The 144,179-nt window shown below is 43.0% G+C and overlaps 2 protein-coding genes across 2 annotated transcripts; one reads left to right on the top strand and one right to left on the bottom strand.

Annotated features, from left to right (window-relative positions):
• Positions 1-23,767: 23,767 nt before the first annotated feature.
• On the top strand, positions 23,768-88,875 carry TMC1 (transmembrane channel like 1). Its single transcript, XM_066605007.1, has 21 exons — positions 23,768-23,948; positions 24,894-24,977; positions 28,690-28,716; positions 29,221-29,467; positions 29,707-29,835; positions 32,389-32,479; positions 43,828-43,909; positions 47,749-47,855; positions 49,941-50,039; positions 50,179-50,321; positions 51,755-51,899; positions 53,668-53,862; positions 57,638-57,817; positions 57,906-58,058; positions 69,533-69,661; positions 71,892-71,959; positions 74,334-74,573; positions 79,275-79,400; positions 84,887-84,965; positions 85,032-85,104; positions 88,503-88,875. The coding sequence occupies exons 1-21, from the start codon at positions 23,768-23,770 to the stop codon at positions 88,622-88,624; spliced, it is 2,700 nt and encodes an 899-aa protein (XP_066461104.1). The 3' UTR covers positions 88,625-88,875.
• A 2,236-nt stretch (positions 88,876-91,111) lies between these two features.
• On the bottom strand, positions 91,112-141,727 carry ALDH1A1 (aldehyde dehydrogenase 1 family member A1). The gene is made up of 13 exons (XM_066604170.1): positions 141,572-141,727; positions 123,130-123,234; positions 121,500-121,640; positions 121,201-121,330; positions 121,058-121,119; positions 118,191-118,319; positions 116,561-116,674; positions 115,815-115,917; positions 115,114-115,298; positions 107,670-107,834; positions 105,920-106,077; positions 95,864-95,938; positions 91,112-91,573 (listed from the first exon to the last, which is right to left on the bottom strand). The coding sequence occupies exons 1-13, from the start codon at positions 141,638-141,640 to the stop codon at positions 91,501-91,503; spliced, it is 1,509 nt and encodes a 502-aa protein (XP_066460267.1). The 5' UTR covers positions 141,641-141,727; the 3' UTR covers positions 91,112-91,500.
• Positions 141,728-144,179: the final 2,452 nt, after the last annotated feature.

The raw sequence follows: 144,179 nt of genomic DNA, 5'->3' as shown, positions 1-144,179 counted from the left end.
CAGCGGAGGACCACTGCCACGCAGACTACAATAGTCGGGTGATGAGTATGAGCTGTTTTTTTTATTTTATCCAACTACTTTAACTTTTTTTTTACAATTAAACTCATTGGGGGGGGGGGGGGAGCAGCTACATGATGGTATTGTGCACAGAACGCGTACTCGAAATGTCCTCCATCTGCTACGAGAGGGGCAAATCATCCAGGAAGTCATCCACCATCATCTGCGGGAGATTCAAGTACCGATCCATGCTGAGACTCCTTGGAATGAAGACAGGTCCAACAAGGTGATTACGTCAAATTCCAACCCCCACACTAACACTGAAATTCTCATTGTTTTCTGATTGGACCATGCTCTTACCAGTAATTCGCATTGCATCTGCACTGAATCGGTGCTTCACTAACATGGTCCCGCAATAATAGCGTTAGACCTGGTCACCATGCATGTACCATAGCAGAAGGAGGCCACTTTAAGTACGCTTTCCTTACATCAGTCATAGCAGTGATCCCACGAAAAGAAGATTTCTGCTTCTCACATGTTACGCTTCAACTTTCCAATTGGGTTTTATTCTTTTACAGGGGCCCAACACAAAATTGAGACCCATGTTCCATGGCCTCCAGGGGCCCGTACTCTATATGATCATGCAACGCATCCACGTCTTTCTATTTAATTACACTATCGTTATTTCAACATTATTACGGTATAGAAATATAGCGCTGGATCAGTCTTTTTGACTGCACCCTGCATAGTTCAGCATCTCTTTTGTTATGTCTAGAGATGAGCGAACGCGTTCGTCCGAGCTTGATATTCGTGCGAATATTAGGGTGTTCGGGATGTTCGTTATTCGTGACGAACACCATGCGGTGTTCTGGTTACTTTCACTTCCTTCCCTGAGACGTTAGCGCGCTTTTCTGGCCAATTGAAAGACAGGGAAGGCATTACAACTTCCCCCTGTGACGTTCAAGCCCTATACCACCCCCCTGCTGTGAGTGGCTGGCGAGATCAGGTGTTCGCCTAATATAAAAGTCGGCCCCTCCCGCGGCTCGCCTCAGATGCCGTGTGAGTTAGATGAGGGACAGTGCTGTTTATACCGGAGCTGCTGTAGGGAAAGAATTGGTAGTTAGTGTAGGCTTCAAGACCCCCCAAAGGTCCTTATTAGGGCCACTGATAGCTGTGTGTTGGCTGCTGTTAGCAGTGGGATTTTTTTTTTCTCAAAATCGCCTCTGCAGACCGTTGCACCTGGCATTAGGGACAGAAGTGCTGCATAGGCAGGGAGAGTGTTAGGAGTGAGTGTAGCCTTCAAGAACCTCAACGGTCCTTTCTAGGGCCATATTTATCCGTGTGCAGTACTGTCCAGGCTGCTGTTGGCTGTGCTGCATTTTTTTTGGGCTTCTCAAAATCGCCTCTGCAGAGCATTCCACCCTCCATTGATACTGCAGGGAAAGAATTGTATAGGCAGGGCCACAACACAGTTATTATTCATAGAATATACGCAGTGCTGCCTGTTGGTGGGAAAAAACTGAAAACAAATCTATTTGTCCAGCCTGTGTCCGTCCTTACGGGCGGTGGACACGTGTGAGCTGCGTGAAAAACATTGCTAAATCATACGCAGCCAGCTACGCTTTACTGCTGGCTTCGCCATTTGCTTTCCTTAATTGGGAAAAAAAATACCTGCTCTCCAAGAGTTATAATAACTCTGCTACCCTCACGTTCTGTGACACATAAGCAGGGACACAGCACAGTTATTAAACTTCTCAGGTTCATTGAATATACGCAGTGCTGCCTGTTGGTGGGAAAAAACTGAAAACAAATCTATTTGTCCAGCCTGTGTCCGTCCTTACGCCTGTGGAGACGTGTGAGCTGCGTGAAAAACATTGCTAAATCATACGCAGCCAGCTACGCTTTACTGCTGGGTTCGCCATTTGCTTTCCTTAATTGGGAAAAAAAATACCTGCTCTCCAAGAGTTATAATAACTCTGCTACCCTCACGTTCTGTGACACATAAGCAGGGACACAGCACAGTTATTAAACTTCTCAGGTTCATTGAATATACGCAGTGCTGCCTGTTGGTGGGAAAAAACTGAAAACAAATCTATTTGTCCAGCCTGTGTCCGTCCTTACGCCTGTGGAGACGTGTGAGCTGCGTGAAAAACATTGCTAAATCATACGCAGCCAGCTACGCTTTACTGCTGGGTTCGCCATTTGCTTTCCTTAATTGGGAAAAAAAATACCTGCTCTCCAAGAGTTATAATAACTCTGCTACCCTCACGTTCTGTGACACATAAGCAGGGACACAGCACAGTTATTAAACTTCTCAGGTTCATTGAATATACGCAGTGCTGCCTGTTGGTGGGAAAAAACTGAAAACAAATCTATTTGTCCAGCCTCTGTCCGTCCTTACGCCTGTGGAGACGTGTGAGCTGCGTGAAAAACATTGCTAAATCATACGCAGCCAGCTACGCTTTACTGCTGGGTTCGCCATTTGCTTTCCTTAATTGGGAAAAAAAATACCTGCTCTCCAAGAGTTATAATAACTCTGCTACCCTCACGTTCTGTGACACATAAGCAGGGACACAGCACAGTTATTAAACTTCTCAGGTTCATTGAATATACGCAGTGCTGCCTGTTGGTGGGAAAAAACTGAAAACAAATCTATTTGTCCAGCCTCTGTCCGTCCTTACGCCTGTGGAGACGTGTGAGCTGCGTGAAAAACATTGCTAAATCATACGCACCCAGCTACGCTTTACTGCTGGGTTCGCCATTTGCTTTCCTTAATTGGGAAAAAAAATACCTGCTCTGCCACAGTTAATAACTCTGCTACCCTCACGTTCTGTGACACATAAGCAGGGACACAGCACAGTTATTAAACTTAGATAATTCATTCACTAGAGGCAGTGGGGCCTTTCGTTTTCCAAAAAGGGCAAAAATTATATTTGGCCTGCAGTCTTGCGCCAATTTATTTCCTGCCTGTGAAATCAAATCACTGGTAATACAGCATGCTGAGGGGTAGGGGTAGGCCTAGAGGACGTGGACGCGGCCGAGGACGCGGAGGGCCAAGTCAGGGTGTGGGCACAGGCCAAGCTCCTGATCCAGGTGTGTCGCAGCCGACTGCTGCGCGATTAGGAGAGAGGCACGTTTCTGGCGTCCCCACATTCATCGCCCAATTAATGGGTCCACGCGGGAGACGGTTATTAGAAAATGAGCAGTGTGAGCAGGTCCTGTCCTGGATGGCAGAAAGTGCTTCGAGCAACCTATCGTCTACCCGCAGTTCTGCGCCGTCCACTGCTGCCAATCCGAATCCTCTGTCTGCTGCTCCTCCTTCCTCCCAGCCTCCTCACTCCACTACAATGACACCTGCTCAGGAGCGGGAACACTCCCAGGAACTGTTCTCGGGCCCCTGCTTAGATTGGGCAGCAGCGGTTCCTCTCCCACCAGAGGAGTTTATCGTCACTGATGCCCAACCATTCGAAAGTTCCCGGGGTCCGGGGGAAGAGGCTGGGGACTTCCGCCAACTGTCTCAACAACTTTCTGTGGGTGAGGAGGACGATGACGATCAGACACAGTTGTCTTGCAGTGAGGTAGTAGTAAGGGCAGTAAGTCCCAGGGAGCAGCGCACAGAGGATTCGGAGGAAGAGCAGCAGGACGATGAGGTGACTGACCCCACCTGGTGTGCAACGCTTACTCAGGAGGACAGGTCTTCAGAGGGGGAGTCAAGGGCATCAGCAGGGCAGGTTGCAAGAGGCAGTGCAGTGGCCAGGGGTAGAGGCAGGGCCAGACCGAATAATCCACCAAGTGTTTCCCAAAGCGCCCCCTCGCGCCATGCCACCCTGCGGAGGCCGAGGTGCTCTAAGGTCTGGCAGTTTTTCACAGAGACGCCTGAGGACCGACGAACAGTGGTGTGCAACCTTTGTCGCGCAAAGCTCAGCCGGGGAGCCAACACCAACAGCCTCACCACCACCAGCATGCGCAGACATATGATGGCCAAGCACCCCGCAAGGTGGGACAAAGGCCGTTCACCGCCTCTGGTTTGCACCCCTGCCTCTCCCCCTGTGCCCCAACCTGCCACTGAGATGCAACCCCCCTCTCAGGACACAGGCACTACCGCCTCATGGCCTGCACCCACACCCTCATCTCCGCTGTCCTCGGCCCCATCCAGCAGTGTAGTTCAGCGCACCGTTCAGCCGTCGCTTGCGCAAGTGTTCGAGCGCAAGCGCAAGTACGCCGCCACGCACCCGCACGCTCAAACGTTAACCGTCCGCATCGCAAAATTCATCAGCCTTGAGATGCTGCCGTATAGGGTTGTGGAAACGGAGTCCTTCAAAAGTATAATGGAGGCGGCGGCCCCGCGCTACTCAGTTCCCAGTCGCCACTACTTTTCCCGATGTGCCGTCCCAGCCCTGCACGACCACGTCTCCCGCAACATTGTGCGCGCCCTCACCAACGCGGTTACTGCCACGGTCCACTTAACTACGGACACGTGGACAAGCACAGGCGGGCAGGGCCACTACATCTCCCTGACGGCACATTGGGTGAATTTAGTGGAGGCTGGGACAGAGTCAGAGCCTGGGACCGCTCACGTCCTACCCACCCCCAGAATTGCGGGCCCCAGCTCGGTGCTGGTATCTGCGGAGGTGTATGCTTCCTCCACTAAAGCACCCTCCTCCTCCTCCTCCTCCTCTGTCTCACAATCAAGATGTGTTAGCAGCAGCATGTCGCCAGCAGTCGGTGTCGCGCGGTGTGGCAGCACAGCGGTGGGCAAGCGTCAGCAGGCCGTGCTGAAACTACTCAGCTTAGGCGATAAGAGGCACACGGCCCACGAACTGCTGCAGGGTCTGACACAGCAGACCGACCGCTGGCTTGCGCCGCTGAGCCTCCAACCGGGCATGGTCGTGTGTGACAACGGCCGTAACCTGGTGGCGGCTCTGCAGCTCGGCAGCCTCACGCACGTGCCATGCCTGGCCCACGTCTTTAATTTGGTGGTTCAGCGGTTTCTGAAAAGCTACCCACGCTTGTCAGACCTGCTCGTAAAGGCGCGCCGGCTCTGCGCACATTTCCGCAAGTCCCACACGGACGCTGCCACCCTGCGCACCCTGCAACATCACTTTAAGCTGCCAGTGCACCGACTGCTGTGCGACGTGCCCACACGGTGGAACTCTACGCTCCACATGTTGGCCAGGCTCTATGAACAGCGTAGAGCTATAGTCGAATACCAACTCCAACATGGGCGGCGCAGTGGGAGTCAGCCTCCTCAATTCCTTTCAGAAGAGTGGGCCTGGTTGGCAGACATCTGCCATGTCCTTGGTAATTTTGAGGAGTCTACCCAGGTGGTGAGCGGCGATGCTACAATCATTAGCGTCACCATTCCTCTGCTATGCATCTTGAGAAATTCCCTGCAAACCATAAAGGCAGCTGCTTTGCGCTCGGAAACGGGGGCGGGGGAAGACAGTATGCCGCTGGATAGTCAGGGCACCCTCCTGTCTATTTCTCAGCGCGTACAGGAGGAGGAGGAGGAGCATGAGGAGGATGAGGAGGAGGGGGAAGAGACAGCTTGGCCCGCTGCTGACGGTACACCGGCTGATTGCCTGTCATCCTTTCAGCGTGTATGGCCTGAGGAGGAGGAGGAGGAGGAGGAGGAGGATCCTGATAGTGATCTTCCTAGTGAAGACAGCCATGTGTTGCGTACAGGTACCCTGGCACACATGGCTGACTTCATGTTAGGATGCCTTTCTCGTGACCCTCGCGTTGCACGCATTCTGGCCACGACGGATTACTGGGTGTACACACTGCTCGATCCACGGTATAAGGAGAACCTGCCCACTCTGATTCCCGAAGAGGAAAGGGGTTCGAGAGTGTTGCTATACCACAGGACCCTTGCGGACAAGCTGATGGTAAAATTCCCAGCCGACAGCGCTAGTGGCAGAAGGCGCAGTACCGAGGGCAAGGTAGCAGGGGATGTGCGTAGATCGAGCAGCATGTACATCCCAGGCAGTGCAACAGTCTTTAAGGGCCTGGCCAGCTTTATGGCTCCCCACCAAGACTGTGTCACCGCTCCCCAGTCACGGCTGAGTCGGCGGGAGCACTGTAAAAGGATGGTGAGGGAGTACGTAGCGGATCGCACGACCATCCTTGGTGACGCCTCTGCCCCCTACAACTACTGGGTGTCGAAGCTGGACACGTGGCCTGAACTAGCCCTGTATGCCCTTGAGGTGCTTGCTTGTCCTGCGGCTAGCGTCTTGTCGGAGAGGGTGTTTAGTGCGGCTGGGGGAATCATCACCGATAAGCGTAGCCGCTTGTCAACCGACAGTGCCGACAGGCTAACACTCATCAAGATGAACAAAGGCTGGATTTCGCCAGACTTCTGTTCTCCACCAGCGGACAGCAGCGATACGTAAGCAATACGTAGGCTGCACCCGCGGATGGAAGCTACGTTCTCTCTCACCATCCAAAACGGGGACATTTGTGCTTCATCAATCTGTGTCTAATATTCCTCCTCCTCCTCCTCCTGCTCCTCCTCCTGAAACCTCACGTAATCACGCTGAACGGGCAATTTTTCTTAGGGCCACAAGGCTCACTCAAATAATTTTTCAGAACAATTTTTATAAGTTTCAATTAGCTTAAAAGCGTTGGAACTTTAACTTGAACCAATTTTTCGTTACACTGGGCTGCCTCCAGGCCTAGTTACCACTTAAGCCACATTAACCAAAGCGATTCACCTGCCATCTTGGTTGGGCATGGCCAATTTTTACTGAGGTACATTAGTACTGTTGGTACACCAATTTTTTGGGGCCCTCACCTACAGTGTAATCATAGTAATTTCTATGTTCTTCGCCTGCACTCATGGTACAGAAAGGTGTGTGGGGTTGGCCTACACTTTAGCTACATAAATGTCACTTGTGCCTTGGCTATACTAAGGCTACTGAAATGGAACGAAGACTGCGCTCCCGCTATACTGCTGCTTCAGAATTGTTACTGGGGCCTGTCTTGAGTGCTACTATTGCTTACATGGAACGAAGACTGCGCTCCCGCTATACTGCTGCTTCAGAATTGTTACTGGGGCCTGTCTTGAGTGCTACTATTGCTTACATGGAACGAAGACTGCGCTCCCGCTATACTGCTGCTTCAGAATTGTTACTGGGGCCTGTCTTGAGTGCTACTATTGCTTACATGGAACGGACACGTGGAGAGGACACGTAGTGCCTCAAAAACATCCCCCTCCTCCTCCAACAGGGAAAACATTGTTGGCAAATGCCTTTGCATTGGTTCGTCTGGCGGCAGTCCAAGAATTTCACCTTTACCGACACTACAAGAGAGCCCCCCCACCATCCCCCCGCCACGGCCCACTTAATCCTGGCCACATTCCGAAAACCAACAAAATACAACCGTGGTACTAGGTCCGCAGTCACCACCACATTACCACCAACGCGGTTACTGTTAAGGTGCATATAACCACGGACACGTGGAGAGGACACGTAGTGCCTCAAAAACATCCCCCTCCTCCTCCAACAGGGAAAACATTGTTGGCAAATGCCTTTGCATTGGTTCGTCTGGCGGCAGTCCAAGAATTTCACCTTTACCGACACTACAAGAGAGCCCCCCCACCATCCCCCCGCCACGGCCCACTTAATCCTGGCCACATTCCGAAAACCAACAAAATACAACCGTGGTACTAGGTCCGCAGTCACCACCACATTACCACCAACGCGGTTACTGTTAAGGTGCATATAACCAGTCTGACTGGGGCATGCAGACACCTTGACAGAATGAATAGTGTGTGGCACATAGGTTCCCCATTGCTATGCCCACGTGTGCAGCTCCTGATGGCGGTGGCACAGGATTGTATTTCTCATTGCTTCTGTACAGCATTGTGGGCTATCGCCCCGCCCCTATTAAAGAGGGTCGCTACCTAGCCGTGCCAACCCTGTGCAGTGTGTGCCTGCGGTCCCTCGTCGTGGCAGACGCACTTCTAAATAGACATGAGGGTGGTGTGGCATGAGGGCAGCTGAAGGCTGCGCAGGGACAGTTTGGTGTGCGCTGTGGGGGGGAGGGGGTGTGCGGTTGGGCAGCATGTAACTCAGGAGAAGTGGCAGTGGAGTGTCATGCAGGCAGTGATTGTGCTTTGTTGGAGGTAGTGTGGTGCTTAGCAAAGGTATGCCATGCTAATGAGCGCTTTTCAGAAGTAAAAGTTGTTGGGAGGGGGGGGGGGCCCACTCTTGCCGCTATTGTGGCTTAATAGTGGGACCTGTGAACTTAGGATGCAGCCCAACATGTAGCCCCTCGCCTGCCCTATCCGTCACTGTGTCATTCCCATCACTTTCCTGAATTGCCCAGATTTTCACACATGAAAACCTTAGCGAGCATCGGCGAAATACAAAAATGTTCTGGTCGCCCATTGACTTCAATGGGGTTCGTTGTTCGAAACGAACCCTCGAGCATCACGGGAAGTTCGTTACGAATAACGAACACCCGAACATTTTGGTGTTCGCTCATCTCTAGTTATGTCACATCCATATGGCCTATGTTTAGTTCAGTCCTTGTTCCTGGTATTCAACAAAAAAGCCACAGCGCTCAACTCAATGCTGCATCCTCTTAAAACAGCTCATTGGTTGGGGCATTGGGAGTTGGGCTCTTACTAGAGATGAGCGAGCATACTCGCTAAGAGCAATTACTCGATCGAGCATTGCCCTTAGCGCTCGGAAGAAAAGGTTCGGCTGCCGGCGGCGGGGAGCGGCGGGGGAGAGCGGGGAGGAACGGAGGGGAGATTTCTCTCTCCCTCCCCCCCCCCCCTCCCCCCTGCTCACTGCCGCAACTCACCTGTCACCTGCGCCAGCACCTGAACCTTTTCTTCCGAGCGGGCAGGTACTCGCTAAGGGCAATGCTCGATCGAGCAATTGTCCTTAGCGAGTATGCTCGCTCATCTCTAGCTCTTACCAATCTGATATGGATGGCCCATTCTAAGGATAGATCATCAACATTTTAGTCCCGGAAAAAACCTTCTGCCCATTCTTTTTTTCAATGTGCTGATCGATGACTTGACCCAAAAGTTTTCAGTTTTGTTTTTTTTAGTTAGTAGTTCTATTATGGTTACATTGCACAATATAACCTCTGTATAAGAAGTCTTGAGATGATTAATTTAATGAGGTTTTGCTATTTGTTTATTATTCTTGTAATTTCAATGAAAAACCTTTTCAATAAAAAGTGAATGTTCAAAAAAAAAAAATCTAAATAACAAAAAATCTATCTAGGTGACTCCTGGTGATGATGCTGCCACAACAAAAATACAAAATGCAACCCCACCACAAAAAAAACAGCAATCCTAGAAAGAAATCTAAGGACTTATTTTCCAAAGCATTGCTTTCAGTTGAGGTCTACAGCTGCTGTGTCGTATCAGGTCATTTAAAAAAGAAATATATAATCTGCCTGACCTGGATCTTGGTAATTGCACTTTGGGTAACTTGAATCGTATTACTTTTAAAGCCAACAGGTGGGGTGGGGGTGTTGAAGTTGAAGATGCTTATCAGAGGATGGGCTTTGTGGGCTGGACTCTGAGTCAGTTTTAACAGTTGTCTTACAGTCGAGTCATAATTGCCTCTTAACACTTGGCTATTGCACAAATATTGTGTTTATGCAGAAGATTTAATCATCAGTTTAAGGAATGTGTCAGACGCTCGAACCACATGATGGCATGAGTCCTCGTGTATAAAATCTGAAACCAATGCAAATTAGATGCTCATCCATCGTATAGAACTACTACAAATGGCATTATCTCTTGTCATATGCCACATCTGCCTGTATGTCCACGTATTTAATATCTCTCTCTTATATTATCTATGTATGTGGCCTTTTACACTGAACGATAATCGTTCAGTGTAAATACCGACAACGACTGAACAACGAACAATAATTCAATAATTGTTCAGTTTCTGCAGTTATAAAAAATCAAAAACCGACCGGCTTATGTGAACAGGCAGTCATTCATCTATGAACAACTGCCTGTTTACTGGGAATGGAGGTAGTCGTCTGGAGCAATCTCCAGCCCGCTCCGCCTCTACTCACTGAGTGATCCTCACTCCTGTGGGACAGCACAGGAGCGATTATTGTTGGGGCGACTGTCAGTCTCTAAAGCGCCCAACAGTTGTCCCATGTAAAAGGACCTTAAGGCACGTTTGGTGCATACCTTACATTCAAGTGTATGTGTCAGAAAATCCTGGTGCTTAAGCTGAATGTAAACATAGTGTAGTGGCCCAGAGTTGGGAACTACAAAAGCAAATGTGGTAATTACTGTTTAATTGCGGGTATGTGACTTTAAGGCCCCCTGTCCACAGGCATTGTGGTATCCCGCAGCAGCTGCCGCCTGGGAGCAGGAGCCGCAGATGAATCTCCAGCGGTCAGCCTAATCTGATAGATAGCACGCTGTGAATTGCCGTCCGTGAGCGTAGAATCGCAATGATTCTCTGCTCATGGACAGGGGGACGGCGCTTTCCATAGCAATGCTATGGAAAGCTTCAGATGTCGTGACAGGGTGCCTAAAGCTGTTAATTTTATGATGGTAACCATTATCATCTGCCTGATAACTTGCAGCGGTCCTGATTGGCTGCCCATTCCCATTGGCATTTCACCACCCAGTAACAGGCCTGTGATTGGTGGATTTGATTCCTGTCAGGAAAAGAGCAGTCAGTTAGGAGGAGTTCGGGTTTGGACATTGAAAAGAGAGGAAGCAAAGACCAGAGCAGAAGAGTAAGGATAAAACCAATGCGGTGAGAAGGCAGAGGTGTGAGTACTGACAAAAGAGGAGAGTGTTTGAAACAGCAAGGAAATAGGAAAGATAATTTGTCAAGAGGAATTGACAGTAAGAAAGAGAAATAGCTAAAAGAGGAAATTCAAGGAGAAAAACTGGTAGAGAAAGCATAGTGTAAAGAACTAAAGATGTGATTTCTGTACTCATACAGATGCGGTTCCTGTACTCATATGAAATTTATCTACCTCGAGAAATGATGTGAAATACTAATTTATTGAAGATCCAGCTCCACAAATAAATTGTTATTCTGTTTTACCATTTATCCTGGAGTCCGTTCTCACCACCAGACCTTCTGCAGTGAGGTACCACACCTTCAGGGAAAAGGACTCTTTCCCAGTTTATTTCTTTCTTTCTTTTATTTTTAGTTATTTTTTTGTTACCGGAACCGGTTTAGACCGGTATACGGGCTGGTGTCACGAACAACATAATCAACCACCATATCCTGCCCGACTTACGGGTAGCATCACACCAAGCACACTAAACTAGAGACTTGTAGATTTTTATTATTCTGTTGGTTGCTGCCATTTGTGAGGTGGGAGAACAGCGGAGCTACCGTTGCCATTGCCTACGACATACATGACCACACAGTACTCTACAAACCTAACAGATGCTATCTATCAGGCAGATATATGTTGTTCAGCCCATCCACACATCAGAACATAAACACAAAATGTGAACATAACTTAACTATGTAAACAGCAATCATAGTAAACATTTTTGTGTCATTGGCACATTTTGCAGATAAGCACAAGCAGATCTCACAGGCCTTTCCATCATATCCCAAAGATGTTCAATGGGGTTACAGTCTGGTGAATTTAGGGGCCAAGGCAGTGTGGAGAATTCATTGATATGTTCCTACAACCACTCCCTATTGAGCTGAACTCGATGATATGGAACGTTGTCCTGTTAAAAGACAGCACAGTGGTTGGAGAAGACTTCCTGAAGATGATCAGCTAAAAGTTCTCTGTAGTTTCCACCATTTAAGGATAGTGGTATTATGACCAACAGTCCTAGGCCATGCAAAATGCTCTCCAGAACATGACACCACTACCACTGGCCTGTTGAACCCCCAAAGGTACACTCATGGGATATGGCCGACTGTATGGTTTAGCAGGAAACAGGATTCAGCACTCCGGTTGACCTTTTGTCATGTGTACAAAGTTCATTGACATCTTTCCTGGACCTATGCAAGGTTTTCTTGGTGATGATGTGGGGTCATCTGGATCACTCTTGTTGGTCTTTGGCTATTGAACCTCAGTCGACACAAGGTATGCAGCATGGTCATTGTGGAAATCTGTCTAACTTCCCTGCTGTTGTACTGCTGTTAAAGTTGGTCCACTGTGACATTTTGTTGCTGAAATATCAGATGTGCCACCTAACGCTTTCCTCTGGGATCAACCACGTGGCCTGCCAGTACATTATCTGAGAGCAGATTGTGACTCGCCCATCACATGATACAGTGTTACTAATCACAAGATGTTGTGCGTCAACTGTTCCTAAGGCAGTAATAGTTCAGTGTATATAGTGGCAACATATTCTGTAGTGTTTTACATTTAAGGAGATAACACATAAGTCAAGTAAGCAATAATAAAAACAAATGAACAAAAAAACAAAAGGATAGCGATCCTTGTTCATCAGAGCTTACAATCTAAATGGGGGAAACAGATACAAAATAGGAATTTAAAAGTTCGGCCTTCTAAACATCATTTTTAGCCAATTGACTATTTTCATCCTGTAAACATCCCAAAAATGCTATAGGATGTTTAAGGCTGAAAAAAGGGAATTTGTTAAAAATAATGTTGAGAAAGCCGAACTTTAAAGGGGTTGTCTCGCGGCAGCAAGTGGGGTTATACACTTCTGTATGGCCATATTAATGCACTTTGTAATATACATCGTGCATTAAATATGAGCCATACAGAAGTTATACACTTACCTGCTCCGTTGCTAGCGTCCCCGTCTCCATGGCTCCGTCTAACGCTGTCTTCTCCTTCCATTTAGACGCGCTTGCGCTGTGCGGTCTTCTGCTGTGTTCAATGGAGCTGCTCTGGCGTACTCGCGCCGGAGAGCTGGTCTGCGCATGCGCAGAAGACCTCGGCGGCGCGAGCACGCCGGAGCGGCCCCATTGAACACAGCAGAAGACCGCACAGCGCAAGCGTGTCTAAATGGAAGGAGAAGACAGCGTTAGACGGCACCATGGAGACGAGGACACCAGCAACGGAGCAGGTAAGTGTATAACTTCTGTATGGCTCATATTTAATGCACGATGTATATTACAAAGTGCATTAATATGGCCATACAGAAGTGCTTAACCCCACTTGCTGCCGCGAGACAACCCCTTTAAAGTACCTATGTTGTATCTGTTTTCTATCACAAAGTAGATGTAACATCAACTGATCTTCCCAGAACTATTGTAGGAATAAAAGAATGCAGTCTATCTATAAGCAGAGAGATGTTGAGGGAACACTTCACTAACTTACTTGAATTCAAGTCTCCAGGTCCAGATGAATTACATCCTAGGATACTGAAGGAAGCAGCAGTGGTAATTGCTGAACCACTCACTGTGATCTTTAAAAACCCCTGGAGAACAGAAGTCCCAAAGAATTGGAGAAGGGCAAATGTTGTCCCTATCTTCAAAAAAGGGAAGGTGGATCCAGGAAACTACAGGCCTGTGAGCCTCACTTCTATACCAGGAAGTACTTGGATGAGAATGCAAATAAGGAAGATGGAACTATTGGATGGCAGTATTCCTTCAAATCAATGTGACTTTTTAATAAGTCTTAACAATGATTGGGAATAGGAAACTAAGCCAGAAAACCATACACAGACAGCTGTTTGGGGGTGTTTGCCCCTCATCAGTGTGCAGTAGGTTTCTTGCTTAGCTGGTGAGAGGCCTGCGATGTGGGTCAGGAGGGGTGTTTTGTCTCCTTAAGGAGAGTACCCCTGAAAAACCCAATGACACAAAGCTAGGAGGGATATGTAACACTAGAGAAGAGAGAGGATTAAAAAAGATGTTCACAAGCGTGAACAGTGGGCAGCGACTAACAGAATGGTATTTAACAGGGAGAAATGCAAAGTCCTACATCTGGGCAACAAAAATTAAATGACGGAATAGAAGCAAACAGTTCCATTTGAAACCCCATTGAACTAAATGTGGAAAAAAACTCATCGATTTTTTTCAGTTTTATTTCAGTTTCTCTCCTCCGTAAATGGAGCAGAGAGATAGAAACCCTGAAGTGAGCCCTAACGCAGGTGTGAAAGCCGCCTTGCACAGTGCATTTAGCCTTGGGTATTTATTGTATTTTATGCTTCGCTATGGCATCAGAAAGTGACTAATATTTGTCTGAATCATTCCTCTTTTGCTTTGTTTGCCTCTGTTATATAATACTGATGTAGGAAAGTTAACTTTGACATTTAACTTTTAAAAAATTGTGATGCAATGTTTTCTAGCCTTTTCAACAACTTTTCAATGACTTGTTGTCCTAAGATAACTTGTTGCAGCAACTTATCAGCGTTGGGTTAAACCTTGCTACATCTGTATCAGTTCAATTGTGATTATATCAGATGTTGTAACAAAGCTGCTAAACACCTTGCTGGTCAGTTATATTTAGGTGTTTGGTAATTATAAACCAGAGAATAAGGCCTCCTGCCCATGGACAGAGCGGGATACGCCCATGGTTTTATGCTGCGGGAATCCCGCGGGGTAAACAAAAAAGTCCCCGTACGTTTTTCCGCGGTCTCCATTAATACTATATTAATGGAGACCTCCCGCCGTGGAAAAACGCATAAAATAGAACATGCCGCGATTTTTTTCCCCTTGGATTTACATCAAAATCCGCGGCAGAATCCCGCATGTGAGGACTGAGCCATTACGTTCAATAGAACCTAATAGCTGCGTTATTCCATCATGGAATTACACCGCGGGTGACACAGCAGAAATCCGTCCGTGGGAATTAGCCCTTAGGGTAAAGAGGATTGTCTTCACTGTGTGATATCTCTCTTTCGGTATTACAGAGCTGTGCACATGTAGGATAGCCAAGTCAGGGGTTGGGGTTGCAGAGGTGCAATGAAAGACACCCCTCAGAGGAGTGGTGCAGTAATCAGAAGCATGCAGGTCTGCTAAACAGAAGTTTTCTCCAATTGAGGCTTAGGCTGGGGGTTTCTCAATATAGGTACAACTTATGATGGTTTAAGTTCAAGGCACAAAAATGGAGCCGCTTCAAAAACTAAGTTATATCTGAAGCACCAAGCATTTGTACCTTGAAGTTGCAGGAAACCATGATGACCCTGTTAGTTTAAGGGATTTAATTTGCTTCCTTAACCCTTTGCAATCCATTTTTGGATTCAGGGTTTCCTAGGGGGTTCTCTCTTTCTGCCATTATACAATGGTTTCATCTGCTGGATAGAGCCAGTACTGCAGTATATGACATGCTGGAGATGCCCCCGACAACAGAGCGGACAGTAATATACAGTAAGAATACCCTGCCGGACGTCTTCCAACAATGTAGCTGTACAGCCTTCAATCTGAATGTCTTTAGACATCAGACAGTGGATTGGAAAGGGTTAAGCCTGCGGTCCGTGGGACTGTTTAATAACACCGCGGATGATCAGCTGCAATGATGATTGCTACATAGCCTATGAATATTCTGTCCCTGGTGGTGTTTAAGACTTTCAGTCTCTTTCACAGCTTGTGTCCTGCCAGGCATCTTACAGAGGACAGTTTATGTCCTGCAAGGCTTGCGTTCAGCTTGGTTACCACCAGTCTAACTTAACTACTTTCCCAGTGGGATAGACAGCTTTCTCCTCAATATCCTCTCCTCAGGGCAGTTTGTTACACCCCCTCAGCCTTTGGATGTTGGCTGCTATCAATCTTCATTGGAAGTGCCGGGAGTGGAACCCCAGGTTATCAGCTTATCACGCACATACTAAATTTTGAAAGGGGTTGCTTCTCATGAGGCAACCAGGGTTCCCTCTAAGCTGTACACTCTTGAATTTGCGTTATTAAGAACTAGTCAACATGTAAAGTCAACAGAACTGGTTGCACAGCGCTGCAGCCATGGTTCCACTGACTCTATCCCTGTATTTTTTTTTAGATCTACCTCTATTCTTCCGGTTGACTCCTCTAAGGTCTAGCTCAGGGTATGGTCAAGTAAGAGGTCCCCACCGCTCACTGCCAATGGGTGTTTGTTGGACTCTCAATCAAGCTCAATATTACCCATTGACAGTGAGTGATGGGGACTGCACACTTGACAAATTAACAGCATTTGGAGCCAGACCTGAAAAGAGCCTATTCGGATTATTGCAGCTAGGTAAGACAAAAAATAGGGTAGAGTTAAAAGGGCTGCGGCTGCAGAGTTAAACATCCAGACCCACTTTACAACAGGACAGGTCCTCTTAAAGATTGTAAGCCATAGGGACGGCTAGAGCAATTATTGGTCTTGTTGAGCCTCATTTGTAGCTTATTTTTGGCTTTTCCAAAGCAACACAGGTTAAAGCGACCCTCAAGTTGCAGTTCGAATTTCTGTCTGGGAACAGGAAGGAGAGGAGAGTAAAGGACCAGCAGTTATAAGTCTCTGCTGCTCCTCCTATCCAACAATTCTGGGCCCTGCTTTTGGCTGTACAAAATGACTGCAGCAAATTTCTAATTTCCTAATGCATACTATGCATTGCTCTCTGATTGGCCATTGGTGATCATGTGAGCAGCTTTAGCCATTCAGAGAGCAGGTATAATACACTGATATTCTAGCACTACCAATGCTCTGTGGGGAATAGGTAGTCTGAAGATTGCGTTGGCCATCTTGAATGACCAAATCTAGGACCTGGAATCGATGAATTGGAGGGACAGCAGACAACAAATGCAGGTGATATATCCCTGCCCCCCCATTGGCCCTGAGACATAATTTTGTCCTGAAACTGAGGGGTCAGTTTAAAGCAAACAGTGGAGACAACCTATTTCACTTCAGAAGAAGTTGTCGAAATCAAATAAAACTTTCTCTGTGTGATTGTAACACTGATATAAGTGATTAAAATATCAGAGCAAAAGGAGAATTTATTGCAAAAAACTGAACTCTTAAAGGGAAGCTCTAGTACCCTGTTATACCACCTCTAGCTTGGATACAAGATGTGATATGGGGGGCATGGAGGCTTTAGTACCCTGTTGTACCACCTCTAGCTTGGATACAAGATGTGATACGGGAGGCATGGAGGCTTTAGTACCCTGTTGTACTGCCTGTAGCTTGGATACAAGATGTGATACGGGAGGGCATGGAGGCTCTAGTATCCTGTTGTACCACCTCTAGCTTGGATACAAGATGTCATACGAGGGAAATGGAGGGTCTAGTACCCTGTTTTACCACCTCTAGCTTGGATACATGATGTGATATGGGCAGGTATGGAGGCTCTTGTACCCTTTTGTACCACCTCTAGCTTGGATACAAGATGTGATATGGGCAGGCATGGAGGCTTTAGTACTCTGTTGTACCACCTCTAGCTTGGATACAAGATGTGGGCATTGAGGCTCCAGTACCCTGTTGTACCACCTCTAGCTTGGATACAAGATGTGATATGGGTGGGCATGGAGGCTCTAGGAATCTGTTGTACTGCCTCTAGTTTGGATACAAGATGTGATACGGGGGGCATGGACGCTCTAGTACCCTGTTGTACCACCTCTAGGTTAGATACAAGTTGTGATACAAGGGGCATGGAGGCTTCAGTACCCTGTTATACCATCTCTAGCTTGGATTCAAGATATGATAGAGGTGGGCATGGAAGCTCTAGTACCCTGTTATACCACTTCTAGCTTGGATACGCGATGTGATACGGGTGGGCATTGAGGCTCTAGTACCCTGTTGTACCACCTCTAGCTTGAATACAAGATGTGATATGAGTGGGCATGGAGGCTCTAGTACCCTGTTGTACTTCCTCTAGGTTGGATACAAGATGTGATATGAGTGCGCCTGGAGGCTCTAGTACCCTGTTGTACTTCCTCTAGGTTGGATACAAGACGTGATACAGGCGTGCAATGCGGGCATGGAGGCTCTAGTACCCTGTTGTACCGCCTCTAGCTTGGATACAAGATGTGATACGGTCAGGCATGGAGGCTCTAGTACCCTGTTGTACCGCCTCTAGCTTGGATACAAGATGTGATATGGGTGGGCCTGGAGGCTCTAGTACCCTGTTGTACTTCCTCTAGGTTGGATACAAGACGTGATACAGGCGTGCAATGCGGGCATGGAGGCTCTAGTACCCTGTTGTACCGCCTCTAGCTTGGATACAAGATGTGATACGGTCAGGCATGGAGGCTCTAGTACCCTGTTGTACCGCCTCTAGCTTGGATACAAGATGTGATATCGGTGGGCATGGAGGCTCTAGTACCCTGTTGTACCGCCTCTAGCTTGGATACAAGATGTGATATGGGTGGGCGTGGAGGCTCTAGTACCCTGTTGTACCGCCTCTAGCTTGGATACAAGATGTGATATGGGTGGGCGTGGGGGCATACTGGTTCCATTTGGTGTCTTGAGGCATATCACTTTACATTTACTGTAACTGAACCTCTGGATAGTGCAAACTCGTAGGCTGTTGAAGTTGGCGTCCCACATGCTCCCATACATATTCTAAATCTAGCGCTAGGGCAGCCACGGACATGTGACGATATTGTGGAGGCATTACTGTGACTCCCTTGTGTGTGCGGCCGAGCATTATCCTGCTGCCTCTTGGAAGCCGCCATGAGAGGAACACATGTGGCTGCAGGATGTCCTGAACATATCATCATTGTCCCTCATACCACTACTATGGGTGGACAACTGTCATATATGATGGCCCCCAGACCATCACACCAGCAGTGGGGGTAGTGTGCCACTCCACAGCAAAGGCTGAGTTGAGAAGCTCATCCCTAATTCCCCAGACACGAACACAGCCCTCCTCAGTGCCCAAACTAAACCTGGATTAGTTGCTGGAGACACTTTGTAGTAGTCCAGTTTTGTCACTTACAACACTACTACAAATGGAAGTGATGGTGGGTCGGTGTCAAAGGCAGTAAACTTAATGAGCACCATGAAACCAAATGTCCTTCAGCCAAGCGCCTGGAAATGGTTCCAACAGACTCAGAGGTCAGTAATAATGACGCCCCCTGTCTCTGGATGGCGGACAACGAAACAGTTGGAGCTGCTCCTGCTTGTCAGATGATTGGACAATCCTCTCTACTGGTCGTCTGTTGAGTGCACTCTGAGCTTGGTTGTCTTTTGTGCTCTCAGGCGTCCACTGGTCCCAACACCTCCTAACAGTCTGGTCAGAACGGCCCAGTGGCGACAATTCATTGCTACGACCATCCAGCTTCTCACATTCCAATAATGCGCCCCTCTCAGACTCTGCTAACTGGGCGAAATCTCTTCTCTACGTCGTAGAGTCTAGTGGTCAACAAGCTCTACACAAGCAGAAGAAGAGGTCACTACACGCAAGGAGCCTTCAAGAGCCTTTTATAGGCCAAGGGGGGAACCAGTTTTAGGGCCTCAGGTGACAAGACTGTCCATCTAATCACCACAACTCTCATCATTTGTATATCCGCCTGAGATGCAACTGCATGCTGAGTTCTGCAGCAAAACACAGCTTCCAGGTACCTGATTCTTTTTTACAAAAAGTGTACAATAAATACTACTGCTCCTTTTAGCATTTCCAGTCAACTACTAAACTTTCCATTATGTTCTGTAACTACTCTGTAAATGTGTATTAATATAAAGTAGTAATTTAGTAAAACTAATATTATGTAAATTGCAACTTTTCTATGATTATAAGAAAATGGTAAGAAATTAATTGAAAAGATTGAGAATAAAGTTTGACTTGCTCTGCTAAAACGGAGGTGATATGCCTCTACATATAAATATCAAGTTATCTGCTAATTAAAGTTAGAACTGTGCTGGGAAAAGAAGGATTAAGGAATAATATTTTACATTTTCAAATAGTTCGAGGGGAAGGATTATGTTACGTGATGACTTTGTCACGCACATTGATTTCGTTTACTCACTGTATGTTTTAAAATAGACACAGGTTTCAAAGAATCTTATACCTCCCTCTAGTGGTCACTTACAATATAGCGTATGCTTTACTATTTCTACAGTAAATTATATAGCTATCAAGATCAACTTCGAAGAAGGGCTACAGTATAGCAAAACTTGTCTTTTTCACAAGTTCTCATGATTGTTAGAAGGTGAATGCAGCAGAGAAATATAATAATAAGAGCTGTAAATTTGAGTTTGGTATATATGCTAAAGAAATTAATATATTCAAATTCTGGGGTAGTTGGGGGTGCCTGAATCTGTTATTGGGATTGGGAGAGAAAAGTGGAAAGTGCTGTATTAGGCCAGTCTGTTAGGGCAATAATAACATGGTTCTAGTTTTCTCTCGTCTCCCTCTGCTATGGGAGTATATTACTATTTTATGTATAGTTTTTTGTAATAAGTGTAATTGTCATGAGAAGATAAAAAATGATCAATACAATATGCAAAGGAGGAAAACATAAATATTTATATACAATGTTCCCTCTAAGCCTTTCTTGCCTTCTTAATTAGGTGATATAAAGGCCCATTTACATGCAAAGATAATTTTTCAAACAATCATTTTAGCGATCATTTTGCATAAAGTGTTAATGGACATTAATGTCCGTTAACACTTTATCATCTTCATTTGCCTGTAAAAAGGCCTCTGGAGCGGTCTGCAGAGCCCAGCCTGTAGACTGGGCACTGCACACCGCTCCATTGTTTTCGTCGGGGCTGCCTGCAGATTACAATGTCATCTTCTATCTCCCACTGAGAACACAGCATGTGGTCTGTTGAGAGATACTTTATCTCTCCGCTACTGAATGATCGATTTTAAGTTCACCTTAAAATCATCGTTCAGACAAAAGTACACAATGCCCGCGTTTACATGCAACGATTATCGCTCATTTGTGGTTGTTCAAACTAATTTTGATCGATATTCGTTGTGTGTAAATGGGCCTTAAGACAGTAGCAAATATTACTGTATAGCAATAACTAATTTGCCATAAATAGCTATTGTAGTTAATGGGTTTATGGTGATGTCCCTTGGGTCTAGGGCAGAAAACAAATGAATGTCTTCAAACCTGGTGATCTAGGGTTAATGTCTGCATCTCTGGTGGTCTAGGGCAGATAAGGGGTAAAAGGGGTTATTCCATAGCAGACAGGATTGTTGAGATGGCAATACCAGACCCTTTGGCACAGACAGAGGTTGTTGAGATTACAGAAACAGCTGCACTGACTCTTCTAAACTGTCTTCATAACTCCCATATAAGTGAAGGAAAATTACTGAAACAGAACAGCACAATGAACTATGCTGCTTTTCTAACTCCCATTAACTTCTATAGAAGTTAAGGAAACAGTGTATAAGAACTATATTGGTTGTTTCCGTAATCCTAGCCACCAGTGGCTACTTAAATGAGCTGGGACAGGGTCTAGGAACCTCCATTCTGGCAAAAGGTGCAGGTCGCAGAGGTGGAACTTCCACCTACCAGATATTTAGTGCCATAAATGTCTAGGATGGGAATACATCTTTGACCCCTTTATCACTGATGGTGTACATTGTACTTCACAAGTATGATATGGGCTTAGGAGCTGAATTATTAGTCATAGCGTTATCCATGGCGATAAATCGCCTGCGGATCATGCTATGAAAAGCTTTCAATAGGCTAACTATGGAAAGCGCAGCCCGACATCCACGAGCAGAGAATCATAGCGATTCTCCACTCGCGGGATTAAAGTTGCGGCTTGCTGCGATTCTCCACGGTGAGCCTTTCTATAGATAGGCTCATCGTGGAGACCTGTCAGTTCTCCCTCCTCCTCCCCCGTGGTGGAATATCCCTAGCGATATTCCGTCGTGGCCGTGGGCAGGGGGTCTAAAACAGATGACACCTGCCTGCAAGGGTTGGAATGAGGGATAACTCTGATTCCAGCTTCTGAAACACTTAGATGTCAGGGTCAATGCTGATCACAGAATCCAAGCTGTTAAACGGGGGCATCCTCCATCATGTCGTTGCTTCAGGCCTCCTGCACACGGGCGGATTTGCATTGGGGGATTTTGCCCCATAATTCTGCAGCACATCCAGCCCGTAGCATGCTATGAGAAAACGCAATTTCCTGCTCACAAGGGGAAATCGATTGAAGTCAATGGGAGCCGTCCATCCCGCAGCCATTCTGCAATCATCATTGCAGAATGGTTGCAGGAGCCGCATCATTGCCATAGCGCGGCATCCTTTGTACTGCGCATGTGCCAGCTGGCGCTCCAGCCAGCACATTTGCAGCAGAGGAGAAGACGGCGGAGAGGTAAGCTTTGGTCTTTGGCTGGGCACCCCGGTTGAACTCCGCTGCGGGAATCCCGCATACGGGGTCCAACCCGCCCGTGTGCTTGCGGCCTTATGATCAGTGGGGTTCTAACAGCTGGGAACTCTACTAATCTCAAGAACGAGGGTACTGACAGTCCCAGATAAATGGAACAGAGGACAAGCATGCATGCTCTTGCTCCATTTATTACAATGAAAGTCCTGCAAATTGCCAAGTACAAGCACTTGGCAATCCTAGGCCCTGTCATTGAAATGAATTCAGTGAAAGACGAGGATAGGGGATAACTTTTTATCTTGGAACAATCCCTTTTAGGCTGACACTACAGGAATAATACACTACACTTCAGAGGTATAGCAATGTATTAAACCAGCTATCAGGATATTCTATGTTCAAGTTGCTTTGAGGGACTAAAAGCAAATGTAAGGAAAAGTTCAGGTCCATAAAAGTCCAAATTATAAAAAAAATATAGTGTTATTTTGTGGTGTTGAACGTCATGGGAAAAAAGGGCATATAATGCCAGCATTGTGTGTGTGTGTGTGTGTAGGGGGGGGGGGGGGGGGGCTTGGTTACCCCACTTCCCAAAAAATTTTGCTAAAAATTGATCAAAAAGTCATATGTTCCCCAAAAGAGTAGCTGGTCCCACAAAAAAAACAAGACCTCACACAGTTCCTTTGCAAGAAAAATTTTAAACAAGTAATATGACTCATAGTCAGAAAGTAATTCATTATCTTTTTTTAACATTTTTTTAACTTTTAAAAGTAGTAACAGGTAAAAACTATATAAATGTGGTATCATTGTCATTGTTCTGACCTACAAAAGGAAGTGCATGTCATTTTTTTCACAGGGTGAAACCATAAAAACAAAACAAAAAACTATGGAATAATTTAATTTGTCTTCCACTGTACCCCATCATTTCTTTAAAGTTTTCTAATACATTATCTGGTACCATTAAAATGACAATCTGATTTTCAGACAAAATTCTGTCCTGGGACCTGAGGGGCTCAGGGTTATTATGTCTGCACTTGTTCTTATGCTGTCTGTCTAGGGGTCATGGTTCCCATTTTTACTGATGCAAGATGGTCAACAGTCTTCTGATTACTTAATCCCCATAATGTATTGCTAGTGTTAGATTTCCAATGCACTATTCTCCGATTGGCCACTGCTGCTCATATGATCAGCACTAGCTATTCAGAGAGCAGTGCACACTTGGCATTCGCTAGATAGAAAATTGCAGTGGCCATTTTGGATGGCCGAAAAACAAGACTGAAACCTGTGGATCTGATGTATGGCAGAAAGAAGAACAAGTACAAGTAATATACTCTCTCTCTCTGCTCCCGGGATTGAAACTTGTGCCAGATACGAGAGGGTCACTTTAAAGAACACAACAGATCCCACAAAAAACAAACATATGGCTATGTTGATGAAAAACTAAAGTTATGGCAAGGATGAAAAACTGATAATGAAAAAGCCAAAAAAAAAGGCTGGCCATGAAAGTGTTAACTCTGTAGTGCCTTCTTTCTCTCTGTAGGGTGTAGAGAAGGGGGCTCAGAGTCTATGCATTGCATCATGAGATGATGAGTGGAGGTAGAGCATTCCAGAGTATGTGAGAAGCACAGGAGAAATCTTAGAGATGATGGTTGGAAGAACAGACAAAAGGAAAGTAGTGACGATGATTTTGCAAGGATCTATCAAATGTACTGGAAGCCAGTATCTAGGGGGAATTCAAATGGTTAATAACCTTGTTTTCCATGGAATGCACAGGAACTCACATTACTTACCATTGCATATCTCACCACTAGACTATCAGAAAGGTACTGGCCGACCAAGAAGAGCCAACAAAATAGCAGGACACACTAACAGACTGCGGTAATTTGTGTTGCCTTGTGTGCTATTCACACATATACACAGGCAGTAATATACTAGATGCAAGCTTGTAACATTGGATACACCAGATCCCCATACACTATTTCTTAACATACCACGCATGCTCAGTTTGATTGTTTGAAAAGTCCATTTATGTACTCTGGGTACGTATAACATAAATATTTCCTTACCTACAATGGCTATATCACTTTCTTATCTGATGTCCACCTAGAGAACTGTCTCAGGCTGCATGAGGTTGTCTGCTCTTTGCAACTGTTGGCAGCTCCAAAGCAATTGATCACTGTGTATCAGTCTCCTATCTGTCCTCACTGGGATCCTGTAACGTTCAGTTAGAGGTTCATGTGAACAGAATAGATGGGATAACTCTTGTGGCTAGACTGCGTCCTGACTGCAATGAGAACACCGTAGACTTGTAAGAGCCCATGTATCCATATAACAATTGGATATTTGAGGTAACTCACTCACCATCCACTGATCAAGTAACGTATGTGCCTGCATTGGTGACATACCATAATATTCCAACATTTCACTATTCATCTGCCAGACAACTGTATGCAGATATGAGCCATATTTCATATTGAGATGTTATATAAACACATTACTACTTATCTTCTCTAACACAAATACTCTTAAATTCTCTGCTGGTCCTTAAAGTTAACAGGAAACTTTTTACCCTTTTGACCTTAGCACTGCAATTCTAAGTGATAAACTAAACATTCATGAAATCTTAATGAGATGGGAAATTAGTCTATTCTCATATTTCAACAAGTGACATTACACCGCAGTCTTCTCATTGGCAGATACACCACAACTGGTGCAAGACGTTTATCCTAAAATCGTTTTTATTTGTCACTATTTTTTTTTTCAAAAAGTACCTACGGTAGCAGAGAACATTTGCCTGGAGCAAAAAGAAGGAATGCCCAGACACAAAAAGCTTGTAGCCTCTGAAAATGAAGGTAATGCTACACTGATTATGTAACTTTATTTCAGTTTACTTATTTTAGATGTTTCTTTTTAACTTTGTCATTCCAAGTTTTAGTACTATTTATACTACTATTTATGCTAGTACTATGTATACTATTATTTATACTACTATTTATACTATTATTTATACTACTATTTATGCTAGCACTATGTATACTATTATTTATACTACTATTTATACTATTATTTATACTACTATTTATGCTAGCACTATGTATACTATTATTTATACTACTATTTATGCTAGCACTATATATACTGTTATTTATACTAATACTATTTATACTACTATTTATGGTAGTACTGTATACTCTATTATTTATACTACTATTTATGCTAGCACTATGTATACTATTATTTATACTACTATTTATGCTAGCACTATATATACTGTTATTTATACTAATACTATTTATACTACTATTTATGGTTGTACTGTATACTCTATTATTTATACTACTATTTCTATTACTTTAGTATATAGTTGGAAGCAAATATATTACATTGAGTATAATTAAGCTTTGCTATTTGTAGGAACATGTTTGAGTGTACAAATGACAGACAGATAGATAGATGTTCATGAGATAGATGGTTAGAGAGATAGATAGATATGAGATAGATAGAGATAGATAGAGAGAAAGATGGTTAGAGAGATAGATAGATAGATGGTTAGAGAGATAGATGGTTAGAGAGATAGATAGATATAGATAGATAGATGGTTAGAGAGATAGATGGTTAGAGAGATAGATAGATAGATAGATGGTTAGAGAGATAGATGGTTAGATAGATAGATACCGTGTTTCCCCCAAAATAAATTAATTGTTAGCAGGGCTTAATTTTGGAGTAGGGCTTATATTTCAAGCATCCTCAAAAAGCCTGAAAAATCATTTTGCATCCTCAAAAATTCTGGAAATTCATGCTATGTCTTATTTTCAGGGTATGTCTTATTTTCAGGGAAACAGGGTAGATAGATAGATAGATAGATATGAGAGATATATATATATATAGAGAGAAAGATGGTTAGAGAGATAGATATAGATAGACAGATGGTTAGATAGATAGATAGGAGCTAGATGGATAGATGGATGGATAGATGTTAAGATCGATAGATAGGTATAAGATAGATAGATATGAGATAAATACATAGATAGATAGATAGATAGATATGAGACAGACAGACAGATAGATAGATAGATAGATAGAAAGATGGTTAGAGAGATAGATAGATATAGATAGATGGTTAGATAGATAGATAGATAGATAGATAGATAGATAGATAGATAGATAGATATAGATAGATGGTTAGAGAACTAGATGGTTAGATAGATATGAGATAGATAGATAGATAGATATGAGATAGATAGATAGATAGATAGATAGATAGATAGATAGATAGATAGATATGAGATAGATAGATATGAGATAGATAGATAGATAGATAGATAGATAGATAGATAGATAGATATGAGTTAGATAGATAGATAGATAGATAGATAGATAGATATGAGATAGATAGATAGATATGAGATAGATAGATATGAGATAGATAGATATGAGATAGATAGATAGATAGATAGATAGATATGAGATAGATAGATAGATAGATAGATAGATAGATAGATAGGAGCTAGATGGATGGATGGATAGATTTTAAGATCGATAAATGTATAGATGGATAGATGGTTAGATAGACAGATACCATGTTTTATTGCGTGTTGTTCTCTTTAATGGTCATTAAATTAGATTTCTTTTTCTTTTGGATGATTTCACATACAGGTGTAAGTTACAGTGTTTGTTCTAGTTTTTCATTCAGTTTTTTGAAGCAAGGCCAAGTGGATCCAGCAGGAAAAATATTAGAAGTTCTTCCTTTACATTTCCCATTCCTTCTGAATTCACTCCTGATTCCTCAAAAAACTGCATCACAAACTGCCACAAAAATGGTGTTGTCACCTTTTTTAAACTCTGTGTGTAAAACCCTCCTGTAGTTCAAATTCTGAAGCTGTGTTCACATGCGATCTCAGAAAACTGCGGCAAAAGATGCTGTGTGGTTGCAATGTGTGAACCGAACCCGAGGGAACCACATTTACTCATATATCTTGGGTACCTTTTTTTCAATACATTTTCTAATCTATCTATTGTATATAGTGCTTTGACCACTAGGTTTGTTATTTAAAGGGGCTGCCCCACTCTTTACTATTACCTATCTTCAATGTAGGCTATCAGTAGCAGATTGGCAGGGATCTGCAGCTCAGGATTCCAGCTGATCCCTGGGTCGGTTACTGTTGGTACAGAGCTGTCTGTGCCAGAAACAGACAGCTCCACACATTGCGCAGTGGCCCCAGCTAGTATTCCATGCTGAGTCCCATTGAAGGGAATCTCTCCTATAATATTTTTATACTAAGCACTGTGACTGTAAAAAAGAGGTATGTTTAGAAGGTTTCTTCACCTACATAGAAGGGGGTTCTTTATTGTAAGAGCAGTGAGACTATGGAACTCTCTGCCTGAGGATGTGGTGTTGGCAAACTCACTGAAAGAGTACAAGAGGGGCCTGGACACCTTACTTAAGTGCAACAATATTTGTATATTTACATTTATATCCATTTAATTCCATTCTGCCATTTTTCAAGTGTAACAAATAGCACAGCCAGTCGCCCTATTTCTATGTGAAAGCGGGAAATGTAGCAGAATGGAACAAAATTAAATGGAAATATTTAAGTTTTTATTGAAAACCCACTGAAATCAATGGGGAACAAAACTGAACCATTTAATAGCGTTTTTATTTCAGTTTCTCCTCAAACAGAATCGAGAAATGGAAATGCATAACTAAGGCTAACATCAGTGTAAAAGAGCCCTTACGTCAGTGGTATAGCCACTGATTCATTCAGAAGGGCTGTTGATTCGGGAAGTGACATATTTGTCTGGCTGACAGATTTGGAGTCAGAAAAGGAGTTTTTTGCCCAACATAAGGAAAATTGGCTTCCCATGTTTTTTTGGCCTTTATCTGGATCAACATTTCGGTATAAAATGCTGAACTGGATGGACACAAGTCATTTTTAAAGGGGTTGTCCCGCGGCATCAAGTGGGTCTATACACTTCTGTATGGCCATATTAATGCACTTTGTAATATACATTGTGCATTAATTATGAGCCATACAGAAGTTATCAAACGTTTTATACTTACCTGCTCCGTTGCTGGCGTCCTCGTCTCCATGGTGCCGACTAATTTTCGGCCTCCGATGGCCCAATTAGCCGCGCTTGCGCAGTCCGGGTCTTCTGCTTTCTTCAATGGGGCTCCGTGTAGCTCCGCCCCGTCACGTGCCGATTCCAGCCAATCAGGAGGCTGGAATCGGCAATGGACCGCACAGAAGAGCTGCGGTCCACGGAGGAAGAAGATCCCGGCGGCCATCTTCACCGGTAAGTATAGAAGTCACCGGAGCGCGGGGATTAAGGTAAGCGCTGAGCGGTTTTTTTTTTTACGTCCCTGCATCGGGGTTGTCTCGCGCCGAACGGGGGGGGGGGGGGGGGGTTGAAAAAAAAAAAAACCTGTTTCGGCGCGGGACAACCCCTTTAAGCCTTAAAAATGATGTTACTGTGCTTTTTAGTGTGTGTCTACAGTTTATACACAATGGCTATGGAAATAATTCAGTGCAAAATAGTAATCTATGCTTTTCTTTTTGCTCACAGTACAAATTGAGGTGGAAGAAAATGAAGGTAAAACTTCCTGCACTCTATACTCTATTACAAAAGCAACACTTTCTTCCAGCAGCAGCGCCGCACTTGTTCACAGGTTGTGTGTGGTATTGCAACTTAGGTTTGCTTTGCCTCCAAACCAATGGCAGAAGCTTAATTGACATAATTTTCTCTCTATACTTGCTTGCTTGATAATACTCTAGTTTATTGTATTAACCCTTTCCAATCCACTGTCTGACGTCTAAAGACATTATGATTCAAGGCTGTACAGCTCTGATGTTGGAAGACATCCGCCGGGGTTCTCTTACTCTATATTGCCAGCCTCTCTGCTGTCGGAGCCTATCCAATGTGTCACCTCATGCAGTACTGGCTTTAGCCAGCATATAGCGCCGTTGTATAATGGCAGAAAAAGAGTAAGCTCCCTAGGAAAACCAGTATACTAATTGGATTAGAAAAGGTTTTTAATTTAATGTCATTAATTTAATTTTCTTTTATAGAGCGTCTAATTATTGCTTTTTGTTGAAGGAGAAAATGAAGACTCTGAAGAGGAAATTCAACCTCCGAAACGGAGAGAGAAAAATTGGAGAGTACCTGATATGAAGCCTTGGTTGGCAGAATCTGATGACGAGAATCAACAACCCACAAATGAAGAGACAAATGAAGAGGATGGAGAAAACAATCCCGAAGGAAGAAGAGGAAGAAAAGGGAAGAAAGGAGGAGCAGCTAACCGGAAAGCAAGGGAGAATGCCAAGAAGAAGAAAACGGATGAGGAGTAATGATACCTTACTTTACCTTGTTTTATATTATGCATACAACATACTGAAATTATCACCATGGTTGCGCCTTTCAATTAGTAATAGTAAAACTTTACTAGGTCACTTTTTCAGTTCATCTCTATGGAGATTGCTTGCCAGCATGGCCAGCTGATAGCCAACCATCATAATGCAATTTCCATAACTGACATTTAAGATGGTGTTAGTTTAAAAAAAATATATCTTTATTATTATTTAGTGAAGACGAAGATGACATAACTGAAGAAGAAATGGATAAATTAAAAGAAGCTGTGGAAGAGAAAAAGAAACTGATTGCCACTATAAGGAACAAACCTTGGAAGATGAAACAAAAGCTGGAAGTTCTAAAGTAAGAATTGCCTTAACATTTCAAAGATTTCTCAATGATCCCTCTATACCTAGGAAATTCAATTGAAAGTCCTGAAGTTTGGAAGCAGCAGTCTATGGCAGTAATACAGTATTTGAAAGAGGTTTTTCTGTCTGCTTTATACAAAGCTTAACCCTTTCCAATCCAATTTGTATTCTGGTTTTCCTAGGGGCCTTACTCTTTTTCTGCTGTTATGCAATGGCGCTATATGCTGGCTAAAGCCAGTACTGCATGAGGGGACACATTGGATAAGCTCTGACAGCAGAGAGGCTGGCAATATACAGTAAGAGAACCCCGATGGACATCTTCCAACATCGGAGCTGTACAGCCTTAAATCATAATGTCTTTAGACATCAGACAGTGGATTGGAAAGGGTTAATTCTCCTCTAAAACTTACCTTTGCTGATCTTGCAAGATCACTAGCTTTATTACCACTTGTTTTTTGATTTCTAGTTATTCCTTTAAGTACACCTCCACTGAACTTATTCCAGGATTGGAACCATCTTCTATAACGTTTCTTGGCTTCATAGGTGTAACCTCTCTGCCCTTGCTCTTCCAGGCCTCTATTAGAATTATTGTCTGTGACCACAATCATTAGGCCTGTTAGGAGAATATGTCCTGAAGTCTTGATTGACAGATGCTTACAGGAGGTCAGCACGTATGGGGTCTATGAATATCACACAACACATGTCCATGTACTCAGTCAGAGAATCAGAGAGTTGGAAGCGACCTCCATGGACATCGAGTCCAACCACGTGCTTAGCCCTTTGTATCCTGGTTTTCCTAGGGGGCTTACTCTTTTTTTGCCGTTATACAGTGGTGCTTTATGCTGGCTTAAGCCAATACTGCATTAGGTTCAATGTTGGATAGCCTCCGACAGCAGAGAGGCTGGGAATATACAGTAAGAGAACCCCGACAGATGTCTTTCAACATCCGAGCTGTACAGCTTTAAATCATAATGTCTTCAGACGTCAGACAGTGGATTGGAAAGGGTTAATACAGGATTCAATAAGTCATCCCAGGCAAATGCCTGTCCAGCCTTTGTTTGGAGACCTTCATTGAAGGAGAACTCATTGATCACCTTCATTGTCAAAAAGCTTTTCTAATATCTAGTCTGTGTCTCCTCCCTTTCAGTTTCATCCCATTGCTTCTAGCCTTTCCTCTTCCAAATGAGAATAGGGCTGATCCCTCTGCACTGTGACAGCCCTTCAGATATTTGTAGACAGCTATTAAGTCTCCTCTCAACTTAATCACCTTACTGTATATTGTTTTTTGCAAGCTAAACATTCCCAGATCCTTTAACTGTTCCACATAGGTCATTGTTTGCAGACCGCTCACCATCCTGATAGCTTTTCACTGAACTTTGTCAATGTCTATTATGAATTGGGATGCCCAGAACTGAACATAGTACTCCAAATGAGATCTGACCATGGAAGAGTAGAGGGGATAATTACCTCCCGTGATCTAGACTCTATGCTTTTCTTAATACATCTCAGCATGTGTCTTTATTGCTGCTGCATCACACTGCTGACTCATGTTCAGTCTGTGATCTATTGTGTATCCAAGTTTTTTTTTACATGTGCTGTTGTTTAGCCCAATTCCTCCCATTCTGCATATGCTTTTTTTCCTTTTTCTTGCCCAGATGTAGGACTTTGCATTTCTCCCCGTTAAATGCCATCCGGTTAGTCACAACCACTGTTCCAACTTGTCTAGATCTTTTTGAATCCTCATTCTCTTCTCTAGCTTTAGCTATCCCTCCTCGCTTTGTGTCGTTGGTTAATTTGATCAGTTTTCCCTCAATTCCCTCATCTAGATCATTTATAAAAATGTTGAACAACACTGGAACCAGGACAGAGCCTTGTGGTACCCCACTTGAGACATTCTTTCAATTGAAAGTGTGGCCATTTTTGACCGCACTCAGCCAGTTGTGAATGCAATTAACAGCTGCCCTGACAATCTTATATTTGGTCATTTTTTCAACAAGGAGATTATAGGATACTTTGTCAAATGCTTTTCTAAAGCCACGATATGCTATATCTCCTGCATTATCTTGATCAACCCATGGGTGATTTTGTCATAGTAGGAAATTAGATTGTTTGTTACAAACTCATGCTTATTCTTATAAATATGTAATAGCATTACTATGGGCCCACAGTGCACAGGGATCCAAGAGTTGAAGGGCCCAGCCTGCTGAGTCAGCACAGCAGTCAGATCCCTGATTTTAATTTAATTTAGTCTGATTAATTACAAAATTGGGGCCCAACTTCAGTGCTGACCCAGCAGCCCGGGTCCCCTTCCCCTCCTTTACCCCTGTGCAGTGGGCCTTGGCACCTGCCCAGGTTTGCTGGTTACTGGCGCTGTCCAATGCAAGTTGCACTTGAGTTTCTAGGACGCAAGTCGCATGCAGACCTCTGAATAGGGCTTTAAACACATTACCAACGCTGATGCATTCTAGCTAAATATGAGAATAATAGGGAGATTTCTGCTACTGATGTGTTTAGCCCTACATTTTAATCTTACTTTTTCTACTTGTAGGGAAGCTCAAGAATTTGTGGAAAAATTTGAAGGAGCACTTGGAAAGGGAAAGGGGAAAAAGTTTTATGCCTATAAAGTCATGATGCTTAAAGTAAGTATGCACAAATTTGTCAGTAAAAAACAGATAACCAGACGAACTATAGGTCAGCACAATGAGAATCTCCATATATGCATATACAAGTTGGATACTCAGGAAGGCAGGCAGAACTATGGTGCTGGAGAAGAAAGCTGCGTATAGCATGGTCAGCAATGGTTACCAACAAGTTGATCCTAGAGCGTATCAAACCAAAAGTATTGCTAGAGGGCAAAATCACCAAACAGCGGCTCTCATACTTTGGTCATATCATGCGAGCCAATTCTTTGGAAATGACATTGATGTTAAGCACAGTTAGTAGGTTGCGAAGAAGGGGACGCCTAAGAACACGCTGGTTGGATGCAGACAAGGCAGATACAAACATGCATAATGAAGAACTGAAAGAAACAGTCAAGGATAGGAAAGCATGGAGAACGGTAATCCATAAAGTGATCGAAAATCGACCATGACTGAGCAGATTATCATCATCATGATTTGTTTAACCCCTTAAGGACCAAACACAGTAAAATTACAGCACTTGGTCCTGTAGTTAAATCCCAGCCAAGAGTAAAAATATGGTGCAGGATTAAAGCTCTTGTTCCTACAATGTAGCATAAGCAAGTCAGGTCCTTACAGCCAAGGACCCTGAGGAGAAGGTAGAAGGGGTTTTTACCTGCTTTTGCCTCCTCTCTTGCAGACTACATATCGCTCAATGAGCACTATGTAGTGAAGAGAAAAAGTGGAAGTGTCACTTCCGTTATTCGACCCAGCGATCATGTGACCGCCCGGGTGTCCTAGCAGACCCAGATCAACTCTATCAGCTCTGTTAGTAACTGCTATCACTATAGGGGGATGTTTTCCCCTGTAACTCTGGCTCCTATAGATGCTGCTTCTATGGATGTCCCAGTTACGGTGGAAAAGTGTGACATTAAAATAAAGGACAGTGTGAATGACCTCTTGAGGTCCTATATAACATCATGGAGGACATAGATGTTAAAAAATAGATACGAAAATAAGTAAAAACAAATTACAGAGTAAAATAAAAGTATATATAAAAAAGGAAAATGATCCACTGCCTATGTGAAACAATTTGTCGCCATATGCGCCCTATAATCCGAGACTATATAAATTATATATCAAAATGAGGAACCCATTACTGTACTTTATTCTAGCATAATGTACTCATGTTAAAAATAAACTATAAATTGAAAAAAAAACATTTTAGCCCTTAAAAAAAACAAACAACAACAAAAAAAAAAAGACAGTAAAATCACCAAATGGGTAATACTCCTTAACAGTCTTTGGTCCTTTAGAACCAAAACACCCTGGATCTTAAGGAATTAAAAATCCATTTGCAAGTACCAAATTAAGGTATTCTCAGTTGGTGAAGAAATTTTCTTTAACTAGTAAGCTAATTTACAAGGCAAAGTGAGAGCACTTGCTCTGGAGGACGGAGCATGTTCATGCATTACTGCAGACAGCACATCAATTTCAATGAAAAGCATCTAATGCTTAATTACCTTTGAGGGCTCAGTCTGACGAACATCAAAAATTTGCGTGATCGAAGCGGGCGTCACGGTTTAAAAATCGCACTTGGGTGCATTCAAAATTCGCACATAAAGTGCGGTGCCATCGCTATCCCTTGCTGCAGCTATGACAGATACAGCATGGGATTCCTTGGATGTAAAACCCCTAGATGCTATCACACACAAGGGGTTTCACCTTGTGGTCAATGGGAGCCGACGGTAGCCCTATTGCAAACATACAGAAAAGATCGTGATCCTCTGCCACAGCTGTGGCTGAGGATTTCTTCATCTCCACAGGGAGCCCCCTCATCACTAAAGACTGTGACAGTGCTGTCACAGTGTTCAGTGATAAGGGGACTCCCAGCGGGGATGAAAAATTTCCCTGTCACAGCTGTGGAACAGGAGCGTGATGTACTCCCATTGCTTTCAATGGGGCCGGCGCTTCTGCAGCCCCATTGAAAGCAATGGGATGACGGCAAGCCCTGCTGGGATTTTCAAAGAAGGACTTTAAATTTAAGCCCTTCCCTGAAAATCATCCTTAGCTAAAAAAAAAGGTAACTCACCTAGAAGCGCTGATCGGCTCTTCGCTCCATCCACGACAGTGTTCTTCTCTCTTGAAAATGCCCGACTCCAAAAAGCGCTGCCTTTGATTGGCTGAGCAGTGCTGTCTGGAGGCGGGTATTTTCAATCCACGACCACCAGAAGAGAGAAGAACACTGCTGGGGATGAAGTGAAAAGCCAGTCAGCGCTTCTAGGTGAGTTGCCATTTTCTTTTTTACAGCTAGGAATGATTTTCAGGGAAAAGCTTATATTTTAAGTCCTTCTCTGAATATCCTTGCAGGGCTTACTGTCATCCCATGCTTTCAATGGGGCTGCAGAAGCGCTGGCAATGGGAGAACAACGTTCTCCTGTGCCACAGCTGTGACAGCTGTGGCAGGGGAATTCTTTATCTCCAGGGGAGTCCCCTTGTCACTGAACACTGTGACAGTGCTGTCACAGTGTTCCGTGATGAGTGGACTCCCTGCGGAGATGAAGAAATCCTCGGCCACAGCTGTCACAGAGGATCACGATCTTCTCTGTATGTCGTCAGTGGGGCCGCCGCTGCTGCCGCCAGCCCATTGAAACCCCTCGATGTGACAGCATCCAGGGGTTTCACATCCAAAGAATCCTGATGCCGCAGTGAGTTGCGTTTTGCAATTTGCTGTTCTATTTTTTACCAGTGCAAATTTTTTGTGCAGGTAAAAATCGGACATGTGACCGCTGCCAAAGAAAAGCATTGGTTCTAATAGATGCGAATCGCAAATGCAAAAACATGTGCAACACAAAACGTTCATCTTACTGAGCCCTGAGATGGGGCTTTTGGGGAACTGAACACCTGCTGATGCATTCCCTCACAGATAATATTTGATCGCTGGGGCATCTAAGCAGCAAGATACCCTGTGATCAGCTTGTCCAAAGTGGAGACCCCTTTTGAGGTTCCAGATTTCTTGAGGTGTAAGTGCCAGAGTTTAGCACTCTATTAGAACTCTTAATTAGAGATGAGCGAGTATACTCGCTAAGGCTAGAGATGAGCGAGCACCAAAATGCTCGGGTGCTCGTTACTCGAGACGAACTTTTCGCGATGCTCGAGGGTTCGTTTTGAATAACGAACCCCATTGAAGTCAATGGGCGACCCGAGCATTTTTGTATATCGCCGATGCTCGCTAAGGTTTCCATGTGTGAAAATCTGGGCAATTCAAGAAAGTGATGGGAACGACACAGCAACGGATAGGGCAGGCGAGGGGCTACATGTTGGGCTGCATCTCAAGTTCCCAGGTCCCACTATTAAGCCACAATTTCTACTTCTAAAAAGCCCTCATTAGCAATGCATACCTTAGCTAAGCACCACACTACCTCCAACAAAGCACAATCACTGCCTGCATGACACTCCGCTGCCACTTCTCCTGGGTTACATGCTGCCCAAAACCCCCTGCACGACCCAGTGTCCACAGCGCACACCAAACTGTCCCTGCCCAGCCTTCAGCTGCCCTCATGCCACGCCACACTCATGTCTATTTTTAAGTGCGTCTGCCACAGGAAAAGCAGGCACACACTGCAGAGGGTTGGCACGGCTAGGCAGCGACCCTCTTTAAAAGGGGCGGGGCGATAGCCCACAATGCTGTACAGAAGCAATGAGAAATATAATCCTGTGCCACCGCCATCAGGAGCTGCACACGTGGGCATAGCAATGGGGAATCTATGTGCCACACACTATTCATTCTGTCAAGGTGTCTGCATGCCCCAGTCAGACCGCGGCTTTTTAATTCATAGACACAGGCAGGTACAACTCCCTATTGTGAAGTCCCTGTGGACCGACAGCATGGGTGGCTCCCTGGAACCCACCGGCGGTACATAAAAATATCCCATTGCATTGCCCATCACAGCTGAGGTAGTAATGTCATGTTTAATGCAGGTGGGCTTCGGCCCACACTGCATGCCCCAGTCTGACTGGGGTTCTTTAGAAGTGGAAACAGATGCATTTATAATTCCCTGTGGACCCACAGCATGGGTGGCTCCCTGGAACCCACCGGCGGTACATAAATATATCCCATTGCATTGCCCAACACAGCTGAGGTAGTAATGTCATGTTTAATGCAGGTGCGCTTCGGCCCACACTGCATGCCCCAGTCAGACTGGGGTTCTTTAGAAGTGGAAACAGATGCATTTATAATTCCCTGTGGACCCACAGCATGGGTGGGTGCCAGGAAGCCACCGGCGGTACATAAAAATATCCCATTGCATTGCCCAACACAGCTGAGGCAGTAATGTCGTGCTTAATGCAGGAGGGCTTCGGCCCACACTGCATGCCCCAGTCAGACTGGGGTTCTTTAGAAGTGGAAACAGATGCATTTACAACTCCCTGTGGACCGACAGCATGGGTGGGTGCCAGGAAGCCACCGGCAGTACATAAAAATATCCCATTGCATTGCCCAACACAGCGGATGTAACGTCAGCTGTAATGCAGGTGGGCTAAAAATTCATTTGATTACACTGTAGGCGAGGGCCCACAAAAATTGCTGTATCAACAGTACTAATGTACATCAGAAAAATTGGCCATGGCCAACCAAAAGGGCAGGTGAAACCCATTAATTGCTTTGGTTAATGTGGCTTAATTGGTAACTAGGCCAGGAGGCAGCCCAGTTAAAATAAAAATTGTTGGAGGTGAAAGTTTCAACGCTTTAATGAGCATTGAAACGTATAAAAATTGTTTAGAAAAATTATATGACTGAGCCTTGTGGGCCTAAGGAAAATTGCCCGTTCGGCGTGATTATGTGAGGTTTCAGGAGGAGGAGCAGGAGGAGGAGGAGGAATATTATACACAGATAGATGAAGCGAAAAGGTCCTCGTTTTGGATGGTGATAGAGAACGATGCTTCCATCCGCGGGTGCAGCCTACGTATTGCTTAGGTATCGCTGCTGTCCGCTGGTGGAGAAGAGAAGTCTGGGGAAATCCAGGCTTTGTTCATCTTGATGAGTGTAAGCCTGTCGGCACTGTCGGTTGACAGGTGGGTACGCTTATCCGTGATGATTCCCCCAGCCACACTAAACACACTCTCTGACAAGACGCTAGCCGCAGGATGAGCAAGCACCTCCAGGGCATACAGCGCGAGTTCAGGCCACGTGTCCAGCTTCAACACCCAGTAGTTGTAGGGGGCAGAGGCGTCAACGAGGACGGTCGTGCAATCGGCTACGTACTCCCTCACCATCCTTTTACAGTGCTCCCGCCAACTCAGCCTTGACTGGGGACCGGTGACACAGTCTTGCTGGGGAGCCATAAAGCTGTCAAAGGCCTTAGAGAGTGTTCCCCTGCCTGCGCTGTACATGCTGCCTGATCTCTGCGCCTCCCCTGCTACCTGGGCCGCGGAAATGCGCCTTCGGCCACTAGCGCTGTCGGATGGGAAGTTTACCATCAGTTTGTCCACCAGCGCCCTGTGGTATAGCATCATTCTGGAACCCCTTTCCTCTTCGGGAATGAGAGTGCAAAGGCTCTCCTTATACCGTGGATCGAGCAGTGTGTACACCCAGTAATCCGTAGTGGCCAGAATGCGTGTAACGCGAGGGTCACGAGAAAGGCATCCTAACATGAAGTCAGCCATGTGTGCCAGGGTACCTGTACGCAACACATGGCTGTCCTCACTCGGAAGATCACGTTCAGGATCCTCCTCCTCCTCCTCTGGCCATACACACTGAAAGGATGACAGGCAAGCTGCATCTGTACCCTCAGCAGTGGGCCAAGCTGTCTCTTCCCCCTCCTCCTCATGCTCCTCCCCCTCCTCCTCCTCCTCCTCCTCTGGCCATACACGCTGAAAGGATGACAGGCAAGCAGCATCTGTCCCCTCAGCAGTGGGCCAAGCTGTCTCTTCCCCCTCCTCCTCATGCTCCTCCCCCTCCTCCTCAACGCGCTGAGATATAGACATGAGGTTGCTCTGACTATCCAGCGACATACTGTCTTCCCCCGCCTCCGTTTCTGATTCCAAAGCGTCTGCCTTTATGCTTTGCAGGGAACTTCTCAAGAGGCATAGCAGAGGAATGGTGACGCTAATGATTGCAGCATCCCCGCTCACCATCTGGGTAGACTCCTCAAATTTTCCAAGGACCTGGCAGATGGCTGCCAACCAGGCCCACTCTTCTGTAAATAATTGAGGAGGCTGACTCCCACTGCGCCGCGCAAGTTGGAGTTGGTATTCCACTATAGCTCTACGCTGCTCATAGAGTCTGGCCAACATGTGGAGCGTAGAGTTCCACTGTGTGGGCACATCGCACAGCAGTCGGTGCACTGGCAGATTAAACCGATGTTGCAGGGTCCGCAGGGTGGCAGCGTGCGTGTGGGATTTGCGGAAATGTGCGCAGAGCTGGCGCACCTTTCCGAGCAGGTATGACAAGTGGGGGTAGCTTTTCAGAAAGCGCTGAACCACCAAATTAAAGACATGGGCCAGGCATGGCACGTGCGTGAGGTTGCCGAGCTGCAGAGCCGCCACCAGGTTACGGCCGTTGTCACACACGACCATGCCCGGTTGGAGGCTCAGGGGCGCAAGCCAGCGGTCGGTCTGCTCTGTCAGACCCTGCAGCAGTTCGTAGGCCGTGTGGCTCTTCTCTCCTAAGCTGAGTAGTTTCAGCATGGCCTGCTGACGCTTGGCCACCGCTGTGCTGCCACGCCGCGTGACACCGACTGCTGGCGACGTGCTGCTGCTGCTGACACATCTTGATTGCGAGACAGAGGTTGCGTAGGAGGAGGAGGAGGAGGGTTTAGTGGAGGAAGCATACACCCCCGCAGATACCACCACCGAGCTGGGGCACGCAATTCGGGGGGTGGGTAGGACGTGAGCGGTCCCAGGCTCTGACTCTGTCCCAGCCTCCACTAAATTCACCCAATGTGCCGTCAGGGAGATATAGTGGCCCTGCCCGCCTGTGCTTGTCCACGTGTCTGTTGTTAAGTGGACCTTGGCAGTAACCTCGTTGGTGAGGGCGCGTACAATGTTGCGGGAGACGTGGTCGTGCAGGGCTGGGACGGCACATCGGGAAAAGTAGTGGCGACTGGGAACCGAGTAGCGCGGGGCCGCCGCCGCCATCATGCTTTTGAAAGCCTCCGTTTCCACAAGCCTATACGGCAGCATCTCTAGGCTGATCAATTTTGCAATGTGCACAGTTAACGCTTGAGCGTGCGGGTGCGTGATGTCGTACTTGCGCTTGCGCTCAAACTGCGGCACTAGCGACGTCTGGACGCTACGCTGAGAGACATTGCTGGATGGGGCCGAGGACAGCGGAGGTGAGGGTGTGGGTGCAGGCCAGGAGACGGTACTGCCTGTGTCCTCAGAGGGGGGTTGGATATCAGTGGCAGGTTGGGGCACAGGGGGAGAGGCAGTGGTGCAAACCGGAGGCGGTGAACGGGCATCGTCCCACCTTGTGGGGTGGTTGGCCATCATATGCCTGCGCATGCTGGTGGTGGTGCCTCCCCAGCTGATCTTGGCGCGACAAAGGTTGCACACCACTGTTCGTCGGTCGTCAGGCGTCTCTGTGAAAAACTGCCACACCGTAGAGCACCTTGACCTCTGCAGGGTGGCATGGCGCGAGGGGGCGCTTTGGGAACCAGTTGGTGGATTATTCGGTCTGGCCCTGCCTCTACCCCTGGCCACCGCGGTGGCTCGGCCTGTGCCCACACCCTGACTTGGGCCTCCGCGTCCTCGCCCGCGTCCACGTCCTATAGGCCTACCCCTACCCCTCAGCATGGTGTATTAGCAGTAGTGCAGAAACAGAACGCTGTAATTAAATGTGCCGCTTATTGGCCTGTGGTTGGAGGCTGACTTCGTTTACGGAACCCCAGGAAATAATTTGGCGCAAGCCTGCTGTAACACTTAGCTGGCTGCGTATTTATTTGGAGAAATTTTACCCCCAGCACACACGGACCCAGAACACTGAGCAGAGTGACAGGCAGGCCAAATAGATTTTTTTCAAATCTTTTTTTGCAAAAGGACCACTGCGTATATTCAATCTATATACACTACCGTTCAAAAGTTTGGGGTCACCCAAACAATTTTGTGTTTTCCATGAAAAGTCACACTTATTCACCACCATGCGTTGTGAAATGAATAGAAAATAGAGTCAAGACATTGACAAGGTTAGAAATAATGATTTGTATTTGAAATAACATTGTTTTTACATCAAACTTTGCTTTCGTCAAAGAATCCTCCTTTTGCAGCAATTACAGCATTGCACACCTTTGACATTCTAGCTGTTAATTTGTTGAGGTAAGCTTGTGAAATTGCACCCCACGCTTCTAGAAGCATCTCCCACAAGTTGGATTGGTTGGATGGGCACTTCTGGCGTACCATACGGTCAAGCTGCTCCCACAACAGCTCAATGGGGTTCAGATCTGGTGACTGCGCTGGCCACTCCATTACCGATAGAATACCAGCTGCCTGCTTCTGCTGTAAATAGTTCTTGCACAATTTGGAGGTGTGTTTAGGGTCATTGTCCTGTTGTAGGATGAAATTGGTTCCAATCAAGCGCTGTCCACTGGGTATGGCATGGCGTTGCAAAATGGAGTGATAGCCTTCCTTATTCAGAATCCCTTTTACCCTGTACAAATCTCCCACCTTACCAGCACCAAAGCAACCCCAGACCATCACATTACCTCCACCATGCTTAACAGATGGCGTCAGGCATTCTTCCAGCATCTTTTCATTTGTTCTGCGTCTCACAAACGTTCTTCTTTGTGATCCAAACACCTCAAACTTGGATTCATCCGTCCACAACACTTTTTTCCAGTCTTCCTCTGTCCAATGTCTGTGTTCTTTTGCCCATCGTAATCTTTTTCTTTTATTGGCCAGTCTCAGATATGGCTTTTTCTTTGCCACTCTGCCCTGAAGCCCAAAATCCCGCAGCCGCCTCTTCACTGTAGATGTTGACACTGGTGTTTTGCGGGTACTATTTAATGAAGATGCCAGTTGGGTACCTGTGAGGCGTCTGTTTCTCAAACTAGAGACTCTAATGTGCTTATCTTCTTGCTTAGTTGTGCAACGCGGCCTCCCACTTCTTTTTCTACTCTGGTTAGAGCCTGTTTGTGCTGTCCTCTGAAGGGAGTAGTACACACCGTTGTAGGAAATCTTCAATTTCTTAGCAATTTCTCGCATGGAATAGCCTTCATTTCTAAGAACAAGAATAGACTGTCGAGTTTCAGATGAAAGTTCTCTTTTTCTGGCCATTTTGAGCGTTTAATTGACCCCACAAATGTGATGCTCCAGAAACTCAATCTGCTCACAGGAAGGTCAGTTTTGTAGCTTCTGTAACGAGCTAGACTGTTTTCAGATGTGTGAACATGATTGCACAAGGGTTTTCTAATCATCAATTAGCCTTCTGAGCCAATGAGCAAACACATTGTACCATTAGAACACTGGAGTGATAGTTGCTGGAAATGGGCCTCTATTCACCTTTGTAGATATTGCACAAAAAACCAGGCATTTGCAGCTAGAATAGTCATTTACCACATTAGCAATGTATAGAGTGCATTTGTTTAAAGTTAGGACTAGTTTAAAGTTATCTTCATTGAAAAGTACAGTGCTTTTCCTTCAAAAATAAGGACATTTCAATGTGACCCCAAACTTTTGAACGGTAGTGTATGTCTTCTGTCCCTGCCTACACAATTCTGTCCCTGATGTGTGTGACGGAACTGCAGTGTTGCACTGTTATTAAGTGCAACAGAGCGGTGATTTCAGAGCCAGGAAATAATTTGGCGCAAGCCTGCTGTAACACTTAGCTGGCTGCGTATTTATTTGGAGAAATTTTACCCCCAGCACACACGGACCCAGAACACTGAGCAGAGTGACAGGCAGGCCAAATAGATTTTTTTCAAATCTTTTTTTGCAAAAGGACCACTGCGTATATTCAATCAATAAGATGTCTTCTGGCCCTGCCTACACAATTCTGTCCCTGTAGTATTACTGCAGGGCGCAATGTTCTGCACGGCCGATATACCAAAAAAAAAAAAAGTGCAACACTGCTAACAGCAGCCTCCACAGTACTGCACACGGTTAGATGTGGCCCTAAGAAGGACCGTTGGGGTTCTTGAAGCCTACACTAACTCCTAACACTCTCCCTGCCTAACCACCACTTCTGTCCCTGTAGTATTACTGCAGGGCGCAATGCTCTGCACGGCCGATATACCAAAAAAAAAAAAATTGCAACACTGCTAACAGCAGCCTCCACAGTACTGCACACGGTTAGATGTGGCCCTAAGAAGGACCGTTGGGGTTCTTGAAGCCTACACTAACTCCTAACACTCTCCCTATAGCAGCTCTGGCACCAATATCACTGTCCCTCAGCTATCTCACAACGCATCTGAGGCGAGCCGCGGGAGGGGCCGATTTTTATACTCGGGTGACACCTGATCTCGCCAGCCACTCACTGCAGGGGGGTGGTATAGGGCTTGAACGTCGCAGGGGGAAGTTGTAATGCCTTCCCTGTCTTTCAATTGGCCAGAAAAGCGCGCTGTCTCAGAGAGGAAAGTGAAAGTAACCCGAACATCGCGTGGTACTCGTTACGAGTAACGAGCATCTCGAACACGCTAATACTCGAACGAGTATCAAGCTCGGACGAGTACGTTCACTCATCTCTAGCTAAGGCACATTACTCGAGCGAGTAGTGCCTTGGCCGAGTATCTCCCCGCTCGTCTCTAAAGATTTGGGGGGGGGGGGGGGAGAGGGAGAGAGAGATCTCCCCTCCGTTGCTCCCCGCTCTCCCCCGCCGCTCCCTGCCCCCCGCCGACCCCCGAATCTTTAAAGACGAGCGGGGAGATACTCGGCTAAGGCACTACTCGCTCGAGTAATGTGCCTTAGTGAGTATACTCGCTTATGTCTACTCTTAATATTTAGCAACCGAAAGATCTGAAAAGAAATGCAATTACCTCTAGCAATTATAGTTTAACTATTACTAGAGATGAGCGAACGTACTCGGATAAGCACTACTCGTCCGAGTAATGTGCCTTATCCGAGTACCGCTGTACTCGTGCTGAAAGATTCGGGACGCGCTGCGGAGCGGGGAGCTGCAGGGGAGAGCCGGGAGGAACGGAGGGGAGATCTTTCTCTCCTTCTCTCCCGCCCGCTCTGCCCCGCTCCCCGCTCCGACTCACCTGTCAGCAGCGGAGCGCCCCGAATCTTTCAGCATGAGTACAGCGGTACTCGGATAAGGCACATTACTCGGACGAGTAGTGCTTATCCGAGTAGGTTCGCTCATCTCTAACTATTACTAAAAAAACATGTAAAAGTTTTTTTTATCATACTTTTTTTCATGCATTTTTTCCCCCTAGAAATGGATGAAGTTTCAAAGAGATTTTGAAAATTTCAAAACTGCCTGCATACCGTGGGAAATGAAAATTAAAGAAATTGAAAGTAAGTTAATGACATGCTAATAAAATCAAATGAAAACCTTAATTTGGATTAGATCTTTAGGAACCCAGAACAGCACATGTAATAAGTAAAATGCTGCTAATAAATTAACTAGAGTGTTAATCTACTTACTACAGTAATAGAAAATGCCACAAACCCAGATTTTCATTATGTTGATTTGCTTTCATGTAATGAACACTTTTAGGTATTAAACATTAACCTTCGAAATAGCAAATACTTGTACGGTTTTAGGCTCATTTCACACAACTTGCAAAAAAAGTTGTTTTTTCCTCACAGAACATTCACAAGGAATTCTTCATACATTTTTACGGTGTATTTTCATGTGAATTGAATTTCTCGCATTGCATTGAAATGAATGAAATCTGCAGTTAATTTTCCGCTCCTGGTGAATAAGGTTTGTTCAAACCCAATTCACTAACATTGTACTGTAATGGTTGCAGAAGTTTGGTGCAGAAAAATTTTGCAACTAGTATACAACGTGTGAAACTGGACTTATGATCTGTGACAGTTGCCATAATAGCCCATATTGGCCCTTCCCTAATCTGTTTGACTAAAGCTGCCCATAACAACCACTGGACAAACAATTTATCTGGAAGATGTTTTTTTCCCCTGCTGCCTCATTCACGTGAACGTTTGGTTTGACCGAAAACTGCATACGCCCGTGTCAATGAGCCTATACTGGCATCTTACAGCCTGCGTAGTGGTAAGGAGGGCTTTTGGTGCCAGAGGATGTGCCAATAAACTACGTTATCTTGGTCATGATTTTAAGGAATAAAATAAGGACAGTGCCTTGGAACCAAAGAAAACAAGCAAAGTTCCCGGATGGTTCTTCCAGATCTTCACATAATCCACTCTGGTGGAGAGACGCATGGAAAGTAAAAAATACACTCCCCCATCAAACAGGTGTGGGGGGGGGGGGGGGGGGAGACAATTAGTAAAGACTTGCTAATGCGCTCGGACACTAGGTTAGGAGGATCAGAATAAACTTACCCAGCAGGTGGGAGGGAGATCAGCTGGTGGCCAAAAACTCTTTCCCCTCTGTAGTTCCAGCAGCGTCCTCCATCTAAGTGCCTCTTATACAGTATATAGTTGTCTTTTATCCCTATCTCTTATTGCTTGATAAGGGTTACTTCTATTAGCCAAAACGCAATAAAATGGAACCTTTGGATTTACCCTCTGGACGTGGACCCAGCGTGTTCTGTATACAAAGTGTTCCTGGAACTTCAGAGGGGAGAGAGTTTTTGGCCACCAGCTGATCTCCCTCCCATCTGCCGGGTGAGTTTATTCTGATCCTCCTGACCTAGTGCCCGAGCGCATTAGCAAGTCTTTACTAATTGGTCATGATTTTACTAGGGCAGTAAACTGAATATTTACGAAGGAAAGCATAGTTACAACTCTTAGGCTGGGTTCACACAGGGCGGATTTTCCGCGGAAATTCCGCGTGGAATTTCAATGCGGAATTTAGCCGTGGCAAATCCGCCCACGGCCGCTAATTTCGGGATTAGCCAGCCATGTGGACGAGAGTTCTCAGAAATCTCGTCCACACGGGGTGGCCAATCCGCAGCCGCGGTTTCAGAATATGCAGCATGTCCATTCTTTTTTTCATTCCGCTGCGGCCACGCTCTGCTCTATGGGAGCGCCGGCCGCAACGGAAGAGCGAGCGGCCGGGCCGCTTCAAAGCCACTGTGGCTTTTTCCGTGGCGGTTCTCCCAGCGGAAATCTCGCTTTTTTTGTTGCGGCCAAACCGCAAGATTTCTGACGGGAATCCGCCCCGTGTGAACCAAGGCTTACATAATGGCTTTCTCAGTATTGCATGAGGTCATATATCTAACCTGCACTCATATAGTCATGCATGTGGCATTTTGACGGACAATCAGTCATCAGTTCACATTTCAGTAGAGATGAGCGAACGTACTCGTCCGAGCTTAACATTCGTGCGAATATTAGGGTGTTCGGGATGCTCGTTACTCTTAACGAGCACCACGCGGTGTTCGGGTTACTTTCACTTTCCTCTGTGAGACGTTAGCGCGCTTTTCTGGCCAATTGAAAGACAGGGAAGGCATTACAACTTCCCCCTGCAACGTTTAAGCCCTATACCACCCCCCTGCTGTGAGTGGCTGGGGAGGTAAGGTGTCACCCGAGTATTGAAATCTGCCCTTCCCGCGGCTCGCTACGGATGTATTCTGACATTAGTTCAGGGAAAGTGGTATCGTGTTGGAGCTACTATAGGGAGAGTGTTAGGTGTATTGTAGGCTTCAAGAACCCCAACGGTCCTTCTAAAGGCCATAAATCGTCTCTATATGCGCTCAGTGGGGCCGGCGGCAGCAGCGCCGACCCCATTGAGAACATATAGAAGACAAATCCTTCTTTTCTGCCACAGCTGTAACAGCTGTAGCAGAGAAGAACGATGTTTGCCCATTGAATTCAATGGAACCAGCAATACAGCAGGTTCCACTGAATGCAATGGGCTGCCGGCGATCGGAGGATGAATGGTCGGGAAGGGGTTAAATATATAACCCCTTCCCTGCAATTCATCCAGAAATGTGATACACTAAAAATATATACCGGCGTATAAGGCGACGGGGCGTATAAGACGACCCCCCAACTGTCACCTTATACGCCAGCAATACAGTGGAGCAAAGAATAAAAAGCATTACTCACTTTTTCAGACGATCTGCGCCGCTCCTGTAGACTGTCACTCCTTCCTGGTGTTCTGCGGTGCTCCTGCAGGCTGTCGCTCCCTCCTGGTTCCCGGCAGAGCATTGCTTTCTCTACGAAAGGCTTTAAATCCACGCCTCCAGAAACACACGTGCCTTCAGCCAATCACAGCCAATGACAGTGATGTCATTGAATTGCTGTGATTGGCTGTGTTTCTGGAGGCGGGGATTTCAAGCCTTTCATAGAGAAAGCTTTAGTCCGTGGACCAGGAAGGAGTGACAGTCTGCAGGAGCGGCGCAGATCGTCTGAAGAAGTAAGTAATGCTTTTTATTCTTTGCTCCACTGTATTGCCGGCGTATAAGGTGACAGTTGGGGGGTCGTCTTATACGCCCCGTCGCCTTATATGCCGGTATATATTTTTAGTGTATCACATTTCTGGATGAATTGCAGGGAAGGGGTTATATATTTAACCCCTTCCCGACCATTCATCCTGCGATCGCCGGCAGCCCATTGCATTCAGTGGAACCTGCTGTATTGCTGGTTCCATTGAATTCAATGGTTAACATCGTTCTTCTCTGCCACAGCTGTTACAGCTGTGCCAGAGGAGAACGATCTTTACGCTGACAGTGCGGGGGGGGGGGCCCACTCTTGCCGCTATTGTGGCTTAATAGTGGGACCTGTGAACTTGAGATGCAGCCCAACATGTAGCCCCTCGCCTGCCCTATCCGTTGCTGTGTCGTTCCCATCACTTTCTTGAATTGCCCAGATTTTCACACATGAAAACCTTAGCGAGCATCGGCGAAATACAAAAATGCTCCGGTCGCCCATTGACTTCAATGGGGTTCGTTACTCGAAACGAACCCTCGAGCATTGCGAAAATTTCGTGCCGAGTAACGAGTACCCGAGCATTTTGGTGTTCGCTCATCTCTACATTTCAGTCATTAAAAATTCCCTGTTGCCAACATTTTGTAGGAAACCTCTTTAAATATGGATAAAGATCGGATATTGGTCTTAAAAATTGGAGAGACATGCCCATGAAATTCCAATATGGCTGCACAACTTTGAAACTTTTGAAGTAGTTATGAGTTATGTCTACAAGACACAACATTGCTTCTTATGATTGCTATTACAACCCTAACTATACAATATATTTCTATAATCAGGTCATTTCGGATCTTCAGTTGCGTCTTATTTCATTTTTCTTCGTTGGATGTATGGAATCAATATGATACTCTTTGGACTAACATTTGGTCTAGTCATGGTGCCTGAGGTATTGTATTCAACTTCTCTATCCACAGTTTAGATATCCTAGTTTGTAATGAGTAATATGTAAGTACAATCTTCATTATTTATTGGGAGATGAATAGAAATCATGGCCATTATGCCTATTCATATGTTATTCTTCCTTTAACGCAAATCTGTCACCCCCCTACAGCACCATAAACTAAGCTATGGTGCTGTTAGGGGAAGTGGCAAGGAGCCGGGTGATGTCTTTTCTTATCCTTACCTGCTGTCCTATTCCTATGCGAGTAAAAGAAATGAAAAAGGAGGGTGGAGCAAGACCCAGTGAGGGTGGTGGAATATTTCTGGAGTACAAAGTGTTTCCAATGATGGAGTTTTTCGAATAGTGGAGTTGCTGCCAACCAGATGACGCTCCACCAGTGTGGGTGTGAGTGTAGCGAAAAAGATGTGAAAAAAACTGGTATGGAGGCGCAACCCTCTAAGCTACTAGAAGATGAAGATCAAGATCCAATGTGTGATGGTGAAAGCACTTCTTTTTTATTTAGTTTTTCACAAAGCACTTCTTTTTCTCCCCTGTCCTCCTGCACACAGGACCTCCGACACATCCAATACACCTTTGGAATTGTGTCACCCCCAGGCATCCTGTTGTCCTATCCAGCCGAACTGACGAAGGGGTTCATCCCCGAAATGTGTATTCTATTGCTGTTTTTTAATTTGTGAAAAAATAAAAAAGAGGTCCTTTCACCATCACACATTGGACCTTGATCTTCATCTTCTAGTAACTTAGAGGGTTGCGCCTCCATACCAGATCTTTTCACATCCTTTTCGCTATTCCTATGCTGACTTTTTTCCGGTTGATGTACAACCGCTCTCCCATACAGGTCTAACGGAAAGCGTGCACACAGCAGTCTAAAAAGAGTCGATGTGAGCATGTAAGTATAAAAGATCCATCACCCGACTTCTTGTCACCTCTCCTAACAGCATCATAACTTGGTTTATGGTGCTGTAGGGAGGTGACAGGTTTCCTTTAACTGAGTTAGCGAATGTATTGAATTTCGAAACTGTGGCCTCCAAAGATCTGCACTCACAACATCATAGATCCCTATGATGCTGTGAGGTTGGGTCAGTAGACCTTCAGTTGGGCCAACACTCATCTGTAATATGGGCCCAAAAATGTGCCAATGTTTTGCTCGTCTGAAAGTGACCTAATGGTTGGTTTCCACAATGCAGTAAATGTATTGAGTCGTGCTTTTATGGGGATTGTGTACAAGCCTTCAATACGTTTGCCCTGCCTCGTGAGTTAAGCTGGGTTTCCATGGTGTGGTAACCACATTTGGCTTAGACCCAGCCACCCACTGGGGCCAATGGCTGCACAATTATGCCGATAATACTGCCCTTTACCAACAAAATCTTCCACCATTGGCCACCATGGGTTGGTTTTTGGTTGCACGTAGTTACTGCAGCTTGGAACCCATCCTAACTCACACAGGCAAAGGTTAAGTATTGTGCACTTGTACAAATCACCATGCAAGCACGACTCAATACATTTCTTGATAATTTGGGGTGGGAATAAAAGTGCTGAAAGTAATGTAATCATTACATTTCTTGCTTGTTTTTTTATTTTCCACACTAGGTTTTATAACCGATGTCATGATTACAATCATTCCTCAGATTTATTTTATTCCCACAGCAACTCATCATGGAAGCATCGGCTCACATTACATTTTATTGTGGTATTTGGCATGTTTAGGGAGGTATTTTATGTTGCACTGTGCTATATGTTTTGTACTTCGGGTGAGCTACTTTGTGCTGCACTGTGGCATTTGTTTGGGAAAGTATTTTGTGCTACATTTTAATAGGGTTTTAGTGTTTTAGCCCCATGTGCTCTGCTTAACAAGTTTTACTTACATCTGCCGGCCCTTCACTAGACAGTAGACCCAAGTAAGTAGCGAAAAGTAGTTGAGTGTCCCATATCTATAGGGACAGTTGTTTAAGGTACACTTTAATAGCCACTTCTCATATCTGTCTGAACTATTTAGCTATCTATCGATAAAGGATATGTTCTTGATACTTTTATTTAATGTCATATCCTCTCATGTTTATCCACTTACAGGCATTAATGGGGAAACCATATGGTTCAATTCCAAGAAAGACTGTTCCGAGAGCTGAACAACCCTCTGCTATGAATTTTGCCACGCTGTATGATTTTAGTGTAAGAGATTTTTCTATAGAGTTTCATGAATGGATGTTTTCTCAGATAATACAAATGTTACATAATTCTAGTATGGATATATGGATCCTTCCTTGCATTGTGTATGCATTTGATTTGACTCTGTTTTTACTTCTTATAGGGACTTGCTCAATATTCTGTCCTCTTCTATGGTTATTACAACAGCCAAAGAACTATTGGATGGCTGCAGTTCAGGTTACCTCTTTCTTACCTATTAGTTGGAATTGGCACCATTGCCTACAGTTTCATGGTTGTTATCAGAACGTAAGTACGTTTGGCATGTGTGGTTCTAAGTTCTTATCCAATAAAAAAAAGAACAAAATCACAAATACTTAAAATCAAAACATGTTACATTTCCCACTATGAAATATTCAATTTTTCTGATAGAACGTGCAAAAAATACTTTTTCAGTTGGAATAATTATTAAGAAATGCTTGTGTGCAGATATCGATGTCACATACTTGTTATGGCGCATTTCTACTGTTCTTTTGATTATTTCTCATATAGTTGTTGTTAGCCATTTAGTCGTTCACGACCCTCGGTGACCCTAAAGAGGAGCTCCCTCCATGCTTTTCAGTTTTGTACTGCTTCTTTCAGTTGTGTGATATCCATGCCAGTATCAGCTTTGACAGTATCAGCCATCATGTTCTTTGGCGGCCGGGTCTTCTGTTTTCACTGGTCTGTCCAAGCATTACAGATTTTTCTTGCAACTCTGCTCGCATTACATGGCCAAAATCCGTGAGCTTGAGCCCGATCATCTTGCCCTCCAGTGATATATCGGGTCTTATACGATTCAGGACTTCTGTTTGTTACTCTCGCCGTCCACACAGCAGCTTTCGCCAGCACCACAGCTCAAATGCATCAGTATCCTTCTATCAACTTTTTTTTGCAGTCCAGTTTTCACATCCATACATGGCTGTGGGGAAAACAGCGGTTTGCGCTATCCTGCACTTAGTTGTGATGCCAATATCTCTACTTTTCCTGATTTTGTCCATGTTTAGCATCTCGCTTTCCCCAAATGCTATCCTATGTTTTATCTCTGGCATAGATTCTACATCCTGGTCAATTATCGAACCAAGGAAGGTGAAGTCTTGCCTCTTTGTTGATTTTGACTTGAAATTGGCCATTTTTTGTAGTTGTCATAATTTTTGTCTTCTTTTGTTTACTTCTCATAATGTCTACTTAATGTGTCCAGTGCTGATGGTTACATACGCTTAGTAGCTCAGTCTGGATCTTCTTGTACATAGATGGCGGTACAATACTTGTTATTATACGGGCCAAACAATAAGAATCAGCACTCAAAGAGGCTTCTTATCACCAGCACTGGACACATTCGATGGATGCTTTGAGAAGAAAACAAAAGAGCAGGTGGAGGTACCATACGAAGTATGTAAGAGGAAAATCTGGCACACAATTTTTTTTTAAGATTACTCTAATTGATTTTACAAGATCTAACATAGAAATTTAACATTTTAGTCATAAAATTCAAATTCAGTTGCAGTTGCATAACCAACCCTAACATGTCTAGGAGTGGAAGACCTTCACCCATGGCTTATGGGTCTGTCATTTGATCCCTCACTCAAAGGGGTAGACCCTTTTTATCTGATTATTGATGATGTATTGTGATACTGTTAGAAAGTGGAAAAAAAATCAGATTTTTTTCTAATTCTAAATATGTTTTGTTAATTTTCTTTAAGAATGGCCAAGAATGCTAATGACGATGGTGGAGGAGATGATAACAGCTTTAATTTTAGCTGGAAAATGTATACAAGCTGGGATTTTCTCATTGGAAACCCTGAAACAGCTGACAATAAATTTGCATCTATTACAACAAGTTTTAAGGTAAAACAATAATTCCATTTGTTGTTCTCAGTCCTCAGTCTAATTAATGTGATCTAGACAATCTGCATTTTACTGAATGTATGACCGCATCTCTACATCTCTAAGGTCATCAGAGGTATGGAATAGGCATAAGAATTAACCTCTCAAGAGCTTTAAATGGTATAATAATGAGTTAAAAATCTTAATATATTAGAATCTTCCAGTTTCTATATACCCAAGTTTTTATAAGTTATGCTTATATTATAGAGTTACAGCAGTTGTCCCACAAAGTCAAAAGAAGACCTGCAGTAGAGATGAGCGAGCATACTCGCTAAAGACAATTACTCGAGCGAGCATTGCCCTTAGCGAGTACCTGCCCACTCGGAAGAAACGATTGGGTGTCAGCGGGATCGGGGAGCGGCGGGGGAGAGCGGGGGGTAACGGAGGGGAAATCTCTCTCTCCCTCTCTCCCCCCCCCCGCTCCCTCCTGCTCACTCCCGCAACTCACTGCTCCCCCGCGCCGGCAGACGAATCTTTTCTTCCGAGCAGGCAGTGCTCGCTCGAGTAATTGCCTTCAGTGAGTACGCTCGCTCATCTCTACCTGTCAGCTCTCTTGACATGTTTGTTTTAGTAAATATCTGTATTCCCCATAAATATAACAATTCTAGAGACTCTATATTTTCTTAGAGATCTGTTTTGCTATTTTTCTGTTATTCCTCTTCAACATTTATGAATACATTGACAACTGGGTGTTAATATTTGGGGTTCTATCCCTACATAGGCTGATACAGACACAGGATAAATAATTGTTCATGCATACTGGTCATTCCTCCTCACTGCTCATAAGAGCAGAAAATTCACCTGGAGTGAAAAACAGCGCTCTGTTATAGTAGCTTTCTCTGCTCTCTGTCCTACTGATCCCATCACTGTCATAAAGCTCTAATAGCTCAATGGAAAAGCAATGAATGCTCATTCACAACAGGGAAGCAGGCTAGTGGAGGAGTCAGTTGGCTTACTCTGACTGACAGAATTTGCTGATATGCCAGTCCTCCAGTCTGCTGTGCCTTGAAAAACAAGCATATAAAACAAACAAGCAGAATTTTTTAATGAAAATCAATTACAAAAAGTCTTCAATTCCAATAGATTTAAAAAAAAAAACTGTGCAAAGGTATACATAGCCTTTAAGCGGCTAAAGTGAATGGGATATTGAGCATCTGCACTCTGGCATGAAACCTGTATGGCAGGGCAGGGAGCCTGTATGCTAATTTAGTACAGAACCCTACAGCCTTTGTGCATTACCACACAGGCTCCACTGAACTCCGCATGTACATACAGAGTTTAATAGACTATGCACCACTTTTTTCTGCCCAGTTCCATAGGAAATCTGAGGCATTTGAAGGTATAGTAGAGGACTCATGCGCCACTATGGATGTCCTATTATGGCTATAGAAAATGGAGCTGTAATAGATCCATGTGCATAATCCCTTAATGACCAAAGAATCACCAATAGGATATTATAGCCTATAGCTCCCTCATCCAAAACTAGGTAGGAGAGGAGATGCATTGAGAACTAGTGGTGCAAAGAAAGCTAAGATGCACCTTACTTCTCTAAAAGTAATGTGGTTGAATACCGAAAGCTACCTTCTACTTCGGGTACAATTCTATTTTGTTGTTACGCTTTTGTTTTGTAATGTATAGTGCAAAAGTAATATTTTTCTTCTTACCTAATTGTATACAAGAATAGAATGTCTTCTACAATTTTAGAACAAGAATTTTACTTCTTCTACAGGAATCAATCCTAGAAGAACAAGAAAACAGGAAAGAGGAAAACATTCATTTAGTCCGATTTCTCCGAGTCCTTGCAAACTTCCTAGTTCTGTGCACACTGGCTGGCAGCGGTTATCTCATTTATTTCGTTGTGCGTAGATCCCAGCAATTTGCCTTGGAGGGTCTGGAAAACTATGGTTGGTGGGAACGAAATGAAGTTAGTATCATTTTTTAAATTCTGTACCAAAATCTTTATAATGTAATGAAGGATGCAGGTAATGTGTGCTACAATAAAGAGATATAATGATAACAATACAATATACAAAATGTACATCTCTACACCAAGAACTAGCTAACCACATGACACACAATCCATAAGATATGCCAGAATTTCCCACACAGGGCATCACATATATGAAACCAAAAACCAACACCAAAGACCCACCACAATACAGACCAATCACACGTCTACCAACACTCTACAAAATGTTGATTTCTTGCCTCACTAACAAAATGTTGAGGAACACAACGTTCCTACTAAGCAACAAAAAAGTTGTAGAAATCACACGGGATGCAAAGAACTCAGTTATTGTACGGCAATCACACAAGCGTTAACATGACACACCTGGACTACAAAAAAGCTTTCAACCTCATCTCTTACACTTGGCAGATACACATACGACATATTTGCAAAACACTTCCAACTTTCATCTCATTCCTTCAAACTACAATGTGGCCCTGGAGAACAACACTACATCTCACACTTCCTCACATATCCGTAAAGCCAAACCAAATATACATTAGGCAAGGAATCTTCCAGTGCTCACTTATGCCTTTGGAGTTATTCACTGAACGCACACAGAACAAGAACAACTCATGGGCCAAGAAGGAGCTCCATGGTAGGCACGCCTTTGACCTCAGTTGGGATCATGTTGAAAAAACTGCATCAAACTGCTGTCTGGCTCGGGGAAACTTCTTTGGAGAAATAGAGGGGTTCATGATTGCCATACAGGATCTAGTCAGAAACACAAAAAACACATCCTAAAAGACATCACACTTATTGATGACATGTGCAGAAAATGCCACATGGTGCAAGAAACCATGCAACACCTCTAGTTGCAAGCTCTTGGCACAAACAAATTATTTAGACTGGGTTCACACAGGGCGGATTTGCCACGGAAATTCCGTGCGGAATTTCGCTGCGGCCGCTAATCCCAAGTTTTGCCAGCCATGTGGACGAGATTTGTCAAAAATCTCGTCCACACGGAACGGCCAATCCGTCGTGGCAAAGCTGCCAGAATCCAGTGCTGTGGAGTGGATTTCCCAGCCGCAGCATGTCTGTTTTTATTTTTTTGTCCGTTGTAGCCTCTCCCCTCTATGGGAGCGCCGGCTGCAACGGAAAAGCATGCAGCCGAGCCACTCCCAAACCCACAGCTAGGTGCTGTGGGTTTTGAAGCAGCGCTTTCCCGGTGGAAATCTTGCGGTTTTTCGCTGCGGCAAAACCGCAAGATTTCCGCCGGGAATATGACAAGTGTGACCCCTCCCTTACACAGACATAATGAAATAGCAATTATAATCCATCACCACAGTGCCTGTTTTAACCTCCTTCAAGTACTACTTCTCTGTGAGAACCAATATGTTTGTGTGCCTCACTGCTGCTGTAACTATTATGCTTGTGTCTCACCATAGTTGTAAACATTATGCAACTGCGGCTCTTAAAGTTCATGTTTAGCACTGCCTCTGTGACATTCTTACACGGTCATATACATCTAAAAGACAACTGTTTTGAGCGCCCTACTAGGCTGCCTTGTACCCTTGGTGCATCTGTGAATTATTTTGCTAAAGTTTGGGAAAGTGGTGGGAAAATTTGGGAAAGTGGTGCTGGCCACTGGGTAACCACAGGAGATGTGGTTGCTTCTGGACCCAGGAGCCTTAGTAGGGCCATAAGGCCTAGCTTCTCCACAAAGTAAGCCTATTAGTATAAATAAAGCATTATAGTTGGGGGCCCTGTTATAAGTTTTGCATTGGGCCTTGGAGCTTAAGTTACACCTCTGGGTGCAGGACTGTATTATGATGAATTTAGCCAGAGGAGAATTAATAAAGAACACATCTGTGGCACCTTTAAGAAAATCAGGTGAGCAGCACCCCACTGCTAGACTAAACTCACAGCTAGCTCCTGGTAATGGAGACCACTGCCAGCACCACAGCCTTGTGAACACATCAAAAAGGTCATATTTTTGTTTCTAGACTACAGGTTTCACAGGGACGTATTTGCACATGTATTTGCACGCACAAAGTTTGTGCACACAATATGCAGGTAATATAACCAATTGATATCAATGGGTTTGTACACATTTCCGTATTTTGCGTGCACATTTTGGCTGCGCTAAAAACATGTTCTATATTTCTGTGTATTTGCGCACCACCAAAGCTCCCCATAATAGTCAATGGGTGTGTGTGCAAATGAGTACCTAGAACCCATGAGACAAATTAGTCATTTAAATCGGTGCAACTTTGTGTCCCACACGTAAATGAACATGTCCTGCGGGCAGAAGAAGTACAATAAAATACACCGATATGCACGCAGAAAAAGCCTCATTCAGGGCTTTTACCCATTATTGCTTTCTTTAACGCTGTGATATTGCTGCGTTTTTTAAAATGGGACTTTCTAATGTTAAAATTGCATCGCACAAAAAATTGCAAAAGCACAAACTTGCGATTTTTGTGCAATCCGATTTTAACATTAGAAAGTCCCATTGAAAAAAACGCAGCGCTATCACAGCTTTAAAAAAATGCTAGTGGGTAGAATCTCCTATAGCGCAAAAAAGTTGTTTTTAAATATGCGCAATTGTGCATACTCTTGTGTGAAGCTGGCCTTAAAAACAGGTCCATAGTGTGTAAACATAATAAAGAGCTCATACTCACCGCTCCCTGATCATTCTTTACCTGCGGCTCCGTATCTCCTCAATGACATCATGCTGGCAGGCTGCAGTCAGCCTGTGCTGACTTATAAAGGGTTGCTGCAGCCAATAACAGAGCTCAGCAATAAACTCTGAGCTCCATCATTGGCTGCAGCAGCAGGCTTACGGGACGTCACAGGCTGACTGCAGCTTGTAAACAAAACAGCACAACAGAGGCCCGGAGTCGCTGGTGAAGGGCAAGCAAGGAGAGGTGAGCATGACCTCTATGAGTTCTTTATTATGTCTACACACTTGGGAACCAATTTGTAAAAAGATTTTTATCTTAGACAACCCCTTCGAAAGAATCCCTAACGCATCACACACAGCGGAATTATTTCCATTTCCTGAAGGTTTTCAATGTCTCTGCTTGCTATAAAAACTTTCATTGTTTGCTACCAAGGGATAAAACTGTATGCTGGTGATATAATAGACACACGGGTGCTTGGCTTATTACAAGACCCAGTTGTGATTACTGTACAAGTCTTGTACATGTGAGTCATCACTCTACCAGTACAAATGGCAGAAAACAATATACAGTAAGTTGATTGACAGCAAGCAGAGATCTTGGAAAGCACGAGGTATTGATACACATGGTAAATTGTATTGTATAACTTTTCATCCTACATTTGCTTCTACAAACCAGAGCAGTATACTTATGTATGATATGTATAGTTTAGAGATGAGCGAGTATACTCGCTAAGGCACATTACTCGAGCGAGTAGTGCCTTAGCCGAGTATCTCCCCGCTCGTCTCTAAAGATTCGGGGGCGGGCGGGGGGCGGGGAGCGGCGGGAGAGAGCGGGGAGGAACGGAGGGGAGATCTCTCTCTCCCTCTCTCCCCCCCCCGCTCCCCGCCACAACTCACCTGTCACCCGCGCCGGCCCCCGAATCTTTAGAGATGAGCGGGGAGATACTCGGCTAAGGCACTACTTGCTCGAGTAATGTGCCTTAGCGAGTATACTCGCTCATCTCTAGTATAGTTATATACTCTGATCCTGACGATAAGGAGTATTTGCGCTTCTTGTTTTGGTAGGTGAACACTGTTATGTCTCTGTTAGGAATGTTTTGTCCAACAATGTTTGATGTTGTCAGCGGATTGGAGAACTACCACCCCCGTATAGCTCTGAGATGGCAACTTGGACGCATATTTGCCCTGTTTCTGGGAAACCTCTACACTTTCCTCATCGCTCTCATGGATGAAATTAATCTTAAGGTACAGTGAAAGAAACTCTGGAGAAGTTTACAAAACAACAAGTTACAAAACATATCAAAACTTTTTTTTTGTTTTGTCATTTTTCTAGCGTCAAGAAGAAAAGATTGTGCAACATAACATGACCCAGTGGTTCGCCAATATTTACAATGCGTCTTATTCTGAAAACTCAACTGGTCCTCCTTTTCAAGTTGACCCATCAGATGTTCCTAGAGGACCCTGCTGGGAGACAATGGTGGGCCAGGTTAGTGACGCTCGGAAAAGTGAAATAAATGTGCTGAACTTATGAATTTACGGGTGGCTTTAGACAAGTGTATTGCAAGATATGCTCGCTCCTGTGGAACTTTATTGCGCAGTGAACAGGGCTACTATGCGTGCAAGTCTGTGTACAATATTGTGTGTATTTGCTACTTCACATGGGTGGGGGAATTACCCTCCCCCTGATTTAAATGGTTATTAAGCTAAAGGAGGTGGTGGTGGGAGGGGGTTTGCGCAGCATATTCTGTATACCCGCATGTATATACGTGCTCATTTGTGCATTTCCCATAGACTTCACAATAAATCGCCAGCAAATCACGCTGTGTGAAGCTTTCCACAGCGGGATTTAAATCGCAGCATGCCGCAATTTGCCGGTGAGCGTATCTATCAGATAGGCTCACCTGGGAGACCTGACAGCTCTCCCCCTCATCCCCCGCGGCGAAATATAGCTAGCAATATTCCGCCTCGGCCGTGGACAGGGGGCCTACATATATATGTGTACAACTTCTGTAGTATTTATTATTGTGTACAATTGATGGAGTATTTATTCTCTTGTCGATAATTCAAAATAAAAAAAACAAATGTTGCAACTTTCAGTATTGTAGTAAGAAAACAATGATGATTCATAGAAATATAGAACATTAATGACTGATTGTGTTCCTATGTAGAAGCATTAGGTGAAATGTATTTTATCAACAATCCATATAACAACGTCGTATGTAGCATAGGAAACTTTAGGTGAGTCTTTGCTTCCAGCAGCTGGGTGATACTATGGGCAGCAGGATGTTAAAGTGGATTAGGTCACCCATGCTGCTGTAAGCACAGTACAGAATGGGGGGGAGGTCCGATGGGTTGGTAAAATATAATTTTTTTTTTTTTTTTTTTCCAAATACTTTTTATTAAACATTTTCACATAGTACACAGTATTTTAATCTCACATGCGATGCTTGTACATAGGTTATACATTAAGTTCTTTGTCTTGTTGTAATACAATTATTGAACACTTGAACAGCATTATGTCAATTCCTCACATGACATGTTTATATATTTCAATAATAAAACATTTCTTGTGTTCCATCAGTTAGTTGTGTTTTACCGGTTATATCCTATCTTTTGGAAAAGAAAAGGGATTTTTGAGTGCATAACATGCTTAAATCAGTGCGTTTTGAAAGCGAGAGATCTTGAGATTTCAGTATTCTAACCTGTTAAAATGTTGTAATTTTTTACTATAACAAACTTAAAACAAACCTAAAACAATTCACAACTTACTTTCCTGCCAGTACTGCCATGTATCATTGAATTTATTCAAGCAATTATTATTTTTAGCATGCATTTTCTCATAACAATAGTGATCTGTCATCATATCCAGCAAATCTTTTATTTTTGGAGGGTGTTCCAGCCTCCAGTTTCTTGCAATAATATTTTTTGCCGCCAGTAGAAAATGGCAAATCCACTTCCTCTTCTTTCTAGGGATCGATTCACAGCCCAAGAGCAAAATGGCTAACTGCGGGGAAAATGTTAAACTCTCTTTCGTGATACTCTGTATATTATCAAATATCTCTTTCCAATATATTTGGATCTTGGGACAGGCCCAAAACAAATGTAAAAGTGATCCTTCGTTTCCGCATCTCCTCCAACATTCATTTTTTACATTGTCAAAACATTTTGCTAGTTTTAATGGTGTGTAATACCATCTTGAGATCACTTTTTGGTGGGTTTGGATTAAGTTAGCTGAAAGGGTGGCTTTGTTTGCCCATGTGAATGAACTCAGCCACTGTGTCGGAGAGAAGCTCTCTCCCACATCCCGTTCCCAATTTATCAAATGCATTTTTTTGATATTGCTCATGTTTCCGGAGACGCTATCATATACTAGCCTAGTCAGTGAACTTTGAGAAGATTCACACCTTTGGAGTAGGGTCTCCACTTGTATAGGAAGAGAGCATCTCTCCAATCGGGAAACATTCAAAAAGGAAGCCACCCTCGCATAGGAAAACAATTCTGAGTCTGGTAGGTTGAATTTTTCTTGGATTGACTTAAATGTAAGGGGTTTATTATTTTCTAATAATTCTGTTACGGATTCAATCCCTTTCTTTTTCCACTTCTTTATGTTTACGTCATGAACAAAATACTGGAGAATTTCTATAGGTATGTATAGAGGCGTGATGCGTGGTGCATTCTTGAATTTGTATGCTAAGTCTTTCCAGCATTGTAAAGTCAATTCCATCATAGGAGATATATCTTGCGTTTCCAATGCTGGGATAGTTTTGGGGTACAAGTTTTTGATAATAGAAGCTTTAATAAGTAGCCCTAAGGGTCTGTTATGGTTCTTGTATTTTTCTATTTGTCCCCAAGGAGGGGTTTGTGAGTTTCTCAGCCAGGCGCTAGATTGATTTATGATAATAGCCTGATAGTATGTTGATAGGTTTGGGACTCCCAAACCTCCTTGTCCTTTTCGTAGGTATAGAATTGATGCCGCTATCCTGGGTTTTTTCTTGTTCCAAATGAACATTTGTAGTTGTTTTTGGAAATTTGCAATTATACTTCTAGGTATAGGGTAGGATAATGTGCGAAAAATGTAGAGGATTTTAGGCAGGATCAGCATCTTATATAATATAATTCTGCCTATCCATGAGAATTCTTTTTTCTTTAAGTCTTCCAGTTCTGTATTGAGTGTATTTAGTAGTGGGTCCAGGTTGGAAGATATGTTTTTTGCTCTAGATTGACATATTTTGATACCCAAGTATGGTACTTCTGTGTGCCATTTAAAGGGAAATTCTTTCTGGATGGCTTTTTTCAGTCCTTTTTCTATATTGAAATCAAGGATCGATGACTTGTCTGAATTTAGTTTGTAGTAAGATGCCTCGCTAAATTGGGTTATGCATTGTTGGACATTTCTTAAGGAGCTTAGAGGATCGGTAAGAAATAAGAGAATGTCATCCGCGAAAAGTCCTATTTTATGTTGTCTTAGGTTGGTTGGTATTCCTCTGATATTTACAGCTGATCGAATTGATTCCGCCAATGGTTCAATGAACATCACAAATAGTAAGGGAGATAGGGGACATCCTTGTCGGGTTCCATTAGTTATGCTAAAGGAGGAGGACAGTGTTCCCTCTACCAACACCTTTGCTGAGGGATTTGTATACAATGCTTGAACTGCATTCAGATAGGTACCACTCACTCCAAACTTTTTGAGGACCGCAAATGCAAATCCCCAGTGTACCCTATCGAACGCCTTCTCCGCATCCAGGGAAAGGAGGAGAGAAGGCGTCCGACTCGGGCCCACCATTTCTATCAGATTTTGAGTTCTACGTGCACCATCTGACGCATTTCTACCTTTTGTGAACCCCACCTGATCGCTATGTATGATATCTGGTAGTACATCTAGCAATCTCAAAGCTAATATTTTTGAATAGATTTTTGTGTCTGAATTTAAAAGCGATATAGGCCTAAAGTTTGCCGGGGAGGTGGGTTCTTTTCCCGGTTTGGGAAGTGCTATTATCGTGGCCTGAAGCATTTCCTCTGGCAACGCTCCCTTTTGCATAGATTCATTGAATATGGTGACCATACGTGGGGATAAAATAGATGTGAAGATTTTGTAATATTCGTTGGACAAGCCGTCCGGCCCTGGTGATTTATGGTTTTTTGCAACATTTATAGCTTTATTTATTTCGTTTATAGATATTGGTTTATTTAGTTCCTCTTTTTTCTCTCCTATTGAGGGTAATGAGATATCTTTTAGAAAATTTTCTATGATTGTGGATGTTGGCTGGGGTGTTGTATCACAATTTTTTAGGTTATATAAATTGGCGTAAAATTCCTTGAATTGTTCCGCAATATGTTGCGGGTGGGATATCTTCGTTGCTGGATCCTTACTGCATTTTATATAGGGGATCTTTACCTTTGTTGGTCTCGTTTTGGCTAAGTTGGCCATTAACTTTGAAGGTTTGTCAATGTTGGAGTAGTAATTAGCCCTTAAGTAGGTCATATTTTTATTGTAATTGTCCAATAGTTCTTTTCTTAATTCCTCTCTCAAATGCATCAGGACCGATAAGGGTTTGTTTTGGGGTTTTCTTGTTCAATTTTTTCTTGTTCTTGTATCTTTTCCAACAAGGTTTTTATTTTTGTTTGTTTGCTCTTTCTCTCTTGTATTTTTAGTTTTATCATAACCCCCCTAATTACTGCTTTATGTGCATTCCATATAACAGAATTATCTGTTCCTTGGTTTTCATTTAATTTAAAATATTCTAGCAGGGCTTGTTTGATTTGTTCTTGAGCTTTAGGTGTTTTGAGTAAATTTATGTCATTTCGCCATATTTTGAATTGGCTGGATGGACTTCCTATTTTGATATTCATATATATAGGCGCATGATCCGACCATGTGGTCGTTCCTATCATAGATTCTAATATGGACGTGAGTGTCCACCTATTTGTTATAATTAGGTCGATCCGTGAAAACGTCCTGTGCCTTGGTGAGAAGAATGTATATTCTCTTGAGGTGGAATTCAGGCATCTAAAAGTGTCGTATAGACCTTCTTTGTTTAGCCATGGTTGCAGGACTGGTGCAGTTCTTTTTTGTGCTGTGGAATCAATTTCCTTATTGGGTATAATATTGAAATCGCCACATATAATTAATTTTCCCTTTTGGATTTTCCTAATTTTCTTAATAAGTTTATTCAAAAAGGATATTTGAGAACTATTGGGCGCATATACATTTGCTAGCGTGATTGGTGTTTTATTAAGACTGCCCTGAAGGACAATATACCTCCCCTTCAAGTCAATTATTTGTTTTTCTATTGAAAATTGTACACTATCCCTAAAGGCAATTGTCACTCCTGCGTGTTTTTTGTTACCAGCATTGGCCGAGAAAATTTGGGGGTAATGTTTATTTTTGAATTTTGCTGCGGCCAATTCTGTGAAGTGTGTTTCTTGTAAACACAAAATGTCTACCTTGTTTGACATTGCGTCCCTCCAGATCATAGACCTTTTAAAGGGAGTGTTCAATCCCTTCGTGTTCTGTGAATATAGTTTAATGGACATGGTATATTTTAATTAGCAATCTTCTATAAAGAATTATCTTAGCAGTGCAAGTTGTGAACAAAACATTGTAAATCTCGTATACAATATCAACTATAGGTCTTCTTTTAGGTGACCGCTTATTTGTGTAAGTGTTACGAAATAATAGTAAGACCTGTAACATGAAACAATAAACTTTGTATACAGCCTCAGGGTGAACCTGGTGTATTTTTGGGGGGTGAAAGTTCGCCTTGCAGGGTAAAACCCCTTTTACTCACTCATTTGTAGTCCCGGATAGTCCAACTTGCTTGAATTATTCTGAGTTTGGGTGTGTTTCCCTTGGTGGGGTAGAAGGCAAAGCGCGTCTGCTGGTCCCATTCTTCGGTTTTGTGGTTTCGGTTGTTTGCATCGGGATGTTCCATTTCTCCAGGATTTTCTCTCCTGCTTCTGGTGAAGAAATAACATGCATGACGTTGTTTTTGTGTATTATGATTTTTGTCGGAAACCCCCATTTATATGGGATTTTGGCAAAGCGTAGAGTTGCAGTTACTTGCGCAAAAGTTTTCCTCGCCTTTATTGTAGTTTGTGACAGGTCTGCATAAAGACTGATGTTCTCATATGGGGATGGCAAAGATTGGATGTGCCTCACTGTTGCCATCAATTCTTCTTTTTTATGGTAGAAATGTAATCTTGCAATTACGTCTCGAGGTATTGCGTCTGGCAGGAAGCTGGGTTTTACAAGTCTGTGTATCCTGTCAATTGTACACTCTTGGCTAGTAGAGTTTGGTAGGACCTTTTTTATCAGGTTGGTAAGATATTGTTTTAACTCTGGTTGGGATACTTTTTCTGGAACGCCTCTGATCTTTATGTTATTCCTCCTGCTCCTGTCTTCTAGGTCGGTTAATTTGTTTTTAATACTTTCTACCTCTTCCTCCAGCGCATAATGTGCGTCTATCAGTTTGTTATGTGAAGTCGTTATTTCACCCATTTTTGCTTCCGCATGGTCCGCACGGACTTCTATCTCATGTATGGAGTTGTTTACTGTAGCTGTCAATACTTGTATATCCTTCTGCAAGGATCCATGCAGTGCTAGCATCATATTTTTTATAAAGTCCTCTGATGCTGGGTGTTTAGAGGATGGGACATTTTTGATTAGTTCTTCTCCAAAAAATAATTTCTGGTTGAGTGGGTTGGGAGAAGTTGAGAGCCGAGGTCTCATTTTCTCTGGGCTTGTGGATGGGGAGGAAGATGCAGACAGAGAGGGAGACTGTGTGCCTGCCGGCGCCATTTTGGGAAGCTGAGCCGACACATTTTGGAGCTCTTCAGCTCCTTCACTCACCCCACTGCAGCGCAGATCTCCCGCTGTCCCTCCGTTCCTTCTGCCTGGGCTGACAGCTTCTTTCGGAGATGATGTTCTGGGACGTAGTTCCCCTCCGCTGGTATCGGAGCTCGTGCGCGGGACGGCGCCATTTTGATCAGCAGGAGATGTTCTTGCCGGGCCGCGGGATGAGAAGAAGTCCGACACCTTGTGGATTGGCGTCTTTCCTCCTCTTCTCTTCGGCATGGTGTTTGGTGAGTCTTTAGACGCTTTGCTGTTCAGTTTGGACGTGATGGGAACGCTTTGTGTTGCTATGCAGGGGTTTTAGCAACGGAGCCCGGCTCTATGCGACTATCTTCTGCTGCATCAGGCCACGCCCCCGGTAAAATATAATTTGATGATGTATATTAGTTAAAATAAAACAAACTCATGGGTTCAAATTATGCCAAAAAAGTCACAAATGATGATGTTCAGCAAAGCCGTACAGTATTCTGGCACTTTTCTTGTCACAAAGTGAATTTGAAAAGTAAAAAGACAAGTGGTCGCGGTCTTCAAGGAAATATAATGCTAGTCAAACTTAATAGTAAACATCCTGAAAATGGTGCGCATTTTGGTGAAATCTACGCTTGCTTCTTCACATCGGCGTGCATTTGTCCCGTTATGGGGCTGTGATAATCACAGCTGCATAATGGGCTGAAAAGGAAACATTGATTTCAATGGTTTCATTTTCACCATTTAATAGTGCGGGCGAAAAAGATGGGACTTACCCTATCTTTCCTGCACATAGTATTAACTACATGTGGGAAAGATAGCGCAGGACCTATCTTCCCGCTGTTTTAGTCAATTCAAGGGGCGTTCTGAGATCTTCAATGGCTTTTCTGCTGCTTTCCAGCTATCCCACAAAATGGAATGTGATGTATTGATACATTTCCCGGTATTCTAAATGATACCAATATGTTTACTGTTTACCCTGCAGCTTATTTTCATTTATAAATAGTGGGGCACATTTATTAAGAGTTACATTTTACACCCCAGTTTGAATTACAGTACAATAGAGTAAGGCCTAATGCCCACGGGCGGAATTCTGCCGCGTTTCACTTGGCGTAAATCCGTGGCATTACCCCGCAGCTATTAGTTTCTATTGAACCTAATAGCTCAATGTTCACGCTGTGAAATTCCACGACGGAATTCTGCAGCGTGAAAGAAACCGCAGCATGTTCTAATTTCCACAGAAAAACGCACGTCCGGTTTCCACTGTAGACAATGGAAGCCGTCCATCACGCGATACTTCTGCTGTGAGCACAGCGGAAGTATTGCGTGATTACGCATCACCACCCTCCGCCAGCTGCGTCATCGCTCACTGCCGGCGCGTCATGCTCTGTATTGTGCATGCGCTCCGACGCGTCAGATGGGACTCACGTGGCGGATCTGAGAGGTGAGTATGGGGTCTTTGGGGAGTGCCGTGTCGGACTCCGCTGAGATATTCTGCTGGCGGAGTCCGCCCGGGCCGTGGGCATGAGGCCTAAGATGTGCCACCAGAATTCTTGCCGTTGGGTTGATAAATAACCATCATTTTGCTATGCAGGCAACCCTTATTTGTATAGAATATATAGAAAACTTTACAAGATATACAACTTGCAGACACTTTTGGAAATGGCTGTGGTGTGACTCGGCCGGCCTACATAATGTCTACCTGTGTCATCTTATTCAAGCAAAGATGCACCAAATGAAATGGCTAATTAGGGCTGCTTCACACGAACATATGGTTACAGCATATTAAGCATGCGTAATACACTATACCAGTCTGCCATAGGCTCCCATGTTGCTGCTCACACATATTGCGCAAAATATGTGTGCAATAAAGATCGCAGCATGTTCTATCTTGGAGCGTAACATAGCAAAATAGTGCATGGCAGGACATCTAGAACCCTCAGTCTAATGAGTTCTAGATATGTTCTTTTATCTGCACAATTACAGTGTTTCACGCATCTCCTAGCATATTGCCCTTCACAGATATAGATTAAAATTTAATGACTTTTATTAGGATATTCTAAAAAATGTGGGCTCACATTTAACACTTATAAACAGTACAAAAAAGAGAGACAGGTAACATATAGACAAAGAATAGGCCCTAATAGAAATATGTAGGGTAACGTATCTCTCAGATAGATTTTTTGAAGATCGATACCACTCATAAATGTGGAAGAGGATAAAGGTCCAGATGGAAAGAGAGTAGTATCCAAATCCAGAGAATATTTGTACCTAGATACAAATGTGATACGAGGAATGGTACCTCTTTAGGGCACGATGTTATAATGTATATTCATGTTGCTAAAACAATTTTTTGACTTCCCATTAGTAGCACAGTTGCCGCATATACGGGTGCTAGGTGCATGGGCTCATTACAGGTCAGAGGTGCTGACCAGGACGTTAAACGGCTCGCTCGACGCGTTTCCCTGCCCTTGTAGGGGGCAGTTCCTCAGGAGCACGGGTAATGATTGCCCATAAATACGTGTTTCTAGGATTGTCGTATGGAAGCAATAGAGCAACAGGATTGATGTGTCAGGACATAGTCCTGCTATAGTTTAGTCCTGCTAAGGTGATGCCACCTGTTTGATATTTCCTGTATGATTACGGTTACCACTTCTTACTAGTCACTTCCGTCGCGGCATCTGTATTAGTACCGCTGTCGGACTCTCTATTTGCGTGTTAAGAGAGAGAGAGGGTCTTTCACTCGGTCTGGCATACACATTAGTATATACCAGTGTTTGAGTATCTCAAATGATGCCTCCAGATAGCAGATGGCGACCGCTAATCAAGCTTAGTCATCAGCTGCTGGAGCAATGCCAGATGGTGCCCTCTTCAGAAATTCCTGCAATATCTATTAGGGTGATCGCATTGGTCAGTAGATTACAATGACCGGTATAGATTAATGCAACACCCGAATAGAGATAATTCTGGCACTCGATATTAGCTAAAGTGAGTGCTCTTTTATGGTCTCTAGCCGACCCTTTTAACACAGCTGGTAACTATCCCAGCTGTGTTATAATGAGGGCAATGCCTTCACAGGTGAAGCTAAAATAGATAGCAGTATGTGCCTCAGATAGAATTAGCTTCAGAGAAGAGGCGATTATTTTGGCTAGGTTTGGGGGATAATGCCCCGTTCAGAGTTCTATCATAGAGACCAAGAAAGACAGAACCCCTTCAGTGTCTATCCTAGCTGGATTAGACAGGGGTAAGAAGCAGGGACAGAGTAAGAGAGGTGGCGCCTGCGGCTCTGATGGTGAGCGACCGGCTATGAGGTGCCAGAGCTACTGACAGCGTTTAAGAGGGGGTGTAGCTCCTCCTCTAAGGGAGGAGTTGTGTCATCCAGCCTATTGGGACTCCAGGGGGCGGTAGTAGTTATCCCTAGGAATGCCCATCTTGTCATTATGCCTGGTTTACATGTTTCCACATAGTAGAGCGATAGTATAGTGGGGCAATGTTGTAAGTTCTTCTTTGGTGGTTCCTTCTTTCCCATCCGATCATTAGGAACCTCAATACGATGTCCTATAATGGGCAGCCGTTCCTGAGCTTCCGCGTTCCACCGTGGAACGCATGACGCGCTGCGTGATGACGTCATCACGCAGCGTGCCTCCTCATTGGCTAGAATATCGGGACGGGTGGAGCATCATTTAGATGTACCTCCTATGTCAAATCTCGGTGGTTTCACATCACGATCCGTCCCTACAAGGTACAATTATGTCTGTCCTATTATAATGTCCTGCTGCACGCAGGGTAAGCCGCACGGCGCAACGTTTAGTGAACAATATCTCAAACATAACATCCCTGTGTCATCTGACAGGGTATCACTCAGGAATGACAGTGAGGTGTGTGTGTGTGGGGGGGGCGGGGGGGCGGGGGGGGGCGTGGTTTAGATTCGGACCTATCCTCCCTGAATGCTGGCAGAGCATTTATGTGTAATAAAGCTCCAGAGGAGGGAAAGATCCTGCCACTCTATAGGTTGACATATTAAACCGGCAGAGCAGTAAAGAGGAAAAATTTATGTTAGATTGACACATCAATCCTGTTGCTCTATTGCTTCCATACGACAATCCTAGAAACACGTATTTATGGGCAATCATTACCCGTGCTCCTGAGGAACTGCCCCCTACAAGGGCAGGGAAACGCGTCGAGCGAGCCGTTTTACGTCCTGGTCAGCACCTCTGACCTGTAATGAGCCCATGCACCTAGCACCCGTATATGCGGCAACTGTGCTACTAATGGGAAGTCAAAAAATTGTTTTAGCAACATGAATATACATTATAACATCGTGCCCTAAAGAGGTACCATTCCTCGTATCACATTTGTATCTAGGTACAAATATTCTCTGGATTTGGATACTACTCTCTTTCCATCTGGACCTTTATCCTCTTCCACATTTATGAGTGGTATCAATCTCCAAAAAATCTATCTGAGAGATACGTTACCCTACATATTTCTATTAGGGCCTATTCTTTGTCTATATGTTACCTGTCTCTCTTTTTTGTACCGTTTATAAGTGTTAAATGTGAGCCCACATTTTTTAGAATATCCTAATAAAAGTCATTAAATTTTAATCTATATCTGTGAAGGGTTTCAGTAAACATTATATAGATTTTCATACCACTGTGATTTGGTCCTAGCATATTGCGTATGCAATTGAGCATCCACATTGACCTCTATGGGGACTTTGGGTACGTAAGTGTGCTTGAAAATTTACACAACAACGGAAATGCGCCTGAAAACCACACACTTGTGAACGAACGCATTGAAGTCAATGGGTTCTATTATCTTCGTATTGCGCAAATTTTGCATATGGAAATACCGCATGCGAAGGGGGGGCTTACACACATACACATATCCTCTACTGGATTACATTATGTATTAGGAAACTTACACCGTCATCTATGTATGAATGTCATCACATATGAAACAGGAAGTATACTTTATATTGTCACTCTTGCCGTAGTATTAGGGTCGCAGCAGATTGAAGATATCTGTACTTGCTAATATAGCTCTGTGTAATGCTACTATATTCTGTCTTTTTACATATAGTAGTTCTATTGGTTACAGACCTTCCAAACTTCACAGTTTGTTTCTTCTTCTAGGAGTTCGTACGACTTACTGTAAATGATATCATGACAACGTATGTCACTATACTGACTGGTGACTTCCTACAAGCCGTTTTTGTACGCTTCTTTAACTACTGTTGGTGCTGGGACCTGGAGTACGGATGGGTATGTAACTACCAACATCATCTGCACCGTTCAGCATCAGTTTAGCTTTTGCTATAAGAAAATGATGTATATTGATGCTTTCATTTATATTCATTTCTGTTAACAAACCTTATAATTGTTTTACATCATCACACATCTCTAATGCATAGGCAGTCATAAAGTGTTGTCTATTTTGGAGGTATTTCCCACTCCAGCAAAAACTATGTGGATTTTCAAAGAAATCAAATAAATAGTCTGCCACAGTTTGAAAAATGTAGGAGGAAATGACAATGAACGCACATGCTAAAGTTTTGTATTGTGGTTCCCACAGGAACCGTCCTAAGAAGACCTTGAACGTGACCTCTAGTACAGTTAGAGTGGGTTCACACAGGGCGGATTCCCGTTGGAAATCTTGCGGTTTGGCCGCAGCAAAAACCGCGAGATTCCCGCCGGGAGAACCGCCGCGGTTTAAGCCGTGGCGGCTTTGAACCGGCTTGGCCGCATGCTTTTACGTTGCGGCCAGCGCTCCCATAGAGGAGAGCGCGGCCGCGACGTAAATAAACAAAAAAGGAGAAGTAAACAGACATGCTCAATCTTTGGAAACCGCGGCTGCGGCGGTCGCAGCCGCGGTTTCAACCGGATGTACTGCAGCGGATTAGCCGTCCCGTGTGGACGAGATTTCTGAGAAATCTCATCCACATGGCTGGCTAATTACGAGATTAGCGGCCGCAGGCGGTTTTGCCGCGGGCGGATCTGCTGCGGCAAAACCCCGGCAAATCCGCCCTGTGTGAACCCAGCCTTACACATACTTGGGGTCTTCTTGTCTAGAACAGTGTTTCTCAACTCCAGACCTCGGGGATCCCCTACAAGCAGGGATGTAACTGTAGGGGATGCAGTTGCACCCGGGGCCCAGGAGCCTTAGGGGGTCCATAAGGCCTCTTTTCTCCATATAGGGAGCCCAGTACTATGAATGAAGCATTATAGTTGGGGGCCCTGTTACAGGTTTTGCATTAGGGGCCCAGAAGCTTCAAGTTATGCCTCTGACAACAGGTCATGTTTTCAGGATTTCCTCAGTGTTGCACAGGTGATGTAATTATTGTCGGTGCCTTAGACATTGCCACAGGGGTTCTTACTGTAGGATATCCTGAAAACACGACCTGTTGGGGGTTCAAGAGGACTGCAATTGAAACACTTGTCTAGAGAATTCTTCCATCAGTCTTGCTGCTTCTTTCTTTGTTGCTCTGATACCAACATAATAGCACTTCAAGGAGCTTTCTGATATAATGTGATATTATGTGACCACAACATGTGATTCCACATACTAGTACCGAATATAAGACCTTACCCACTCAGAAAGTCATGTTTTTGGGCGGTGTGCCGTTCGTGTATCTATAGACAGTCCATGCCCCGTTATAGCCTATGAGGCTATACAATGAGTAATTTTTCATATGGACCAATGAGCCATGTGAAAAAAGATCTCTGTGTGTCCTGGGACAGATGGGACATTGTTACTATATTTCTTTGGGGTCATCATAGCTTATTGTGCACCTTTAGGGCTCCTGTCCACCTTTAGGGCTCCTGTCCACCCATTAAGGTTCGCCTTGCGTGGCAGATGGGCTCACACGAATTTAATCAAATTGTGCGCTAAGAACCCTGCATTTTTAAGCAGTTAGTATAAATAAAAGTTGTGCATTTTCTCGTAGTTATTAAGTTGCATCAGTGCTGAAGCATGTGTATGCTAAATAACCTGTAGGTGACATCATGTCTGTTGTTCAAGTTGTAATATACCTCGTATTTATCGCTATTTATCAATAACATGCAATGTGGCTTTGAGTGCTGGGGGAGCCCAGGGTGCCGGTGTGGTTCACCTATGAGGTGCGGGGCAGCCCGCTGGATTTAAATATGCCGTCCTGGTGCACTACATGTACTATGTGCCCTAAAAACCTATATATGCCGTTTTTGTGCAAGAATAGTACTAAGCAGCTACCCCCCTCTATATAAGCAGCTACCCCCCCCCTATATAAGCAGCTACCCCCCTCTATATAAGGAAGGTGGCAATTATGTCAAGAGGCTGAGGAAATATCACTCCCTGCGGCCTTCCCCTTCTTGTCCCTAGTGTTGAGTACATAATAGACATACATGCACTTACTGTATATGTAAATTAACAATCCTCAGTTTTGCTTTGTATGTTAAGAAAAAAAATACTAAATTCTAGTAATTTATGCATTATGGTTTTTATTTTTCCTTGCAGCCCTCATACTGTGAATTTGATATCAGTGGTAATGTCTTGGGGCTGATTTTCAATCAAGGAATGATTTGGTAAGTACATGTTATTACATTGCTTATAACTGCAATAAAAGCTCAAAGTATTTGGCTTCAGTGTTTTCCGAACGACATATACCTTTTTTTTTATAGATTCCGGACAACCATATACTGTTAGCGCAAATTTCTAAAATATGCAACTATATAATGTACGATGCTGTGCTTGGTATGGGCTGAAATGAGCAAAACCAAGCTTACTACATAGATACAGTACCTGTCATGTCACTGCCAGCACACCTTTACTACAGTTGGTTCTATTCTACTAGCTAGGGTTAATATCTACTGTACTGACTAGTTAAGGTTAATTAGTTCTGTTGCTGTTAGCTAAGGTACTGACTGGTGATTGATAGCCCTGCCAATCAGCTTCTCCCCTTTCCCTATATAATTTGGCTCTCCCTGGCTGGAAGTGCCGGTTTTATTTCTGTGTTTCTGGTCTAGTCAGCATCCTCAGTTTTCCTGTCTGTCTTCTGTCTTCTGGTTACTTCCCCGTGTTCCTGTTTTATTTTGTAGTCTGTGTATTCTCATCTTTTATTTGTTGTCAGTTACTGTTTGTCCCTGGTTTCTGTACTTTGGTTCCCTCCTCACTCTGAACCCAGCCTCATGCAAGTAGTGGGGTCGTCCCTTTCGGGATGGGTGCTCCGCTTTGAGGCGAGATCTGTTGGAGTGCTTCATTCTGATTATTACCACTTGGTTCTGTCTACTCCTGTGTGAAGCCACCTTACTAACTAGCATACTCACCTGTCCTGACTACTCCAGTATCTTATCACCAATGGTTTTGTCAGCCGTCTAAGACAAATATGATAGTACGAGAATCATATAATTTCATAAATATGATATCAGAACCAAGCTTACAATATAGATGTGATATCAAAAACAAGTTTACTATGTAGATACAGAAAAAAACTGCAAAGTAAATTAAACTCCATGCTGTGGAGTTTACGTCCACAGCATGTCAACTTATTCTGTGAATTTTCACTGTGGATTTCACATTTTCAAATGAGGGGGGGGAAATCAGCAGAGAATCCAATCCAATCCAACAAAATATGTTACAAAACTACAGACATATTTTTTTCAACAATTTTTTTTTCTGTGGAATCACAGCAAAAGCTGCAGCAGATATTCTGCTCAAGAAACAAAAGGTCCTGTGTAATTGTCAGGTTGTGCTGCCTGGGATCGATAATTTAATTCAGCTGGCCGGGTGTGGTATTCTCCAGCCAACCAATCCCCTAGTCTGCTGCACATAAATAGCAGCTTCTCTTGCCAGATAATGCTGGTCATTTTATCATGTTTATGCATTCTGTGTTAATCCCACTCTGAGCTTGGTTTTATGCATTTAGTTTGTAGAGTGTCTCTCACCTTCCCCGAGGACAGTCTGCACACCTGTAGTCCCTGTTTGCATCATATGTAGACCCCCTCTCCTCTTCCTTTTGACAGGTGCGGCCTTCAGACATCTGATGTGTCAGATGGATGATGCCTGTCACTGTTCCCTGTATGTCAGTATGGTGTCTGACTCTTTCCCATTGGTGTGAGGACACTTGGGCTAGCTATGGCTTGATATTTGTATTCATGAGAATTCTGAGTGGAATCTGGTTCTGTTATGTGAACAGCGACATGTTCTTTGTCTGTGCAGGTGGCTGGACATGTGGTGAGAACTGTCCTGTTCAGTGTGCATTGGTGTGAACAGCGATTGGTTCTGTATGTCTGTGCAGCTGGACAGACAAGTGGTGTGAACTGTCCTGTTCTGGTTTGCATGCAAATCCTGGTGGGTTGGTGTGAACTGTGTCCTGTCCTGTTGTAAATCATTTACCTTTTCTATGCAAGTTAGGTCCTAAGGTTCCAGTGTGGGGTCGTCCTTACCAGGACGATCATCCTGCTTGTAGGCAGGTTTCCTGGGGTTAGTTGTCTCAATAGAGTAGGGACCTGCGAGACAATGAGGACCCTTGAAGTGGGCTTGCAGGACTAAGTGACTTGGCCACTGAACGAACTAATAACTTTTTACTTATTACAGCAATTCTATCTGGTTATAGAATATGGTGTGTGTTTTGGTCGGCAGTGCATGAGCATGGAAAAAAGGACGTAACAGTAATACAAGTCCAATCAACCCCTGAGCATAAATGTATAAATGAGACTTTGCATGCCAAAAATTGCACCAAATTTTCAAATTTTGTCACAAAACAAGGTGTAAGCTTAGGCGACTAACAGGTAGTATAAAACTAGACAAAACATTCTAAAAAGTGCACCAGATTTATCATCCAGCAAAGTTACTATCTGGTGTATTTTCAGACTATCTAGTCCAAGTTTGCCCTGTCACAAGTGTATTCTCTATGTAATTTATGCACAATACATAATTCATATTTTCATTTTCTTTTAGGATGGGCTCATTTTATGCTCCTTGCCTTCCAGCCATTAATGTATTTCGTCTTCACACGTCCATGTACTTGCAGTGCTGGGCAGTGATGTGCTGCAATGTTCCTCATGCGAGAGTGTTTAAAGCTTCCAGATCCAACAATTTCTACATGGCCATGCTGCTCTTCATACTCTTCCTAGCCATGTTGCCAGTCGTCTATACCATTGTTTCCATCCCACCATCTTTTGATTGTGGGCCATTTAGGTAATCGGCGTCATAACTTCTCATCTCACACTTTGATATGCAACAACATGTTCTGTACCTACTATATCCTTGATCTTCAATCAACAGGTTTCTTTGCCGTTAGGGACACAAACACTAGAATTTATGAGGACAGTAGACCTGGTAGATTAATGTGTATGATCTAATCATTACCTTATGAATGTCTGGCACATACTGAGAACATTAGGTGCATGATTATACGGCACTATGGTTCTGCTCACATCACATTTGAGCCTTGAAATATATGTCGGGAGGATTTCCTGATGTACAGTTCTATGCAAAAGTTTAAAGCCCCATTTACACGGGACGAACTGTCGGTTAAACGATGCCCGACAATGTATCCTAGTGATGGTCGTCCTATGCTGTTACACAGGAGTGAGTATCACTGGCATCACTCAGAGTGCGGTCAGCATGGAGGTGGCGTGGCCGGGGAGCGCTCTCTTACCGCCCGCCTGCATTCACAGTAAGCAGATAGTCATTCAGAACTGAACGGCTGCTATTTACTCTCTCCCAGCCAGCCACATACTGCTGTGGACATGCGCACGCTGGCACGTCACAGCGGAGAGGGGTCAAAACGGGGAAGGGTCAAACACGGAGTTGTTCTCGCTCAAGTAACAAGCACCATCGAGTATGATAATACTCAAACGAGCATCAAGCTCGGTTGAACATGTTCGCTCAACTCTAGTCTTTAGGCAGGTGTAGAAAAAATGCGTGACAGTAAGAATGCTTTCAGAAATAGAAGTGTTACTAGTTTATTTTTGTCAATTAACAAAATGCAAAGTAAATGAACAAAAAAGAAATCTACATTACATCAATATTTGCTGTGACCAACCTTTATCTTCAATACGGCATCAATTCTTCTAGGTACACTTGCACACAGTTTTTGAAATAACTCGGCAGGAAGTTGTTCAAAAAGTCTTAGAAAACTAAGCACAGATCTTCTGTGGCTGTAGCTTGCTCAAATCCATCTGTATCTTCATGTAATCCCAGACAGACTGGATGTTGATGAGATCTGGGCTCTGTGGAGCCATATCATTACTTCCAGGACTTCTTCTTCTTCTTTACCTGAAGATAGTTGTTAATGGCATTGGCTACATGTTTGGGGTGGTTGTGCTGCTGCTGCAGAATAAATTTGGAGCCAATCAGACGCCTCCCTGATGGTATTACATAATGGATAAGTATCTGCTGGACTTCTCAGCACTGAGGATACCATGAATCTTGACCAAATCCACAACTCTATTTGCTGAAATGCAGCCCCAAACTTGCAAGGAACCTCCACAGTGCTTCACTGCTGCCTGCAGACACTCATTATTGTACCTCTCTCCACCATGCTTCACTGCTACCTGCAGACACTCATTATTGTACCTCTCTCCACCATGCTTCACTGCTACCTGCAGACATTCATTATTGTACCTCTCTCCACCATGCTTCACTGCTGCCTGCAGACATTCATTATTGTACCTCTCTCCACCATGCTTCACTGCTGCCTGCAGACACTCATTATTGTACTACTCTCCAGCCATTCGCAAATACACTGCCTTCTGTTACAGCCAAATATTTCAAATTTTGACTCATCAGTTTAGAATACCTGCAGCCATTTTTTCTGCACCCCAGTCACTATCTTTTCAGAGTTGAGTCGCTTTTCCCTGTTTCTACATTGAAGGTATGGCATTTTGGCCACAATTCTTCCATGAAGACCACTTCTGGCCAGACTTCCCCAAATAGTAGATGGGTGTACCTGGGTCCCACTGGTTTCTGCCAATTCTGAGCTGATGGCTCTGCTGGACGTCTTCTGATTTCCAAAGGAAGTAAGCATAATGTGTCTGTCATCTTTTGCAGTTAGTTTCCTTGGCCAACCACTGCCACTACGATTTTGCCAGTTTTGCCAGTTTCTTTGTGCTTCATCAAAAGAGCTTGAACAACTAACCTTGAAATACCAATCTGCTTTAAAATCTTTGCCTGGGACAGATCTTGTTGATGCTGTATAACTATCTTGTGTCTTGTTGCTGTGCTCAGTCTTGCCATGGTGCCTTCCATAACCCCCCCTTTTTTAGCAGTGTTTGCTTGTTCCTAAATTTAAGCCTCCTACGCAGCTGTTTCTGTTTTTAGTTAATAACTGTGTTTCATCATTATCAACTTTTTGGTATAACTAGTAGAGATGAGCGAGTATACTCGCTAAGGCACTTTACTCGAGCGAGTAGTGCCTTAGCCGAGTATCTCCCCGCTTGTCTCTAAAGATTCGGGGGCCGCCCGCTCTCCCCGCCCCCCGCAGGCCCCCGAATCTTTAGAGGCGAGCGGGGAGATACTCGGCTAAGGCACTACTCGCTCGAGTAAAGTGCCTTAGCGAGTATACTCACTCATCACTAATAACTAGTTAATCATACACCTGACTATAATCCTACAAAATCCCTGACTGTGTGCAAGTGTACCTAGAAGAACTGATTCTTTTTTGAAAGGGAAGAACAGTCACTTCAAGTGTTGATTTGATTTAGATTTCTCTTTTGTTCAATCACTTTGTATTTTGTTAATTAACAAAAATAAATTATTAACACTTCTATTGTTGAAATCGTTCTAACTTTACAGCATATTTTTCCCACCTGCCTAAAACCTTTGCACAGGACTGTATATGTCAGATGAAAGGCTCCGTTTTTTTTGCCACTGAACTGGCTTACAATGGCATACATCACACACAAGATATACATTATTAACTAGATGCCTCTGTATAGAATAATATAGTCTGGTAGACTATTCTGTACTGCAAAACAAGAGGTATGCTGAAGTATTCCAGCCTGGCTGATCCCAAAAGAGCACTTTTTTTGGCTTTTGTGGGCTGGAGAGAGACTTGTGGGCATTTGCCATATATTCCATGAGATTTCCCAGGGCATATGCCAAACATAGGGCTGAACTAAAGAATGAATTATCTTGTAAGACATTCTAGGTGCTTAATTTTTTTGACAATGAGTGTATATAAATCTCAAAGCCACTAGAGGGCACTGTGCTGTTTATGTAAAATTTCAGACTAACTAAGAGGAAAAAAGAACATTACCAAATGTTATAGTTATTCATATGGCACCAACAATCAGTAGAGGAGGCCAGACTGGTAATATTCAAATCATTGGAGAGATGGTCTGTCTCATTGGAGTTTACAATCTAAAGCCAGGTTCACATGGCCATATTACGGATGCATTTTAGCGTCCCTATTGCAACAGGAAGACCTGGAATCCCTTAGACAAACCTAGGATGATCTAAACCTCACTATCAAAAAGTTTTTCTAATATCTAATCTGTGTCTCCTCCCTTTCAGTTTCATCCCATTGCTTCTAGTCTTTCCTTGTACAGATGAGAATAGGGCTGATCCCTCTGCACTGTGACAGCCCTTCAGATATTTGCAGACAGCTATTAAGTCGCCTCTCAGCCTTCTCTTTTGCAAGTTAAACATTCCCAGATCCTTTAACCGTTCCTCATAGGACATGATTTGCAGACTGCTCACCATCTTGGTATCTCTTCTGTGAACTTGCTCCAGTTTGTCTGTCTTTTTTACATTGGGCTGCCCAGAACTGGAGGATTTTTTCTATATCCTGGGTTCAGTTTGTATCTAATCTGTCATGCAATCCACAGTGTGATATGTTGATACTTTTTCAATAGCGGTCAAGCATAAAAGTCATGTAAAACCAAAATATTTAGGATGAAATCAGTAAACACATATAAAATGTACAATGGGAAGTGTAATCTATAAGGCCTCATGTCCACGGGCGGGACAGATTTCGCATGTGGAAGCCCGTAGGTAAATCCGACCCTGCCGGCAGCAGGGTCCGCATGTACCTCACATTTTCTGTACTGCAGATGGTCCGCACAGGTTGCCGTCGGACATGCGCAGTAAAAATTTTGTTTCAAATCTCCTGCTTTTCCTGCGGATGAGACAGCCTCCAGTGACTTCAAGGGAAGTCGTCCACATGGAATCCTCGCTAAATTCGAGCATGCTGCAATTTGTTTTCGACATGTGGAATCCGGAAAACAAATCCGCATGTGTTAATTGAGGTGTGGACGCCCCATGCTTCTCTATGAGCGGCTTGAACTGGGAATCTTCCGTGCGGATTCTGCAAATCAAATCTGCCCATGGACTTTGGGTCTAAATAAATACACCATGACTTATGGGGCTATACTGATACCAAATCATTTGCTGGTACTGACCTGGATCATCTATTACTTGATAAAATCAGTAAAGGGTATATTTTGGCAATTGCTTTAAAGGGAACCTGTCAGCTTGAACAGGCTGTCCAAACTGCATGTTATAGAGCCGGAGGAGCTGAGCAGATCGATATATTGTTTTATGGGGAAAGATTCAGTATAACTTGTGTTTTATTACTTTATATCCCTGCTCATTCTGAGCTTAGAGGTCCAGTGGGCGGAGCTATCAGTGATTATTCAATTCAGCTGTCAATCACTGATAGCTCCGCCCACTGGACCTCTAAGCTCAGAATGAGCAGGGATATAAAGTAATAAAACACAAGTTATACTGAATCTTTCCCCATAAAACTATATATCAATCTGCTCAGCTCCTCCTGCTTTATAACTAACTCTCTAGAGAATGGACTGCACTTTCAATGTGATAGGTTCCCTCTAGAAACATGGAACCTGGATGTAGTACGCTTGTTAATGCTAACTCTAAATCTTTTTTTATTAGTGGAAAGCAGCGAATGTTTGAAGTTATACAAGAGACCTTACAGCACGACTTCCCTGCATGGTTTGCAAAAGTATTTGGCTATGCTTCCAACCCCGGACTAATTCTACCATTCATTTTGCTAATGGTGTAAGTAAGACCGTGGGAGGGTAGAATAAAAAGAAATATTGCATTTATGATTAATAAATACATAAGAATATATGATTAATAACTAGTATAATTTTTCTTCGCACCTCTAACAACTGACCAAATAAAGTGATGTACAGATGTAGCAAGCGTTAAAATAACCGGTGTTGCACTTTATGCCCGGTGTTACCAACACAGCATGCCAGGGACGGCTGGTTTTAGACAAAATGTGGCCTTGGGCAAAGTTAGTAATGGGGCTCTAAATACTGAAATACTGCATAAACAACACAGTCTCACTCAGGAAATTCAGGTGGTGGTGTGCAGAATGTTAAAGAGATGAACTCTAGTACCTCCAGGGGTGTTGATAGGGTTTAGCAAAAATGTAATTTATATTCTTTTCTAGTTATCAAATGCCAGGACTAAATATTACGCCCATACAATTTTTGAACAAAATGCAATATATGATTACCAATAATAGGACCACACCATGACCACTACCAGTACCACTATATAGTGAGTGAGTAATATCAAAATACCACAACATAAGATAAGGGTATAGAAGAGAGGAAAAAGCAACTTGTTGAACTGAAAACTTAAAAGAGTTGTGCCATCAAACACAACCTCTTTCAGAATATGTCGTCTGGGGCAAACAACCGCTGGGACCCCTCGGTAAACAGTTGATTTTAAATAAAAGAACCATAACCAGTCAGACATTTCACCTGAAATGGGTGATGTACTATTAACTCCTTCAGTGGCAGGTTTATAATTACCATGCCAGCGCAGCAAGCCCTAGAGATTTTCCTGAGGTAATTCGAAGTGGCAAACTTGTACAGTGGCACAATAACTGTGTGTCCTGGCCAACATTTCAGCACTAGAGCTGTCCACGGAAATCTTCTGGGGTTTAACTGCATGGTCAGTGCAGCAAGCCCTGGAGATTTTCCGGGCGTGCCACTAAAGGGGTTAAAGGAGAAGTGACAGTCCACCTAAATGTGAGCCGCAATTGCAACGTGGCACTCTGCTTTGGCTTGTGAGGGAAGGAGGGTTTTGAGCAAGGGATCTCCCTTTATGATGTTCATGTGCCCTATTTATTTAATTAATTGGAGAATAAATGCAAATTTTACATAGACACACACATTTTGAGGCATTTTTTACACCCATTCACATCTCGTGATCAAGTGTGTTGCAGTTTAAAGTTTCTGCCTAATCATAGAGGCATCCAGATGCCTTTCATTCTGGAGCTTTGTTATTGAGCACAGAGAGGACAATAAAGAGACCCCATCACCTGAACTTAGCTATTCTTTTTATTTTCAAACTCTCTAGCTACCCCACCCCCACAAACCAATCTTTAAGTAATTGGGCTCCATTAAAAAGGACTATTGTACATACCACCCTGTATCTTAACCGATTTTCCAATAACGTCAGCCAGCACTTTTGGTTCACGACTATTGGCCTGTCCACGGCTCCAGACAGTTTCAGGATACGAGACCCTGTGTTCTGGATACAACTGCGCTATTTACTGCTTTAACAGGGCAATAAATTAATGGGTTACTACTTCATTTAAGCAGCAAATAGTGCCATTTTGGTTAGAATTTGAGAGCTCACGATAATTTCTGGCATTGCAAAATTGTCTGGAGCTGCGGAGCATGCCAAAAGCCATGAACCAAGAGTACCTGGGTGACCTGCTCGGAAACGTTGGGGTGATGATATGGGGTGGTAAATATTAATTTTTTTCAATGGGTCTCTAAGAGTTAGATTGATCAGGGAGGCTGGATAGCTAGTGAGTTTTTAAATAAAAGTGAATAAGATGATAGGGTCCCTTTAAATTCTGCAGCCAAACTAGCTCACTTCTTGTCTAGACAGACCCTTTTGGTCCACATGTCTATGTGTAAGTGTCTATGCATAAAAAAAGCATTATTCTTTTGTTACAATTATTTAGCATTTTTAATTGCAATAGTAAAATTTTAATTTTAAGAGCTCATTAGTATATTCATTGATATATTGATGTTTCATTCACATTTTTACATACATTATATGCACATACACTCATTATCAAAAGAATACAGCACCTAGAAGTTGTTGTTTTGCTGCAGGTCTCGGCATGCGGTTCCATCTCAGGCAGATATGTAAATGATTAGAGTTGTGGTGTGATTAGATGAACGATTTTGTCACCTGAGGCCCTAAGGATGGCTGTCCATGGGCGTTGCGAAGTCCCGTGGCAGACCTCCGCCGTGAGAGCCGCTGCCGAATCTCCGCCGGTCAGCCCTATCGCATGATGAGAATTGCCCGCCGTGAGCGGAGAATCACAATGCTATGCTATGGAAAGCGTCGGCCGGCGTATACATGTCTGTGGACAGGGTGCCAAAAAGTGGTTCCCTGCTTGGCCTATAAAAGGCTCTCGGAGGCTCCTTGGGTGTAGTGACCTCTTCTTCCCCTTGTGTAGAGCTTTTTGACCACTTGACGCCTCTAGGATGCAGAGAAGAGATTTAGTCCAGTTAAAGGGTTTGGAATGTGAAAAGCTTGATGGTTTTATTGACTAATTGCCCACCACCACCACTTCATTATTTTAGCTTTTTTCACCCATAAAGATCTTTAGTTTGATTTCCAATGGAATTGTACAGATAACGGGTCACATTAAAGGAGGAAATCTGAAATGATTCATCTTTGTTGGGTTTTTTAATATAACAAAAACATGACTTTTTAAAAGGGGTGTTTGGCTTTCTTATATCCTGTATCTATACATAATATAGACATAGACACGCAGACACATATATACATACAGATATACACACACGTACAGATATATACAAATACACATACAAATATATACACATATGCAGGCACATATAGTTATGCTATGTATACACATACACGTGGGTATATACATACAAATATCAATAGAAGCAGATATACTGTAGCTTCTGCAGTTGGCCACTTAGCCCCTCACTTGTACAGGCTCATAGGTTTCTTGCAGGGACAGCCTGTAGGTGGAGCTTCCCGATGATCCCTTACTTCATCTGCTCCTGTCTGCCAAGTGTGTGGCCAGGACCCTTGTCCAGTAATAGGAACAGGCGGCGGTCTACAAACTACTTAGCAGGGCAGCTAAGTGGCACCCACTTTATGCTGGGAGGTTGCAAAGACCTGTCTGCTGTGCACTTGCACACGTTGCAAGGCCAGTGCCTCAGATTGCCTGGGGCCCCCATTGGGGATGAGAGCCCTGGACAATTACCCAGTTTGCCGACCCTGTTGCCAGGGTACGGAACTAATGAACGTTTGGAGTAACAAATATTCATTTGGCACCTGGTAATCTATATGCCCATCTTTCCCTAGGGTAGATAGATATTCAGAGGCCAAATACAAAATGTAAGCATGTAATCTAGCTAACACATGAGAGTAGCTATGGGGGAATTACAGCTACATCTAGCTGTAGAGCGTAAAAGAGCCCAAAGACAACAATAGTACTATAAATGGTGCATGGTAGTTGGGGGATCTTGGTACAGAATTTTCTTCAGTCCATCATTTTTAGTTATAGGGGCATTCAGGCGATTCAAAGTGAAAGTTTTATATGCTGCATGAGGCGATAGCATGCAATTTACAATGTAATGTTATAACTTATTTTACAAAGCGGCAGAAATATGGCTTTACCCGGGGTCTCCTTGCCCGCTTAGTTCTTCATTGTTATCCAGTGGTTATGACCTGTATGCTCCTCTGTTTTACTGGTCAGGTACGCTCAATGTCTTCAAATTCTGTAATGAAGACAGTTCGTACAGTTGTGAATGCACACTTATCAGTACTGGCAATGGGGCATTGTGGGAAATGTAGTTATTGCACTCCTGGTGGCCATTTTGAAAAATAATGTAAAAATGTGAAGCTGGCTGGAAAGCAGCAGTGGCGCAGGTCAGAAAAAAAGGTGCTGGAGTTGACGTTTAATGATTTAGATGGACGTTTAGAATAATTGCAAAAAGTGCAAACCTTTAGGAAATTTTAAAACTTTTGCCCAGTCTCTGGAATACCCCTGTAAGTCCCTCTTCCCCCCATTAAGTCCCTCTTCCCCCCAAATAAAGGAAACATTAAAAAAAAAGGTCAGCAATTCTGGTCTTGATGAAAGCAATCCCGAAACTGCTTGGATAGCCCAATGTCATAATCTTAAATGTAATGAGTCTTTGTTGGACCAAATGTCTCATGTCTTCTCTGCCTACAGCTATTAACCCTTTCAAATCCACTGTCTGACGTCTTCCTACATTCTGATTGAAACTTGTACAGCTCCAATGTTAGAAGACGTCCGACAGGGTATTCTTACCGCCTGTTGCCAGCCACTCCGCTGTCGGAGCCTCTCTGGCGCACACACACTGGCTTTAGCCAGCAGATGGCACCCTTGTATAACAGCAAAAAGAGAAATCCTTTTAGAAAACTCTGAATCCAAAATTGGATTGGAAAGGGTTAATAATAAGCCTTGGATAGTGATCATTCATTAAATGATCTTAGGATCAATGAGTAGCATTTGCACTCCTTTCTCCTTATGTAACTATCTCCTAGTATATAAGGTACCTAGTGTTACCTTGGTTGGTTATTCCTTTCTATCTTAAACTCCTGGATTCTATGTCCTCAGATGGTCATGTGATCTCAATCCTAACCAGCTCAGATCTACTTGGGGCTATAGGTTCATTTTCTAGTCAGTTTCTCAGTTTGTGTGATGCTATTACATGGAATGTGCCACAGAAACTGTCTAGAGTGGGACACAGACACTACTATCACAGCTACTGTTCAAGATTAGAGATGAGCGAGCCTACTCAGCCACGCCCCTTTTTCGCCCAAGCACCGCGATTTTCGAGTACTTCCGTACTCGGGCGAAAAGGTTCGGGGGGCGCCGTGGGTGAGTGGGAGGTTGCAGTGGGGAGTGAGGGGGAGAGGGAGAGAGAGAGGGCTCCCCCCTGTTCCCCGCTGCTACCCCCCGCTCCGCCACGCCTCCCCTGCCCCCTGGCGCCCCCCGAATCTTTTCACCCGAGTACGAAAGTGCTCGAAAATTGCGGTGCTCGATCGAGTAATTACTCGAAACAAGTACGCTCGCTCATCTCTATTCATGATCACTCTGCTCCTGTCACACAGTTATAATAGAGGAGATCATGGATCATCCTCCTAACTGCATATTTATGGTCTGTAGATTATTTAAGTGAATATAGGTGGAAACGTCATAGCCTCTAGCTAATGCTATGCTGATGCATCATGAGATTGGTATGAAAGTGAAAGAAAAAGGTTAGCATCAAGATGGTGGCTGATAAGTATCAGACGGGGAGCAACAGTGCAGGGAAGAGGCTGCAATATGCAGAGTAGACCTCCAGAGTGTGACAGCGGAGGCGGACAAGGATAGAAAAAATGTGTCTTTGCTGGAGTGGCCCTTTTTAATATTATTTGTTTCTTTTTTGAGTATGATATCAAATATTAGCAGGTTTGTTAACTTGTTATTTTATGACTTTCATTTATCTCCTGTCTAGCATGAGTATATATTACCTTAATGCTACATCAAAAGGACATCAAGCAACAATTCTGGAACTTAAGAAGAAACTGCAAAGCGTAAGTAGAAACATGCATCATTGTATTATTTTATGCTGACTACTTCATGGTAATTTCATCTTATAGCAAGCTGAGGAAAGCAAGAAGAGAAGTAAAAAAGCAGCAGAGAAAGCAGCAGAAGCCAAAAACGATCCTCCTGGTAAGTCTTCAGACGTTAATGGGGAAATCTGATAAAATAATATTATAATATGTCAAACATACTGTGCATGCGAAAAGTTCAAGTGCCAGAAATCTCTTTGTGAAGACAATGGGGTCTGAACCCTCTATTGTGGACATCAGTGGTGAGTCCTGGAGCCCAGACTTGGAAATGTGACCTTCTTTTATGTGCAATCATGTTACACAACAGAAGATTATTTGGGCTAGATTTTTATCGTACGATGCAAGTACAATATGGATTACTATATTTTTTGGGCTATGAGATGAACTTTGTAGCAACATCTTGCTAAAAAGTCCCCGCATCTTATATTCTGCAGTCAGTGGATCCCGCAGCAACAGACACCTGATTAAGCACTCTGCCTGATCATTGAGAGAACTGTAGGCTGTTCATAGCTAGATAGTTGGCTCTTCCCGTACGTGGCACTGACCTATATGATCAGTGTAGGTCAGCACATTGTGTTCAGCTCTCTGTCTTGGAAGGTACTGTGCGGTGATATAGGACTCTACAGTTCTTTCCCTCACTACCTGACAATAACCTGCATGTTCACAGCAGGGTAGGAAGAGAAGCTGTATATGCTGTGCACATATCACTAGAGCCTGGGAAGGTAAATAAGACACCAGATTGTAGATAAGGTTGGATTTCTGATTGAAAGCAACTGGCGATAAACATACATTACAGAAGCTCCACACACGTATGGTGTGCGGCATATATGTGTGGCACACATTGGGTGTCCGTGTATGTAGCAGAATCACAACCATCTTTGACAGCTAACACCCGCCTGAAACAGTTGTAGTCAGCGCTGTCAACTCTTTAAATGCCGTTGTAAATTCTAATAGTGGGATTCAAATGCCCCAATCAGCATTTGGGGGTCCTGAACGCCCTCCAAACCCCCCCAAAATAAGATCGCCGGGAGCCGTCTAGGTGTCATGGCAGCTAGTAGCGTTCTGTATACTAGTATAGTACATTGTAATGCAGTACTATGGTACTGCATTACACTGTATAAGTGATCAGATGATCGCAAGTTCAAGTTCCCTGTGGAGACTAAAGAAAAATGTAAAAAAAATGTAAAATAAAGTTTTTTAATTATTATTTTCCCTGTTGTCACATTAGAAAATCAAAAGATATTTACAAAAATTAAGCAGTGGTATCCCTGCATCAGTAAAAGAACAAGTGATTAAAATATCACATTATTACAGGGGTTTTCAGTGCCAAAATGGAAGTTCTGAAAGTTCTGAAATCTAGGAGATATGGCTAAGTGGTGTCAACCAACCTTATACATTTTATCGGCTGCTCTTGATGCTTTTCTTCGGCCCACACAGCCACCGATCTGACACTGTTTACATGCATCGTTTCTGCAGTAAACACAGCAGCAGACTGTTACCTACAACTTCCAGCATGCATTGAGCTTGTTTATTGGTCAGCGCTGTAGCTCCGCCCACAGCTCACGGGTCCTATAACGTCCAGCATGCATTGAGCTTGTTTAGCTCCACCCATAGCGCACGGGTCCCACAACTTACCAGCACCAGCCTCCCTCTCAGAGTGCATTACAAAGAACCAATAACAATCCTTACTCGCCCTTTAGACACATTCTGACTAAATAAAATGTAATTAGAGTATAATTTAATAAGTATTGATTGCGCCAGTCAGTGTCTATTAGCATGGCAGCAGACAAGCAGAGGTATCATTTGAAGAAGAGTATTTAAAGCAATAGGAATAAGATCACAACAATAGATAGGTTACAAAGTGTTTTCGATCCATCAGAGTATAGCAAAAATAATAAACGTTCATCTTCACAAGGCCTCAAAAATCACTGCGGGGGTTGCCTGCATCCCATTGCTTTCAATGGGGCTGCAGTAGCACCGGCCCCATTGGAAGCAATGCGCATAGAGCTTTGGTCAGGCGCATGTTGCACATCCGCACATTTTGCACATAGGTGCGCAAAAAAATGCTCGTCTGACTGAGCCCTAATAGGTAATTACGATATGTATCGCCACCAAAAAATATCTATTTTGCGCAATAATATATTTAAAACAAATAAATCTTCCTACCAGAAGGTTGCTTTAACCCATTCCTTGGACCAGCAAGAAAGTTTTAATGACTATGGCATATTTTTATTCTATGTTCTGTTGTCTAAATGGGGCTGCATCCTGTGATCAGATGCATCTAATAGTCCAAAAAACATGGTATGTGTTTTTTTTCCTTCTGCCCATCTTGTACTTGGCATAATTACCTATTTTATAAATAGAAAATGTACTTCTGCCACTGAGTTGGTAAACATAGTTTGAACGCAGCTATTACAGTGACTCCATTAAGCACATTAGGAAGAAAAAGAAAGTTGCTAGAAAAAAAATCACAAGGTGGGACTTGTCATCTTACATACTTGTGCTGAGCATCTTATGGCTCATTTAGTCCTAGCCTAGTCTAGTCTCTTTGACGACATAGACTGACAGACTCTTCCAGCTCAGGGGTGTAACTCTGGGGGATGCAGGGGATGCACCCGGGCCCAGGAGCCTTAAGGGGCCCATAAGGCCTCTCTTCTCCATATAGGGAGCCCAGTACTATGAGTAGAGCATTATAATTGGGGGCCTTGTTACAGATTTTGCATTGGGCCCAGAAGCTTCACGTTACGCCTCTGGTCCAGCTGATAGAGGTAGGTCTAGTCCCATACATTCTAGGCACTGCAGGTACAATATGCTACAATACTATATACACAGACAAGACAGCGCTATGTTTAGTAATAGAAGCATGTTTAATTATATGTTGAGAATATAACACAGTTAGTCCCCTACTTGCGAACATTTGAGTTACGAACTTTGCAAGATGCGAACAATCTGTTCTGTACATTGGGATGTAATGCTATGGCATTATATCATACTTTGCAGGGACCGGATAGGCTTGATAGATGCTGGTCAGATTGCTGGATGCTGTGCGGTTGCTTGGCAGCCTTTTGAAAGTCCCCAGGGCTGCCTATACAGGGCGCCTATCAAGCCGTGCGCTTGATAGGCGCTCTGCATAGGCAACGCTGGTGCCTTTCAAAAAGCTCCAGAGTGCCTAGGAACCACATAGCATCCTGCGATCTTATTGTGGGACACTGTACGGGACCCCTGAACATCGGGTGATGGGTGTTGTTACAGCTGACACCTGGCGGCAGCAGTTCCGATGAGCTGCGCTGCTCATCGGAACGGTTAACGCTTTGTCTGTTCTGACAGCAGCATTTAAAGTGTTAACAGCTTCCTGGAACGGAACCTGTTCACAAGTAGGGGACCATCTATACATCATTATCTATGTCAACCAGGTCTATTGGATGTAGTTTTAAAACTTTTAAAAGTGATTAATGCAAAAGAACAGTCACCACTGTGAATGATCATATCCTATTCCAGGAGGTGAACCCAATAAGAATGATGGCTCAGCAGCAGGCCCTAAAGGGAAGAATCTTGAAGTTCCTCCTCGGATTGCTGTAACTAGACCGCCTCCATCTAAGGGACCACCAGTGCCTTCCTGAAGACCAGACTTGGCGAACAAAATGTGTTGTCATTACATCCAACATGGAATAATATCAGACGTTGCATACAATCATTTTTATGTATATTGAAAGATAGTATTTATATTGCCGCATTCCAAAACTACATCTGTAATTATAAAAGGCTTTAGAAGCTCACGGATCACAAGCAATGATAACACAACTTGTTGTTCTCTGTTTAAACACTGGGATTAGCACTTGTTAGCACTTGTTGTCACGGTTTGGAGATGGGTTGACCATTGTTTGCCATCTTTTGGCTTTATAAATCCATTGTACAGTAAGTCTTCAATAAATCATTCCCAATTTAGTCAGTCTCAGTGTCTGACTGTCATTTGTACAATATGGCTGGTACAGAGTACATTGCTTCTGACAGTTGTCCTTGAGGTATAAGGATTATATATATTTTAAGGAATCCATCTTTTCTTCTACAGTTGGGCCAATGTCTCTTTTTAATCACCTAGGCAGAAACAGTCTTTATTTATATTCTAGCCCTTCACAGAAAAGACGTTAATAAACTGAAATCTTGAATTTTATTGGTTATCGTTAAAACATAGGGCTGGACAAAACACACAGTAACATAACAACAAGACCAACCAGTGGTATCCTAGATGACTGAGCAGTCAGTATGTGCTCACAGGGAGGTCTAGTACAAAACCATATATTTATATTTTGATGGTAGAAATATTGGGAGGATATATCCCTGATCTGGGGGTCTTATTGATTACTGTATTCCCTTTAAAATGGATTAGGTGGGAATTGACCCACAGACATAAAAAAGGAAATATGAATCGGACCTGAAGATGAAAACCTGACCCAGAGACTATCACCTCTCAGTGGAGACCCTCTTATGCATCCGAGACACAGTGACTTAATTATGGGATCAATTTTACCTGTCCCTTGCAGTATTGTAGTTCCTGTTTACCTCACCTTCTGCCAAATCCTATTTAGCTCTGACTAATAAATTATCTTTTCACCTGCTGATGGTGTGAATTTCACCGTGAAATAAACCTCACCTGGATTCTTTTCTACATGCCTCCTCAGTTGAGTTGACGTGGTCTGACATTTCTTGGTGTGGCTACAGTTTAATCCAAATATACACTGTGAGATTGTCTTTAGAGCCTCATACCTGCAGTCTACATACCTGATATTAGACAGCAAGTGAACATTGAGTTCTTCAGACTGAAAGCATGAAAAATTGTCAAGTATGAGGATCTGAGCGACATTTACAAGGGTCAAATTATTTTGGATAGATGACTAATCTCAAAAACAGAAGCTCTTGTGGGAATGTTCCCAATATGCAGCGGTTAGGACCAAAAGTGGTCCAAGGAAAGACAGCCATTGAAGCAATGACATGGTCATAGGCTCTTAATGCTTATTGATGTGCTTGGGAGTGAAGGCTAGCCTGTGCGATCCCATCACACAGAAAAGCTACTGTAGCACAAACTGCCAAAAACAATTTGTGCTGGCTATAATAGAAAGGTGTCAGAACATACCGTGCATCACAGCTTGTTGTGTCTGGGGCTTTGTAGCCACAGACCAGTCAGAATGTCCATGCTAACCTCCGTTTACTTCCAAAAGTATCTAAAATGAGCATGTAAGCATCAGTACTGCACCATGGAGTAATGCAAAAACTCTTTAGGAATGGTTTAAGGAACATAACAGAAAGTTCACGGTATTGACTCAGCCTCCAAATTCATTTAGGTTTCAGTCCAACTAAGCATCTGTGGGACGTGCTGGCAAAACAGGTCGGATCCATGGAGGCTCCATCTCAGAACTTACAGGTTCTAAAGGATCTGTTGCTAATGTCTTGGTGCCAGATACAACTTTCAAAGGTATTGTAGAGTCCATATCTTGAGGGGTCAGAGCAGTCTTTGGTTGCATGAGTGGGTCCTACACAATACTCAACAGATGGTTTTTTAGTTATCTCTAATTGGTGTATATAAAACTCACTTGAAATTGTAGAGAATGGTCATGAACAGAGTACAAAAGTAAATGCTGAAATAAAATATGTTCCTATAACTTGGGCAAGGCAGATTATGTTGCTGGTACCCCCTGCGACCCTGGGCACTGCACACCAGCTCTACCTAACTACATCCTTGGAACAGATGAAGAGATAAGTAGAAATGTTAGGCCGGTTTAATATCTGCTTCCGAACCTTCGGTCGAAGATTCAATCAGAGATCCAGCTCAAAATACTGTTAGAAAATGCGCTGAATGCAGCACTTTTTCTTGTGCCCAAGGGCTGGGCAGGTGAGCGGAAAGTGGGCAGCCCCCATTTTGGTCAATGGGGTCTGCCCAGTTCCGTTCAGAGCAATTCAACCATGGGGAATTCCCTTTCCTGCTCCCTGAACGGAGCAGGAAAGCGGAACCCTGAGCGTAGATGTGAAATCAGCCTTACCCATAGCAAGCAATCTGATATCACTAGTACAAAATAAAAACACCACTGAAATAAGTAAGCAAACTACCAATACAAAGAGACAAAAGTTTTACTTTTATTGGTGTCCAGAATGTAGTTGAGTAGCCAGTTACACACAACAAATTCTTATATATTCTTGGGAAATATAACTATCTTCCACTAATATCTAAAAGTACATCAATTTCCAACATTGACAATTCTCGTTATAGTATGCCATGTGGATTCATATAGTACCATTGAACAGAACACCACATTCATTTCCAGGTAAAAGTAACCTACATAGAACATACAAGAAGTACAACTAGTGATTACTGATAAACATGGTCGGAGATTTTTTGTTCAAATACACCAGAAAGATCTGGCTTATGTTGTCATTTCATAGGAACGTATTAATGAAGTTTTTAACATTTCAGCAAACTGGCAGGGAAAGATGCTTCACAGCTTTACGAGTTCTTCTGTGGGATCTTCATGGTAACTGTTTTCACTTCAGTGTAATGATGGAGGCCATATTCACCCCTATGGAGAGATAATATTTACATTCATAACACAGTTAATAGATAACAAAAGCAGGGGCAGGGAGGTAGGAGCCTCATGGGCCGGACCTCCTGTGCATATTTAGACCGCCTAGACCCTCTCTTAAAACTCCTGTCGATTGTAGGGAATACAGCAGACACACTCACAGTGGCTGCAGCTCCTTTCCGGCTTGCGTGAGATCTTGCACTATGATGTCCCCCACCGCCCCTAGGCACTCACTCTATTCTGAGTACTGGCACTGAGGTTGGGGCAAGAGTGGTAACGTCATGCTGTGACCTTGGTGTGAGGTCACATGCAAGCAGGACAAGAGACAGCAGCCACAGAGGGGTTCACTATTAATATTTAGAGCCATAGAGTAGCTCCTATTACTAAGTGGTGGCCCTATTACTAAGTGCAGCTAAATAACGGGTTAATACTAAGTGGGCCACAGAGAGGGGCTTATGATAAAGTGGGGTTGCATATGGATTCTTATTACCAAGGAGGTTGCATATGGGGTCTTATTACTAAGTGGGATCACAGCAGGCACATTATTACTATGTGGGGCCCCGAAAACTTGATTAGCAGCAGCACGGTAGGAGAGCACACAAAAGCAAGTCGTAGATGGAAGTCTCAATGGTGGTCTGCGCCCAAGGAGAAGAAACCCAAAACTCCAAAAAGAGATGACATGACATGTGATCACTGGAGGTAACTGCACTGTCATCACTATCCTTTTGTAGAGTCCGCATTTTGGTACATTACATGGTAACTGTATTATTTAGAATTATACTAGAGTTGAACAGCTGTATCTATGCCCTCCACATTAAAACAAATTGCCTTATAGAATACATATATATAATTTTGTCGCGGTTTCTGGTGATGTCTTTATGTTATGAGCTTGGTTCTCAAACTATATTTATGTAGTGAACACGGTTCTGGTGTTATATTTTATACTGGGGTTAGCTCTGGTGCCATATTTATAAACAGGTTCAGGGTGGAAGGATACAGTGGGGCCAATCCACCCCCACCTGAGGTTGCGAATTACACAATTTTGCTAGTAATTTGGGTGGCTATGGTTTCCTGGGTGTGGACATTTGCACTGTAGATTTCCACCCTAAGGGCGCCCACCCACTGGCGTTTGCGATTTTCGTGCGTGAAAAACGCAGCGTTTTCGGCGCGTTTTTCGCGGCTTTTTCCGTTAATTTCCGTTGACATTCATGGGTGCATTAAGAGAAAAATAAGGACACATATGCAACTGACAGTTCCTATGTTAAAAATTGCAACGGACTGAAAAAAAAAACGCCAGTGGACAGGAGTACATTCAAAACTAATTGCTCTTGAGAAAAAACGCAAAACGCAAAGGAAAAAAAATCGCCAGTGGGTGGAAGCCCTAAGGGCGGCTTCACGCTGTTGCGTTTTTGTTTACGCATTGGTGTATTCTACTGTACATTTGTACCCACAGGACAAGGTTTTTGTGCACAAGACACAACCACACCCTGATTTAAATGGCTATTAAGCTTAATGAGCTCCATATGTGTTATTTGTTCAGTGCAATTGTGCTTCTATGGGAACCTTCGGTCTCAAATGTGCACAAAAGTAGAACATGCTGCGGTTTTTTTTTCCCGTGCAAAAAAGGTAATGTGAGTGAACCCATTGAAATCAATGGGTTCCATTCTATGTTTATTCGCATACAAATGTTGTGCACGCAAATACATCCATGTGAATCCGCCCAAAGGGTGTATTCCAATATGGTGGATTTGCTGTGGATATTCCACAGTGGAAAATTTGCAACAGATCAGCCCCAAAAATCTTTGCCAAAAAATGTGGATTTTGCTGCAAATGCTGACACTAGAGATGAGCGAGCATACTCACTAAGGGCAAATACTCAAGCGAGTATTGTCCTTAGCGAGCACCTGCCCGCTCGTGAGAAAAGATTCGGGTGCCGGCGGGGAGTGGCAGGGGAGAGCGGGGGGAAGGGCGGGAGATCTCCCCCCCCCCCTTCCCGGCTCCCTCCTGCTTACTCCCGCAAATCACCGCTTACCCCTGCCAGCACTCAAGTCTTTTCTCAGGAGCGGGCAGGTACTCATAAACGACAATACTCGTATTTGCCGTTGGCGAGTATGCTGGCTCATCTCTAGTTGACACGGATTTTGGATGCTGAGCCGCAGCAGATTTCGCCTCTTGAATTAAAGGTCTGAAATCCTCTGTGTATACGAATAGAGCTCTCAAATTTTACGAAAAGCTCGACTCGAATAACGGGGACCCGAGCATTTGGGTGCTCGCTCATCTCTAGTCATATTATGTCACTAAATGATTTGTTTGTTATTTACGTATGTGTTTGCCCTTGATCTTCTAATATATAATATTTTGTATTATTTACGGCATATATGCTGATTACATTACAGATACTCTTTATATATTGTATGGGGTATATGTTGATCCAGAAATGAGAGCTTAGCCTTTATTTTTGTTGACTGTTTGATATACCATCATTGGTCGCACAGACTTTCCTGCCCCATATTGTGAGGGCGGTGTTGATTTTTATTTTTAAATGTTTTTATGCTTCGTTTTTTCATTTTGGGTGTGCGCTTTTTACATATTGTATCTCTTTCCTTTTTTTGTTTCATATGAGACAATAACACCAGATGACAGGCATAATTGCAATAGATGGACCTAAAGAATGGCAGTGCAGCACAACTCCACATTTACAGTGTATAACATATAGTATTAACTAGAAGGCCCGGATTGTTTTCCTGTGCTGTCATGCCTCCCAAGATGATGGTTTTCTCACATACCTGAAATCTAATGAGGCTATACTGCTGCAGGGTATCTATTACTACATAACTAGGTCCATTTGCCATTCTAGAACACTGAGAAGTCTGAGAAAACTGACTGACAACCCCCATTGAAAGTGAATTGCTGGCCATATTTGTTGTCAATGAGTTTTCAGTAATGATTAGAGATGAGCGAGCGTACTCGGAAAAGCACTACTCGCTCGGGTAATTTGCTTTATCCGAGTATCACTGTGCTCGTCCCTGAAGATTCGGGTGCCGGCACGGAGCGGGGAGCTGCAGGGGAGAGCGGGGAGGAACGGAGGTAAGATCTCTCTCTCCCTCTCTCCCGCCCGCTCTCCCCTGCTCCCCGCCGCGACTCACCTGTCAGCCGCAGCGGCACCCGAATCTTCAGGGACGAGCACAGCGATACTCGGATAAAGCACATTATTCGAGCGAGTAGTGCTTTTCCGAGTACGCTCGCTCATCTCTAGTAATGATGATCCAATACTTACAGACTTTACAAAACTAAATTATATTTACAGCTGATTCTTCTATCTTAGTAGAAATGCTTCTAAAATGTAATATTTTCCATATTTCTTCTAGGGTCTAAGAACATGAAGTTGTTCTGCTCGGCTGCAGTATGTGAAGCGCCATAGTAAAATCTATGGGGGATAGTTATGTAAAAACATAGAGACGCAGATGATGTATGGAGATGTATTGACAAGTCTGCTGGCTTCACAGCCAACATCTCCCAGCATTCAATGCTGTCTCATAGTCTTTACAAAACTCGATCTGCTGATTTGTATTCCGAGATGTGTATTTTTACATCCGATACTCTGTCGTCTGATGTAGCTAAGCTGCTCAGGGTAATGTGTCAGCCAACATAAACTGAACATGATAACACAGGCTGGAAAGCCGGATTAGTAAAAAGTAAGTAATGTAATTTATTTGCAAAGTTACAGAACTTTTGTACATTATATGGCCATGCAAACTATACGGAACTCTCAAATTATATTCAGATACAAACAAATAACATAGTTAAACATCTTACTACTAGAGATGAGCGAACGTGCTCGTTTAGGGCAATTACTCGAATGAGCATCGCTTTTTTTGAGTAACTGCCTACTCAGGCGAAAAGATTCGGGGGCCGTCAGGGAACGGGGGTTAGCAGGGAGGAACAGGGGTGAGCTCTCTCCCCCCCCCTGCTCACCCCCCGAATCTTTTCGCCCAATTAGGCAGTTACTCGAAAAAAGCGATGCTCTATTGAGTAATTGTCCTAAAAGAGGACGTTCGCTCATCTCTACTTACGAACCATTTAATACCTAAGAGCTTACATACAACTGTGAAATATAGCATAAGTCATTGCTGGGTTCTCTAACATAGACAAGGATAAGTGGCCTTTGGCACAATGATCATAATGCTTGTTGGTGAGCATTGTGAAATGCTACATGACCCACAATAGAGTTTGTATCATTATTACTCTTAGGCTAGAAAGTGCTACAATCTATTTGTAATAACTTACATTTCACGTCCATTTCCAGACATCTTAAACCCTCCAAATGTGCACTGAGGGGACATGGCACTGTAGCAATTTATCCTGCAAAATATAAACACACGCACCCATTATATATAGCATTTCTGTAGTTAGAGTTAGTCAACCTCATTTTTATCTATAATAGTTTTGCTACTACACAATGCAAGGTCATTAGTCTTGAGCGAACCTAAACAGTCAAACTCTCTCTCTCCCTCTCTCCCCCCCCCCCCCCCCCGCTCCCTCCTGCTGACAACCGCTACTCACCACTCCCCCGCGTCGGCACCCGAACCTTCAGTCTCGAGCGGGCAGGTACTCGCTAAAGGCAATGCTTGCTCGAGCAATTGCCTTTAGCGAGTATACTCGCTCATCTCTAGACCTAACCAAACTTTTTGTCGAAGTTTGGCAAACCGACTGAACTTTTCAAACATTTGATCGACACTACAGATAATCATTACCTTTACCTTTTGCCACTCTAACATACAACAGCACCTAGGCATTCAACTATTGTAAATGTTGAAGTCATTATTAGCAGGACTGCAGTACTATTAGAAAAGCCTCTGAAAATGCATAATATGACTAAAATAATAGGGCACCGCACATTGGGTGTGGCCAGTACCATGTCCCTCTTGGCAGACCCCACATCTCCTGTCAGTTTCCAGGTCCTCATAGGATGCATGTGTGCACCTGGCCTGCCTCTTAAAAGGCCAGATTGTGCACCCAGCTTTCCAGTCCCCAACCAATCTTAACAACTACTAAGCTATTTAGAGGTACTCCACCCATCAGCAGGAGCCTCAGTAATCAGTCTCCATAACTGTGTGAAGGTGCAAGCTTGCTTCTGTCTGATCTTCTCGTATTTGATTTGTGTCTGAATTTCCCAGCTTTCCTGATTTCACTAATCCTGACCTTGGCTCATTATTTGACTGTTGCTTGCCCTGACCCTTGGCCTCATCTACATTGTGAAAGTATTCTGGTACACATTAATTTTAACGGGCACCCTACAATGCACTGGTTTTCTTGCAGCAGCACAGCAGAGAAATCAGCATAGTAGTGTCCTTGGTGACATCAGCTGATTTCTCAGGGTCTTTGGATAAAAAGACAGTTGTATACCACATACTGTTTGTCTTGTACAAATATATGGCATATGTCATATACACAAATCCCTATAGTAGCATTCCTTGTTTATTTTCTTATACACTATTAGGGAATTCTGAGTTACGTAATAGAGAGACCTCTATTTAGGATCCTCACTTCTTGGCCAGATTGGATATCCGTAACAAAGAGTGGCTCTTTTGGAGGACCTGTCCTGTCCTGTATTATATAGATAACCCATAGAATTGAATGAAAACTGTATAACGCCTAATTTTCTCCTGTGGTGGCACTGCTAGGTAATAGTACACTTATTGTCAGGTATTCCCTCAGATTGCAGTTGATTGCTTACGGTCCAGGAAGGGTTTTTTGATCTACGTATTGTCTAGTGACCATTCTAACACTCCAAGCAGAGAATCCCTTTAAATCTCTTAAATACCTGCATGATCCAAACAAACTCATAGTAGTTAATACTAAATGAGTGTTGATGTCCAACTGTGCAAATAGTATAAGTAAAAAGCTATTTAGTTAGTTGGTAGTGTCATTAAACAGATGGCTGGGAGTCCCAGCAGGAGGTCACTATGTGATCTCCTTATTGTCAATCCTTCTAACAATTTATGATTGTCCAAACTGCAGAACTCATTTAACCTTTTCCAATCCAATTTGTATCCTGGTTTTCCTAGGGGCCTAACTCTTTTTTTTCTGCCATTATACAATGGCCCTATCTGCTGGCTAAAGCCAGTACTGCATGAGGTGACCCGTTGGATAGTCTCCGCCAGCAGAGAGGCTGGCAATATACAGTAAGAGAATCCCGATGGACGTCTTCCAACAACGGAGCTGTACAGCCTTAAATCATAATATCTTCAGAGGTCAGACAGTGGATTGGAAAGGGTTAAGGGCCAATTGTTTACATGTAGCATCGTTGTATATTCCACCAGTGATTAATATCAACCCCTATCAATATCAATGAGCTATATTCCACAAGCGGTTCATTGCAACCCCCATGATATTCCACACTTTACAGTTTAATTTCATCCACTGAGTTAGTCTATGAAAATATCTAGGAATACGCTAGCCAGATATCTGATATTGCCAACTTTCAAAACCTCCATTAAACATCCTCTTCTCTGAAGTTCTGCCACAATGCACCATATCAAAGCCATGAACTGTCAAGAAGTGAAAAACTTTGTCCATGTTGTTGAGCATATTTTTCTCTTCTGCTTGAACATGAAACTCATTTACTAAAACAGATATTTTAATAGCATTTCCTTTCTGAATTGTCATTCCCCGTTTGATACAGATTTGGAATGGAGATCAAAGAGTGTGTTTTAGAAACAGGAGAGCGTAAACTAGTACATGATCCTTCCTAATAGAAGCGCATGAAAAGTCTACTTGTTGATGGATCTAGTATTTCCATTGCCCAACAGTCATTCGCCACTCAACTGAAGGTAAAACTACTGAATAGAGGAAGATTTTACTTTTACAATTTCAGGCTCTAGAAGTGACAAAAATGGAGATGTTTTAGAACAGTGAGAACATAATTCTATGTGAAAACACAGATACAAAATTATACATTCATATGAAAACTGTTTTTTTTTTAGAGCCAGTGGGTAATATCTGTTATACGATGGGTCCATCCAGCTTTATTTTATGGCAGAAGCAGAAAATTAGAGAAAGAGCTACTTGCAGTACATAGACTTTGAGCAAAAAGGAGAAATGAAATACCGTATATACTCAAGTATTAGCCGACCCGAGTATAAGCCGAGTCAATAAGCTTTAGCACAAAAAACTGGAAAAACTTAAAGACTCGATTATAAGCCTAGCTATACTTGAGTATATATTAGGTAAAGAAAAAATGCAATACTCACCTCCAAGCCTGCGTCTGTGACCCCGGCGCGATGGTCTCCCCGGCGGTGCGGCAAAGTGCTTGAGAATTCTCCCTGCTGTCACCTCCAGGCTCAGTTATGAATTCCCCCGCTGTCAGCGCTGTGTGAGCAAGCGCTGTGATTGGATCGAGCGCCAGCCAATCACAGCCATCGCTCAATAAACCAATCACAGCCATTCAGTGATGTCATCCACTGAATGGCTGTGAATGATCAAGCGCTGGCTGTGATTGGCTGGCGCTCGATCCAATCACAGTGCTGACCTTCACAGCGTTGACGGTGGGGGAATTCAAAGCTGAGCAGGGAGAATTCTCAAGCAGCTTGCCACACCTCCGGGAAGACCATCGCGCCGGGGCCACAGACGCCGGCTGGGAGGTGAGTATTGCAGGTTTTCTGTAGTTTTTTTTTCCCTCACTCAAGTATAAGCCAAAGGGGGGCTTTTTCAGCATAAAAAAATGTGCTGAAAAACTAGGCTTATACTCGAGTATATATGGTACCTGTCTGTCTGGGTGTATATGTATATATTAGGCATGTGACTGGAAGGAGTGTATATTTCACTCAGATGCTTAAACTAGGTGAAACGAAAATCCAAAAAGGTGGTTTTGTTCAGCAAACTTAGTTTGTTGAGCCATTGTTTCAGTGTTTTACTACTGGATTTTTATTGTAGCAATGGGTAGGTTGGCAGTGGGACCCATCACTCCCTCATCCAGTCCAGTACGGAACTTTCCTGATTCCTCAGTCAGCTCAACCGATTCTATATATAATAGAAGTCTGTACAGAATTTTTAACGTAATCCGATAAAAAAGCTCACAAGGTGGTGTCCAATGGCCTTCACTTACTTTAATTAAGTAATAATGGCAGTAATATTTCCGAGCTCTAGAGTGTAAGTTTGCTTCAAATGATAGTGCACATTAATTAAAAAATTGCTAGCTTAATAAGCATTCTTCACCCAGAGGACAGTCGGGAATTCTCCAAAATGGGATTAAATAAGTGTACAAAGACCCAAAGAGAACTAATGAATGACACTGGGGGTTGTTATAGGGTTGGTTGTATACTAGAGGGGTATAATTGTCTACTATGACTGTACTTGAATGAATGATTAAAAAAGAGCTGATATTAATGTTTAACCTCAGAGCTATCTGTTGGCAGCTTCAATCAACTCTTACGACTCTGGGAAAATATGTGACCTATTAACATCACCATGAAGCAAACAATTCAGATTCTAAGTTCTTAATAGTAGCCAAATAAACCTAAAGGCAACAATATCATAAACTCTTTTGATTCAGCAATATTCTTTTCAGCCCTCCCTAGCAATAAACAGTTAAAGGGGTTGTCCCGCGCCGAAACGGGTTTTTTTTTTTTCAACCCCCCCCCCCCCGTTCGGCGCGAGACAACCCCGATGCAGGGACGTAAAAAAAAAACTGCTCAGCGCTTACCTTAATCCCCGCGCTCCGGTGACTTCTATACTTACCGGTGAAGATGGCCGCCGGGATCCTCTTCCTCCGTGGACCGCAGCTCTTCTGTGCGGTCCATTGCCGATTCCAGCCTCCTGATTGGCTGGAATCGGCACGTGACGGGGTGGAGCTACACGGAGCCGGCATTCTGCACGTGCGGCCCCATTGAAGACAGGAGAAGACCCGGACTGCGCAAGCGCGGCTAATTTGGCCATCGGAGGCCGAAAATTAGTCGGCACCATGGAGACGAGGACGCCAGCAACGGAGCAGGTAAGTATAAAACTTTTTATAACTTCTGTATGGCTCATAATTAATGCACAATGTACATTACAAAGTGCATTAATATGGCCATACAGAAGTGTATAGACCCACTTGCTGCCGCGGGACAACCCCTTTAATAATGCGGTAGATATGGGGTATTCATTTACATGTAATATTATCCAACTTTAAAATGAAAAATTCTGTCTTTCTGATGAGAGCGACAAGGTGCTCCATTTCATGGTCTATGGAAAACTTTTAATGCAGCTCCTAAATACCCGACAGGTAGAATGCTAAGAGATTTAGAGAATGTTTCTTTACTAGTAGTTAGGGAAACAGTCCTGCAAGAAACTCACTGGGGCAGAAGTTGTCTCAATGCATCATCACCTGCAGATCAATTTGTTTTATGAGCTTTGGGACCATGTAGGGATCATTTAAAAAAGAAACACACTTAGAGCTTATTTGCACTAGCGTATATTGGCTGCCATTTTCACGGCCAGGCGATATATTCTTCCATCTAAGCAATCCCCTTTTCCCTCCGACTCACCAGCTCTCCCCCACTCCTCTGCTTGCAATGGGAGGGGGCGGGAGCGTGGTTGGAGCTAAGCTCCACTCTGTCCCTCCCACTCCCATTGCTGGCTATGGACAAGGGGCAGGGAGGGGACGGGAGCTTAGCTCCGCCCCATCCCGCCCACTGTCATTGCAAACAGCTCAGAGGGGAGGAAAGAATCAGAGAACCGGTGAGCGGGAGGGACAGCGTATATCGGTTGAGGTGTGAAAGCCCGGCTTATATACGCACGTCTGAATAAGCCCTTATAGTTATACCGCATAATTAACTGTTTATCGCTAGGGCTGAAAAGAATATTGTTGAATTAAAAGAATTTATGATATTGTTGCCTTTAGTTTATTCATGTATAGTTAAGTAATAAGAAAAATTAGCTTTATGTCTAACATTAATCAAATGTGCATGGGCAGCTTAACAAAGGGGATAATAACCATCCAACCGGAGCACCACCTATAGAGCCAACGTCCTCCAGGGTATTACACAGGAGAGGGAGTGAAGGCCTTGTGGTCCTGAATGAGGTGCTTGGAGTAGCCTGAACCATCCATCACCAGTGGTCTCATTCTAATGTTTCGGTATGCAGTGTTTGCTGTACACCGCTGCTGTCTATAGCTCATGTCACTTATCATGCTCCGCTGCTGTCGCTGCACATGAATAAAGGCTGAAGGTCAAATAAAAGATATCAGCCTTTCAACATCAAAGGTCGGATCTTACGGCAGCTTCCAATTATCAACTCTTATGACTCAAGACTAATATGTGACCTGCTAAATGTAGGTCCACATGGGTCAGATTTGCTGTAATTTCAACAGCAAATCTAGAATAAAGCTCAGGGAAGACAAATTTGCACCAATTTGTGTGGATTTGCTGCTACAGATTTTTCTGTGTGTTTACAAAGAAGATGAAAAATAAAATCACTCTTTTAAAATCCACATTTTGCTACAGAATTGTTCTTCAAAAAGAAGGATCACAACTATGTCTGACATGTCCATTTGGAAGAATTTAGGTCTTCAAGTGGACGCTAACATTTCACACAACTTCTGCTCATCTAATAGCCTAAATGTGTATCATCAATTTTGTAATATACTTCTATTACATTTTTTTGTTCTAACACTGAAAATTTGAAATGACTGCCACTATGGGGTCTCCCTTCCAGCACCTTTGCAATCCACTGCCTGTTGCTCGGCAGTTAGCTTCTGTAGTAACAAGGACATGGGGACATTGCTTGCTACAATATGCAACAGAGGGGCAAGGATCCGAATGCTGCCTCACATGTAATTGGACCAGGGCTATACAAGGTAGCATGAGAAGTGTGGAAGAGGAAGTCCCGGCCAGTACAGTACTAGCAGGAGAGTTGGCTAAGGACATGCCCCACATCTGTAAGTAAATTGCAAACAGCAGAGCTGCAGAAAAATAGGACAATCTACATGAAAACTCAATTGACACACCTTATCCGGCACCAAAGCAGCGACCAATGAAGATCTGAGCTGCTTTTAAGTTTTTTTATGAAAACTCAGGTATACTTAAATAACTTTATTGTAAGACAGATATTATTGGGGTAAGTATTTTAAAAGATGCTACAATGTAACATTGGAAGATCTGACCTGGAATGAAACTGTACCCTTTCTGCTTGTCCTTGTATATTATAGCTCCCTCCCCAGTGCAAACCTAACATATAATAATATCTATCCATCCTCATAAATGAGCAGAGCTGGCAGAATAGAGGAATTTCCTGTTTCCAGAGTAGGAAGTCTATTGTTTTCCTGGATTAATCCTAACCACCCTTCGTTAAACATGTTGAAACCATTCCATAGTAAACATGTGAAAAGTCTAAAATGCATCACAAAAAGTTTTAATTTGTGGTACTTGGTACAAACCTTTAACAGCTTTATTTCTTTGGGTGAATTCTGTTCATTATGTTTTGTGACATTTATAGACATCACATGAAACATTTAACAGCACTGAGGAGTATTCAGTACTCATACTCTATTACCTGTACAAACCAGATAAACCTTTAACATACAGTATTCTATATAGCATTTTAATGGTAGTGTGAACAGGACCTAATGAGACACATGTTAATGTTTTCCTCATTGCTTTAACATTGGGTCCATCTCTCACTAGTAAGGTGAGCTCTCCTGTGGAACACTATAAACCTTCATATCTGCCCTTGGGGTTTTGCTTTTCTGCTTAATTTGGGGAACAGGAAAGGGGAATTCCCACACCCAAATGGCTCCATCTTTGGACAAAGCCAAACAGTGTCGGATGGCCCCTATTGGTTATAATGGGGTCAATCCACTTTCTGCCCAGCTGCCCGGCTTTTGGTTGGAAGAAAAAGCATGCAATGCTTTTTCTTCTAGTATTTTGAGCTGGATCTGTGGCAGAATCTCCAGCTGGAGGTTCCAATGCAGATGTGAAACCAGACTAATATTTTTTTCCAAGAGTAGTTTGAACATTCTGAGTGCTCCTTCCACCAGGGTCGGGGACCTTGAGATATTCCACCAAGTTGCGCAGTGATTGTTGCTTGTTCTGCTGTGGGTCCGTGCAAGGCTACTCTAAGTCACAGCCTGTCTGCCTATACCCAACACATGGGGTGGCACTTATTGCTGGGTGATTTGTCCTAAAAATAAAATCTCATTTTTTCACACCTATAGATGATTAAGTTTTAAGCTTGATTTTCTTAAATATTATGTCAAAGTGGTAGCTTCTACTTTTGCTCTATGCAAAACCTAAAAACAAAGCTGGGTTTATATAGGGGCAACAGAGTAGCTGAGAAACTTACCAACAATTATATGGACCAAGAAAATTCTTTGGTTTTTTTGGGGGTGCACTAATATTGAAATATACAATATCCTCTAAAACCATGAGCACTACCATATGTAATAAGGGACCGAGCATGACTGTCCTGTGTGGATGGGAGTTCACTACCCCCCATTTATGTGCATTGCACTGTGCTTTATTATAGATTTTCGGAGTGGAAAATCTGCTACAACTCATCATATGGCTTAAAAGTGGGCTGGCATAACTAGAATGTCTAAGCACATGAATACAGTGTGTACCTGTGGCAGGACCTGATAGGCAACATTAAAAGTAGTATTAAAGTACTGCACTATACAGTACAAAAGACCAAATGATCACAAGTTCAAGTCACCTGTGGAGACTAGATAAACGTGTAAAAAGTAAGTTAAAAAAAAGTTAAACATTAAGAAATGAAAAATGTAAAGTTCCAAAAACACTCCCCTTTTCCAATTTTTCTAAATCTAAATAATGGAAAACCCCACATATTGCAGTGTTCATAAAAGTCTAAACTATACAAATATCAATATGTATCCCACATGATGAACACCATATCTAAAAAAAATACTGAATGCCAAAACTGCAGTTTTGTTTTTGTCACCCTGGCCCCCCAAAAATTGAATTGAAAACAATCAGATATATGTATGTACCCCAAAATAGCACTTATAAAGTCTACAGTTCTCCATGCAAAAAAATGAGCCATCACGCAGCCCAATTGATAAAAAAAATAATGTTCTGGGTCTCAGTATGGCGATAGAAAGAAATTTTTTTTTAAAGTTTTTTTTTTTTTTTTAAAGTAGTAAAACATTAAAACTATATAAATTTGGTATCACTGTAATCGTATGGACCCGCGGAATTGAGTTTGTATGTCATTTTTACTACGCCATGAACGCCATAAAAACGAAACCCTCCAAAATATTACACTATTGTATTTTTTCTTATTATCCCACTAAAAATTTGCAATTGTTTTTCAGTACGTTATATAGAACATTAAATAGTACTATTAAAATATACAATATAACTCATCCTGCAAAAAATAATCCATCACACAGCTGCATTGGTGTAAAAATAGAAAAGTTATAGCTTTTAGAAGACGAGGACAAAAAAAAAGAATCTCTGATCTTGAAGGGGTTAAATCTGTTGCATCTTGTGTGTCAAGTAACCATTCATTCAGGAACAAACACTCTTATAGAAACCCAGTGATATAGATCAAGGCACAGATCCTCCTAGGCAGAGAGTGCAGAGGTCAGGAGTATAGTCTACAATAAGGCAGTGTGCAGTCTCACTATAGACACCACATACACTCGAATGAGCAGCACACAGTATAGACACAGTATACACCCCCTCCTGTGCTGCATATATAATGCTGACAGCCTTTATACATACGTGCAGCTCTCCACTAAATTTTGCACAAGTGCAGTCAACCCCAACCCAGCAATGACTCCCAAAGTCTATCTACCAGCCCACCGCATCACACAGGCTCTCTTAGTCCCTCGGCCTCCGAAATTCACCATAGGCTAGCTTGCCTGTTCTGCACACTCATAGTAGGTCACTTAAGCAACACACGTGGTCTGCACCACACTACCCTTCTGAAGCCAAAACCTACCCTGTATATCACCTCCTCTGCCCTTTTCCTTCAATGTTGCATCAGGCTTTGTTTTGGCCCATGCTGACACTCACCTCTGCCGGTAACCCAAAAACAATGGTGCCCGGAGATACTGAGAGGCTTACAACAAAAGGCTAACAGGCATAACATGGAGGCACATGACAAGAGAGCAACAATGCATATTTAAACCCTAAACCTATGCCTCTTGTATTGCACATTGTTGGAAAGATCCACCTGAAATCAATCTCCCTCAGTTGCTTGAACCATGTGATACACTTCCAAATTGCTCTCCTGTGCATCCACAAATTTAGGTAAATGTAGTACTTTCAGTACTGTTTGACTTTTGAAAGTCATTGATAATAATTTCACCTTAAGCTCTTACATGGAAAATTGTTGGCTTACCAAACAGTTCCTGCTTGAAGAGCGGTAGAAAGGGTCATCGCCTTATCAAGGTCTTTGGTGAACACTCCAGCAGCCAGCCCATATGTGGTATTGTTTGCCCTCTTTATTACTTCGTCAACAGTTTTGAACTTCAGAATTTGCTGTACTGGACCAAATATCTATGGATGTAAAACAAAATCATATTGACATATTATATAATTTATCATGTACATCATGTGTTAGGAGAGCATTAGCATTTCAATGAAGATTTCTACCACTTCACTACTCAAACTGAATATGTTCTTCAGATCAATGAAGGTCCCAGCAGCAGAACCCTTATCGTTACCTCATTAGAGGGGTTGTAGCAAAATCTAAAGATATCCCGCATTCATGAGATAGGACATAACTAATGTGACTTTGACGCAATCCTGAGAATGGGGGTACAATGACAGTACTGAAAATTTCTGACTACAAGCACCCGGCAATCTCTGGTGCTGTCATTGAAATGAATGGAGCGGCAGAATACATGCGTGTCAACCACTCCATTCATGCAGGGACCGTCGGGACTCCTGTTCTAGGGACTAGTGGGAATCTCAACCGTCAGACCCCAGCCAATCATAAAGTTCTATTCTGTGGATAGGGAATAACTTTAGATTTTGGTACAACTCCTTTAACTATGCTTTCTGTATTTTCTATACTTTCTATCTATATTGGTTTTAAGGTTGGAGTTTCAACTTTTTGCATCCTTCTTGCATCTTGAATTATATTATTTTATGACCTTCTGTAACCAGGGAAGTAAAATCTGGCCAAACATTTGGCTACTAAAGGGAAAACATAATAGCACATGCCAGCCATTCAAATCAATAACCAACTATGCGTGTTTGTGAGATGCTCTCTGCTCTGGTTTATAGAGGAGAGCGTCAAGTGGGGAATCCTTCTCTGATATCCATATGCCCTAGTAGGGTATATGGACAGGGGTCATCATCATAAGGCTGTGTTTACACAGGCAATTTTCACTTGTGAGTTCTGTCTGATTGTGAGATGGACAGAAGTCGCACATGAAAAAGAACCCATTATTTTCAATGGGTTAAAAAACATGAGCCTGAGATCAAAAAATCACAGCATGTCCTATTTTTGGGAGATTCTTGTTCGAGGGTTGGCCATTATTTCCTATGGCAGACACACAAAAAATGCATTGCAGTTGCAGGCCATGTAATTTGCATGCAAGTAGTATTCGTTTCTTATCATTTTGAGTAATGGAACCCCATGTGATTTTGTTTTTCACATGCATGAAAAACACATGCACATTAATGCGAATTATGCATTTTTAACACCAAAATGCATTACATGTGCAGAAAAAATGAGTGCGATGTAGGTTAGATTTTCACCGACCTACATCGCACTCACTTGTGTAAATATGGCCTTATTTGTGTATGAACACAGCCCCAGAATTTCCCTCTCAATCTCCAATGGAATGCAACAGACCATTGGCTCTGTCGACCCCTGCACCAGAAATCTTCAAAGAATGTGAAAACCTGTCCAAGTGTTGCCTTCAGGACAATGTACAGGGGTTGTCATTGTGACTCAGCCCTTATAACTCAGGCTGTTTTTTCATAAGGTTGTCCTAAGGCTCAATATTCATCATGTATTTGAGCTTATGAAAACACCATTTAGGAAGGGATTCCGAATTTCCGAACATTTGAAATGGAAAACCTTGAATAGAATTTTTGGAATAGATTAGAAGATTCACTTGAATTACGGATATACATACCTCTTCTTTGGCAATGCGCATGTCATCCTTAACATTTGAGAAGACTGTAGGCTGGATATAGAAGCCTTTATTGCCCCATGGACCACCCCCACATTCCAGTTTTGCTCCTTCTTTCTTTCCACTTTCAATTAAGTCTAGAATTCGGTCATATTGCTCCTTGTCAATCTGAAATATAAAATGATGAAGAATATTATTTTTGCAAACAATTTAGCAGAATGACAGGTAAGGTGGCTCAGTTATTAGCACCGCTTCTGTGCCGTGCTTGAGTTGTAGGCTGAACTCTGAACAAAGGCAACATCTAGATGGGTTTTTTATGCTCTTTTTGTTTATTCTTCTTGTTCTTTTCTCTCCACTGGAGCCAAACAGACAAGAGCGGCAGCTCAGTTGTCAGCATTGTTGTTGTAGGTTCAAATCTGACCAAGGGCAACATCTGGATGGAGTTTTTCAAAGTCTGTGCAGATGTAATTCTTGATGGCATTTGAACCTTGGACCCCAGAACTAAAAGGCAACAGTGCTACAACTGAGCCACACTCACTTTATTTGTAAAACAATTTTCTGACGATTTTTGCATATCATGACCGGATCTTGCAAAAATCGGCACACTTTTTTTTTACCCCTATTGATTTCAATGGGAGTTGAAATCAACTGTTCCGACTTGCGATAATTTTTTAAAATCAGGTTGGGCAATCCAGACCTGAATATTTCATGAATCGCTCAACACTAATAATATGTACCCAACAACGATCCTATTAAAAATACATCTTGTCTCACAAAAAAACAAGCCCTCATATGGCTTTGGTAACAGAAAAATTAAAAAGTTATGGCTCTAAGAATGCAGTAATGACAAAAACTTAAAAATTGGTTGGTCATTAGGGCATAAAATGGGTTCACATTGCAGTGATGGTAGCCTTCACTAGGCCAAGGGTTACCATGCCCACAGTTGGCATACTGCAGTTATGTTGGGCCGATGCTGAGCTTGAGGGGGGGCCCCACCTCTTGGTAACAGCATAAATGCCGCAGTCAGGAATGGCAGTGTAAGTAGTTTGTCAAACAGCCACAATCAGTGCTAGCTCTAATAGCTCCTGTTTGTGGCAGGTATCAGTTGTTTTAAACAGAGTATGCAGTGGGCTTTGCTACAGAGCCCACTTACCCAACTTACACCACTGTGCTGTACATGTATATCACAGATGGGGAAGGGGTTAAGTAATGGAATTGCCAATAAATTGTATTAAGATTTCTTGCCATGACTTTGACTCTAGAGCAACACAATGCCTATAGTGATGACAATAATTCCAGTTTAGCCCAAGAATTAATAGAGCATATAATTCTTTTTCATCAATCTCAAGTTTCTTTTTTTTCAGTTTTTTTAACTTGTTTATCCTGTAACTCGAGCCAAACTCCATAATGCACAATGTAGAGTCAAGATAATGAGAATGGCTATAAAAGCTTCACGCTTGACTGAAATGCAAGGGAAATTGCTTCCTTGAAAAAAAATTGTTAGGCCTTGTACCTTTTTCTATTCTACATGTTATTTTTAGTCAAGTCCTCACTGGCTTTATTTGGCCGTGGGTTGTCTAACTGTATTTGCACAATGTAATTAATGACAATGTAATATAATATTGTCTTCTAGTTTATATTAAGCAACAGAAAGGTAAAGCCAAATACTGATTGATTGTCAACAAGCATTTAGGAACGAAATATTGCAAATATGTTGTTATTTAGTTCTTCCCCATAGAAAAAGCATGGACAGCATTCCATGGTAGGCCTACTAAAGATACCCTTCTTCGGAGGTAGACACAAATCAGCAATAACATTAAAACCATTGATAAGTGAAGAATAATGATTGAGTGACACCTGTCAAGGAGTGGGATGTATTACCCAGCAAGTAAACAGTCTGTTCTTGAAGTTGATGTGTTGGAAGCATGATGCGAATTGCCCCGATTCTCCGAGGCCAGCCTATCTATCAGATAGGGCTGACGCGGAGAATCGGCGGCGGCTCCCGCAGTGGAGATCTGCCGCGGGACTTCGCATCACCCGTGGACAGGGGGCCTTAAGCTGACAGTGTTCCCGCCAAATTTGTGCTTACTTCACCTCTTGATTTATAATCCTATGTAATTTAAGGCATGCATTTTGTACGGTGTGTCCATATTTTTGTCCACCACCTGTAAGTTTTATATGTCCTTGCAGTCTGGGGTGATGATCCTATGAATGCACACTGCTGCCAGGTATAGACCCTTAGGCAACCTTCACATGTGATGTAATCTCTGCCTTCCACAACCGAAAACCCACAGCAATTACTCTGGAAATCAGCAGTGGCCAAATCCGCACCCAAATAGTGAAAAAACACAGTCACGTCCTGATGTATTACACCGCAATAACTGTATTCAGTAGCAGTCTCTAAGCCTTCCACCGCACTAAAAGCACGTTAATTATACGCTGCTTATAAAGAACCATTTGTTTCCAAATACTTTATCTTACGAAATCTTGTCCGTAAAATGCCCTGCAGCCTGTAGGAACTTTGAGTGAACTGTTAGACAAAAACTGAACTCGCAAACACTAAGAAGAGATTGTTTGTTTTCTGAAAATAAGACATAGGGCCCCTGCAGACGAGCGTAAGTGCAAATACACGTGCTGCTGTGCCACATAATTGCGTACCGAAGAAGTGTTTTTTTTTGTGTGAGTAACCACATATATTTTTTTCTCGCGTTCACAATAGCTGCGCATTTGCGCGCTAATATAAATATGCTAGCAATACGTCATGCTGTCATCATTGACTCAGCCCCCTGCAATCACCCATAAATAGTCAACATGTCTGGCGTGACACCATCCTGTGGTGTTTCTGGTACTTTGTGGGTTTATGAGTAAGTAGCTGATGTTAGAGCACGGGCGTAACTATAGGGGATGTGGTTGCACCCGGGCCCAGGAGCCTTAGGGGGCCCATAAGGCCTCTTTTCTCTATATAGGGAGCCCAGTACTATGAATAAAGCATTATAGTTGGGGGCCCTGCTACAGGTTTTGCATTAGGGCCCAGGAGCTTCAACTTACGCCTTTTCGTTAAGGGGTTAAGAGAAGTTGGGGGGCCCTAAGATAAATATTGGAAACCCTGACCTTTGAGCTTTTGCCTACGCTCCTGGGTTGAAAACATGTCTTCTGATGATGAGGATGTTCTTTTGTCTTGGTTGCTGATTTGGACAGTCACGTGAGATGTGGGAGGTTGTTCCTAGAAGGAGGAGTCGGACGTCCTCCGATGTCCAAGAGTGCCGGCCTCCGCTCACCTAAATTGGTGATCATTTCCACCTCAACTCGGTTGGGCTTCCAAATTGAGATGATCATAAACAATCTGCAAGACAGCCACCGTGCCTTCCCTGCTATCAGCTGCAAACTTTATAGTGTAGTGACAGGTGGCGGCGCAATTATGGCATTTCGCACGTTCGTGCACCCTCCTATGGGGCCTTTGGTGCACAAATGCGCAGAAAAATAGAGCAGGTCGCGTATTTTTTCGTCCAACGGAAATGCACGCGCAAAAACGAGTAATGTGAGTAATCAGTGGATTCTATTGACTATGGATGGATGTATTTGCGCTAGTATTTGTGCGTTTGTATATGTGTCCAATACACAGAGAATTGAACCAATCTTTCACATGAATGATTTGTTTTGCATGCATTTCGGTTGCACACAAAAAAAATATGATCTGCTCTATTTTCCTACGTATTTGTGCACCAAATGGCCCCGCCTTTTAAATCATGGAGGGTTTGTTGTGCACGCATATGAACACGCCCTGCGCATTGCTAAGTGCGAACCCGCGCAAATCAACCTCGTTCACTGCGCAAGTACGTTACTCTGAAGCGAGCGTTACTCTGAAGCCACTGTTATGTAGTTGTAAACTAAAGGGAGCATCTTATCTATGTTGACAGTTCAAGCTTTAGTGTATTGCGTGCGGAATGCACTGCGCAAATATGTTCGTGAGAAGGAGCCCTTAGGTTGTAGATATTTTTCTATCGCAGATGATAGTCTGAAAGGACACCTACGAAAAAGTGGGCCAAAAAGGGCGAATAATATTGCGCATTCTCTGCTACTTGTTGGAATCCCATCTACAACGGCCTCCGCGTTCTGCCGTATGATCTCCGTCTGCTGGATATGGACTTCTTACTTGTTTTTGTATAAAGCGATGTACACATCGCAGTATAATCAGCTAGCAGTTCACGCGGTGTCATCGTGGCCGGGCCAAGGACTGAAGACAACACCTTGGACTGGGGCCAAAAGCCAGACTAGTTATTTTCTTGCACAATTTGATCCCTAAGCAAAGAAAGCCTGGGAACCCGATAGATTCACACAGCGCCGCTGTAGCAGCTCTTACTTCCGTGTACGATTAGAATACCTTCTGGCATCATTATGCAAGGCACTCTTTTATTACAGTACGAAGTGACGGACTCCACGCTGGAAACTAAATGTGTGACTGACGGCGGTCTCTGATAAACGTGTATTTCGGCGGTGATTATCGCGGCCGCATAACGGGACAAAACTAACTCACTCATATCAATAGCTTCATTTTCACTATCGGGAAACTCCCCCGTTAATTGTATCGGCGAGAGGAGATAGGACCGTCCCTATCTATCCCGCGCGTAGTGAATACATCATGAGGGGAAGATCGGGCAGCACCTGTCTTCCCAAAGTGATTTTCAGACTCGGACCCCATGGGGACAGGGCCCAATGTAATGGATGACAATCTGTGTAGTGCGCTGCGGAATATGTATGTACCATATAAGTGAGCACAATAGTGCCTACTGAGCCCAACAGGCTGATCAGTCCCACAGATTAACTCACAAAGAGTTAATGCGACAAAGGAGAAGAGAAGGAATGCAAAGAGCAACCCAAAGAATTGTGATAGGACAATAATGATAAACCAGATGCTGAGTGTGATTCAGCCCGGCTGGAGAGATGATCCACAATGCTCCACGGCTCGAGAGCCATCCTTGCCAATACCGTGCCACACGCGGTAATATGGTCGCCCGACAAAGCCCTTGTGCTACCGGAGAGATATCTCCGCATGTGCAACTTCACAGCACCACCTTTCACACAGGATGGAATATTCCTCAGTAGCGCTGCAGAATACGCCCTGCCGCAGAATACGCCCTGCCGCTGAATACGCCCTGCCGCAGAATACGCCCTGCCGCTGAATACGCCCTGCCGCTGAATACGCTATGCTGCTGAATACGCCCTGCCGCTGAATACGCCCTGCTGCCGAATATGTAGCCTTACAATGCGCATTGCTAACATGCAGATTTTCATGCGGAATTGCAAATAACAGAATCCTGCCAGCAGTTCTACAGTCGGCTGTGTGGAATTCTGGGAGGGCGTGTTCCCCAACGCTGGTGCAGAATATTCCGTCCTGTGAAAGATCCCACACTGTGCCTATAAGTACAAGTGTCCGTTGTGTAGCTGTTTAACTCCCCAGATCAGACCAGCTATCTCATATGTAAAAGATCTGTCTGTTTGTGTTGTATACAGATCCACAGTTCTCGACCGATTTGAGTGACATTTTGCATGAGCGCTCTTCAGCACCAGGCGACAAATACTGGAGGGGTTAAAAATCTAAAACTTGTCTACTTCCCCTCTAATTTTTGGTGCCAATAGCAACCAATCACAGCTCATGTTTAATTTCTTGTACTGCTGAGGTAAAATGAAAGCTGTGCTGTGATTGGTTGCTATGGGCAACACAGATTTTCTTTTAGACAGCTTTCATAATAGCGCGGTGCTCGGCTCATTGTTGTGTCCCACTTTGTATATTCCAGGACTGCTAGTCATAAAATCACTGTACATATTAGTGTAAATATATATACACAACATAGGGTATATGACCTAGTATATACATATATACACAACACAGGGTATATCACCTAGTATATACATAACGCAGGGTATATCACCTAGTAAATACATAACACAGGGTATATCACCTAGTAAATACATATATACACAACGCAGGGTATATCACCTAGTATATACATAACGCAGGGTATATCACCTAGTATATACATAACGCACGGTATATCACCTAGTAAATACATATATACACAACGCAGGGTATATCACCTACTATATACATAACGCAGGGTATATCACATAGTAAATACATAACGCAGGGTATATCACCTAGTAAATACATATATACACAACGCAGGGTATATCACCTAGTATATACGCAACCCAGGGTATATCATCTAGTATATACACAACCCAGGGTATCTCACCTAGTATATACATATATACACAATACAGGGTACTGTATATCGCCTAGTATATACATATATACACAACACGGGGTATATCACCTAGGATATACATATATACACAACTCAGGGTAAATCACCTAGTATATACACAACACAGGGTATATCACCTAGTATATACACAACACAGGGTATATCACCTAGTATATACACAACACAGGGTATCTCACCTAGTATATACATATATACACAATACAGGGTAATTCGCCTAGTATATACATATATACACAACGCAGGGTATATTACCTAGTATACATAGATACACAATGCAGGGTATATCACCTAGTATATACATATATACACAATGCAGGCTATATCACTTAGTATACATAGATGCACAACACGGGTATATCACCTATATATATATATATATATATATATATATATATATATATATATATATATATATATATATATACAACGCAGGGTATATCACCTAGTATATACATATATACACGACACAGGGTAATTCACCTAGTATATACATAACACAGGGTATATCACCTAGTATTTACATATATACACAACGCAGGGTATATCACCTAGTATATACATATATACATAACACAGGGTATATCATCTAGTATATACATATATACACAACGCAGGGTATATCACCTATTATATACATATATACACAACGCAGGGTATATCACCTAGTATACATATATACACAACGCAGGGTATATCACCTAGTATATATACATATATATATATACACAACACAGGGTATATCACCTAGTATATACACAACACAGGGTATATCACCTAGTATAAACATATATAAAGGACACATGGTATATCACCTAGTATATACATATATACACAACGCAGGGTATATCACCTAGTATATACATAACGCAGGGTATATCACCTAGTATACATATATACACAACGCAGGGTGTATCACCTAGTATATACATAACGCATGGTATATCACCTAGTATATACATAACGCAGGGTATATCACCTAGTATATACATAACGCAGGGTATATCACCTAGTATACATATATACACAACGCACGGGTATATCGCCTAGTAAGATAATAAAAATCAATGTCTATATGCTTGCGGGTGACAATAATTAGCCTATCAGTAAAATTCCCTCTTCACGACCACTACGTAATTATGAGATTAAAAGCCCAAATGTACCTGTGGCCCCTGGTCTGTTGTGGGTGCGAGGGTGTCCCCCAGAACACGTTTCTTAGCTCTCTCAACACTTCTGCGCACAAATTCTTCATAAATGGGTTCTTCCACAAATAGTCGAGATGCAGCTATACAACACTGCCCCTGGTGGTAGAACAGCGCATGGTGCGCAGTCTCAATGGCGGCATCCACTGCCAGAAAAAGTATAACACATCATGTGAGAAATAGATAAAGCAACCGTTTTTTTTCAGGTTTAGTATAAATGGCTAAAATCGTAGGTGACTGTTTCAGCCGTGTCAGTGACAATGCCGAACGCATGAAAGGGTCTCTGATCAGACCAGTCATAACCGTCATATTGAGGCTGGTTTCACATCGGCGCTGGAAATTTCAGTCGGAGGTTATGTCGCAGGTCCAGCACAAAATACAACTGTTGTTTCTTCTGGGCAGCTGAGTGGGAACCATACCGACCCCATTATAGTCAATGGGGACCGTTCTGTGCTCTTCAGGTCTAAGACGGAGACGTTCGACCATGGGGATTCTCCTTTCCTGCTCCCCGAATGGAGCAGGAAAGGGTAACCCCCAACACAGATGTGAAACCACCCTAACATGGGTTCAACAGCAGCATTTACATATTTGTCATAGGGGCGCTATTACTTATAACATTAGCGACAAGTAATAAACAGTGGCAACAATGTAGCGATACTAACAATCCGCATCAGCAAAGATGACAAGTGGACTTTTTCCTCCAAGCTCCAGTGTGACTCTCTTCAGGTTACTCTTTCCAGCGGCTTCCTTTATCAGCTTTCCAACCTAAACAGATAGAAAAAGAAGTAGATCAAGTAATATCTAAAGAATTTTTTTTTTCAAATGTAATGGAACTCAGTCAGAATTGTAACCACTATTCAGATACGCTGTTCTTGCAGCTCGAAAGACCATTTCTGTTTGTCTTGTTTTTTAATGTTTTTAGAAGACAAAATAGCTGTGTGTTTTTAATGGGTGCTGCTGAATACAGTGTGAGGCAAAAGTCTGGACACACCCACTTAATGGGTGTAATCCTGAGAAAAATTGACTTCCAATGTTTGAACGTATTAATTGGAAGGGAGGCTAGATTTTTTTGTTGGAGGAGACTATTTGGCGGCCATTTTGAACTTTGCCATATTGAATTCAGCTCAGGTTTTTCAAATGCAAAGGAGGTCATGTGATATTTCAAACTTGGCTAGAATTTACTCAAAAACATGCTGGGATCGAGGATCTTTCTTTCTCCCCCACTATGGCATTTCCAACAAGCTTAGTCTACCTACATCACAATTTTTCATCCAGTCAGTTTTCATGCTTTCATTCAGCACTATATATACTGTTGGGTTGTATTATCTTCTACATCAAAAGCCAATGCACATGGGTTTTATATGGACAACGTTCTTAGGCCGTCTTCTAAGTGAAATGGGTGTCATACCTGAGTTGATCCAGTGAAAGCAACTTTATCAATGTCCATGTGATGTGATATGGCAGCTCCGGCTGTGGGTCCAAATCCAGGAACTATATTAACTACCCCTGGTGGAAAGCCTGCCTACAAAATAAAAGAGAAACAAAGAGACCTATTTACTTCCCATTCAGAAGTGTATGGCTAGAATCACAATGTGATAGGCAATAGACTGAAGGTCAATATAAAACATAAGCATTTCTATATACAGTTATACAATGTCAACTTGCACAAAATCTCTGAATCTATACAATTTATTTTAATGGCGCTTGGATTTGACTAGCAAAGTAAGAATGTTCTCTCTTAAATACTGGCTACCAGCAGGAAGGTAGGTAGACTCGAAAGCAATACTTTGTGCTGACCTGTACTCCAAAGGGTGTCCCAAGTTTGCTAATACTTGACTGTTGTTCAAAGATTGAAACGCGTCACTTACTGGCCACAAATAAAGTTTGTACCGTCTTACAACTTTATCCCCAGTCTACCGTTTGCACTTTATGTTCCTTTTTGACTGAATGATTCTGAAGGAGAATCGTTTGTACAAGTGAACGAGCTGGAGACGTCATCACCAACTCGTTTGCTCTCGTTTAGATGGGCAGATTCATCCTTGAGAATCATTCTCTTCTCATTGAGTTTTTCACATTTCCTCTGAATGCAAGGAGAAAGAAATGCAACGACAAGTCAACGAGCCAACGATGATTTTTATTCCGGTGTCTCCTGCGTCAATGTGAATAGGGCCGGCAGTGCAGAAAAGGATACTTACCTGCGCTGGAACCCTTGCGAGAAGACTTGCTTGGGCTCTATCCAGAGTGCCATTAAGTCACGCTCGTGTGCATGAGGCCTAAGTCCTAGCTTTTCTTTTTCTTTCCCTGCACATATTTGACAGCTTGCCGCTCATTAGTATCACTTCTGGAGTGCGACATTGACATACAGGGCAACCAAGTACATTTTTTTCCGTTTGGAGGTGAGCTTTTTAGATGTTGCTCGCTGCTAGACCTCCTGCTGAAAAGTTAGTATAGTAAGACCCCCTGTCCAACGCCGGCGAATTCACAGTCGTGGACAGGGGGCCTAAGTCAGAACTTAGGGTAGATCTTAGGCCAGATTCACCCGGTAGGCCCCCTGTCCACGACCGTGAATTCACCGACGGTAAATCGCCGGCGAATCACATAGGCTGAGCTTTCCATAGCGTTGCTATGGAAAGCACTGGCCCCCCGTCCACGTGTGGAGAATCATTGGGATTCTCCGCTTGCAGCCGGCAATTAACAGCATGCTGCGAATTGCCCCGATTCTCCACGGTCAGCCTATCTGTCAGATAGGCTGACCTGCGGAGAACCGTCTGCCAACTCCTGTTCCCGGGCAGCGGCTCCCGCGGTTGAGATTCGCCGCAGGATGCCACAACGCCCGTGGACAGCGGCCTTACTTTGCGGTCTGGTTCAGAGCAGTGCCAAACACGTTGAAAAAAAAAATAGGTTTCCAAAAACAATGTTTTTTTGTTCTAATTTTTATTTTTCCTTAGAAGAAGCTGATATGGACAGCTATATCACACACAGGAACTTCGTGTAGCTCTGCTACTGTTTGTAAAACACTTGATCAGCCATTCACATACCTCTTTGATTAGTGATCCCATGTACAGAGCAGTCAATGGTGTTTGTTCCGCTGGCTTGACGACAATAGTATTGCCACAGCAGAGCGCAGGTGCGAGTTTCCAAGAAAACATTACAAGTGGAAAATTCCACTATGGAACAAAAAGATATTTTATATCATTATTATTACTACAGAGAAAGTATTTTAGAATATTTTTACAGCACGTCACAATTAACAAATAAAATAACAGTTTACTAAGGGTGGTTTCCCACCTGTGATGGGGATTCCACTTTCCTACTACGTTCAGGGGAATCCCTGTGGTCCAAAGGCTCCATCTCAGAACTGAACAGCGCCGGATGAACCCCATTGTCTATAATGGGGTCAGTTCGCTTTCCACCCAGCTGCCTGGCTTTTGGATGGAAAAAAAATGCAGCGATTCCAAGTATGTTTTGGGGTTTTTTTACTTCAATTTTTTTTAATTATAAATGTGGCAAATGTTTTTTTTTTTACTTTTATTACTTATTTTTTTAATAATTAATGAAAGTTTTTTGAACTGATTTCAAAATTCTTTTTAGTATCCATAGAGGACAAGAACTTGAGATGGTTTGATCGCTCCTGCAGTATGATGGAATACCATAGCATTATATTATACCGCAATCTGATAGGCAGTTTATGAAGCCATACCACAGGCATGAATTGATAGGCAATCCACATTACAGCCGTGGGGGCTTTCAGGAGGCTCATTGTATTAAGACCAGCCTTAATTGTAAGTACAGCCTAATGTTTAATGACTCATTATTAGAGATGAGCAAACCTACTCGGCCACGCCCCTTTTTCGCCCAAGCACCGCGATTTTCGAGTACTTCCGTACTCGGGCGAAAAGATTCGGGGGGCGCCGTGGGTGAGTGCGGGGTTGCAGCGGCGAGTGGGGGGGAGAGGGAGAGAGGGCTCCCCCCTGTTCCCCGCTGCTACCCCCCGCCCCCCCTTGCAGAGAGGGGCAGCGTGTATTAGCCGGGCCTGAAAACCTGACCGATATATGCCTATCAGAATAAGCCCTATTTAAGGGCTTAAACAGACTTAAGTAACTTTATCAAGTTTTGCGGCCATTGACTTGTCCTATCTTTCTCGCCTGTATGTTTTAGACGTGCAAGAAAAGACATGTCTTGCCCTATCTTGATATTTTTTTTTATGGTGCTCAATAATGCGAAATTTAAATGGTAAAAAAAACAAAAACTGAATTTTGACTGGCTCATGCGTAAATATGCTCTATAGCAGCAAGCGTATTTGTGCATACGTTTGTCTATTTAAGGCTGGACACCCACTGGCGATATTTTCTATCTTGCGCTGCGAGAGCAAGTGAAAACACTTGCCTCGCAGTGCAAGAAAGACGCCTCAATGAGACCAGGATATCGCCAGTCTTTTCAATGGGGCCAGCGGCAGTAGCGCTAGCCCCATTGAAAAGATATGGAGAATACCGCGGACTTCTGCCACAGCTGTCACAGCTGTGGTAGAAGTGCAGCATGCTATCCCATGGCTTTCAATGTGCCATTGAAAGCAGTGGTTTGTGGCAAACCCTGCAGTATGATTTTCAGGGAAGGGCTTGAAATATAAGTGGTAAAAAAAAGTTTAAAAAAAAATAGTCACCTATCTGCCGCTCAGAGGCGTCATCCAGCTGGCTCCCCGACACTGCTATCCAGCACTTTCAGCAGGCAGGGATTTAAAAATCCCCGCCTCCTGAAAGGGCTGTGCTGATTGGCTGAGCGCTTAGCCAATAACAGCTAGTGCTTAGCTATTAGCTCAGTGCTCAGCCAATTACAGATAGTGCTTAGCTATTCATTCATGAATAGCACTATCTTAGCTATTCATTCATGAATAGCACTATCTTAGCTATTCATGAATGAATAGCTAAGCACTATCTGTAATTGGCTGAGCGCTCAACCAATAGCTAAGCCCTTTCAGGAGGCGGGGATTTTTAAATCCTCGCCTGCTGAAAGTGCTGGATAGCAGTGACGGGGAGCCAGCTGGAGCTCGCGGTCCCAACGGGGACAAAGGAAACTCCTGCCACAGCTGTGACAGCTGTGGCAGAAGTCCGCGGTATTCTCCATATCTTTTCAATGGGGCTAGCGCTGCTGCCGCTGGCCCCATTGAACAGACTGGCGATATCCCGGCGTCATCCCATTTTTTTTCTCTCATTGTGAGGTGAGAGTTTTCACTTGCTTTCGCAGTGCAGTGGAGAAAAAAACGCCAGTGGGTGTCCGCCCTAAGCCTTAATGGTGCATCTTTTGCACTTTGTATTATTCCAATGCATCTAAACTAAAAAATGACTGCCATATACATCTCTTATGCATACTTATGTATCGCTATGGTTACAGACTACAAACAAACCCTTGTGTAGTCTGTTCTTGCAGTTATGTGTGCTGCTTTACATATATGGGAGTAACACGTATGTCAAATCAAGCAAAATAACCAATATCCAAGTGTGTATATAGCATCTGAAAGCTAGAATGTCTTAAGCTACCTTTACACTGGGTGACTGTCGCACAAATAATATCTGGGAACAGCAAATTCAGGCAATAATCGTCCCATGTACAAACGGCACTGAGCAAGAAATCGCTCACTTGGTGGCGTTGCTTGGTTTTTAGCTCACCCAAGAACAAAGCAATCTTCGGTCCATGTAAACAGGCAGTCGTTCATCTATGAACAACTGCCTGTTTGCAGTAAATGAAGGTGAGCAGTCGGAAGAGATCTCTGACTGGCTCCGCCTCCATTCTCTGTGGGACAGACTATGGGACAGCCATGTAAAAGGACTTTTAAACAGATATTTGGAAGCTTTTGTTTGCATTAGACCATTGATAATGTAACAGTATGCTGCTTGCATCGCCTACTTACGGGGATGATTTGACCGCATACTCCAACAGGTTCATGTCTTGTGAAAGTAAAGAAATCTCCATCTACAAGTCAAAGAAGTCTATCAATGAAAATGATTATATTCTTTCTTCTGGAAGATATCAAACAGCTTTAAAATAACATACCCATAGGTACTGTGCGGCCATGATTTTTGTCTGCCCAGCCTGCACAGTAGCGCAGGGACTTAACAGCTCCTGGCATGTCTGCAAAGTAGGATGCGGTAAAGGCCTTTCCAGCATCAATGCATTCCAATGTCTGAAAAATAAAAAAAAAATCTTCAGTTTATACTCAAATACACACACACACATACATACATACACACACACACACACACACATACATACATACACACACACACACATATATATAAAGAACATTTTCATATAGCATAATATTGTCATGTTATAACATGACAATCACTTACAGCTAGTATCAGGACGTCACGTTCCATCAGGTCTGCTAACTTATTCAAGAGTTTACCCCTCTCAGAAGCATCCATCCTGCGCCATGGTGACCCCAACTGGAATGCTTCTCTTGCTGCTTTCACCGCTTTATCTATATCTGCCTATAGCCAAAAAAAGCACTAAGTTAACAATTGAAACTCTTAACAGCTTGACTAAAATTAAAAGAAAGGAATTCATATTTGAGCAGGTAAGTCACACTCCCAATGGTCCAGAAATCCAGGATATACTAAAAGGGTTTGATTTATTCCGATATGGAAGGGGTGGCTCATGCAAACAACTCTTCTATAATCTGTACTACGGCATATGGATGCCACAGAGAGTGGCGCTCTGGTCACTCTCTATAAACCAGAACAGAGAACTGCCTTGTAATAATAGCTTCTGGTCTTATGAACCAGATCTGTGCATGTATAACATGGGTGGACACTAGAGATGAGGGAACATGCTCGTCCGCGCTTGATGCTGATTCGAGTAGTAGAATACTCGATGGTGCTCGTTACTCAAGTGAGCACCACACCGTGTTCGAGAAAATTTTTTGGCCCCTCCCCGCTTTACCACTTCCTGCTGTGACGTGCCAAGCGTGCGCGTATCTACAGCAGTGTCTGGCTGTGGGAGAGAGAGAGAGAGAGAGGGAGAGAGAGAAAAAGCTCGGCGCCAGGCGGGTCCATTGAAAAATGCTCGAGTCTCCCATTGACTTCAAGGGGTTTGTTACTCGAACAGAGCTAACAAACATTACAAAAAGCTTGGGTCGAATAACGAGCACCCGAGCATTTTGGTGCTCGCTCATCTCTAGTGGACGCTCATCTGAATGGCCACCATAGAATACTACATTACCCCTACAGCAGCTGTTGCAAGGGAAATACTTTGCTGGCTACAGATTTCCCAGTTAAATCAGTTGTTTCCAAAGTCCTGACAGCTAGCTGCAGCAGTCTGTGTATGGGATATCAAAGGCTGCTGCAGCCAATGACAGAGCTCAGCAATCGATCTATAAGCCCTGTTATTGGCTGCAGCAGCTTGTGACATCCAGTGGACAGACTACTGCAGCCTGTAAACATTATGTCAGAGCAGAGACCTGGAGCTGCTGGCGGGGAATATTCGGGGAGAGGTAAGTATGAACTGGTTTATTATTTCAGGGCATGGGGAAGCTGTGACTGTAACAAGGGGGCATCCAAGATGTCTGCAGGAAAGGTTTCTACACCGACATAAAAGGGGATTCTTTACTGTAAGAGCAGTGAGAATATGGAACTCTCTACCTGAGGATGTGGTGATGGCAAATTCAATAAAATAGTTTAATAGGGGTCTGGACACCTTTCTTGAGTGTTACAATATTATATGTTATAGTCACTGATTACTTCAGAAGGGTCGGTGATCCGGGGATTATTCCGATTTCCAGATTGGAGTCAGAAAGAAATTCTTTTTCTTTGAATAGGGAAAACTGGCTTCTACCTCATTGGGGTTTTTGCCTTCCTCTGGATCAACATTGAGGGGGTAATAGGTTGAACTGGATGGACATGTGCGCCTGTTATTATAAATCATATTGTAACCGGACAACCCCTTTAATCCAGAAAAAGGGAGAATCAATACGTTGCTTACCTTATCTCCTTCTTCCACCTCGCATATCTTCTCCCCTGTGGCTGGGTTGATGATGGGGAATTTCTTTCCACTGACTGAATTATGCCATTCATTGTTAATAAAAATCTGTGTGAAAAAAGCAATCCCATATAATATACTGTCAGCACTGTAATGTCTCTTCTGAGATCTCCGAGACAACGTGTACCACCGTTATTATGTATATGTCAACGTAGACTTTACAATTTAGAAGAATGATCCAAACTTTTTTTATTCCTCTATCACTAACTTTTTTTTTTAAATAGTGGATGTTTCAGCCTATACTTACATAACATCTACTGTATGTTAAATCTGTTGAATTAGAAAGGAATGTGAAGGAATGCATAAAATTAGCCATGAATGAATGTAATCGGCCATCTAATTTGTATGCGAACAGCCCTGTTTTCCTCTGATGGGTAGGTCAGGTATCTGTCCTTGCCACTTGTGTTCTTTCAACATATGCACACCTGGCAAAAATAAGGCAAGGTACCCAGCAGCTAAGCAATCACAATAAGGGCGGCTTCACACAGGCATATGCACAATTTTGCGTGCTTCACTGCAACATATTTGCATTATGAATGAGGCTTTTTTGCACGAGTGTTGCCGTATTTTACTATACTTTTTGCATGTTTTTTTTGCGCCCAGGACACCACCACACCCCGATTTCAATAGCTATTTAGTCTAATGAGTTCCAAATGTGTTCTTTTTATTCTGAACTGTGCAATGTTTCACGCATCCACCTGCGTATTGCGTGCGCATTGGTGCACCATAGACTTCTATAGGGACCTTTAGAGCAGGTTCTATGTTTTCACATGCGCAAGAGCAAGAATGAACGCATTGACATCAATGCACAGGAAAAGGGAGTAGGTCCAATGTAGGGTAAAAACTCTTTCTCTTAATTGAAAAATTCAGGCAGACATAGAGGAACAAGAAGAATGTGCCATCTTATATGTTTCAGGCAAGCATGCTGTCGTTAATCATGCCTATGAAACATGTAAGATGGCGCATGCTTCTTGTTTCTCTATATCTGTCTGAATTGAAAAAAAAAAAGAGTTTTTACCCTACGCTGGACCAACTCCCTTTTCCTGTGCATCTGTTGTGGTTTCCAGCTATTCCTTGCACGGGAGTCACTGCAGAGGAGCAGGTTTCAATTCCATTGATATCAATGGGTTATATTCTCTGCGTATTGCACGCACAAATACATCCATGTATAGCCACCCTAACAGCTACATTGGGGTTCATGGATGTGGCTACATTATGGCTCTGTGCATGTATATTTAGAGTTAAATACAGGACTGGATAATGTTATATGAGATCAAGAAAGCCATTATTAAAGCAAACTTCCTTATCTAACAGGATATAGCTGATCTCCTCATTAATTCCTGCACAGTTCTGTATTACAGTTCAGCCATGTGCACAGACTATGACCAGCTTATCATAGGAATCTTCCGAAATTGGGGCTTTTTTTTCTAAATCCCTTTTGTTAAAGCATAAATTTGGAAATGTAGATATCAATAATCTGAACGTGAATGCCAGTTAGGTGATAATTCCATATAATTGCATTCCTTGCTAGTGAAAATGTAATTGGACGGCGTGTTAAATACTCAAACAATTTATGAAGACTTTTTTGGAGAGTGATTATTAAAAAAAAACCAAAAAAAAAACTCTTGGCTGTGATACTGAAGGAGTCTTGCCAAAAGTCACATATTCGCCTCAGATGTGAGTAGGCAGGTTTACTTTGCCTCATTATGCAGCCTCCATGCTGTGATCATCTGTATATGGTCACATATTGATTCTCCCATGCATGGCAAGTTACTTATTCATTTCAAAGGAAATTACATGAGAAACCACGGGAAGCTTTGCCTTGATTAGTGAGAAATGCCGGGTCACAGACTTAGTTACATTTCTTTTTCTTATTTTCAGTGCATTCAGCAATAATGTGTATGACACAGTGAAGTGAGTTGTACAGTAGTTCTGCCTGGATATCAGGCACACACTGTGCTCATTTCATTCCACACTCAGCTACTGGACCTCTGAATTGACCTGCCTTGGCCACGTCGATGAAGGACTGTCACTTTGTTTTAGACAGAGCCATCTCTGTTTGCTAGTGTGTGAATTACAGTATTGTCTAGACTCATCCATCATCCATGGGCCGCTGATATGTAACATTAAATGATGATTACTAAATTCTAACTTATATAGTATGCCCCAACTGCAACAATCTGGGTCTTCTATTCAATCCACAGCTTTGACCTTCTACAGCAAACTTAAATTGTGTGCTCATAATGACAGGTATGTTTCATATTCGCCAAAGTGACATTATAATTATTTTGTATCTGTTCTCAACTTAGTCATGTTTTAAATGAATGATGTTTTTAATAAGTAATGAACATTTTTTTGGATTCCCTATGTGGTCACCTTGCTGCCCAACACATAGAGGACCTGGTGCTTCCTCATTGCTTTTACCACTTGAAAAAAATGTGACAAGGAGCATATTAAATATATTAAAATTCCAAGGAATTGGAAAAAGAGTCGTATATTCACAACTACATAATTAACTCATCTTTATCAGATCATTGTATATACAAAAAGATTTACGCATACAGGAACGATAGGGTACATGGAGACATGGAAACCCTAGATAGATTATTTCCAGGTGGAAAATCAGGAGGGTTCAACACGCATGATAGAGAGTAGAGGGTCCTCTCAGAATAGATTTAAGCATGAGTATGTGTATCTCTTGAAATTACAAAGAATACATTAAATAGGATTCAATCATTTTGTTATATTCCACTATGAAAGATTAAACAACTATAAATGAGGGTGGATCTCCCCTCCTCCCCCTCCCCTCCTACCAGGAATCCCACTTCCCCACCCCAGCACATTCAACCTCAACCCCCTCTTCTTACCTCTCCTAACCTCATCTTACCCTCCCTCCCAGATATGTCCTAACAACAAAAACCCACCAGTGATATCTACCCACCAAACCCTACAACCAATTCTCCAGATGCTAACTGCAGTATCTAAGAAACGCCTCCGAACAACCAAAATCACTTCCTTCTTTTCATCAATACTTCCCAACAAAATGAACATCAAGAAAGAAGGAGACGTAGAAGAAGAGGTAAACTGGAAACGCCTCAAAAAGATCAAAAGTATGGATGTAGAGACAAAAATAAAGATGGAGCTTGAGATGTGGGGTGTGTTTCTACCACTCCGTCAGCATAAAATTGGGTTATTTGCAGATGATGTAGTGGTGCTTATAACCCATCCATTGTCCTCTCTCCAGGCAGTAATCAAAGTAATAAACAGATTTGGGCAAATCTCATATTACAAAATTAACTCCCACAATTCTCTTAACATCCCCAAAACTTTCAAGGAGATCATTAAAAAAGAATTTCCTTATTCTTGGGAATCGGGACAGGTTCTGTATTTGGGAATAAAAATCTCCCTCCCCCTTAGCGGTATGCCTGCAATGAATTTCAACTTAATGCTTGGCTCACTACAAAAAGAACTAGCTACATTTGACAAAGTGGAACCCTCGTGGTTGGGGAGAATAGTACTCTACAAAATGATGGTACTCCCAAAAATTCTTTATATTTTTAGAACCATGACGATCCCTCTCCCCCAGAAATATCTAAAAGCGCTCCAAAACCAAATGATGTCATTCATATGGAAGGGAAATACACCAAGATTAGCAGCTTCCATACTCTATTCCTCTAAGGGGTGGAATGGGTGTCCCAAATCTCACAGCATACTATAGAGCCAATTTAATAAAACAAATTAGAGCCTGGTGCACACCTTTAGTTACCATAAGTTGGCCAGAAATTGAAAGACACCTAGGATGGGGCTGGGATCTTCGAACTGTTTTACTGGCAGCTACACTCAACCCAAACATACAATTACCAAATTTCCCTACTATTAAAGGGGTTCTGTCATTAAAAACAAAAAAATATATACTTACCTATTGCACCCCAGGCAACCTTACCTCTCCTCTTCTCCTCCCAAATCTTCTCCTGGATCGTCTAGCAGCCTGTGTCACGTGACATGTAGCTGCCTGATTTAGCTGGATCCGGTGATGCAACGTACATTGCGCTACATTCTGCTTCCTGAATATCAATGTACGCATACGTCACTAGTGACGTAGCGTTCATTGCCCAGGCAGGAAGTGCGGAATACACGGTTGGTGTCCCTTTCGCCATGGGAAGTATTGGGTGTAGACCACTGTTGGGCTGCTTGACAGCCAGGTGACGCCCCCACTTCCTCATTGGCTGGGTGCATTGATAGGGGGTACTGGAAGGCACAGGGGAGAAGGCACAGCAGCGGAAGCGCAGAGGAGGTTCAGAGCGGGGGCCCGACGGCGCCGGAGCATCAAGGGACAAAGCAGAGCAGCGGGCCAGCAGCAGAGGCTCCTGCGACACAAGGGAGCTTCAGAGTGGGAGTCCTTCAGCGCCGGAGCATCAGGGGAGAAAACAGAGCAGCGGTACAACAGCGGAGGCTCACAGCAGGGGAACGACACAGCTGGAGCAGCGGACCAATAGTGGAGGCTACAGCGCCGCAGGGGAGTGTGACAACAGGGGACGGAGAGCGACGCCGGAGAGCAGAGCATCAGCAGGGCAAATTGGCCAGCATTGCATGTGATCCGTGGCATCGGCAGCAGGGACTGTGGCGGCAGCGCTGGCGGGATGTGTGGGGGCGCCCAACATGATTGCTTCATGGCTTAGCAGTGTAGGGGTAGATTCAGACGAGCGTATATCGGTTTGGTTTTCACGCTGAGCCGATATACGGTGTCCTTGACTGCAGGGGGGGGGGATGGAAGAGCCAGGAGCAGGAACTGAGCTCCCGCCCCCTCTCTGCCTCCTCTCCGCCCCTCTGCACTATTTGCAATAGGAGGGGGCCAGACGGGGGAGGAGCTAAGTCATGTCGCTTAGCTCCGCCCCCATCCCACCCCTCTCATTGCAAATAGTGGCAAGGGGCGAGAGCTCAGTTCCTGCTCCTGGCTCTTCCATCCTCCCCCCCCCCCGCACATACATACATTTAGGGCTCATGTCCACGGGGAAAATAGGATTTAGGATCCGCAGCGGATTTCCTGCATGCGGATCCGCATCCCATAGGGATGCATTGACCACCCGCGGGTACATAAATACCCGCGGATCGTCAATAAAAGTGATTTTAAAAAAAATGGAGCATGAAAAAATCTGGACCATGCTCCATTTTCATGCGGGTCTCCCGCGGGGACGGCTCCCGCGGGCTTCTATTGAAGCCTATGGAAGCTGTCCGGATCCGCGGGAGACCTAAAATAGGAATTTAAAGCATTTACTCACCCGCAGCGGACCGCGAAGCTCTTCTCTTCCTCACGGCCGCATCTCCCTTGCTTCGGCTCGGCGGATGTGCCCAGCGCATGCGCGCGGCACGTCGACGACGTGCCGGCGACGTGCCGCCGGCGTCAGGAATTCATCCGCCGGCCGAAAATGAAGATCCGGCCGTGAGGAAGAGCAGAGCTTCGTCGCCCGCGCCGGAAAGGTAAATGCTTTAAATTGCTATTTTCGGCGCTCATGTCCGCGGGGCAGGAGGGATCCGCTGCAGATTCTCCATGGAGAATCTGCAGCGGATCTGATTTTCCCCGTGGACATGAGGCCTAAAAGGGCTGTAAGATTTTTTTTGCAAAGGGGTGGATGCACGGCAATAAAAACAATAAACACAGGTGGCAGGACAAGTATTGTAATGCACGCACACACAAAATATGTATAAAAAAAAATCTTATGGCCTCCTAAATGTATGTTTGTATATACATATATATGTGTGTGTGTATATATAATATATATATATGTATATGTATGTATATACAAACATACATTTAGGAGGCCATAGGATTTTTTTTTTTAATACATATCTTGTGTGTGTGTGTCTCTCTCTGCTTGTGTATATACACGCATATACATACATATATCTACGTGTGTGTGTGTGTATATACACACATATATACACGCACATCACAATGCATTGTTCTCACAAAGCGCATAGCACTTGCATATTTGCCTTGCGCAATGTTGGTCTGAGTTACTTGGACTGAAATAGTGCTCACTTATGTAAAATCAGCCGAAGAGAATGAATGTAACATCACTAAAGACATAAGGGAATATTTTGCCCTCTATTGTCAGCATGCTATTATCGTGTCCCTCAAGTGTCAATGCATAATGCATCCCATGTGGCAGCGTGCCCACCCATATCACATCTTGTATTCAAGCTAGAGGCGTTACAACAGGGTACCAGAGCCTCCATGTTCACCCATATCACATCTTGTATCCCAGCTAGAGGCGGTACAACAGGGCACTAGAGCCTCCATGCCTGCCCGTATCACATCTTGTAACCAAGCTAGAGGTGGTACAACAGGGTACTAGAGCCTCCATGCCCACCTGTATCACATCTTGTATGCAAGATAGAGGCGGTACAACAGGGCACTAGAGCCTCCATGCCTGCCTGTATCACATCTTGTATCCAAGCTAGAGGCTGTACAACAGGGTACTAGAGCCTCCATGCCTGCCTGTATCACACCTTGTATCCAAGCTAGAGGCAGTACAACAGGGTACTAGAGCCTCCACGCCTGCCCGTATCACATTTTGTATCCAAGCTAGAGGCAGTACAACAGGGTACTAGAGCTTCCATGCCTGCCCGTATCGCATCTTGTATCCAAAATATAGGAGGTACAACAGGATACTAGAGCCTCCACGCCTGCCCGTATCACATTTTGTATCCAAGCTAGAGGCGGTACAACAGGGTACTAGAGCCTCCATGCCCCCCGTATCACATCTTGTATCCAAGCTAGAGGCGGTACAACAGGGTACTAGAGCCTCCATGCCCCCCGTATCACATCTTGTATTCAAGCTAGAGGCGTTACAACAGGACATACATACATACAATAAGACCAGCTTTACATAGATGTAAGTGTAATTGCGCACACTGTTGTGCAGGTTTTTATCTCTCTGAGGGCAGCCGCACACAGGTGTAAGTGTGTGTATATATATATCCATATGCATCTTGATACATATACACAGATACATTTATATATACATACACTCATACAATACATTACATGGGGAATATTCAAAGGGGAAAAAAGACAGGTATGTGTTTCCTGTTTTACCATGTGGAGTGACTACTGTGAATGATTGCTGTGAGTAACTACTGTGAGATGGTAAGGAAGATCTGGAAGCGATGGGTGTTCAGGGACAGAGAGGCAGGGAGAAACTCTAGCAGATTTTGGGGGACTGCAAGCTCTATTCACTGCACTAGATCACTGGATGGGCGGAAGTAGCTTTGTGAGGGCAGAAGTGGTCAGCACAGCAAGGGGTGCTGGGAGATGACCTTCTAGCAGGAGGGGCTGAACATGTAAACAGAGCATGGAGGTGAAAAATGGAGATTAGGTAAGTACAACTACTGAAAAAAAACGTTTTGTATGTGTTATTTACCACAGGCTGTGTCGGCAGGGCAGATTTACTGGAGAAAAAAAATACAGATTGTAATGACAGAACCCCTTTAAAGCCTCAGTAAAAGCATGGATCCATCTGGTAAGAATTTCCAAATCCCACTACCCCAGAAAGCAAGCACCTATCCCAATCTAAACTTTAGAGCTACTAATCCCCAATATAACAATAAAAAGCTGGAAGAAAAAGGGGATACGTTTCATTTCAGACATACAGGAAAATTCTGATCTTAAACCTTTTGATAAACTGCGTAAAGAAACGAATCTCACCAGCTGCGACTTACTCCAATACCCACAAATGAAAATGGGCTCACAAAAGTTCTAGCTCATTGGAGGTGCACCAAAAGGTGGTAACAAGATGGTATTATTTTCCTACGGGTTTAGCTAGACTTTTTCCTGGTACCACTGGAACATGCTTGAGAGAATGTAGGGAGGAGGGATCCCTCTTCGATATATTTTGGAGGTGCCCACCGATCCTCTCCTTGTGGAATTCGGTGTTTACGAAAATTTTTAAGGTTACGGGTATAAAAAGTAAACTGAAACCGCAAGTGGCCATACTGCTGTTAGGCATGGAGGAGATAACCCCCCCCCCCAACAAAGGAAGCTTATAGCATATATCATATATTTTACTCTGTGTTAAGCAGCTGATAGCCAAAGGTTGGAAATCCCCTAACGTGCCTTCAACGCAAAATCTAATTACTGGTAATGTGCTCTCAGAACATTGTTCGTATGAAAAATTATTTGCCCTAAGACAAAACAAGATACTTAGCTTTGAAGAAACTTGGCAACCTCGGTTACACAGCATCAAAATGGGATGATTTAAAGTAGTAAAACAGGGATAAAAGTAAAACCTAGAGGTATTACAGCAAAAGTCCAGAACACAGAAAATCATAATTTGTGTTGTTTTGGAAATGTATCTCTCCGATCCCTCCCTTCTCTCCCACCCACCCACTTTTCTTTTCCTTTAAACGCAAGTTTAAGTATATTTTTCTTTTGCAGGAGGCAAAAGTTTGATGTATAGGTTTAATAACTAATTGCAAACTGTAAAATCTTTTCGGTGATGTATAACCTGACATCTCAATCAAAATATATTGGAGGAAAAAAAAGTATGAATGTAGAAAGTGGTACCCAGGGAGGCATATTGAACATCTCCCAACACACCCTAACAGCAAGTAAGAGGGAACTATTGAGTAAAGGCTTGTCTTTTAGCAGCTTTATACTGGTCACCTGGTTAAAACTATTAAGTTTGTGAAATGGAAAGTGTGGGCAACCTATGGTGTAACATCTTTATATACAAATATAACCCCATGATAAAGGAGTATGGGCTATAAAACACTTTTTAAATTCTGACACTTTAATGCTCCCTAAAGAACAGAAATTTTTATTGAAAGCTATCTATTTTATTTTAAATAATTATTATTTTAAATATCAAGATCAATTTCTTCATTCAAACTAGAGGGACCGCAATGGGCACCCAATTTGCACCAAGTTATGCAAACTTATATATGGGGGCTTTTAAAGACAGGTTTTTAGAATATCCACGTATTATATTTTACCACAGGTCTGTAGATGACATATTATTAATATGGGAAGGTATGATGATAGGGCAGTCCATCTATATAAGCAGTATTAACCCTTTCCAATCCACTATCTGACATCTAAAGACATTCTGATTGAAGGCTGTACAGTTCCGATGTCGGAAGACATCCAGCAGGGTATTTTTTCTGTATATTACTGGCCACTCTGTTGTCAGGGGCCTCTCCAGCATGTCCCATATCACAGTACTGGCTCTAGCCAGCAGATGGTGCTATTGTATAATGGCAGCAAGAGAAAGCCCCCTAGGAAACTCTGAATCCAAAATTGGATTGCAAAGGGTTAACCAGGATAACTGGGTTCTGAAATTTACAGGAAATTCCCATGATAAGTAAATAGTGTTTTAAGATGTAAAGATTTTATAGATCAAAACAGGATTTGCACAGAAGCATTTTTTTAAACAGGTAGACACCATCAGCTAATTATATTTTAATAGTTGTCACCTGAAGTCTTGAAAAGCCAACGAACCCTACGGGCAATTCAAAAGAATCTGCAGAAACTGCACTAAAGGAGAGAGTTATAAAAATCAATCCCGTATTTTATTTAGGAGGTTTCTAGAGAAAAGCTGTCCAAAACAATTAGTGAATGTGGCACTGCAGAAAACAGGCAAGTTGAGTCAGGTAGAATGCCTAGTTGAAAAAAAGAGCAAAAAAGTACTAGGTGAACCAAACATTTCCTTACTTGCGACAATATGCAACATAGGGAAGTTAGAGAAATCATAAAAACATAGTAGAATACTTTTGAAAGCAACTCTGTATTAAGGACCGTCCTACCCAAAAACCCTGGGATGGGATTTAGGAAAAGCAAGTCCTTAAAACATATTCTGGCTTCAACAGTTCCAAGAAAAAAAGAAGATACAAGGAGGGGCTCCTACATTTTTTCTACATGGGGGGCGCCCTTTAAGTGTGACAAGTAGAGATGAGCGAGTATACTCGCTAAGGCACTACTCGCTCGAGTAATGTGCCTTAGCCGAGTATCTCCCCGCTCGTCCCTAAAGATACGGGGTCAGTGTGGCTGACAGGTGAGTTGCGGCAGGGAGTGGGGCAGAGCGGGCGGGAGAGAGGGAGAGAGAGATCTCCCCTCCGTTCCTCCCCGCTCTCCCCCGCCGCTCCCCGCCCCCTGCCGGCCCCTGAATCTTTAGGGACGAGTGGGGAGATACTCGGCTAAGGCACATTACTCGAGCGAGTGGCAAGATTAGGTGCAAATGTCATGGGGACATCAAACACCATAGAAACATTGTAGAAGTAGTAGACAAAGAACCAACATTTGAAATCAAACAACAACTGGATTGTGGCTCCCGCTTTGTGGTTTTTTTAATGGAATGTACACGTCAGTTGAAATATGCGGGAAGAACCACTAATCCACTAAGAGAGAGAATGAATAAAAACAGGTCTAGCATCGTCTATGGGGTTAAGAATCACAGTGCATCAAGACACTTTATGACAAACCACAATAAGAATCCCACACATATGTCGGTTACACCCTTAGAACAGATACCATATGGGAATTTTCTTAGACTCAAAAAGAAAAAAAACTCCTGGATTGATCGTCTAAACAGTCATACCCCATACGGCTTAAACGAGGTTTTAGAACAATTTCTAATGTATGACCCTACTCCAGAAAATGTTGTGCTCCAACTGGTTTTATTAGACCGAGTGATGCGGATAGCCATCCTAACAAATTATGTTTTATAGTTATATAGTTTATAGTTTTTTTATTTTATATTTTATACATTTCAGAGGAAGTGTTTTATAAAAGGTTTTATTATATCGATGATGTAGAGTCTCATAGAGATGTGTGATTGTGTTTGCGGATTGCCAGGAAAGTTCTTAGAGCCCATGGCGAACATGTCCATAGGCACCTATAAACCCATGGCCTTTTTGCATATACAAAAAGTTTTTCTGCGTTGGTATACCTTCTCTTTCATAGCATAGCTTTCCTATGCAGAGGGACATAATGTAGAAAGCTGGTATTAATTACAGTAATTTGTGGGAGGAGGGTCAGCAAGCGGAGTAAGGCCTTATGCACACAAGGCCAATTGAGCAGTGGAATTTGTGCTTGTCAGCGGGCGATCCGTTGCTCAATGTGCCCATTTATGTGTGTGGGGATTCCTCTCTCCAGCGGATTTTATTTGCAACCGCTCCGTGCCGAAATAAATTCGCAGCATGCTCTATTTGTAGAGCAGATATGCAGGGACGGCTTCTATTAAAGTCAATGGAAGCCATCCCTCCCGCGGCACTTCTGCAATGATCATTGAAGAAGTGTTGCGGATCCACGTCACTGCCTAAGCGACGGCACGGTGTCCTCGGTACTGCACATGTGCGCAGGGTTGCATGCACGGGAAGATTCCGTGCAGGATTTCCCACACAGTATCCGTGGGTGCCAGTGTGCATGAGGCCTTAGGCTGGCTTCACATGTACAAAATTGTTGCCTATTCACCATATTGCAAAACTGCAGCAATTCACTGTAAAGTGGTGAAGTGCGTCAGTTCTTCCTGCTTGCTTATTATCGGCTTGGTACACTACAGCAATGTGTGAACCGAACCTTACGCTTCAAATAGGGGGTGGGGATGGCAAGCTGATTTTTCTCCCCGGTGGAGGGAAACCTAGCTTCACTTGTGATCGATCGATCGATCGACCGCTCGATCTTAATATTTCTCAATCTAGCATAAAATCGAAAACAGTATTTGAACACAGAAGACTCTTCTCATAATATATTCATGCCATTTAAGTCCATGCATTGTAGGAAAGTGTATTAACTACTGTACTGGAGACTGGATATTGTGTGCCTAAGGCTGCCACACCTAGGTTCTGTGAATGAAGACCTTTGTCCTGCATAGTTCACCAGTGCTATAAACTGAATCCTTGACAATGATTCTTCAACTGCACAATTCAAAGGTACAGATCAAAAAGAGGGCTGCAAGTGACATTATCCGTATGAATGAAACATTCCAAGGAATTCTCACGGTGGAGACTTCAATATTATCCTTCTACAACATAAAAACATGACCTCCAGTTACAATTGCAATAATATTACATGTATTCAACTAGTATGGGATACAAAAAACAACTTTTATCTCTAATCTGCATCAGGGTGGTTTAGTAGTGTTTTTATGGAAAACTTTCACAGCAGTTTTTGTTGCAGTTTTTTAAGCCAAACCCCAATGGATTCAGCAGAAAAGAGAAGTTTAAGATCTTACTTTATGTTTCCCATATTTTTTAAATTCACTTCTGCTGTTGACTCGTAGAACTGCAGGAAAAACTGACTCAAAAACTGACTTTTTCCAAAAAAAGCCGTGTGTGAAACCACCTTCACAGTAGATTCATTATTTTGCATGCTCAACAAAGGAGCATAAGCATATATTCCCATGGAAAGCCAACTGCATGATGGGAGATTTTGAACCTTCGCGTTGGGCTAAAGTCTTTATGCTCTAATTGAGATGCATGACGGGTCGGATATGCTGTGTGTCAAGAAGAAAATCATTTCTCCTTAATCCTAAGGTCACATGAACAGGTTGGAATCCACATGCAGGTGGTTGCAGCAGATTCCGGTCGGTCACCCTGTGTACCTGATATCTCTACGTATTGTGGATGACTGCGGTGGCTTGCCGGCAGTTAGGTATGGTACAGAGTTTTCCTCATTGTTTGCATGTCCCAAGGCGCTGCTAAGCAATGATAAAGGTACCCGCAGGCCATACACAATGCTAATTGGCTATTCTGGTTCGGACTCCTTTATTGACTTCAATGGAGGCTGTCCGCACGGAGTTTGTGGCAAAATAGAGCATGCTGCAATTTTTCTTCTGCTCATGGAATACGCAATTCGTATCCAAGAGTGTGAAGGAAAAATTGAAAATTTACGCCTTTCAATGTTTGCGTTTTGCCGTGAATCCTCCGAGTGGATGGCAATCACAGATTCCGCAGTTAGAATCCGTCCGTCTGAGAGCCCTATGGTGAGCACCTAGAAGGTGTGTGAGGAGACATCTAGGGTCACACGTGCTCCTCTGGGAAGTATGCAAATGGAAAGATGGAACAATACTTCTGCAGTGACACCTATTGGAAGTCAGCAATCCTGCAAGTCAATGTCAGACTTTTTAAACTATTATATAATGCTCTATCTATCTATCTATCTATCTATCTATCTATCTATCTATCTATCTCATATCTATCTATATTATATCTATCTCAAATCTATCTATATATCTAATATCTATCTCATATCTATCTATCTAATATCTATCTCATATCTATCTATCTATCTAATATCTATCTATCTATCCATCTATCTATCTCATATCTATCTTTCTATCTATCCATCTATCTCATATCTATCTATATTATATCTATCTCATATCTATCTATATTATGTTTATCTATCTCATATCTAACTATTTATCTAATATCTATCTCATATCTATCTATATATCTAATATCTATCTCATATCTATCTATCTATCTATCCATCTATCTCTTATCTATCTATCTATCTATCTATCTATCTCATATCTATCCATCTATCTCATATCTATCTATCTATCTATCTATCTATCTATCTATCTATCTATCTATCTATCTCATATCTATCCATCTATCTCATATCTATCTATCTATCTATCTCATATCTATCTATCTATCTATCTATCTATCTATCTATCTAATATCTATCTATCTATCTATCTCATATCTATCTATCTATCTATCTCATATCTATCTATCTATCATCTATCTCATATCTATCTATCTATCTCATATCTATCTATCTCTCTATCATCTATCTCATATCTATCTCTTTATCTATCCATCTATCTCATATCTATCTATATTATATTTATCTATCTATCTCATATCTATCTATATATCTAATATCTATCCATCTATCTCATATCTATCTATCTAATATCTATCTATCTATCTATCTATCTATCTATCTATCTATCTATCTATCTATCTATCTATCTATCTATCTCATATCTATCTATCTATCTATCTATCTCATATCTATCTATCTATCTATCTCATATCTATCTCATATCTATCTATCTCTCTATTATCTATCTCATATCTATCTCTTTATCTATCTATCTATCTATCTATCTATCTATCTGTCTCTTTCAGGGCTTTTACCGACTAGCGTTGTTTTTTAAGCTGCGATATCGCTGTTTTTTTCAATGGGACTTTCTAATTAGAGATAAGCGAACCTACTCGGCCACGCCCCTTTTTCCCCCGAGCACCGCGATTTTCGAGTACTTCCGTACTCAGGTGAAAAGATTCGGGGGGCGCCGTGGGTGAGTGGGGGGTTGCAGTGGGGAGTGGGGGGGAGAGGGAGAGAGAGGGATCCCCCCTGTTCCCCACTGCTACCACCCCCTCCGCCACGCCTCCCCCCGCCCCCCGGCGCCCCCCGAATCTTTTCACCCGAGTACTGAAGTACTCGAAAATCGCGGTGCTCAATTGAGTAATTACTCAAAACGAGTATACTCGCTCATCTCTATTTCTAATGTTAAAATCACATCGCACAAAAATCTCAAGTTTGTGCTTCTGCATTTTTTGTGCGATGCGATTTTAACATTAGAAAGTCACATAAAAAAAACGCAGTGATATCGCAGCTTTAAAAAAAATGCTAATGGGTAAAAGCCCTCATATCTATTTATCTATCTTGTTTTTTATAACTATACCATATACATATTAAGCAGTATAAAACATTATAAATAACCTTTTATGACCTTCTTTTTCTCTAAAGCCATTAAATGAGCCTGCGTACCAGAAGGAGCAGGTCGTTCTTTGTTAAGTAATTTTCATTTCCTTCAAGAGCGAATTTTGATCAATAGCCAGAGGTTTAGCCTGGGTAATTATGTCACACTCCTTATTAATAGCAGTTACGGTATGTTCAGTTATATTTTGTAATTCTGTGGTGAGGTAATGTTCTTCTTTTTCTGAAGATCCTTTTATTTCTTCTTGATTTAGGATAATTTCTCCATTAATCATCTGTAGTAATGTGGTTATGGAACGTCCCAACTCTCTATGTTATGTGACCGGGTTATGGCGTAATCCCAAAACTTGGTGTATAACGATTCATGCCCATTGAGTGGTCACTGGTTTGTGCTTGTGATCTGTTCAGTGCATTGATAGCAAACTCTACTGTCAGCAAACAAGACTTGGTGTCACTCGACTTTGCACCTTGGATGATGATAGTAAAGTGGCAGATCTGTGCAGGAGTTTCTGTTAGTGCCTGATACATCTATATGGGGTTTGTAAAGTACTGGCCCATGAGCATGGTCCCGTCCTACTCTGGTCCATATCACAGACAAGAATCAGAAATGCAATGTCCTCTGCCTATGGGTATTAAGCAGCACACAGAAATGCGTCCGTGTGCTGTCTGATGCAAGCTGCGCCCAACAGTCTTGGGCACAACTCGCATGTACCCGTGTACAAGGGTTCAAACCTGCGTAAATCTGCAACAAAAACCACAGTAAAACTGCACCATTTGGCTGGATTCACACAAGCATACGAGTATTTGCGCCACGTTTTTGTACATCGGGCATTGTGTATCTGCGTTCTTACTGTACTTTCTGCACGTGCAAATCCTAAGCATTGCCATGCACAAAAAAAACCACAGCCATACATTGAAAAGGCTAGTTAGCCTAATTAGTTTCTTATTTTCTATTTCTCTTTGCAAATGCGTTGGAAAATAGAATACGCTGCAAATCTTTTTGCATGACGAAATTGCGCACGCAAAATATGAGCTTGTGAGCAAACACATTGAAATCAATGGGTTATATTCACTTTAGGTGTGAACTTAGCCACTACAGATTTCCAGCATATTTGCTGCGGGTTTTATGCTGCAGTAAGCCTGCAGCAGATACATGCGTGAAGCTGTTTGTGGCCTCACTTAGTAATAGGACTACCTGGGTGCCCCCACTTAGTAATAGGAAACCCGCTGTCCACCCAAATTGTAATATTGACTCTCTTTGTGGCCTTACTTACCCCCTCTGTGTGCCCCAGTTAGTAATAACCGACACCCCATGTGAACCCACTTAGTAGTAGAACCCCCTAGGTGACTCCAGTTAGTAATAAGACCCCTCAGTGTCCATACTTAGTAATAGGTCTTTGCTCCTATGCATGTTTAGATCCACTAGGTTCAGCTCCTAAAACTCATTGCGTGAAAGGGGTTAAATTCAGTAAAACACTCACACTGGAAGGGGTTAAATTCAGTAACACACTCACACACTGTTGACTATTCTGAGTCTCCCACTCTCTGATTAGCTGCAGTAACACTGGTCGAAGACCGCAAAGGCTGAACATGTCATCACTAACTGTAAACCTATTTGTTTCAGAGAGCTCCATAAAGAAAGCTGAACAGCGCTCCAAACGTATGAAAAATGTGAATGCGCGATAATAATCCTGATTACCAACCATCAGAAGAAGCAGAAGGCCCTTCCAAAGTGCATTGTCAAAAAAGGATCATTTAATTCCATAAACGCAGGTGCAACATTTCGGCTGAGTAAAGCCTTATGGTTCAGGGAACTGTAATTACACTTTTTTTTATCATTGCCATTACACTGACAACCTGATGGCTGAATTTTTTGCAACCGTGACCTTGTGGTCGTGGCAACCTGCGACTGATACTGTGACCCCATTAGGTTCAGTGCCAGTGCAATGTCACTGCGGAACACAGCAATTTTGGTCAAGCGACAGCTTGTTGCAGCCAAAATCGTTGTGAAACCCTCACCTAAAGCTTATTCATTGCATAATGAAAAAGTTATGCAACTTTTCAGTATACTTTGTGTTTCAATTCCTTACCCTTTTAAAGATCTCTACCAGCTGTCAGTGAATTGAAACATTTTTGAACATTCAGAGAGGCTGCCAAGTATTGCTCCTTGGGGTGCATTAGAGTGATACGCTCTATTGCAGTTTTGCTATAAAATAGAAAAAGAAACTGAAAAACAGCAGAGATGTGCAAAACTGCTGGAAAAAAAGCCATAATATACGGTCACAATAGAAATGCTGTGGAATTTCTGCTGGCTCCTACGGCACCATAGGAATGGGGGAACAGGTGAGTATAAAAAAATGCATCTTCCAGAACTCTGTCACCAGAACGAACTTAGCTTATAGTGCTATTTGGTGGCCATAGTTTCCCTTTAACAAATTTGTATCTGCGTGGGCGCACATGATAAGAAATAGTTGGGAGCTCAGCATAATTTTCCATTCGCTGACAGCAAGTAGACATTTCGACAAAAAGTTTTGTGAAAGTTGCACAACTTTTCAGTTTAACCCAATGATTTAAACTAGACAATCCCATATTTAGGGGCATATCCTAAATATCTGAATGCACATTTTTATAATCACTGCCGTGTGTTGATGACGGACTTACATTTTTGGCTCGCACTGTACATTCATCAAATGTTCCGAACGATCAGATACTTTAATATCATCACGTTTAAACACCGCAAGTGAATTATACTAATAGGCTCTATCTCTGGTGTATGGAGACCGGTCTAAGCTTGTGCAAGCATTGTTATCAGTGAAACTATTGTTAAAGGAAAATTCCATGCGTGTGGAGTAATGGAGCTCGCCCTCGCTGTTTGTGCTCCGGGACACATAGACCCTGAATTTAGGAGCAGATTGCAGCATTGACCAACTTTCTACCTGCTCACTGAGCCCCATAGTAGTTTTAAGAGCACTCAGCATGACATTCTGCAAGAAACTTAACTCGCCGAACAGGGCGGACATTCCCAGGGCTTCATTCCAGCACAATTTGAGGGTCTGAGTACACAAGGTCAGTATTCAGTTAGCATTGACATATGCTGCAGGGTAGACTTTATGCATTAATCACTATAGCTTTTTTTGGAGTAATGGAACATATTTGTCTCCTATCTTCTGCTTGTCTTTCTTACAGATGTCAGAGAGTTAAATTCGTCCTTCCACTACCTGTAAACCGCAGGTAACATATTGCCCGAGTTATGCCAGATGACAAACTTAGCTCTGCTACGCCTGTATTCTAGTAGAGTCAGATACAAGATTTTATATAGCACCTTGGCCTGCTTTCAAGCGAAAGAAAGTGTCCTAACGTGAACTTGGAGGCTGCTTGTAAGCATGTGAATGTTTTGTTAAGTGTTATTTCTAGTTTGCTTATGTTGAAAAAGGTCACTTACATAACCACCCCTGCACTGAGGCTATTAACCTCTTCAGTGCTGCACTCAAAGGCTTTGCACACACAAAAAAACACATATGGCCAGATTTTAGAATACTGGAAAAATATAATATTTGTATATAATATTTCTATCTTTCTAACATGTTAGTAAATCCAGCAGTGTAAACATGCAAAGAGCAGTAGAAACAGATTTAATGTATGGTTGCTTACCTTGGTGTATTTGATTTCCAAGTTGCTGAGAGGAGTAGGCATGGAGGGACGCTTCTTTTCAGATGACATGTTAAGCTTATTTACTGCAACACAGGTGAAATAAAGTACAGTATTAGTCAAGCTGAGGGTTTATCTTGACTGAGGACTTGGCTTTCTTTTTTTTGTCTTTTAGTTCAGTTGGGTTACATGAGGATTTGCATACAAAGCTGGGATTGGACAAACCCATTTATAGTCAAGAAGAGGACTTCTACAAGTAGCACCACCCCCAGTATGCTTTCACTTTGGCTGATATATACAGTGATGTCCCAGCTATACCGTATCTATCTATCTATATCATATATATATATATATCTATTTAATATCTATTTATCTCATATCTATCCAATCCTATTATCTATGTATATATTTAATATCTATGTATATAATTCTAGTATCTATCTATCTAATTTTATTATCTATCTATCTAATTCTATTATCTATCTCATATCTGTCTAATTCTATTATCTATATATATCTCATATCTATCTACCGGTACCTATTTATCTATCTCATATCTATCTATCTCATCTCTATCTATCTATCTCATATCTATCTATCTATCTATCTATCTATCTATCTATCTATCTATCTATCTATCTATCTCCTATCTATCTATCTATCTATCTATCTATCTATCTATCTATCTATCTATCTATCTATCTCATATCTATCTATCTAATATCTATCTATTTCTCTATCTCACATCTATCTATCTATCTCATCTCTATCTATCTATCTATCTATCTCATATCTATCTATCTATCTATCTATCTATCTATCTCCTATCTATCTATCTATCTATCTATCTATCTATCTATCTATCTATCTATCTATCTCATATCTATCTATCTAATATCTATCTATTTCTCTATCTCACATCTATCTATCTATCTCATATCTATCTATCGAATTCTATTATCTATGTATATCTATCTATCTATCTATCTCATATCTATCTATCTATCTATCTATCTATCTATCTCATATCTATTATCTATGTATAGCTATTAGAGATGAGTGAACCTACTCGTTTTGAGTAATTACTTGATCGAGCACCGCGATTTTCGAGTACTTCAGTACTCGGGTGCAAAGATTCGGGGGGCGCCGGGGGGCGCGGGGGAACAGGGGGGAGCCCTCTCTCTCTCCTTCTCCCCCCCACTCCCCGCTGCAACCCCCCACTCACCCACAGGGCCCCCCGAATCTTTTCGCCCGAGTATGGAAGTACTCGAAAATCGCGGTACTCGGGTGAAAAAGGGGCGTGGCCGAGTACGCTCGCTCATCTCTAATAGCTATCTATCCACTGGAGTAACTATAGGGAATGCAGGGGATGCCTTAGGGAGCCCATAAGCTCTCTGTTTTCCATATAGGGAGCCCAGTACTATGAATAAAGCATTATAGTTGGGGGCCCTGCTACAGGTTTTGCATTGGGGCCCTGGAGCTTCAAGTTATGCCTCTGTATCTATCTATCTATCAATCTCATATCTATCTATCTGTCTAATTCAAGTACCTGCGTGCCTAGCTTTTCTGCAAGAAAGTTGGGGCAGGGCCTATCTTCCTGCCTTTTTTTTTCAAATTTGCACACAATAGCGTGGAGTTTGAATAGTTAAAAACAAAGCCCCGGTTAATGTGGTAATATGCTCTGTAACAGAGAGCATATTAGCAAATGTGCCCATTAGTTTAAGTCCACGGGAACTCTACAGAACTCTAGATTCAGTGGAAACCTTTAAACAAGGATGATGTGTTTGTGTCTCTGTCTATCTATCATTGTAAAGGCTCTTTCACCGTATTTTTACAGCATATTCCACTGGCAGATTTTGTGCATAGAATGCGCTGTACCAATCTGCCATAGGCTCCCACGCTGCCGATCACAGATATGGCGCCAAATACGCTCGCAATAAAAGTCGCAACATGTCCTATCTTGGCACGTATTACGCGCACATACACTCCAAGACAGTGCATGGTAATCAGCAGCCCATAGCAAGCAGACAATGTCATTGCGTACTTGCTGCGTACCACGTAACTGTCATATTCGGTCGGCATGCAGTGAATTATGCTCATGTGCAGCCGGCCTTAAGCTTCTCCGTTTGCCATTTCTCTAGGATGTATTTGCACTGCCTGAGGGCTTCATCATACAGATGCATAAAGTGCTAATTTGCGCAAGCAGAAATTACGTGCGCAAAATGCAGTGAATAAAACCCATTGATATCAATGGAGTCTTTCTTATTACTCTTTTTTGCGTACTCACTCATTTCTCTTGCTGGTCTCCTGGACCTGCTCTATTTTCCTGCATATTTGCGCACCAAGGGCCACATAGAAGTCTATGGGAGGTGCACAAATATGTACACAAAACACAAAAACATGCTCAATACACTGTGCAATTCCGTGAAAACAAGAACACATTTAGACCTCATTAGACTAAATAGTCCTTTAAATCAGGGCGAGGGGGTGTCATTCGCACATGTGAACATGCCCTGTGCGAGCAAAAAAAGTAAAGTTCTATGTGCCGACACGCGCGCAAGTCAACCTCATTCACTAAGCAAGTCCATTGCACTGAGGCGAGCGTATTTGC

The sequence above is a fragment of the Eleutherodactylus coqui genome, chromosome 5 (assembly GCF_035609145.1).
Source record: "Eleutherodactylus coqui strain aEleCoq1 chromosome 5, aEleCoq1.hap1, whole genome shotgun sequence".
Taxonomy (NCBI): domain Eukaryota; kingdom Metazoa; phylum Chordata; class Amphibia; order Anura; family Eleutherodactylidae; genus Eleutherodactylus; species Eleutherodactylus coqui.
Note: the sequence above shows the minus strand (reverse complement) of the source record. Positions and strands in the feature narration are given on the sequence as shown.

Coding starts and splice junctions, on each gene's coding strand:
- TMC1 (XM_066605007.1), top strand. CDS start 23,768: ATGATGGTTGGAAGAACAGACAAAAGGAAAGTAGTGACGATGATTTTG. Junction 28,717..29,220: donor TGAGGTGGAAGAAAATGAAG/GTAAAACTTCCT, acceptor TTTTTGTTGAAG/GAGAAAATGAAGACTCTGAA. Junction 85,105..88,502: donor AGCCAAAAACGATCCTCCTG/GTAAGTCTTCAG, acceptor ATCCTATTCCAG/GAGGTGAACCCAATAAGAAT.
- ALDH1A1 (XM_066604170.1), bottom strand. CDS start 141,640: ATGTCATCTGAAAAGAAGCGTCCCTCCATGCCTACTCCTCTCAGCAAC. Junction 118,320..121,057: donor TATGCGGTCAAATCATCCCC/GTAAGTAGGCGA, acceptor TTTGTTCCATAG/TGGAATTTTCCACTTGTAAT. Junction 95,939..105,919: donor CTTCAAGCAGGAACTGTTTG/GTAAGCCAACAA, acceptor TATATTTTGCAG/GATAAATTGCTACAGTGCCA.